Raw genomic sequence first — 144,179 nt, 5'->3', positions numbered from 1 at the left:
GCAAACTCCCTCTATACCGTCTAGAATTTAGGATGCGGGAAATTTCATATTCCCCGTCCTCCACCACCGGAGGAACAGTGGCAGAGGCGTCACCATCCGACACATCAGATTTTTTCAACAGAGAAACATGAAACACCGGGTTAATATTCCAGGACGTAGGAACCTCCAACCTAACAGCAGATTGGTTAACTATCTGAAGTACATTAAAGGGCCCTACAAACTTGGGACCCAATTTTTTAGAAGGAATCCTCAATCGCAGATTCTTAGAGGACAACCAAACCATGTCACCAACAGCAAACAAAACCTCTTGCCGTTTCCTATCAAAGTACCTCTTAGATTTTTTGTTAGCCTCCTGAAGATTACCACGCATATCCGTCCAAACTCTCTCCAAATCACCAGAAAAACTCTCCTCCTCAGGCACAGCCGAAACCAATTTGGAGAATGACCCAAAACACGGATGTCTCCCAGAACAACAAAAAAAAGGCGAACACCCAGCAGAAGAGGATGTATGGTTGTTAAGAGCAAATTCAGCAAGTGGCAGAAACTCAGACCACCCCTCTTGATTGTCTGCCACAAAACAACGCAAGAACTGCTCAACATCCTGGTTCTTCCTTTCTGTCTGGCCATTAGACTCAGGATGATATCCGGATGAAAACGACAAATGAACTCCCAACCTGTCACAAAAGGCACGCCAAAAATGAGCCACGAACTGAGGTCCCCTATCAGAAACAATGTCAGTAGGAACTCCATGTAGTCTGACAATTTCCTTGACAAAGGCCTTAGCGAGTGTCTTAGCGCAAGGCAGTTTGATGAAGGGAACCAAGTGACACATCCTGCTAAAACGGTCCACGACCACCCAGATGACCGTGAAACCTTCAGAGGGGGGAAGGTCAGTAATAAAGTCCATAGCCAGATGTGTCCAAGGTGCACTAGGAACCTCCAGAGGGCAAAGCAACCCCGCAGCAGGAGCATGCGAAGACTTGGATCTAGCACACACAGTACATTGGCGCACCCACTTAATGACTTCTTTCTGCCATCCAGGCCACCAAAAACTGCGACCCACAAGTCTCTTGGTCTCAGAAATTCCTGGATGACCTGTCAACCGAGACTCATGACACTCAACAAACAAATCTCTCCTAAAGGTCCTAGGCACAAACAACCTCCCATGGGGAGTGTTAGATGGGGCATTCTCCTGAGCTTTAAGAATCTCATCCTCCAAAACGGAGTCCAAAGCAGCAATCACAACACCTTCTTGTAAAATGCTCTCCTCTTCCTCCTCAACACCGACCATGGGAGAAAAGCTGCGAGACAAAGCATCCGCTTTAACATTCTTGGTACCCGGGATGTAAGTAACGGAAAAATTAAACCGCGAGAAAAAAAGTGCCCACCTAGCCTGACGGGCATTCAAGCGCTTGGCAGCATCAAGATAGATCAGATTTTTATGATCAGTGAAAACCTGAATGGGAAATTCAGCACCTTCCAAGAGGTGACGCCAGTGTTCAAATGCGAGTTTAATCGCCAGCAATTCCCGATTACCAATATCGTAATTAAGTTCAGTCTCAGAAAATTTTTTTGAAAAAAAGGCACAGGGATGTACTCCATCCTTGTTTTCCTGAGACAACACCGCACCGACCCCCACCGAAGAAGCATCAACCTCAACCAAAAACGGCTTAGTCACATCAGGCTGCATAAGGATGGGAGCAGAGGTGAACCTCTCCTTTAGAAACACAAAAGCTTCAATGGCCTCAGAAGTCCACTGAACCGCATTAGCAACTTTCCTGGTGAGATCGGTCAGCGGTTTGACAATAATAGAAAAAACTTTTATGAATTTTCTGTAATAATTGGCGAAACCCAAAAACCTCTGTATCGATTTCAAACCAATAGGCCTAGGCCATTCCTGCACAGCTTGAACTTTAACCGGGTCCATCTCAAAACCTTCACTGGAGATAATGTAGCTCAAAAAACTAATTCTCTGTACAGCGAACTCACATTTCTCCAGCTAAGCAAAAAGCAAATTGTCCATTAATAACTGTAATACCTCACGTACGCTCCGCCAATGAGACTCCAGATCAGGCGAATAAATCAGAATGTCATCCAAATACACAACCACATTTTTGCCGATTAAAGGTCTAAGGATGTCATTAATAAGATTCTGAAAAAATGCTGGAGCATTGGTAAGACCAAAAGGCATCACCAGATTCTCAAAATGACCCACAGGAGTGTTAAAAGCAGTCTTCCATTCATCACCCTCCTTCATGCGCAACAAATTGTATGCCCCCCGGAGATCACTTTTAGAGAACCATTTGGCCCCCACTAACTGGTTAAATAAATCAGGAATCAATGGCAGTGGGTAAGGATTGTGTACAGTAATTTTATTAATCTCACGAAAGTCCAGACAAGGACGTAAACCGCCATCTTTTTTTTTTACAAAAAAAAATCCAACAGCCACAGGAGACTTGGAAGGCCTAATGTGACCGGCGGCCAAGCTTGTCTGTATGTATTCCTCCAAAGCCTTTCTCTCAGGAATAGTAAGATTAAATAAACGACTTTTAGGAAGAGTCGCTCCAGGGACAAATTCAATGGTACAATCATAGTCTCTATGGGGAGGCAAAATTTGTGACTCCTCCTCAGAAAAAACTCTCCAAAAATCCTGAATAGGTACAGGTAATTCCCCTTTTTCCACCGCAGCAATACGTCCGTTACAACACTTGTCATAACACTTAGGGCTCCAAGACTTAATTTCATTGGTAGACCAATCCAGTACAGGATTGTGCAATTTTAACCAGGGTAACCCCAATATTACTGGAGAAGGCAAATTATCCAATACCACCAAATCCAAATTCTCTTGATGAATACCATTAATAGTGAGGGGAAAATCACAGACCTAATGAGTAACACTCTTCAAGGGAGAGCCATCGACAGAAACGACAGCAATAGGGGATGACAAAGTTTTAGGTTCTAATCTAAGTTTTTCCAAGAATCCCCCATCAATCACATTCAGAGTAGAACCACAATCCACAAATACCCGAAATTCAATTAATTCATCCTGAGCAGCAGTAGTGGCAGATAGGAATACTCCCTTAGAATTTAAACAGGCAATACGTGCATGACTGACCATTTTTTTTTTCTTTCTTCATACGAAGCACACAGTTCTTAATAAAATGACCAGAATTTCCGCAATAGAAGCACAAGCCTTCAGAAAGCCTGCGGTCTTTTTCCTGAGAGCGGGGTGCCATCGCCCCAATCTCCATCGGCTCTCCATTGTCAGCACAGACCCTCTCAGGACTCGGAGCTGACATAGCAGAGGATTTGCTCTCATTAACCCTTGCATGCAGTCTCCTGTCCACCCGTATAGCTAATTGCATTGCCTCCTGCAAGTTTTCAGGTGTGGGATAAGCAATCAGTAAATCCTTAACCCTTTCACCTAGCCATGCAAGAAACAAGCTTTTCAAAGCTGAATCGTTCCACCCCACCTGGACAGACCACCGACGGAAGTGAGAACAATATTTTTCCACATTACCTGATCCCTGCCTCAAACGTCTCAATTCAGACTCAGCAGATGAGACACGATCAGGATCATCGTACAACAAACCCAAAGCAGAAAAAAAGCTATCCACTGATCTAAAGCACGGATCACTAGGTTGGAGAGAGAAGGCCCATCCCTGAGGATCTTTGCGCAAAAGTGACATTATGAACCCTATGCGCTGTGATTCATCACCAGAGGATCCGGGTCTCAAACGAAAATACAATAAACAAGCATTTTTAAAAGAAAAAAAATCTTGTTGTTCGCCAAAAAATAAATCAGGCAGACATACCTTTGGTTCCACAAAATGTGCTCCAGAACAGCTACTCACGTGTTGTTGGAGCTTGGCCACCTCCAGAGAGAATCCCTGCAAGCATTGAGCCAAATCTTGAACCGAGACCATGATGGAAAACTGGAGGTCTTTCCTTAGAGAAATTTTTTTTTTTTTTCTTTTAGGGCTGGACTTACTGTTATGATCTGCTACAGGGACTAAAGAAAGACAGGAGATCTGTCCCTACAACAGAACTAAACTAGACCCCTACGATGTAAGGGGAACCTGATCCTGCGATCAGACCCGCTAAAGTCCTCGGCTAGTCTGTACGAAGACCTATAGATGTGAGGGAGGGATCCCTACAAGAACTAGGGACTGGGATAAGTTGGACACCTCCTAGCAGAAATAGTAGCAGTCAAAGACAAACACACAACAAAAAGCATAGAGGTCAGAAGACCTAGCAAAACTAACAGAGAATGGCAACAGAGCACTAAGCTAGCTCAAGAGTAGTAAATACAATGAAGTCCAGCAAGGCCAGGAGGGCGGAGCCGGATTAAATAGGCAAAAATGGTCATGTGACCAGCAAACTAAAAAAAACCTAACAGGAGAGTTCTAACAAAGCCAAGTTAAAGGGGATATCCCACAAATAATAGTTCATTTTAATCAATAATTAATTTAATTAATAATTTCCACAACTGGATGTTTTAAAAAAAAAAAAAATGTTCCTGTGCTGAGATTATAAATATGCACCTGCTGTGTTCTGAGTAATGGCTTTGTCTGATCTTACAGGAACACTGTCTGATCCAGATGTGTAGTTAGGTTTTCTGGCACCAGGGGCAAAAATTCAGTTTGATGCCTCCCACCAAGCACATATTTGATTTGCAAACTTAGTCTCGTGCCAACAAGCTGCTCTCCCTAATTCTCTCAATGTTCAGGTAAAAACTTAGAGAAGCAGGAAGAGAAGCTAGTTGTCATGTGACTATAAGTGCTGAGCGAGCATGCTCGCCACTATTTGGTACTCACCTAAGCCTCACAGTGCTCGAGAAGTTCGGTGCTCGACGAGTATTTTTGGAATCCTCGGGCGGGAGCGCAGATCCCCGTCCCGCACTTTTGGCGCTGTTTAGACAGCCAATTAACTTGCATGGATTGCTTGCCAGTCACTGTAATGCAGTAGCCATGTTGATTGTGGCATTGCAGTGATTGGCTAGCCGCACAGCGTCATCGGGTCGATTTAAGATCTGAGACCGTATGCTCACCACAGTAGTTTATGGGAGGAAAAGACACTACATAGTAGACGAGCACACCTCCAGTATAGAAAAGTATGAAAAAAAGTTTATTGAACAAGACATGATAAAAACATTTAAAAAAAAGGCCGTATGCTCACCACAGTCTACTCTGGACACAGGCAGAGTAGGGAGAGGTGCTGCTTAGCGACAAAGAGAATTGGTGCTTGTTTCTGTGTGAGGTATTTCACAGCATTACAAATCTACACTAACAGTCCTTTTAACCCCTTAATAACATCTGACGTACTAATACGCGTCTGTGCCCTGGGACTTAAGAGCCAGACCCGTATTAGTACGTCATCGCGATCGCGCGCGCACACAGGCTGTGCGGGCGCGATCGCCGCCTGGTGTCAGCTGATTGTCACAGCTGACACCCGGTACTATGTGCAGGGAGCGGTCCTGCACCGTTCCCAGCACATTAACCCCCGCGATGCTGCGATCGAAGTCGATCGCGGCATTGCGGGGGCAAGGGGAGGTGATCGGCGATACTCACCTCCTCTTCCGGCTTCCAGCTCAGTCTGCAAAGGCTTCCCGGGTGTTGCCATGACGACCCGATGTCGTCATGACAACATCCGGGTCACCAGAGAGCAGGAAGATTGCTTGGACATGCGCAGTGCATCTCCAAGCAATCTTCACACTGTGCACTTCTGACAGCCTTCATGGCATAGGGATGGTGCTCCATTCCTGTGCCATGCAGGCGATCAGAAAAAAAAAAGTGAAAGTCCCAGAGTGGGACAAAGTAATAAAGTGTATAAACTGTGTGAAAGTGGAAAAAAAAAAAAAAAATGTGCAAAAATATTATAAAAAAATAAAAAAAATAATACACCAAAAATAAAAATATAATGTACCCATCAATAAATATTATTATAAAAAAAATAAAAAAAAAACAATAAAAGTACACATATTTGGTATCACCGCGTCCGGAACAACCTGACCTATAAAACTGTCCCACTAGTTAACCCCTTCAGTGAACACGGTAAAAAAAAAAAAAAAAAAAAACGAAGCAAAAAACAATGCTTTATCACCATACCGCCAAACAAAAAGTGGAATAACACGTGATCAAAAAGACGCATATAAATAAAAATGATACCGCTGAAAACGTCATCTCGTCCCGCAAAAAACAAGCCGCCATACAGCTCCATCAGCCAAAAATAAAAAAGTTATAGCTCTCAGAATAAAGCGATACAAAAAAATATTTTTTTCTATAAAATAGCTTTTATTGTGTATAAGCGCCAAAACATAGAAAAATGATACAAATGTGGTACCGCTGTAAACGTACTGACCCGAAGAATAAAGCTACCTCATTAATTTTACTACACGCGGAACAGAATAAAAAAAAAAAAAAAAAAAAAAACAATTCCTGAATTGTTGGTTTTTGTTTATTCTGCCTCCCAAAAATCGGAATAGAAAGCGATCAAAAAATGTCACGTGCCTGAAAATGGCACCAATAACAACGTCAAGTCATCCCGCAAAAAACGAGCCGTCACATGACTGTCTGCCAAAATCTGGAAAATTATAGCTCTCAAAATATGGCGATGCAAAAACTAGATTTTACAAAAAATGCGTCTTTTAGTGTGTGACAGCTGTCAGTCATAAAAACCCCATATGATTCTGGCATTGCTGTAATCACACCGACCCGAAGAATAAAGTCGTCTAATCACTTATACCGCACAAGGAACGGCGTCAAAAATAAACTCTTGGGTTAGGATTGGGCTAGGGTTAGGGCTGGGTTTGGGGCTAGGGTTGTGCTGGGGCTAGGGTTGTGCTGGGGCTAGGGTTGTGCTGGGGCTAGGGTTGTGCTGGGGTTAGGGCTGGGGTTGGGGTTAGGGTTGGGGTTGGGGTTAGGGTTGTGATGGGGTTGGGATTTTTTTCAAAAGTAAGAAAAAAAGATGACGATATGGCGACTAGTGTTGAGCGCAAGTGCTCGCTACTTGAGTTTGCATCGGGTGCTCTGGTATGCATTGAGTATTGTGGGTATTTGAGTGACATGCTCGAGTCTCTGCCCTATATGCTTCGCAGCCAAAAAAACTTTACGGGGATTGCCTGCCATGCACGAGCGATCCCCGCATGTTTTTTTTTGGGTGTCTAATAACCGTGAAACATGCGGAGCAGGGACTCGAGCATGTCACTCGAGCACACGCTGTACATGGTGCATACCTGAGCACCCGATGCAAACTCAAGTAGCGAGCACTTGCGCTCAAGACTAATGACAACTTATTCAATATGATGACCTAATGTAAACAAATTCTGTGTCGTACCTCTGGGTTCAAAATGTTCACTATACACCTTAATAAAATCCTTGAGGGGTATAGTTTCCAAAATGGGGTCACTTGTGGGGGAGCTCCACTGTTTAGGCACATCACGGGTTCGCCAAACGCGACATGGTGTCCACTAACAAATTGAATGGAAAATCGGCTCAAATTGTTAGCGCACGCCATGTTGCGTTTGGAGAGCCCCTGTGTGCCCAAACATTGGAGCTCCCCCACAAATGACCCCATTTTGGAAACTAGACCGCCCCAATGCACCTATCTAGATGCATAGTGAGCACTTGGAACCCCCAGGTGCTTCACAAGTTGATTCATAAAAATGAAAAAGTGTTTTTTTTTTTCACTTTTTCATTTTTACGAATCAATTTGTGAAGCACCTGGGGGTTCCAAGTGCTCACTATGCATCTAGAAAGGTGCCTTGGGGGGTCTAGTTTCCAAAATGGGGTCACTTGTGGGGGAGCTCCAAAGTTTGGGCACAGAGGGGCTCTCCAAACGCAACATGGTGTCCGCTAACAATTTGAGCCTATTTTCCATTCAATTTGTTAGCGGATACCATGTTGCATTTGGAGAGTCCCTGTGTGCCCAAACATTGGAGCTCCCCCACAAGTGACCCCATTTTGGAAACTAGACCCCCCAAGGCACCTAGCTAGATGCACAGTGAGCACTTGGAACCCCCAGGCGCTTCACAAATTGATTCATAAAAATGAAAAAGTGTTTTTTTTTTTCATTTTTACAAATCAATTTGTGAAGCACCTGGGGGTTCCAAGTGCTCACTATGCATCTAGATAGGTGCCTTGGGGGTCTAGTTTCTAAAATGGGGTCACTTGTGGGGGAGCTCCAAAGTTTGGGCACACAGGGGCTGTCCAAACACAACATGGTGTCCGCTAATTATTCAAGCAAATTTTACAATCAAAAAGTCAAATGGCGCTCCTTCCCTTCCGAGCCCTGCCGTGCGCCCAAACAGTGTTTTTTCCCCACATATTGGGTATCTGTGTGCCCAGGGGAAATTGCACAACAAATTTTGGGGTCAATTTTTTCTTGTTATCCCTTGTGAAAATAAAAAAAATTGGGTCTAAAGTAACATTTTTGTGAAATAAGTGAAATGTTCATTTTTTTCTTCCACATTCAAAAAATTCCTGTGAAGCACCTGAAGGGTTAATAAAGTTCTTGAATGTGGTTTTGAGCACCTTGAGGGGTGCAGTTTTTAGAATGGTGTCACTTTTGGGTATTTTCTGTCATAAAGACCTCTCAAAGTGACTTCAAATGTGACGTGGTCCCTAAAAAAATGGTTTTGTAAATTTTGTTGGAAAAATGAGAAATCGCTGCTCAACTTTTAACCCTTATAGCTCCCTAACAAAAAAAAATTTTGGTTCCAAAATTGTGCTGATGTAAAGTAGGCATGTGGGAAATGTTATTTATTAACTCTTTTGTGTGACATATCTCTCTGATTTCAGGGCTTAAAAATTCAAATTTTGAAAATTGCAAAATTTTCAAAATTTTCGCCAAATTTCCATTTTTTTCACAAATAAACGCAAGTGATATCGAAGAAATTTTTCCACAATCATGAAGTACAATATGTCACGAAAAAATAATCTCAGAATCAGGGGGATCCGTTGAAGCGTTCCAGAGTAATTACCTCATAAAGTGACAGTGGTCAGAATTGTAAAAATTGGCCTGGTCATTAACGTGCAAACCACCCTCGGGGCTTAAGGGGTTTAGGAGTAGGTCTCCTATACTGCTATTGCATATATGTTATATTACCCCCAGCGGCCTTCAATGACAAAACGCCAGCAGCCAGGACCTCCATGGTGTAGAGACAGTTCATGCCACGTGTCCAGCGTGCATACCACAATAGTTGTAAAGGCACAGAGGAATCACAGAGGACGCTGGTACGGTGGCAAGGGTAGTCCTTCAGCATCTTCCAAAACTTTTCCCTCCTTGACAGAGTAACTTGAGCGTCAGGGCCTGGGCACTCTAAGGGTTTGAGAAAACTGTCCCAGACCTTTGACAGCATTCCCCTGCCCCTGCTGCATCTTTCTTTCATCCTTCGCCTGTACTCCTTGGTTGTCCAAGAAGCTGTGACCTCTGCCACCAGCGTTGTCAGATGGGAATTTTTATAATAATTCTTCAACAAGGTCAATCTGGTACTACAACATACAACATAGGATTGGGTCTCCTTTACTGTTATTGCATATGCAGCAAGTTTAAGGGCTGCCAAAAATTATGACGCACTCCAATACCAATTTGAAGAGACGTAGCGGAGGGCCTCAGTTTACATGTATTTTGTATTATTAAGGAGTGCGTCTCCTATCCTGTTATTCCATATGCAGAAAGTTCAAGAGCAGACAAAAAGTAGGACGCACTCCAATACCAATTTGAAGAGACATAGTGGAGGGTCTCAGTTAAAAATGTAATTTCTATTATTAAGGAGTGGGTCTCCCAGACTGGTAATGGCCATGCACTAAGTGCATGGTCTGAAAAACATTGACCCCTGGGGGGTGCACATATATAATATGTAAAGTTAGAGGTATGCCTCTAAAAATAGTTCCCACAGGCATCATAAACACCCTTAAAAAAATGATGCGGGTGTGGCATAATGGTCACCCTGGTGATATGGTGGTGGAAGATGAGGAGAAGGAAGCGAGCGACCTAAAATAGAAGAAATCCTGAAGCGTATACCCATGTTTGGGTGTGAAGGGTTGCATTGGAATAGACCCCCAAAAAATAAACACTGGATTTAACTTTATGTTCCACTGCTATTATCCGTTGGTGTTGAGAAGTCTGGCACAATCCAGCCCTTGCTAATTTTGATAAGACTCAGCCGGTCAGCATTTTCAATATACTGCCCCCGGCGGCACTAAAAACCCTCTCTGACAAAACGCTAGCGGCAGGGCTGGCCAGGACCTCCAAGGTATAGAGAGTCAGTTCTTGACACGAGTCCAGCTTGGACACCCAATAGTTGTAAGGCAAAGAGGAGTCACAAAGGATGCTGATGTGGTCACTAAGGTAGCCCTTGAGCATATTCCAAAACTTTTCCCTCCTTGTCAGAGTAACCCGCGTATCAGGGCCTGGGCACTGTCCCAGACCTTTGTTCCCCGCATCTGGTTTGTGTCTCCGTCACCTATACTCCTTGGTTGTCCAATGAACTGTGACCTCTGCCGCCAGCGTTATCAGATGGGAATATTCTAAATCCTTTTTGTACTGCAACATTTTATTAGACCTCTCCACCAAGGGAAGGAGAGATAGAAAGTGTGGGTCTAGAAGTTCTCCTTGTTGTGTGGGTCTAGATCCATACACACAGAAATCTATGTGCCATCAATACCCAGCAGCTTATGAACAATCTACCGTCATCTTTTCTCCCATCCTCTCCCTCTCCTGTCCAGACTCAGCATTGTCACACTATAACAACACATTGCAGAGTCCCCTGGATGAAGCAGCACCTGCTACATGCAGAATGACCCGGCATAGAAGGCAGCCCTGGCACAATATGCAAACATGTTTTCTCCAGCGCTGCTCAAGGTGCGCTGAGAGTCTGTGGAGAATATCACTTTCAGCAGAAGACTTCATCCACTATAAGTTCATGCTCAAAACTTACAACTCTGCTCTCCATCTAGCTAAACATGTTTACTTTACCATCTTCATCATATCTCTAGCCAACAATCCTAAACGACTTTTTGAAACCTTCTACTCCCTCCTGAGCTCTAAAGTACAGGCCCCGGTCACCAACCTAAGTGCTGACAGTCTGGCTACTTATTTCCTACAAAAAAATCAATCATATCCGTCAAGACAATTTTGCACAATGCCCTCAGAATCGGGATTTCTTTCTCTCTCGCACCTCAAGTTCACTTTCTATCTTCGAGCCTGTCACAGAAAAAAAAGTGACCAGACTCCTCTCTTCTTCTCGTCCTACAACCTGCAACAGTGACCCTATTCCCTCATATCTCCTTCAGTCCCTTTCCCCAGTTGTCAATACCCACCTAAAATATTTAACCTCGCTCTTTCTTTGGGTATCTTTCCCTCTTCATTCAAACATGCAATCATAATCCCTTTACTTAAAGAGCCATCCCTGGACTTGAACTGCGCTGCTAATTACAGACTGGTCTCTAATCTTCCTTTCATCTCTAAACTCCTGGAACGCTTGGTTCACTCCCATTTCATCTGCTATCTCTCAGATAGCAATCTTCTCGACGCTTTACAATCTAGTTTCCGCTCTTCACACTACTGAAACTGCCCTTACTAAAATCTCTAATGATCTACTAACAACAAAATCCAATGGTCACTACTCCCTGCTGTTTCTCCTGGATCTCTCTGCCGCATTTGACACTGTGGATCACCAGCATCTCCTCACTATGTCCCGCTCTATAGGCCTCAAGGAAACAGCTCTTTCTTGGTTCTCCTTCTATCTCTGACTGCTCCTTTACAGTATCTTTTGCCGGCTCTTCTTCTAACCTTCCCCTTACCATCTGGATTCATCAAGGCTCAGTCCTATGCCCCCTCCTCTTCTCTTTGTATAATGCCCCTATTGGACAAACCATCAGCAGATTTGGTTTCCAGCATCATCTCTTCATCTCTGCTGATGACACCCAATTATACACCTCTTCACCTGACATCACCCTCTCTCTAATACAAAATACCAGTGCTTGTCTTTCTGCTGTCTCTAACATCATGTCCTCTCTCTATGTGAATCTGTATCTCTCCAAAACTGAACTCCTTGTGTTTCCTCCCTCTACTAACCTACCAATACCTGACTTTGCAATTTCCTGAGGTGGTGCCAACATAACTCCCAAGCAGCACGCCCGCTGTCTTGGAGTCATATTTGACACACAACTTTCCTTTATTCCCCATATACAATCACCCACTCGCTCATGTCACCTTCACCTTAAAAACATCTCCAGAATCCGACCTTTTCTCACCTTTGATACTACAAAAACACATACTGTCGCTCTTATTCACTCTCGTTTGGACTACTGCAACTCTCTTCTAATCGGTCTCCCTCTAAACAAACTTTCTCCTCTCCAATCCATTCGGAATCCAGCTGATAGGGTTGTATTTCTATCAGGCCGCTTCACCGATGCCTCTACCCTGTGCCAGTCTTTGTACTCCTTACCCATTCACTAGAGAATACAAAACAAATTCATCTCTCACCCACAAAGCTCTACACAGTTCTGCACTGCCCTATATCTCATCCCTCATTTCTGTCTATCACCCTTCCTGTGCCCTCCGTTCTGCAACTGATCTAAGACTAATATACTCCTTAATCTGAACCTCACACCTCCGTCTCCAAGACTTCACTCGTGCCGCACCAGTTTGCTGCACTACCCCAAACGATGTGACTAATATCTAGTCCCCATGTTTTTAAAGATGCTTTAAAAACACATCTGACAAGCCTATCACCGCAACTCCACATACTCGGTACCCAATAGCACACAGTAACTGCACTTAGATAGATACTGGCTGATGACCATGTTCTACCTTTTGTGTCCCCCTATTTCCATATAGATTGTAAGCTTGCGAGCAGGGCCCCTCACTCCTCCTATAACTGTTGAATTGTGATACATTATATTGTTTTCATTGTCTGTACATGTCCCTACTTGTAAAGTGCTGTGGAATATGTTGGCACTATATAAATAAAAAAATTTTTTATTAAGTGTGACCAGCTAGTAATTATTGTTGCCCAAAATGCGTACAACGCGAGAATCACGGTAAAGGCAGCGGAACATAGAGTCAGCCATGTTTGCCAGACTGCCAAAAGCCAAGACTTTTCTATCACGACCAAGAGGATGACGGTCCATGCTCTCCTCCTCACCCTCCTCCTCAGGCCATCCACGCTGAACAGACGGTATGAATGTGGTGTGGGTAGTACCATCTGTAGCGCAGGAAACCAGCTGCTGTTACACCCAATCCGCATTGAGATGAGATGAGGCTGAGGTGTGTTGGATCACTCAGTATAGTGCCTTGCTCCATCTCACTGTGCTCTGCCTGTAATGACACCACTTTAATTGTGAGCAGCGGGCATTACAGTAGACAGAGAAGCAGGATGGTGGCGCTAATTATGGCGTTATCGCCACTCACCATCTTGGTGGATTCCTCAAAGTTTTGGAGGATGGCACAGATGTCAGACATCCATGCTGTTAGAACCTTGCTCTTAGTTTTTTTTTCCTTTGCTGGTCACATGACCTTGTTGGCCTATTTAAGCCTGCTCCGCCCTTCTGGCTTTGCTGGACTTCATTGTATATCTACTTTCTAGCTAGCCTGTGCTCTGTGTCTTGCTCTGTTAGTTTGCTTGGTCTACTGACCTCTATGTTCTATATATTTTGTTTGTTCGTCTGTCTGCTACTATTTCTGTTAGGAGGTGTCCCATATTCCTCCCAGTCCTTAGTACTTGTAGGGATTCCTTCCCCACATCTATAGGTCTCCGTACAGACTAGCTTAGGACTTTAGCAGGTCTGATCGCAGGATCAGGTCCCCTGTTACATCGTAGGGATTAAGCTGAGTTCTATCGTAGGGACAGATCTCCTCTCTTTCCTTAGCTGTGGTAGCAGAACATAACAGTAAGTCCAGCCTGCAAATTCTCTAAGGAAAGATTTTTCTGTTCCATCATGGTGTCGGTTCAGGATTTGGTTCATCGCCTGCAGGGACTCTCTCTGGAGGTGGCCGAGCTCCGTCAGCACGTGAGTAACTGTCCTGGAGCACATTTCTTGGAGCCTAAGGTATGTTTGCCGGATTTATTTTTTGGTGAACACCGAGAATTTTTTTTCATTTAAAAATGCTTGCTTATTGTAGTTTCGTTTGAGACCTAAGTCCTCTGGGGATGAATCCCAGCGCGTAGGGTTCATAATGTCACTTTTGCGCAAAAAGCCTCAGGAGTGGGCCTTTTCTTTGCAACCTAGTGATACATGCTTCAGATCAGTGGATAGTTTTTTTTCTGCTTTGGGACTATTATATGATGATCCTGACCGTGTCGCATCAGCTGAGACTGAGTTGAGACGTTTAAAACAAGGATCAGGTAATGTGGAAAAATATTGTACTCATTTCCGTCGTTGGTCTACTCAAACAGGGTGGAACGATTCTGCTCTGAAAAGTCTTTTTCTTGCTGGGCTCAGTGAAAGGGTTAAAGACCTGCTAATTGCTTATCCTACACCTGAAGATTTGCAACAGGCTATGCAATTAGCTATACGGGTGGATAGAAGACTGCGTGCAAGGGTTAATGAGAGCAAATCCTCTGCTATGTCAGTTTCTGGTTATGAGAATGTGTGTACTAACAGTGGTGAACCGATGGAGATTGGATCGGTGACACCTCGCTCTCAAGAAAAAGACCGTCTAGTCTAGTGGAAGGGTTGCATAGTAAAATAGCAATATTTGCAGATGATACTAAACTTTGTAAAGTAGTTAACACAGATGAGGATAGGGCACAGCTACAGGAGGATTTAGATAAATTGGGGAGTTGGGCCAAAAAATGGCAAATGGGGTTCAATGCCGATAAATGTAAGGTCATGCACATGGGAAAGAAAAACAGCAGTCACACATACATATTAAATGGGAAAGCGTTGGGGAAATCTGACATGGAGAAGGACCTGGGCGTCTTGGTTAATAGCAAATTAAATTGGAGTGCCCAGTGTCAGGCAGCAGCTGCGAAGGCAAATAGAGTCATGGCATGCATCAGAAGAGGAATAGGGGCATATGATGAGAACATTGTTCTTCCTCTGTATAAAGCACTGGTAAGGCCGCACTTAGAATATTGTGCACAGTTCTGGGCTCCGGTGCTCAGGAAAGACATATTGGAGCTAGAGAGGGTACAAAGGAGGGCGACTAAGGTAATAAAGGGAATGGAGGGACTAGAATATCCAGAGAGATTGTCAAAATTAGGCCTATTTACGTTGGAAAAGAGAAGGCTTAGGGGAGACCTCATAAACATGTATAAATACATCAGGGGGCAGTACAGAGATCTCTCCCATGACCTGTTTATACCAAGGATGGTGACAAAGACGAGGGGGCACACTATGCGTCTGGAGGAAAGGAGGTTCCTGCACCAGCATAGAAGGGGATTCTTTACGGTCAGAGCCGTGAGACTCTGGAACTCTCTGGGAGAGGAAGTGGTGATGTCCAACTCACTTAATGAGTTCAAGAGAGGCCTGGACGCCTTTCTTGAGAACAATAAAATTACATCTTATGCTTAGTGATAGTTAATTAATCCAAATTGGTGTCGGGAAGTGAATTTTTTCCTCAATGATGTCAATTGGCCTATACCGCATGTTTTTTTTTTTTTTTTTTTTTTTTTTGCGTTCCCCTGGATCAACGCTGCGGAATAGCTGCAGTGCACAAGAAATAGGCTGAACTGGATGGACGCTTGTCTTTTTTTGGCCTTATAAACTATGTAACTATGTAACTGTCGATTTTCTGAAGGCTTGTGTTTCTATTGCGGAAAATCTGGTCATTTGATTAAAGGCTGTGAGCTTCGTATGAAGAAAGAAAAAAAAATGGTCAGTCACGCCCGTATTGCCTGTTTAAATTCCAAGGGTATATTTTTAGCTGCTTCCACGATTGCTCAGAAAAAATTAATGGAATTTCGGGTATTTGTTGATTGCGGGTCTACTCTGAATGTAATTGATGGGGGATTCGTGGAAAGACTCAATTTAAAACCTGAACCTTTATCATCCCCCATTGCTGTGGTTTCTGTGGATGGTTCCCCTTTGAAGAATATTACTCTCAAGGTCTGTGAATTTCCTCTCACTATTAATGGTGTTCACCATGAGAAATTGGATTTGGTAGTTTTGAATAACTTGCCTTCTCCAGTAATATTGGGATTGCCCTGGTTAAAATTTCACAATCCTGTACTGGATTGGTCTACCAGTGAAATTAAATCCTGGAGCCATAAATGTTATGACAAGTGTTGTAACGGGCGTATTGCAGCTTTGGATAGGGGAGAATTGCCTGTTCCTATTCAGGATTTTTGGAGAGTTTTTTCTGAGAAGGAATCGCAGGTTTTGCCTCCCCATAGAGACTATGATTGTTCTATTGAATTTGTCCCTGGAGCGACTCTTCCTAAAAGTCGTTTATTTAACCTTACTATTCCTGAGAGGAAGGCTTTGGAGGAATACATACAGACAAGTTTGGCCGCCGGTCACATTAGGCCCTCTAAGTCTCCTGTGGCGGTTGGATTTTTTTTTGTGAAAAAAAAGGACGGCGGTTTACGTCCTTGTCTGGATTTTCGTGAGATTAACAAAATTACTGTACGCAATCCTTACCCACTGCCATTGATTCCTGATCTGTTTAACCAGTTAATGGGGGCCAAGTGGTTCTCTAAAATTGACCTTAAGGGGGCATACAATCTGTTGCGCATGAAGGAGGGTGACGAATGGAAGACTGCTTTTAACACTCCTGTGGGTCATTTTGAGAATCTGGTTATGCCTTTTGGTCTTACTAATGCTCCTGCATTTTTTCAGAATCTGATTAATGACATCCTTAGACCTTTGATCGGCAAAAATGTGGTTGTGTATTTGGATGACATTTTGATTTATTCGCCGGATCTGGAGTCTCATTGGCGGAGCGTGCGTGAGGTATTACAGTTATTAATGGACAATTCGCTTTTTGCTAAGCTGGAGAAATGTGAGTTCGCTGTACAGAGAATTAGTTTTTTGGGCTACATTATCTCCAGCAAAGGTTTTGAGATGGATCCGGTTAAGGTTCAGGCTGTGCAGGAATGGCCTAGGCCTATTGGTTTGAAATCGATACAGAGGTTTTTGGGTTTCGCCAATTACTACAGAAAATTCATAAAAAATTTTTCTAGTATTGTCAAACCTCTGACTGATCTCACCAGGAAAGGTGCTGATGCTGTTCAGTGGTCTTCTGAGGCCATTGAAGCTTTTGTGTATCTCAAGGAGAGGTTCACCTCTGCTCCCATCCTTATGCAGCCTGATGTTACTAGGCCGTTTTTGGTTGAGGTTGATGCTTCCTCTGTGGGGGTTGGCGCAGTATTGTCTCAGGATAACGGGGATGGATTACATCCCTGTGCCTTTTTTTCAAAAAAATTTTCGGAGACTGAACTGAATTACGATATTGGTAATCGGGAATTATTGGCTATTAAACTCGCATTTGAACACTGGCGCCACTTCTTGGAAGGTGCGGAATTTCCCGTTCAGGTTCTTACGGATCATAAAAATCTGATATATCTTGATGCTGCCAAGCGCCTGAATGCCCGTCAGGCTAGGTGGGCACTGTTTTTCTCGCGGTTTAATTTCTCCGTTACTTACATCCCTGGTACTAAGAATGTTAAGGCGGATGCCTTGTCTCGCAGTTTTTCTCCCATAGTCGGTGCTGAGAAAGAGGAGAACATTTTACAAGAAGGTGTTGTGATAGCTGCTTTGGACTCCGTTTTGGAAAATGAGATTCTTAAAGCACAGGAGAATGCCCCTTCTAACACTCCTCATGGGAGGTTGTTTGTGCCTGGGACCTTTAGGAGAGATTTGTTTGTTGAGTGTCACGAATCTCGGTTGGCAGGTCATCCCGGAATCTCTGAGACCAAGAGACTTGTGGGTCGCAGTTTTTGGTGGCCTGGATGGCAGAAGGAAGTCATTAAGTGGGTGCGTCAATGTACTATATGTGCTAGATCTAAGTCCTCACATACTCCTGCTGCGGGGTTGCTTTGTCCTTTGGAGGTTCCCAGTGCTCCTTGGACACATTTGGCTATGGACTTTATAACTGACCTTCCCCCCTCTGAGGGTTTTACTGTCATCTGGGTGGTCGTGGACCGTTTTAGCAAGATGTGTCACTTGGTTCCCTTTGTCAAACTGCCCTGCGCTAAAACTCTCGCTAAGGCCTTTGTCAAGGAAATTGTCAGACTTCATGGCGTTCCTACTGACATTGTTTCTGATAGGGGTCCTCAGTTCGTGGCTCGTTTTTGGCGTGCCTTTTGTGACAGGTTGGGAGTTCATTTATCGTTCTCGTCCGGATATCATCCTGAATCTAATGGCCAGACAGAAAGGAAAAACCAGGATGTTGAGCAGTTCTTGCGTTGTTTTGTGACAGACAATCAAGAGGGGTGGTCTGAGTTTCTGCCACTTGCTGAATTTGCTCTGAACAATCATACATCTTCTTCTGCTGGTTGTTCGCCTTTTTTTTGTTGTTCTGGGAGACATCCGTCGTTTGGGTCGTTCTCCAAGTTGGGATCTGCCGTGCCTGAGGAGGAGAATTTTTCCGGTGATTTGGAGAGAGTTTGGACGGATGTGCGTGGTAATCTTCAGGAGGCCAACAGAAAATCTAAGGACTACTTTGATAGGAAACGACAGGAGGTTTTGTTCGCTGTTGGTGACATGGTTTGGTTGTCCTCTAGGAATCTGCGGTTGAGGATTCCTTCTAAGAAATTGGGTCCCAAGTTTGTAGGGCCCTTTAAGGTGCTTCAGGTTGTCAACCAATCTACTGTTAGGTTGGAGGTTCCTACCTCCTGGAGAATTAATCCGGTATTTCATGTCTCTCTGTTGAAAAAAGCTGTTGTTTCGGATTGTGACGCCTCTGCCTCTGTTCCTCCGGTGGTGGAGGACGGGGAATATGAAATTTCTCGCATCCTTAACTCTAGACTGTATAGAGGTAGTTTGCAGTATCTAGTGGCCTGGAAAGGTTTTGGACCCGAGGATAACTCTTGGGTGAGGTCGGATGATGTTTCCGCGTCCAGACTTATCAGAGCGTTTCACAGGAGATTTCCTGATAAGCCTGGTCCTAGGGGATCCGGAGGATCCTCTTAGAAGGGGGGGTACTGTTAGAACCTTGCTCTTAGTTTTTTTTTCCTTTGCTGGTCACATGACCTTGTTGGCCTATTTAAGCCTGCTCCGCCCTTCTGGCTTTGCTGGACTTCATTGTATATCTACTTTCTAGCTAGCCTGTGCTCTGTGTCTTGCTCTGTTAGTTTGCTTGGTCTACTGACCTCTATGTTCTATATATTTTGTTTGTTCGTCTGTCTGCTACTATTTCTGTTAGGAGGTGTCCCATATTCCTCCCAGTCCTTAGTACTTGTAGGGATTCCTTCCCCACATCTATAGGTCTCCGTACAGACTAGCTTAGGACTTTAGCAGGTCTGATCGCAGGATCAGGTCCCCTGTTACATCGTAGGGATTAAGCTGAGTTCTATCGTAGGGACAGATCTCCTCTCTTTCCTTAGCTCTGGTAGCAGAACATAACACATGCTCACTCATCAGGTCTTATGAGTGGAGGCTGACCTGAATATCAATGGGCGTGTTGAAGCTGGTACTCAACAACTGCCCTCTGCTGCCCACAAATCATTCCCAACCAATGTGTGGTGACATCACTTACCAGTTGGTGAGCTGGAAGCTGCAAACGCTGCTTAAGTACGGCAAGGGCTGCGGAAACTGTTGCTGACTTTCTGAAATGGGCACACATGTGCGTACTTTCACAAGCAGCTCAGGCAGATCCAGGTAGGTTTTGCAAAACTGCTGAACTACTATGTTGAGCATATGGGCCAGGCATGGTATGTGTGCGAGGTTGCCAAGCCTCAGAGCAGCCACCAGGTTCCGGCCATTGTTACACACGACCATGCCTGGCTGTAGGTTCAGTGGTGAGAACCACAGATCATCCTGCTGTTACAGCTTTCAACAACTCTGCAGAGGTGTGTGCTTGTCAACTAAGCATACTGTCCAGCTCATTGTTATTGTAACCCCAAAAAGATACAGCAAATTATGTGCTCTCAAATCCAAATGACCCAATCCCTTCTGAGCCCCACAGTGTGACTAAACCACATATAGCATCCATGTTTTTGGCAGGGGTATAATTTACAAAATTGGGTCACTGGAGTTGGAATTCTTCTCTTCTAATACTTAGGGGCTTTGTACATGAAGTAAGCAAACAATTCAAAGAATATCAGCGCTCGAAGAGGCAAATAGCGCTCCTTCTCTTCCGATTCTCACCGTGTGGCTATGCAGTACTGTACAGCCACATCTGGGGTATTGCCACATTCAGCAGAAATAGTGTGACAAATTTTGGTGCCAATTTTACCCATTTCCTCTTTTTAAAATGTAAAATCTGGGGTTGAAACAAAATTTTTGTGTTAAAAATGTTATTATTCTTTCTTCACCACCGAACGGTATAAATTTTTGTGAGGCTCATATGGCGTCAATATGATCAGTGCACCCCTAGATGAAATAATTGAAAAGTGTAGCATGTAAAATGACATCACTTATAGGGTTGTTCTACTGTTCTGACACCTCAGGGGCTCTGCCAATGTGACATGGCACCCTCAAACTATTCCAGCAAAATCTGTTGTGCAATTTCTCATGCATGTGCCAATATGGCGCTCCTTCCCTTCTGAGCTTTGCACCTTGCCTCAAAAGTAGTTTTGCCCCGCACATGGGGTATTGGCAAATGCATGAGAAATTGCACAGCAAATTTAGGGTCCATTTTCTCCTGCTACCCTTGTGAATAAAAAAATTGGGGCTAAAAGATAATTTTTGTGGAAAAAATTTGATTTTATTTATTTTCTCTGTTCTACGTCATAAACTTCTGTGAAGCATCTGGGGGTTCAAGGTGCTCACCACACATCTTCATAAGTTCCTTGTGGGGTTTAGTTTCCAAAATGGGGTCAACTGTGGGGGCTATGCACTGTTTAAGCACATAAGGGGCAATCCAAGTGCACCATGGCGTCCACTCTCAATTCCAGCAAATTTTGCATTCAAAAAGTCAAATGTTGCTCCTTCCTTTCCGATCCCTGCAGCGTACTCAGGAAAAATTGCACAACAATTTTTGGGGTACATTATCTCTTGTTACAATGTTAAAATAAAAAGATTGGGTCTAATGTATTTTTTTTGTGAAAGAGTAAAAAGTTAATTTTTTCCTTCCACATTGCTTCAGTTCCTGTGAAGCACCTGAAGGGTTAATAAACTTCTTGAATGTGGTTTTGAGCACCTTGAGGGGTGCAGTTTTTAGAATGCTGTCACTTTTGGGTATTTCTGTCATACAAACCTCTCAAACTCACTTTAAATGAGATGCGGTCCCTAAAAAAATAGTTTTATAAATTTTGTTGGAAAAATTAGAAATCGCTCATCAACTTTTAACCCTTATAACTTCCTAACAAAAAAAAAATTCTATTTAAAAAATTGTGCTGATGTAAAGTAGACATATGGGAAATGCTATTTATTAACTATTTTGCATGACACAAGGGCTCTTTCACACGTCAGTGTCTCCAGTGTGTGTAGTGACAGCTTTCACACGCATCGGAGACACATACACAAGCAGATGACCAAATGAATGGGTCTGCGCACATGTCAGTGTTTCCACAGACCGTGACCGTGGTCAAAACACATTGACATGTCCGTTTTTTTTCGCGCTGCACAGACCACAAAACGTCCCACACTGATAAGGATGACATCAGTACTGGCGCCTGGGAATCAGTGTACAGTTAGTGCTATTCTCAAGCACCGGATGCTGAATGCTGTCCTCATCATAGTTCCCTGCTTGTGCTGCGAGATACGCCAGCAGGGGACAATGATGAGTGTAGTATTCTGTTCCCTCTGTGTCCTGGTGTAAAAAATAAAATAAAAAATCCTTATACTCACAGAGATGTCCCCCACTGTAATTCATGTGTCCGCTCATGCCAAGGAGTCAAGGTAAATGACTCGCTCCAGTGAGCAGGCCCCGGTCCTTAAGGGGTTAAAGGGAATCTGTCACCAGTAGGGATGAGCGAGCACTAAAATGCTCATTGCTCGGGTTCAGCAAATTGTAATGCTCAGGAGCTTGACCCGGGCAATGGGTCCAATGTATGTCTATGGGAAACTGAAGCATTTTTCCAGAGGTCTGCAGGGAGCCTAAAAATTCCCCAAATCTATGGGAACAGCATGGGGAAGACCCCTGGAAGCATCTCTGACTCCCAGGTTACTGCTGTGAACAATGTTGTCAGAGTATTTTGCCACTTTTACAGGGTCACAATAAAACATACAAAAACTAAACCAAAGTGGATTTTCATGGGAAAAATGTTAAAGATCATCCTTTCCATTATAATGACTTGTATATAAAGTAAAATACACTGCTCAAAAAAATAAAGGGAACACTCAAATAACACATCCTAGATCCGAATGAATGAAATATTCTCATTGAATACTTTGTTCTGTACAAAGTTGAATGTGCTAACAACAAAATCACACAAAAATCACCAATGGAAATCAAATTTATTAACCAATGGCGGCATGGATTTCGAGTCACCCCCAAAATTAAAGTGGAAAAACACACTATAGGCTTATCCGACTTTGATGTAATGTCCTTAAAACAAGTCAAAATGAGGCTCAGTATTGTGTGTGGCCTCCACTTGCCTGTGTGACCTCCCTACAACACCTGGGCATGCTCCTGATGAGGTTGCGGTTGGTCTCCTGTGGGATCTCCCCCCAGACCTGGACTAAAGCATCCGCCAACTCCTGGACAGTCTGTGGTGCAACGTGACATTGGTGCATGGAGCGAGACATTATGTACCAGATGTACTCAATCGGATTCAGGTCTGGGGAACAGGCGGGCCAGTCCATAGCTTCAATACCTTCATCTTGCAGGAACTGCTGACACACTCCAGCCACATGAGGTCTGGCATTGTCCTGCATTAGGAGGAACCCAGGGCCAACCTCACCAGCATATGGTCTCACAAGGGTTCTTCATCATCCACCACCTCGTCTTCGATTTCCGCACTCTGGTCCTCCTGCTGACTTTCTGGCAATTGTGTCTCATCATCATCCTCCTCTTGTGACAGTAATTGCACTCTCCCACCGTCGCCTTCGTGTGACCGTGGCTGCTTAAATATGTGGGCATCGCTACATGCGATCTCCTCTTGCCCGCTTGAAGCTGGCCGGAAGAGAGGCCCGAATCTATAAATGGAAAAGTGAACAGCTCTTCAGAGTGTCCAAGTGTGAGATCATTTGTCTTCGGTCACTCGGCATGGTGGGAGGAAGGAGGATCAGGGTGAGGAATTTGCGGTCTCACTACTGAGACTTGACCATGTGGAAGAGAGGATGGTGGTGGTGGCAAAGTCACTGAAAGCATTATCTGCTATCCAACCAACAACCTTTTGACACTGCTCTGGGTTCAATAGTGGAGTGCTGCAGTACCCTAGTAATTGGGACAGGAAGGTCGGGAAACAAGATTCATATCCCGTGAACTTTTCCACATTTTTTTCACATCTCCCCCACAAAATTAAATATATTTTATTTGCATTTTATATGCTATACCAACACAAAGTAGAAAGTATTTGTGAAGTGCAAGGGAATGTGCACACGTTAAGTATTTGGAGCAGAAATTTCTGCACCTCTTGGCAGGAAAGACACGTCATCAAAGACTTGCTTTTTTGCGGTGTTTTTTACATGAATTTTTTGGTGCAGATTTTTTCCAAACTCAGTAGAATGAGTGAAATCTGCAGCAAAAAGCTGAAAGAATTGACATGCTGCAGATTTAAATCTGCCCCGATCTCTGCAAGTCACAAATACGGTGGCATGTAAAAGTTTGGGCACCACTGGTCAAAATTACTGTTTTTGTGAACAGTTAAGCAAGTTGAAGATGAAATGATCTCTAAAATGCCTAAAGTTAAAGATGATGGATTTCCTTTGTTTTTTAGGCAAAATATATATTATCATATTTTACATTTTAAAAATTACAAAAAGGTAAATGGTCCAATGTAAAAGTTAGGGCACTCTGAATGATTAGTACCTAGTAGCACCCCCTTTTGCAAGTATCACAGCTTGAAAACGCTTTTTGTAGCCAGTTAAGAGTCTTTCAATTCTTGTTTGAGGGATTTTCATCAATTCTTCCTTGGAAAATTCTTCCAGTTCTGTGAGATTCCTGGGTTGTCTTGCCCGCACTGCTATTTTAAGGTCTAACCACATATTTTCAATGATGTTCAGATCAGGGGATTGTGATACCTTCAGCTTGCGCCTTTTGAGGTAGTCTATTATGGATTTTACCCTGTGTTTAGAATCATTATCCATTTGTAGAAGAAATCCTCTTTTCAACTTTAGCTTTATTACAAATGGTGTTATGTTTGCATCATGAATTTGTTGAAATTTCATTGAATCCATTTTTCCCTCTAACCGTGAACTGTTCCTCGTACCATTGGTGTATGGTGCACAGGGCAGTAGTCATGGGTGAGGGGCTGCTGTGTTCACACACCCTGGCACCCTACAAATAAACAGTGTCCTGATTCACCTGTGCTATGCGTGTGGTGCGTAACACTCACATTTTGGTCACAGGCCTCTGCTGTCTCCGGTTCTTCAACTTCGGAAACCTTCGCACACACATTAGGGGACATCAAATTCATATTATAATAAAGAAGTTTCCTTAACTCTCCATTTTCATCATATTGAAACAGTATTGGGCACAAACTTTTCTGTTTTCAAAGTCCATAGCACAGCACGTTCTGATGTCCACTGTTCGCTTGCCCTGAGCTAACCCTTTCCTGTCTGGCATCTCTGACCTCTGGGAATCTCTGACCGGTTCTGCATCTTTCATGAGTCCAGTCCCAAGTCCCCTAGGCATTTACCCCTACGACTGCCTCTCATAGGAAGATATTCAGACACACTTCTCAGTGCCTCAGTTCGATTGCAGGCCCCCGGATGTTCCAGGAATGTCCGCTCTAAATTTATGGCTGACGTTCTCTTGCTGCTAAACAACCCGTGTTCCTCGTGCCCTCAGACCTCCAAATACTGCTCTCTCCATTTAATCTCCTACTCTTGACTGTGTAACATTGCACCAGGTGGTAGTTGTAGGCACGTGTCATGACTTTGACACTCCGGCATGCTACTGAAAACAGTGGTCTGTTTCCAGTGTGTCTGTTGCTGTTGTGGCTGTGGACACTTCTTGCCCACTCTGGTCTGCCTTAGCGTGGCTGTGATTTCCCGCGACCCCACAAATGGGAGACCACCACAGTGTACAGGAACATTTTAAACTTTACACAAAGTACAGCAGGAGACATCTTTCTTTAGGTTGCAGTACAGAGACAAACTATTGGAATTAGTAGCTTTCAAGCTTCCTAGACAGCCTCTTTGGCTGCTTCTTCCTACTTTCTCAAGCTTAAGCCACATTCAAGAACCACGTAAAGAAAGAGTCTGTGGCTAACTTCTTAACTGTATGTGCCCCCAATCTCGCTAACTAGTCTCTTCTTAGACCCACAGCTCTCAAGCTTTGGCTGACCCTTAGCATTCACGGAGTCCCATAGGATCTCTCCTAAGTTGCTGAATCAGAGTTCACTTCCCCAACTCGCCTACAAGGAGTATTCCACAGTCACCACTCAAGCTCTTCTTAGTCGCTTTCCTTCTCTGTCTGTCTGTTTCTCTGTTTTCCTCTTCCACACATACACTCACCGCTGCAGATCACCTTGACCAGAGGGTGTCCTGACTTCTTTCCTTGTCTGCGTTCACTCTTAGGCTATGTGCACACTGTACATTTTTTATGTGTTTTTGCAGCGTTTTTTCCATGCGGAAATGCACCAAAAGTGCTAGGTAATCGGTGTGCCAGCTAATGCAACGACAATCCTGTCAGAATTATCACTGCGTATAGATTGGCAGCTTGTCAATTCTTTGTGCGTTTTTGCGGCATTGTTCACCCATAGACTTGAATTGAGTCAGTCAAGTCCGCAGCAAAAATGCAGGTATAAAAATATTTGTGGATTTGCTGCGGAGGTTTGCTTCATATTTGACTGACTCAATTTAAGTCAATGAGTCAAAACTGTGGCATAAAAGCACAAAGAATTGCCTGGGGGAGGCTACTCCTCCCATGATCCGACGGCCGCTCCCGTTGACAATAGCGTGATCAGGTGCGGCTGAGGGGATGAGTAGTCTGTGTAAAAAAATAAAATAAATCAATATTAAAATAAAAACACCTGTCTGCTATACCCAGGGTGTACTACGGCAATCTGATCATCCGGCGATACACTGACGGGAGCGTGATCGCTCCCGGCAGTGTACAGCGCTGCTGGAACTGAGTTCACCGGAGTTCATCAGCTGAAAACCAGCTGACGAGCTCCGGAGACCTCACTTGTGGCACCGATGCTGCGTGTGAATTTTGTCACGCAACACTGATGCAGTAAGTGAGGTCACTGGAGCTCTCAGCTAATCATCGGCTGATTGAACTCCAGCGACCTCTATCCTGCAGCACAGCAATGTACACTGTGATTACACTCCTGTCAGTGTATTGCAGCGCTGTCTTCTACAACAGCCACATTGGTGATTGCTCATGTGGCTGCTGTAGAAGTGACCCGGATCATTGTGGGACACTGTTGATTACATCATCATGGCGGGTTAGGGTGTTTTTTTATTTTTGCTTTCTTACAGGAGATGAGGGCATCAGCAATTAGGAGTTAAGTGAGTATACAGTGTTTTTTTATTTTTAAATAAAAGATTAAAAACCGTGTGGAATTTTATTTAAAATAAAAGACTTCATTCTGGCCGTGTCTATTTAAAAAATGTCAAAAACTGTACTACGGGGTTATTAAGGGGGTGTCTTATAGACACCATCCATTATTAACCTGGGCTTCATGTCAGCTGCCAATACACGGCCTACATGAACCTCAACCATATTACTACACTTGCCACCGCACCAGGGCAAGTTGGCGAGCATAGACTAAGCGCCAGATTTGGTGCATCTCATGGACGTGTCAGTAGTGGGGCTGCTGAGAGCTGATATTATTAGCCTCAGCGGGGACTAGTATACATGGCCCCTTCTCTCGCTATTAAAATCAGCTCACAGCTGTCTGCTGGTTAGATTCTATAGGGGTACCCTATGTCAATTTTATTCTGGGGTCCTCTGTAATCTAGCCAGTAAAGACGGATTTTGGTAAGACCTTACCTGTAAAATCCTTTTCAGCGAAGGAAGGAAGGGAGACACAGATCCATTACTAGTGGATAGGCGGAGCCCCACAGGATAGTTCACCTCAGATTTATAAAAAGTGACGACCGGCCCCTCCAGCTTAGGCTCCTCCTACTCCCATGTTCTTCAGTCCGTACACAAGCTAAGGAAGAGCAGACAACACCAGCGGAACAACACAACCCCTTCCGAAAATTCAGAAATGCAAGAGAACAGGTTATGCATATAACAGAAAAAAAACACACAGTCCCAGGCACTACTCACTGGACCTGACAACTGCGATGAGCTGGCAATACTGGAACAGAGCCCTAGCGCGCCGACCCCAGCCCAGATGACCGCCATCAGAGAGGAGTCGCGCCGCATCTGGAAAACAATAATGCACTTCTGCCATGGGAGGGTGCTGTGTCTCCCTTCCTTCCTTCGCTGAAAAGGATTTTACAGGTAAGGTCTTACCAAAATCCGTCTTTCAGCAGCAGAAGGGAAGGAAGGGAGACACAGATTCATTACTAGTGGGACGTCCCAAAGCAGTCCAGAACTCAAGGGTGGGAAACAGTGGCAGAATCGCCAACACCCCAACAACTTAGTAAAGCGAGCAACAAGCGCCAAAACTAGATAAAGAGATAACCTAAACCACCGCCGCCTGCAGGACCCTGCGTCCCAAGGCCGCATCGGCGGAAGCACTCACGTCCACTTTATAAAATTTAGTAAAGGTGTGAATGGAGCGCCAGGTAGCCGCCCGGCAGAGCTGCGCTGCCGAGGCCCCCTGATGAAAAGCCCACGACGAACCAACAGCTCTCGTGGAATGAGCTCGAACCTTAACCGGACAAGGCTTGCCCTTGAGCCGGTACGCTTCCAGGATAGCCGAATGTATCCACTAAGCTATAGTGTCCTTGGAGGCCCGCTGACCACGCCGACGACCAGCAGAAATCACAAAAAGAGAGTCCGACTTCCGAAACCGTTGTGTGATTGAAAGATAGAACTTCAAAGCCCGCACCAAATCCAACGAGTGCAAGGCTCGCTCCTTTGGACTTTTCGGATTCGGACAGAGGGAGGGCAACACGATGTCCTGATTGACGTGGAAACGCGACACCACTTTAGGCAGAAAATCGCCACGGGTACGAAGCACCACGCAATCCGAGTGGAACTCGAGAAAAGGGGGCGAGCAAGACAGTGCCGCCAACTCAGAAACCCTTCTGAAAAGAGGTGACCGCCATCAGGAAGGCCACCTTCCAAGAAAGCAAGTAAAGCGTAGTTGAATCCATAGGCTCAAACAGCCCATGCTGAAGAGCCTCCAAGACTAGATTGAGCTGCCAAGGAGCCACAAACGCCCTCCGAGGCGGAAACTGACGTGCTACCCCACGAAAAAAAGAGCGCACATCCCTGCGCGAGGCAATCGCCTTCCGAAAAAGCAAGATACCTGACCCCGCAAGGTACCAACCGCCAGACCCTTGGCCAAACCGCATTGCAGAAAAGCCAAGAAGTTGGGAATGGAAAAAACCCTCGGGTTCCTTGACAATCCAGAACACCATGAATAGAAGGCCTCCCAAGTTCTGTGATAAATCCTAGTCGTAGCTGGACCTCTGGCTGCCCGCAAGGTGGCAATGACCTCGGCCAAAAACCCACGACGGGTCAAGATCTCGGTCTCAAGTGCCACGCCGTCAAACAAAGCGACTTCAGGTCCGGATGACAAATGGGCCCTTGGGTTAACAGGTCCGGGCGAAGAGGCAGTGGAAACAGAGGCGCCGCCAGGAGAGACACCAGCGTTGAATACCACGCCCTCCGTGGACAATCCGGCGCCACCAAAATTGACGGAATTCGTTCGAGTTTGATCCGCCGGATGACCAGAGGAAGTAAGGATACCGGCGGAATCAGTTCGAACTGGTCCCACGGGGCCACTAGAGCATCTACCGCCACAGCCTCCGGGTCCCTGTACCTGGACATGAACGTCGGAATCCTGGCGTTCAGCCTGGATGCCATCAAGTCCCCCAACGGGAGCACAGCAGTGCAAAAACATCCGGATGAAGACTCCATTTTCCGGGATCCACCTGCTCGCGACTGAGGAAGTCCGTCATGGTATTCAGCACTCCTGGGATTTGAATCGCGGAAATGGCTGGAACCCTGGACTCAGCCCAAACCAGGATCCGAGAGACCTCCATCATGAGTCTGGAACTCCTCGTCCCGCCCTGATGGTTGATATACGCGACAGCTGTCGCATTGTCTGTCTGAATCCGGACCGGCAGACCGCTCAAAGGGACCGTCCAATGTCGGAGGCAGAGAAATATCGCTTTCAACTCCAGGATGTTGATCGGCAGAGAAGACTCCTCTGACGACCAGACCCCCTGAACCCAGAGATCGTTCCAAACCCCCCCCAGCCAGTCAGGCTGGCATCGGTGGTAATGACCGACATCCGTGGGAGGAGGAAGGATTTCCCCAGGGATAAAGCCTCCGGACGTAAACACCATCCAAGAGATTCTCGCACCCTGCGGGAGATACCGATACAGCGATCCAGCGATCAATCCCAACGGGTCAGAATAAGATCTTGGAGACCCCGGGAATGAAATTGTGCAAACGGTACCGCTTTCATTGCCGCCACCATCAGACCCAGAAGGCGCATACACTTCCGAAGGGACATCGCCATCGCCGACCTCATAGCCTGGACATGGTGACGCAGGTTCGCTTGTTTGTCCGGAGGCAGGGACACCACTGCCCCTAAAGTGTCGAAATGCATCCCCAAGAACAGGATTGACTGCGACGGCTCCAATGACGACTTCTTCCAATTGACCAGCCACCCGAAGTCCTCCAGGTGCTGAAGGGAGAGATCGCGAGCTGTCACCGCCTCCTCCGCTGTGGGCGACACAATTAACAGGTCGTCCAGGTAGGGGAGAATCGTAACTCCTTGCCTTCGAAGGAGCGCCATGAGCGGCGCCAGAATCTTTGTAAAAACCCTGGGAACCGAGGCCAACCCTAATGGTAGGGCCACAAATTGGTAATGGGCCTGAACTATGGCGAAACGTAGGAAGCGCTGGTGAGCCCTGCCGATAGGGACATGCAAATAGGCGTCGAGGATGTCGATCGACACCAAGAAATCGTACTGTGACAGGGCCGCCACGAACAGAGCGAAGAGACTCCATACGGAATTTCCGGGTCCATACATGAACATTCAATTCTTTTAGGTCCAGAATGGGGCGAAACTTGTACTCCTTTTTGGGAACCACAAAAAGGTTGGAGTAAAACCCCCTTCCCTGGTCCTCCGGTGGAACCGGAACCACCACACCCTGCTGCAGAAGAGAGTCGACCTCCCGCAGCAGTGCGGCAGCTAGCTTGGGCTCGGACGGGATACATGACTGACGAAACCTGTCCGGGGGTCGAGAATGAAACTCTATGAAATAGCCTGCCAACATAACCCGCGTCACCCAGGCGTCCGATACGTGGGACGCCCAAATCGACCCGAATTGTAGCAGACGACCTCCCACCCGAGAGCCTTCGAGAGGGTTCCTGGCGTCAGTCCGCCTTAGCGGGCTTTTTGTCAACCTCCCGTTTGTCCTGACGGAAATGTTGTTTCCAGGGAGTACGGGATTTCTGGGTGGTCTTTTTCCCGGAAGACGAGGGACGACCCGATCTCCAAGAGGGCTGACCGAACCGTCCCCTGGGCCGAAAGGACCAATGACCACTACCGGAACTTGACTTGCCAGACGTAGAAACCGCTGCTTTCCGCTGCGGCAAAGCCGAATCCTTGGCCTTGGCCTTAGCAATCAGCTCCATGAGGTCCGAACCAAAAAGCTGACCGCCCTTGTACGCCAGACTCAGCAGACCTTGTTTGGATACTGCATCTCCAGTCCACTGTTTAAGCCACAGTGCTCTCCTGACTGTGACGGCCGAGGATTGAGTCCTGGACAGAACCGAAGTAGTATCCAGCACTGCGTCCCTGCCATATCAGGCCGCCTCTTCCAACAGCTGGAAAAGCCTTTCCACCTCAGACAGCGGAGTCCCATCTTGCCACGCCGTCCGCAGCTGAGCCAACCACCGCAGAGAAGCCTCACTAGCCCACATGGCCCCCAAGGCCGCTCAAAATCCATGACCCGCGGCCTCGTAGATGGACTTCGCCGCTAACTCCGTCCTTCTGTCCAGCGGTTCCTGTAGACTCGCCTTCCCTTTAACAGGAAGCAAAGAGGATTTGCTCAGCTGAGACAATGGCACGTCCACTTCCGGAGAGGGGACCCAATTAGCGATCGTCTCCGTGGAGCAGGGATACACGGCATCAAAACACCGCATCCCCTGGAAGCGTTTATCCGGACACAGGCGTTCCTTCTCCACCACCTCGTTAAGTTCGTCGTGCGCTGGCAGCATCGAGCGAGCCCGACACGACTCCTGATACAGCCGGGCCGACTTGCCAGGGCGCCTCTTCAGACAGCTGTAACGCTTCCCGCATAGCTCCAATAAAGGCGTCCACGCGGCCCGAAAGCGAAGCAGAGCGACCCTGCCGATCCTCTTCATCAGAATCGGAGATCTCACCAGCAAAGTCTGTCGGTGATTCCGTAGCCTCCGACGCACTGCGCGGAGGAGACAGCGCCACCACAGGCCTGTGGCGCTTCTTGCCTCGTGACGTCGGTTGGGACTTAGCTGATACCCAATGACCCAGGAGGTCAGACTGTCAATGGAGCGAGTGAGCGCCTCCACTTTAACATCACTGAGACCCCCGACCAGTGTCGAACCTGACGCCGAAGACCCCGGCGTATCAGTTACGCGTGACCGATCCTGAAGCGGGCCGGGAGAGAGGTCCGCGCCCCCTGATCCGACATGCCGCCACACAGTTGCGAGCGTCGCAGATAAGGCGGTAATAACCCCTTACAATGGGTACAGGAACCGAGGATGTGTGATTCTGCTACCACAGCTGGGTCAGCTCCAGCGCGCGCTTTCCTGGCACTTCCTGTCTGAGGCTATGATGACAGGCAGCAGAGAGGCGCGAAGCCACGCCCCCTGCTGCCGCTACTAACGGAGCCCGCGCTCCTCTGTCCCCGCTCCCCTGCCGATAACACAAACGCCTGCAGCGGAGATATCCTCCTGCAGGGACAAAAAAAGCAGTCACCACATGAAACAGTAACAGCGGCTGCCGCAGCAGCCGCTGAAGCCCTCAGACCACAGAGAGCACTTACCCAGCTGAGCGCCACAGGGACCCCCAGGGATGTGTGGATCCGTGGCCCTTTGCTCCCCCCCACGGCGGAGCGCGCAGGGACCCCACAGAAGCGGTGTGCGTCTCCGCCAGGGAGCGCCCTGTATCCCCCGGGGCCGGCAGGCTTCTGCGGGGACCTCCTTAGGGGGTACACAGATCTGCCAGGGGAGGGTCAGGGGTCCCAGCAGCACCGAGACCCCCTGAGACCTCTAGACCACGGGGAGTCCAGGTCTCCGGAGTAAAATAAAAAATTCTTCTGAGGAGCTGCAAAGGCAGCGACTATCCTCTGCGACCTCAAATTTTAGACTGAAGAACATGGGAGTAGGAGGAGCCTAAGCTGGAGGGGCCGGTCGTCACTTTTTCTAATCTGAGGGGAACTATCCTGTGGGGCTCCGCCTACCCACTAGTAATGGATCTGTGTCTCCCTTTCTTCCCTTCTGCTGCTGAAAGGCTAAGCAAATAGCTGTGGGCTGTTATTAATAGCCAGGGAACATTTTTGGCTAATGGCCCCTTTCCCGGCTACTAATATCAGCTCCCAGCAGTCGGCTTTCCCTCTACTGGCTATGAAAATGTGGGAGCACAAGTCATTTCTTTTAATTTTAGGCTATGTGCCCACGATCCAGACATGGCAGCGCTTTGGACGCAGCATATTTTTTTGTGTCCAAAATGCTGCGTTCTAGTGAACACAGATAAATCTGCATGTGTTCACGGATGCAGATTTACAGCATTCAATACATTAAAGTTGCTAAATTTCTGTTGCAGAGATTAGCGACTCGGCAAGTAAATTTTACATGCTGTGGTCCTGAGAGACACGAGCACGTCAGTTTCCACGGGTGCTCCGCAGCCTCAGATGCATGCATAGTGGACATGGAATTTACAGAAATTCCATCCACTATGTTGTAACATCTGGCCGCTGCAGAACTGATGCTGCATCTTCAAACTTGCAGCATTTCCTGATCATGGGCACATACCCAAACTCACTCACAGCAGATCAATTTCTGTAGCGGAGACGTTACTCTCCACTGCAGATTATGACTGATTGAAATGTCATTACATGCGGTGGATCCGCATGTATTGACAAAACAATATGCAGCATAATAACACAGCTTTTTGGATGCAGCAAAAATATGCTGCATCCAAAGTGCTGCTGGTTGCTAATCATGGGGATAGTGGCTGAACATGTTTGCCTTCCTAGGTTAAAAATAGCAGCTCGCAGCTGCCCCAGAAATGACATTTGTATTCAGCCCCCCTGAGTCAATACTTTGTAGGATGCAATTACTGTTACAAGTCGTTTGGGGTAGTTCTCTACCAGCATTGAACATTTAGAGACTATGTTTGCCCATTCTTTGCAAACTAGCTCTAGCTCATGGAAGGAGAACAAAAAGGAGTGCGGCACTTCCATCCAGCGATTTACTAAAATGGGAACTTTATTGAAAAACTTTGCAACCCAAATCACATGTTAAAAGTCCGATGCGTTTCTGGTGCACAGTGGCCGTAGTCTGGAAACGCATCAGGAATTTAACATGTGATTTGGATTCCAAAGTTTTAATGTTATTTCAATAAAATTTCCATTTTACTAAATCGTTAGTTGGAAGTGCCGCACTCTTTCAATTCTCCTGCCATTGGCTCTGCTCTACTAGCAGTATCAGGCACCCTCCACACAGTCTACAACCGGGATATAGTGACTACACAGAGTGGTGAGCTCTTCCCCCTCTTTCCTTCCTTACTAGCTCTAGCTCAGTGAGATTGGATGGAGAGTGTTTGTGAACAGAAATTTTCACATCTTGCCTTAGATTCTCAATGGGATGTAGGTCTGGACTTTGACTGGGCCATTCACACACAAGAATATGCTTAGATCTAAACCATACCATTGTAAGTCTGGCAGTATGTTTAGGATCGTTGTCCTGCTGGAAAGTGAACCTACGCCTCAGTATCAAGTGTTTTTCACCTTGAAACAGGTTTTCCTCCAGGATTGTTCTGTATTTAACTCCATCCATCTTCTCTCCCTGCTGAAAAAAAGCCTCTTTCCACTCCACATCATAATGCTGCCACCATCATGTTTGATAGTGGGGATGGTGTTTACAGGGTGATGTGTAGTGTTAGTTTTCCACCTCGCAGTGATTTGAATTTAGCCCAACATTTTCTACTTTGATCTCATCTGCCCAGAGCACCTTCTTACATATGCTAGCTGTGGCACCTACATGACTTTTTGCAAACTGTAAATGGGATTTCTTATGGTTTGCTTTCAAAAATGGCTTTTTTTTTACAGTAGAACACAGGCAAGAAATTGTGAAGTTAATGCTGGATAAAGGTGGCCATAGTTACTATTTATGGAGTTCTACTATGTCCTCTGTGGTCTATTTGTATACACCTGTATAGGATGTGATTAACATCAGCGTGTGATATTGGGCGGATATAAAGGGACGTGTTTTGGATGACGAGAGGTAGTAACTGCACATGTGCATTATGTATACTGAGATTATTTGTAAAATACACATGGGTACAGGGTGTATGGGAGTCCTAAGGTGTCTTACATATAGATAGTATTCCTCTGCCAAGTATTTGGGTGGTGCATGCATAAGGAGTATGTCACAGATTGGAAAGTGGTGTTCGTATCGAGAATATGACTTTTAGAGGTAGAAGAGGAAGGGAGAGGAATATATGGATGCATTAAACAGAGAAATAAAAAAAGAGAGGATAGAGGAGAAAGATTATAAGTTGAAAGATAAAAAGGCCCATATTGTAAAGAAAGGGGAAATAAGGAAAAAAGATAATGAGGAATAGAAACTGTTATAAGGAAAGGAATATACCAATAATATGGATGATCTGTGTCCTAGCCATTCTGTAGAAAGAGGGATGTGAGTAAACCCATATAGTAATCAATTTATAAGCGATGGGAAAAAATTTGTGTATAAAACTGGAAATGTGATACTCCCCATAAGACCCTTAGGGTGAAGAGTTTGTAACCGCTTTAAATCCTGTTGATAATTACCAACTCGTCTAAGCGTTGTGTTGTGAATGTGTTCCAATACCTGAAATCTAAATTGAGCAATGGTGTAATTAGCTTGATGGAAATGGCATAGAGCTGAAAGACCTTTTTACCGGGAGTCTATAGGCAGCACAGTATGGGAAAACGTGCTGGCGACGGACTATATGAAAATTGCATCTATTCTTTTTTTTTGCAACTTTTGCAGGATATGCAGTCCCTTATGTGTTAGGTACTTAATAAATCTGTTATCATTTATAAATCAGTCCACATAGATATTTTATGGCATATAACAAAAAGGATGATTCACATGTGAAGCATTCTTTTATTGGGATGCCCTCCCGTGTGTGTGGATGGCACATTTTGTCACTTTTCATGATGTTGTTACACTGGACAAAATTTACTATCCACTGAAAGGTGGCTAATGGTCGCATAGTCGATGGGAGGTATGTGTCATAGAGATGGCTGCCCTACGTGATGCAGCCCGGAGTGTTTCTCTAGTGCACGTAAGCACTAAGAAGATTATTTGGTGCACCTGGGACCGGGTTATTGGTAGCTATGAGAGTTGGACGGGTCTAGCTACCGACATACCTCACCTCTAGGTGTGGTCAACAGCCTATATAATGGAGGCTGTTGTTTGGCACATTGTCTGTGTATCTGGAGGGAGAAGGCCTCCTGTGTGTGGTTGTTTCCCGACTGAGCTGTGTACTGGATGCTATCCAGCCTGTGTGACCACAGGACCGGTTTACTAGAGACTTTTCTTAAAGTACTGTTTTCTTTGTTTTTGCCTACACTAAAGGCTTTTTGTTTGCATTTTGCTTTTGACCGGTTTATGAAGTAAATAAACCGCTATGGACATTTAAATGAAAACGCTTCCTGTTTGCCTTCGACGCTCCCAAGTGGGTAACATCCCTTCACCACACATAGAGGTTCAGGCCAAAAACTGTTACTACATTTTCTGTAAGGAGATATTACAGCTGATGGTACAACAAGAATACCTGTGTTCCCAATATAAGGCTGACCCAATATATCTAGTTTATTAAGCAATAACACTTTGACATTTTTGTACTAAAAAAAGGCCAAAAAAAGTGAAATCTCTGTTTCTAGCTTGGCTGATTGGATTAGAATTCAATGAGGGTCCTCATAGCTATTGGAGGGATAACCCGTAGTTGGTGTAGCTTTTGGGGGGAGAGAGGGGGGTTTGCAAAGTTAGAAGTTGCTGTCAGGCCCTCCTACCATATAAGAAGACATCAACATTAGGCTATGCTCACACAGTGCGTTTTTTTTTCTGCAGCAAAGCCTGATCTCTTGTCAGGAAGGTTTGTTCAGGATTTTGCTACAGAAAGCTGCTGAGACCATGCCCACAGTATGGTCTCAGTAGCTTTCACTATAGGTATAATGCATTACAATCTAGTGCACTGCAATACATTGTACCTGTGATCAAAGGAAAAAAAGTGAAAGTCCCATAAAGATACAAAGTAAAAAAGTAAAAAAAATATTACAAAATAATAATAATAAAAATATTACACTAATAAATACACATTTTTAAGTAAAAAATAAATAAATAAATGAAATACAAATATTTGGTATCGCCACTTCCAGAACGACCCAACCTATAAAAGTGTCACACTAGTTAACCCCTTCAGTGAACGCCGAAAAAAAAAAAAAAAAAAAACAAAGAGGCAAACAATGCTTTATCATCATACCATTGGAAAAAAAGTGGAATAAAACGAGATAAAAAAACGAATATAATACAATGTTGGTACTGGTGAAAATGTCATCTTGTCCCGCAAATAACAAGCTGCCATACAGCTCCATCATCTGAAAAATGAAAAAGTTATAGCTCTCAGAATAAAGCGATGCAAAAAAAAAAAAATTTTTTATAAAAGGTTTTATTGTGTAAAAGCGCCAAAACATAAAAAAAGCTATAAATGTGGTACCCATGTAATCGCACCAACCTGAAAAATGAAGCTGCCTGATCAATTTTACCACACGCAGAACAGCATAAAAAAAAAACAATTCCTGAATTGCCGGTTTTTGTTCATTCTCCCTCCTTAAAATTTGGAATAGGAAGCGATCAAAAAATGTCATGTGCCCGAAAATGGTACAAATAAAAACATCAACTCATTCCGCAAAAAACAAGCCTTCACACGACTGTCCCCAAGGAAGATTCCCTATAATGAGGCAGATGGAGGCACTGTGTACTCCGTCTGACCTGTGATCCGGCGGCGTCTGTCTTTATGCGTGCATGAAAACGCGGTCGGCCACAGTTTTGGGCACCTCTGAAAAGAAGGACAACGCTGAACAGAGGCCAGACAGAGTCCAGAGTAACTCTGCTACCTCGTTAGAGTGAATGGATCCCTGCAGGGGTGTTATTTGAATCACGTCACTCAGAGATTAGGATGGAAGCCCCAAAGCAATTGCCCAGCATAGAGCGCAGGATAAATGTGATCCCAAATGTTATGTAAAATGTTCCCAATAAAAGCTTCAACTCAATCCACAAAAAATCCATCTATAAATGGAAACACAGGGGGCTTCCACGTCACTGGTAGCACAAAGGATCTGGAAAAGTGAAATTGCCCCCAAAAGAAATTCAGCAAATTCTGCACTCTGAAATTCTAATCCCCCCCCCACTTCTGAGCTCCAGTGTGTGCCTAAACCACAGTTAGCATCCACATGTTTGGCAGGGGTATAATTTCCAAAATAGGGTCACCTGAGGGGGGGATTCTGCTCTTCTAGCATTTAGGGGCTCTGTATATTGAGTCCGCAAACTATTCTAGGAAAATCTACACTCCAGCAGGCAGATAGCGTTCCGTCCCTCCCGAGTGTCGCCGTGTGGCTAAGCAGTACTGTACAGCCACATATGGGGGGGTATTGCCAAGTTCAGAAGAAATTGTGGTACACACTTTGGTGCCAGTTTTATCCATTAAAATGTAAAATCTGGGGCTAAAGCAAAACTTTTGCGATAAAAATGTAATTATTTTTTGATCACTGCCCAATGGTATAAAATTCTGTGACATCTGTGGTGTCAATATGATCATAGTTTGTAAAATGGGGTCACTTACGGGTAATTCTGCTGTTATGGCACCTCAAGGAATCTCCCAGTGGGTGATGGCACCTGCAAACCATAACAGTAAAATCTGCACTACAATATAATGCTCCTTCCATTCTGACCTTTGCACTATGCCTCAAAATTAGTTCCTAATTACATGTAGGGTATTGGCAAACTCAGAAGAAATTGCACAACAAAATGAGAGGTCCATTTTCTTCTGTTACCCTTGTGAAAATAAAAAATTTGGGGCTAAACATTTTTGTTGGTGGAAAAAAAATGATCTTTTCATTTTCATGGCTCTATGTCATAAAGTTCTGTGAAGCACCTGGGGGTTCAAAGTGCTCACCACACATTTAGATAAGTTCCTTGAGCGGTGTAGTCTCCAAAATGGGGTCACTTGTGGGGGTTTTCCACTGTTTAGGCGCATTAGGGGCTCTCCAAAATGTGACATGGGGTCTGCTCTCAATTCCAGCCAATTTTGCGATCAAAAAGTCAAACGGTGCTCCTTCCATTCCGAGCCTTGTGGTGTGCCCAAACAGTGATTTTCCCCCACATATGGGGTATCAGCGTACTCGGGAGAAATTGCACAACTTTTTCAGTCAATTTTCTCCTGGTATGCTTGTGAAAATAAAAATATTGGACCTAATTACATGTAGGGTATTGGCAAACTCAGAAGAAATTGCACAACAAAATGAGAGGTCCATTTTCTTCTGTTACCCTTGTGAAAATAAAAAATTTGGGGCTAAACATTTTTGTTGATGGAAAAAATTAGATTTTTTATTTTCACGGCTTTACGTTACAAACTTCTGTGAAGCACCTGGGAGTTCAAAGTGCTCACCACACATCTAGATAAGTTTATTGAGGGGTCTAGTTTCCAAAATGGGGTCACATGTGGGGGTTTTCCACGGTTTTGGCACATCAGGACCTCTCCAAATGCGACATGGTGTCGACTAATTATTCCAGCAAATTTTGAATTCAAAAAGTCAAATGGCACTTCGTCCCCTCCAAGCCCTGCCGTGTGCCCAAACAGAGGTTTTCCCTCACATATGGGGTATCTGTGTGCTCAGGAGAAATGACACAATACATTTTGGGGTCCATTTTTATCTGTTACCCTTGTGAAAATAAAAAAAATTGGGTCTAAATTCAATTTTTTGTGAGAAAAAGTTAAGTGTTAATTTTTTTCTTCCTCATTGCTTTAGTTCCTGTGAAGCACCTGAAGGGTTAATAAACTTCTTGATTGTGGTTTTGAGCTCCATGAGGGGTGCAGTTTTTAGAATGGTGTCACTTTTGGGTATTTTCTGTCATAAACGCCCCTCAAAGTCACTTCAAATGTGATGTGGTCCCTAAAAATTGGTTTTATAAATTTTGTTGGAAAAATGAGAAATCGCTGGTCAACTTTTAACCCTTATAACTTTATAACGAAAAAAATGTTGGTTCCAAAATTGTGCTGATGTAAAGTAGACATGTGGGAAATGTTATTTATTAACTATTTTGTGTGACATATCGCTCTGATTTAACGGTATAACAATTCTAAATTTGAAAATTTCCATTTTTTCACAAATGAACGCAAGTCATATCTAATAAATTTTACAACTATCATGAAGTACAATATGTCACGAAAAAACAATCTCAGAATAAGTGGGATCCGTTGAAGAGTTCTAGAGTCATTAACTCATAAAGTGACAGTGGTCAGATTTAAAAAAATAAGGCCTGGTCATTAACCTACAAAGTGGCTTGGTCCTTAAGGGGTTAACCATAATTTCAAATGTAAAAGTGGGGGAGGTGAATTGTTTAAGAATAGTTTAACTAAAACACTGGCAGTGCATTGAGTTTGTATGATACTATTTATTTTCACATTATGATCTGTCAATGAATTGCTCAGGCATTATTCAATTTCACACGTATACTGTGAAAATTTACATGGGCCACAGGAATAGTTCAATCTTACACCTAGCTGAGCCAATGTTTACGCATCACTAATTTAATTAAACTGTACAATCCAAACTGCCATCTCAGGTGACCAAGACAAGATGGTAAAACCACAAAAATAAATGAGTTTCACATACTGCTCTACTTGCTTTTTTCACTAAAAACGCAGAAAAACCTGATAGCTATGTTCACACTAGGTGTTTTTTCAGCACCCATTAGTTCCAATGGATGAAAAATGCTGAAAAAACGCTGAAAGTAGTGACATGCTCTGTTCTCAAAAAAAAAAACATGCAAAGCACAATATACTGATCAAACAAAAAACAAGGTGTGTGCACGAGATTTCTGGAATCTTACAGACTTTGCTGGTACTGTAAAATACAGCATAAAAAAACTCTTAAAAAATGCCATGTGTGAACATAGCCTTATAGGTACCACAAGTGAAGCACACAGTTCCAGATTTCCCATAGGTGCTCATGTCACTTATGTTTGTCTCTTCTCAGTGAGAGGATTGTTTAGTATATTCTTCAGCAGGTCCTTCCTCCATACCGGGGTACTCCCGTACCTCGGTTATCACTGTATCTGTCTGCACGGCTCAGCTATGGAGTAGTGTGTTCATCACCGACAATGTAACCTGCTTATAGGTAAGACAGCTTTGTACTTTGCACACTGTATGCCACATAATATTACTCATGTATTATAGACATCATAGACATCTACTTCATCCCACATTTTGTTCGGTTGAACTTCTATTGTGTGTCACTTGAATTACAGTTCTATGTAAATATGTAGGCATCTCTGGTAAAATTGTGCTATCGATTTTCACAATGTAAAGCATACAACACAACCAGCACACAACAGTGGCCCATGAGTCGCAGCCCATCGGTATCATATTTACATGACTTCTTCATAAATTAGAGGTAACAAGGTTATTGGGATTCAGCTATGCAATTACAGATAAATGTTGCTGTCTGTACCAGTGCAATCATGTAGGTGAACAGAGGTCAGTGATAAAGGATCAATATAACTAGTTATCTTAGCTGTTAAACATCAGCATGTACTCAGTGTGAGGCTGGGGAGAAAAATGCTCCAATTTTGCTAATCAGAGTGGGATCTGATTTTCTCAGAGGTGGAGAGAAAACTAAAGTTTCTACACCTTCACCAGTATGTTAGTCTGGATAATCTGAGTCCGGTCCCATTTTTTTCACAGACGCATAGACTAGAATGGTCAACCGCCATCCGATTTTCTGTGGCAAATCATGCGTGCTGCCAACATGGGAATGAGTGCTAGCCTTCAAAACCACAGACAGCGCTCGTTTCATTTAAACAGTTGTGTGCATGAGCCCTAAAGGTGGTCATAAGTATAGTAGTGTTACACCTGACCATTGTAATCCATGATTCTGCAAAGCGGTAACTCTGAATAGCTTTTTGTGTTTTTTTCAAACTTACTCACTTGGACAAGATATCAATGCACGCCTGAACTCTAGAACATGAAAAATGGTCATAGAGTGAAATATCACATATTAGGGCTCATGCAGACAAATGTGGATCACGAACCACAATGCACGGACTGGTCAAAGTTCCAGCTTCATATATTTCTGTTCTGGTTGGTAGACCCGTGGCCAGTCCGTGCATTGTGGTCCGTGATCGGACTGATATCCACAGACGTCTGCATGAACCCTTATGCTGTATGTAACATCTGATGCTCATCCAGTATACAGGAGAATATGTGTCTGGTGTATGATATACTGACACCCCATGTCACATACAGGATAATATGTGATTGTATATAAAGGCATAGAATATGAGATATTCTACCAGCTGCATTTTATCCTGAATATAACCTCTGTAGTCCGTATATCATGCACCAGCCACAATATACCACATACAGTGCACAGGATAATATGTGACTGGTATATGATATAATATGATGGTGTACTAATATGATGATATACAAATATCAGATGTGATAGAGTATAGTATCTGATGGTATATATTATACTAAGAGTACAGAACATCAGATATTATACCAGCCACATCTTATTTAGTATATGCAACCTGATGTCAGTACACATAATATATTCCAATAGAGAGAAGATGATGAAAAGCTGCACTCGCCGTTTATGTAAAAATAAGAGTCCTTTATTTCATATTCAAATAAAATGAATGGAAAGCAGGGAGTGCGGGGAGGAGGTGGAGGACAGCTGTGTCACATGGACCCGCAGAAGCGCTAGTCAGAGCGTGAAACAGCTGTCCTCCACCTCCTCCCCGCACTCCCTGCTTTCCATTCATTTTATCGGAATATGAAATAAAGGACTCTTATTTTTACATAAACGGCGAGTGCAGCTTTTCATCATCTTCTCTCTATTGGACTATTGTTTCTGCATTTTAAAGCTGGCACCGCAGGTTTATGCGATGTGAATTTGCCGTTAAGATTCAGGTGCGGTCATTATGCGCTTAGAAGGTGGTGCAGGCTCATTCTCCATTTAGCTACACATAATATATTACATACAGGAGAATAATATGTGACTGGTATATGTCATAATGTGGCTACAGCCATCACACGGTATAATATACAATAGTCACATATTATCCTATGATTACAGACATCATATATTACACCAGCCACATTTTATCCTCTATATAACAGGATGTCTGTGCACGTCCAGTATATGGAACAATATGTCACTGGTATATCATATACTGTGGCTACCGACATCAGACGGCATATACAGGATAAGATGTGATGGCATATATCAGGGGTGGGCATTTAATTTTCCTGAGGGTCCACATGAGAGACTGTGACTGATCTTGATGGCCAAACCAATAGGCTGGAATTAATTATGCTCAATATTAATATTAACATATTAATTATAATTATATTAATATTCTCCCTTAATATTGAGCAGAATTAAGTATGCGGAAAACCCCCTACATCCCACATGAGCCTCCACACGGCCTCTTGAATACAGTATGAGCCCCCATATAGCCCCTCTGTATACAGTATGAGCACTCACATAGCCCCTTTATATACAGTACAAGCACAAACATAACCCACTTTATTCAGTATGAGCCCCACACAGCCTCATAAACAATATGAACCCCCACATAGCCCCACTATATAAAGTATAAGCATCTACATAGCCCCTCTATATACCACATAAGCACCCACACAACCCTCTATATTTAGTATGATCCCTACATAGTCCCCTATATACAGCATGAGCCCTGCATAGCCTCCTATATACAGTATGAGCCCCCACATAGCCTCCTATATACAGTATGAGCCCCCACATAGCCTCCTATATACACTGCTCAAAAAAATAAAGGGAACACTTAAACAACACAATGTAACTCCAAGTCAATAACACTTCTGTGAAATCTACCTGTCCAGTTATGAAGCCACACCGATTGTGAATCAATTTTTCCTGCTGTTGTGCAAATGGAGCAGACAACTGGTGGAAATGATAAGCAATTAGCAAGATACCCCCTATAAAGGAGTGGTTCTGCAGGTGGTGACCACAGACCATTTCTCTGTTCTCATCCTTTTTGGCTGTTGTTTTGGTCACTTTTTTCATTTTTCTCACCCCTAGATGTACAGTAGCATTAGGTGGTGTCTACAGTACAACCCACAGAAGTTGCTCAGGTAGTGAAGTTCATCCAGGATGGCACATCAGTGTGAGCTGTGGCAAGAAGGGTAGCTGTGTGTGTCAGCACAGTGTCCAGAGCATGGAGCAGATACCAGGAGATGTGGAGGGAGCCATAGGAGGGCAACAACCCAGCAGCAGGACCGTTACCTCCGCCTGTTGCACAGCCAATAAGCATGCGGGGATTGCCTGTGAGTCACTGTAATGCTGTAGCGATCTTGGTTGTGGCATTACTGTGATTGGCTAGCCATCTAACACCATTAGGCATTATAAAAGGACAGGCGGTGCCCGGCACACTGACACCATTGCACAGACACACTGAGAAGCTCTTTACAACATGATTTCTTGATTGTGGCCTCTCAACCTGCATGTTCCAAGAGGGACATGCTGTTTAGTGATGCACTTACCTTACAGCAGTCATGGCCACAAAAAATGACCCTGGATTTGGGATAAGTAGGAAGATGATGATGAGACACAGTAGCTGTTAAGTCTTGTTGTTAAGTCACGATATTAAGAGAACCAAGGTGCAATGCTGGAAGTCGAGGTGGTGGATGACAAAGTCATCATCCTTACCTAGGAAGCTGGCATGCACAGCGAGGCCAGCAACGCTGAGGGAGAGAGATTGGCAACATTGAAACAGACAGGAAGAGGCAGTGGGGTGACCAGAGGGAGAAGGCGGGCAACTGTTCCGCAGAACACCGACACTTCTGAATTTCTCCGTCAAAGACTTAGGTGTTCCCCAGTCTGGGACTCTTTTTAAAGAGTTCTAAGACAAACAAAATGGCCATTTGCAACCTATGACATGCAAAGATCAGCAGGGGCCTAACCACTAAAAATGTAACCACCACCAGCATGATCAGGCACATGTCATCTAAGCACCTGACTCGGTGGGCCGACACCTGGGTGACACCTCTGCCTCTTCCCTTATGCTAGGCGATTCCCAATCCCCTGTCCAAAACACTGACCTATCTTTGCACTTTGTGACTTATAATAAACAGGCACTTCCAAATCTTTCTCCCAGCCTAGCGTTTAGCTGTCCCTACCTCAGTGCTTGGAACGAAAATGAAAGTTTCTAGTGTTGCCATTTCGGCTGGCAGACACGGAGGATTTACGCCAATTTATGGCGGTGGTCGTTCCTTGGTTCCCAGCCGCCAATTTTTCTTTCAATTTGGCGTCCCCGCCTTGCATCAGCATGTGTACAGGAACATCAACTGCGCCCTTACCAACGTACTTACTAACATTGTCCACTTAATGACCGACATGTGGACATGCGCTTGTGGCCAGGGATGCTATATTTTCGTAACAGCCTACTGGGTGAACATTGTGAAGGCTGGGGCCAAGTCACACCTTGGCACGGCGCATGTGCTCCCAATCCCGAGGATTGCTGGCCCTACTTCTCTCAGGGTTTCCTCCACCTTCTACACCAGTTCCTGCATCCCCTCCTACTCCTTCTCATCCTCCACCTCTGATGTGCTATCTCAGAGCACATCATCCACATATCAGCAGGAAGCTCTGTAGCACTGCCTCTGCAAAGCAGCAACAGCCTCTGCTGAAGCTAGTTTGTCTAGGAAACAAACCGCACACTGCGGCAGAGTTACTTAAAGGAATAACAGACCAGACAGATCTGTGGTTTTTGAAGCTGAACCGTCAAACAGGCACGGTCGTATGTGATAATGTGCACAACTTGGTGGCAGGTGTGAAGCTTGGCAAGCTCACACATGTACCATGCTTGGCACACATGCTCAACGTGGTAGTTCAGCGGTTTCTGAAAACATACCCAGATTTGCCAGAGCTTCTGGTCAAGGTAAACCGCGTCAGCGCCCGTTTATGCAAGTCATATATAGCTGCCACCTCTCTGGCAGTTCTGCAGCAGTGCATGGAAGTGCCAGCTCATTGACTGGTTTGCAATGTGCCCACTTGCTGGAACTCCGTACTGCACTTGCTGGCAAGGCTTTGTGAGCAGCAGAGACTAGTGGTTGAGTACCAGCTCCAACACTCCCATCGTTATTCTGGTTAGCCTCCACACATAATAACTGAAGAGTAGGCATGGATGTCTGACAGATGTGCAGTTCTCCAAGACTTTGAGGACTCCACAAAGATGGTGAGCAGCGATGACGCCATAGTCAGTGCAACAATCCCGCTTCTGTGCCTACTTAAACAGTCGCTGCTCACAATTACACATGAAGCTATACATGCAGATCATTGAGTGACAGGACACAGCTCAGTGAGCTCAGCGCAGTTCAGGGGCCCGCTCGCTGTAGCGAATCATTCTACTCAGCTCCTCAGCGTGTGCGGCCGCCTCACGGCGCCGATCACACTGATGAAGAAATGTCAGTCAGATGGATTACAGGGTGGCACACTTATTTAATCTTCAGACAGGTGAGTATAAGGATTTTTTTATTTTATTCTTATTTTTACACTTGGAGTCAGCGGGAGCAGAATATTACTCTCAACATTGTCTGTTGCTAGCGCTGATCGCTCCCCAACCAGGGGACTATGATGAGACGTGCCTTCAACACCCAGCGCTTGGGAACAGCGGGAACTGTACCACTGATTCCTAGGCGCGGGTAAGTGTCACACTGATGACACAAGGATGCCATCAGTGTGTCATCAATGTGCACAGGTGTGGGACATTTTGCGGCCCGTGCTGCATGTAAAAAACGGACATGTCAGTGTGTTTTGCCCACGGACACATGGTCCGTGAAAACACACTGACATGTGCAAAGACCCATTCATTTGAATGGTTCTAGATGTGTAAGTACCTCCAGTACGTGTGAAAACTGGCACCACACGTACTGGAGATACCAACGTGGGAATGATGCCTAAGATAGGGTATACGCCACCAGGCAGATATCGCACTTAATTTTTTCACCTGTGGTCAAGCCTCCTAGTGGAAGGAGGTACAATCATGATCCTGTGTCCCCAATGCTAACATAGAGAAACATACAATTAGATAAAAAAAATATTTTCTGTGCCTTCATATTCTGAGAGTCATATCTTATATATATTTTAGTCTACAGAGCTGTGCAAGGCTATGTTCACTAGATGCGTTTTGATGTGTTTCTTTCTGCAGGAAAAACCTGCTCTATTGGCAGTAAAGAAGCAAGTAAAAAAAAGCAGGTTTTGCTGAGTTTTTGACAGCATTTTCTGTGGCGTTTTTGTCAGTGTACATTTGTTTCTTCTGCATGCTGATAAAGTTTAGTGCATAAAAAAATAATTGACTCAAAGTCATGAGGTTTTGGCACCAAAAAACGAAGCAAAACCTGATACTTGCGTTTTTTGCTCTACCCATTTCTTTCAACTAAGTAAAAAACGCGGCAAAAACGCTGAAAGAAGTGACATGCTACATTTTGCAAAAACGCATTTCTTTGACAAAACAGTCAGGAAAAAAAACAAGGTGTGTGCATGGGATTTCTGAAATCTCATAGACTTTGCTGGTACTGTAAAAAAAAAGCTGAAAATTTGCACTAAAAAAAGCATAAAAAACGCTGCAAAAATGCGTGAACATAGCCTAAGGGATTTTTTAGCATAATGAACTGTAGATTTAATTGACACCATTGTGTATTGTTCCGTATAGCAGACATGTTATATCTATTCTGCTGGACAATGTCATTTTTTTGTTATCTTTATTTGGTCACCGGCTTAATACACTGTGTTCCAAATTATTATGCAAATAATATTTTCTCAGATTTTCCCAAATTACCTATATGAATTGCAGTCATTGTAATTTTCCAGTCAAATAACTATTAGAGTACAATTGAAAGGTTTTTGTACAAACTGCCTATGATAACAGTATAGTTTTAAAAAAATAAAAAACTCAAACTGCACTCAAAGCTTATAGCAGCCAGAGATGCAGATGTGTTATGTGCAGCATGAGACGGGGCATTATCATGCATTGAATGATCTCGATGGTCCAGATGGATGGAGTGGAGGATGGCTGGTTGATGGACACCCCATGCAAACACGGCTACGGCGCTAACAAGGAGGAGGTGGAGTAATGTTTTGGGCTGGAATCATGGGGAGAGAGATTGTCGGCCCCTTTTAGGATCCCTGAAGGGGTAAAGATAAACTCCATAATGTATGTTGAGTTTCTCAAACAGCACTTCCTTCCATGGTTCAAGAAGAAGAACCGTGCATTCCGCAGGAACATCATTTTCATGCATGATAATGCCCCGTCTCATGCTGCACATAACACATCTGCATCTCTGGCTGCTATGGGCATAAAAGGGGACAAACTTATGGTGTGGCACCCATGCTCCCCAGACCTCAACCCCATTGAGAACCTCTGGAGCATCATCAAAAGGAGTGTCTATGATGGCGGGAGGCAGTTCACATCTAAGTAACAGCTCTGGGAGGGTATTCTGTCCTCATGCAAAACAATTGGAAGCAGAAACCATCCAAAACCTGACAAATTCAATGGACGAGAGAGTTCAGAAGCTCCTTGCGAACAAGGGGTCCTATGAGCAAATGTAACATCACCTAGAATAAAGTTTTGAGTTGAAAACTGTTTTATTTCAGTTTGTAATAACCTGCTAATGCTTATAATTTCAAAAATGACCATTTTTTTGTTCTTTATTAAAATGAAAAGTTTGAAAACTCTGCTGTGCATAATAATTTGGAACATGCATTTTGAGTGCAGTTGAGTTTTTTATTTTTTAAAACTATACTGCTATCATAGGCAGTTTGTACAAAAACCTTTCAATTGTACTCTAAGGCTGAGTTCACACGATGCATTTTTCATGCGTTTCCGCGGCGTTTTTGCAGTTGCGTAAACGCCGCGGAAACGCATGAAAAACGCATGGTAGAAGGGCAGCAATGTTCCCCAATGGAAATCCGCATGTGCTGTGCCCATGATGCGGATTTTTCCGCAGCGTAAACGCTGCGGTCAAAAATCCGCAGCATGTCAATTAATTTTGCGGAAACGCTGCTCTTTTGCCGCCATTGACTTGCATTAGACCGCATGGAATCCGCATCACTGTATATGTTGATGCGCTTTTCATGCGGTCTAATGTGCGGATGGTACCCGGGTGTGGATGAGAGGACTCTCATCCAGACCCAGGTACCATTAAAAAAAAAAGAATAAAATAAAAAATATATATATTCTCACCTTCTGACGGCCCGCGCTGCGTCCTGCTGGCTTCCCGGGCACTTCGCGGTTGAATGAAGGACCTTCGCTGACGTCAGAGTCATGTGACGGTTCACGTGACGCTGACGTCGGAAGGTCCTAAAGTCTTCACTGCCGGCAGCCGGGACCGATGAAGCAGGACACCGGGGGCCATCAGAGGGTAAAGTATAGATTTATTTTTTATTTTTTGACATTCACACACTATATAAATCCATGCCGGTTGCATGGATTTATATAGTGTGAAGTTGACAAGCACTTTCCAAGTGATGCTAAAATCTCTTGGGAAGCGCTTGTCAACCCGCATGCGGAAATGCATGTGAAGAACGCTTCATTTCCGCATGTCCCTGGCAGGAAACCGCATGTACAATCCGCATGCGTTTTTTCCTGCCAGAGAGATGCAGAAACGCTCAGGAAAAAATCCTGAGCATTTCTGCATCGTGTGCACATACCCTAATAGTTATTTGACTGGAAAATTACAATGACTGCAATTCATATAGGTAATTTGGGAAAATCTGAGAAAATATTATTTGCACAATAATTTGGAACACAGTGTATTTGCCGAATAGGATAATAATAATCTTTATTTTTATATAGCGCTAACATATTCCACAGTGTTTTACATACATTATCATCGCTGTGACCATCAGGGTTCACAATCTACATTCCCTATCAGTATGTCTTTAGAGCATAGGAGGAAACTGGAGAACCCGGAGGAAACCCACGCAAACACGGGGAGAACATACAAACTCCTTGGTGGGATCTGAACCCAGGACCCCAGCGCTGCAAGGCTGCAGTACTAAACACCGAGCCAGTGTGCTGTATGTATTTTTTACTAGTATTTTGGGGTATTTTCTCATTTTTAATCAATTTTGTTAGCAAGGATGAACAAAACAAAGAATAAATGTGCAATTGTTCTTAATGTTTATTGTGTTCACCATGCAGTATAATGTTCATGCTATTATTTTGGTTCAATATGATTACGGAGACACTCAATTTACACTGTCTTTTTTGTTGTTTTCATTGTGTGGGATAAATAATGACATTATTATCTATCAAGTCATTACAGATGCAGCAACATACTTTTTTAAAAACATTTTATGGAGTTTTTCTCCAAAAGTGACCCACATTAAGTTAAAGGGGCTCTAAATCCCTCTTACAGTTATATGAAAAAGTTTGGGCACCCCTATTAATCTTAAGCTTAATGTTTTATAAAAATTGGTGTTTTTGCAACAGCTATTTCAGTTTGATATATGTAATAACTGTTGGACACAGTAATGTTTCTGCCTTGAAATGAGGTTTATTGTACTGTTGTAAGTTCTCTCATGCGAGAGAATCGGGCTGATTATGCTAAGGACACTCGGCTCACACTCTGTCATTTTGATCTGGGTGTCATGTTAGTGTGATCCCATTCTCTCACATGAGAGAATCTCAGCACAGGTGTGGAGAAGACGGAGAACTTAATTTCTCAATCTTCTCCATTGTCTCTGTGCGCATACATCACACTGCACTCAGATTAAGTCCGAGTGCAGTCCGATATTTCACACACACCCATTGACTCGTAGCGAAATCATAGTGAAATCATAGTGATTTGCCCTGTGATTCACGGTCCAGGAATACCTGTCCTTTCATCTCTGGATACACTTGCAGATACACCTGATTCAGAACATGAAGAGCAGGATTCTGACGAAGGTTTCATACTAGTCCCAATGAGCCACAGCTTTTTCTTCACACTTTGAATAAAATGATTTAGTCAAGGACTTCCTAAATATTCTGCACAACTTTTAGGCTCTAGACCAGGGGTGTCCAAACTTTTTTCTAAGAGTGCCAAATTTGATGAAGTGAACATGTGCGAGGGCCGATCATTTTGCTTGACATTCTTTGGACCATTAAAATGAATGCAAATAAACTTTTTTTGCAAAGTTTATTGAAAACGGCATACTTTTTATTTTGTGACTTGGATGACAAATCTAAACAGGTGTTTAATCAATCTGCCTTAAAGGGGTTAACCCAGACATACCCCCATTCTCACCCAGGAAGCCCCTCCCCGACTTGAGCATCGAAGCAGTTTATGCTCCAATGTCCTACTTTTGCCCTGCACTAAATTGCGCAGAGGAAAGGCATTTTCTGGAGTTCTAGTGACATACCCGGCTCTCCACGGGGCTGGCAGAAAGCCCAGTGACGTCACCGGCACTGATGGGTGGGCTTTATCACCAGTAAACCAGCTAGAGCAGCGCTAAAGCCTGCACATTAGAGCCGGTGAAGCCTCCTACCGGCAGTGTGTCATTGTAAATAGCACAGGGCAAGGGAGCACATCGGAGCATGAGATGCTTTGATGCCCATGGCAGGGGGGCTGCCTGGGTGAAAAAGGGGGTATGTCTGGGTTCTGAACTTGGACAACCCCTTTAATATAATAAAAACAGGAAACTGAGATATCTCAGGAACATTTTAAAGTACATTACACAAAGTAATGTAAGGTTGTCTGTCAACTTATAAGTTCAAAAAATGTGAACAGGAACATAACAGCAAGTATACATGTGTTCAAATATATAACTGTCTATCCAACTGACATTAATTGAGATTTTACAACATATTAATCTCAATTAAAAAAAAGAAACTAGCCTGCACTAATGTGAAGGGTGAAACTGGGATCTGGACTGCAGCACATAGACTAGGTCTGGTTCAATGGCCGTGGTTTTGATGCGCAAAATGTCACGCAGGTGAGAGTCACTTAGTCTTGTCCTCACGCGGTTCTTGTTAAAGTTCATAACAGAGAATGTCTTCTCACACAAATATGTTGAGCCAAACAAGCTCAGGGTTTTCTTAGCCAATGTTCGAATCTCTTGAAACCGGCTCTTATCCAGTTGGCGGTAAAAGTTAACAAGAGAGAGCTGTTGATGACGACTGCGTAACTCGCTGTCACAATGTAGCTCAATGAGCTCGAGCTGCAACTGATCAGGAGCATTGTCGGGGTCAACAGAGAATGGAGAGGAGAAAATGCTGATCTCCTTTTCAATAGCTGCAAAATCTTGAAAGCGCCGTTGAAACTCCCCAGCCAGAGATGTGATGTCTGCTGCATACCTGCTTATTTGCGCATGGATATCATCCTGTGGAAAACTGTTAATTATTTCCTGTAGCGCTGAAAAATGGATGGTATTGGGCGGTGTTTGTGACAACTGCCTTAGGAAAAGTTGCAGCTTTGTTCCAAAGGCTTTGAGGTGTGAATAAAGTTGGTTCACCGCTGCATCTTTGCCCTGAAGATTCATGTTCAGTACATTCAGATGCTTTGTTAGGTCGACTAGAAACCCCAAATCAGCCAGCCAAATTGGATCAGATAGTTCTCGCATCGTTTGTCCCTTTGTTTCCAAGAATTCTCCTATTTCCTTTCTGAGAGAGTAGAAACGTTGCAGTGCAGACCCCCGACTGAGCCATCTTACATCGTTATGATATGAAACATCTTCATATTCAGCCTGGATATCCAGTAGAAACTGTTTAAACTGGCGGTGGCACAGGGCTTTAGAGCGGATAAAATTAATGGTCTTTAGTACCGGTTTCATAACATGATCATATTGGAGATGTTTAGCACAGAGAACTTGTTGATGAATGATGCAATGAAGTTTAATAGCTTTGCCTCCTTCTTCGCTCACCTTGTTACAGATTAGGGTTGATAATCCACTTCGTTCACCAGTCATGGCAGGTGCCCCATCAGTAATAATCCCAGTAACTTTGTTCCAAGGCAGTTTCATGTCATCTATGGCAGAACTAACAGAATCAAATAAATCTTTCCCTCTTGTTTGATCCTTGAGGCTCTGGAGGTCAAGTAGCTCTTCAGTCACATTCATTTCATCGTCCACCCCTCTTAAAAAAATCAGCAACTGAGCCGTGTCAGATAGGTCCGTGCTTTCATCACAGGCTATTGAAAAGAAGTCAAAATCAGCTCCTTTTGACATTAACTGTCTCTTAATATCCGATGAAATTTCTTCAATTCTCCGTGCTACAGTGTTACGAGCCAGGCAAATGTTGGAAAACTCTTGCTTCTTCTCGGGACAGACATTCTCTACCATTTTCATAACACATTGTTTGATAAAGTCACCCTCTGCAAAAGATTTGCAATTTTTAGCAATTAACGCTGCCACCTCATAGCTCGCCTTTGTGGCATTTTCATTTGACTCACGGGCTCTTGTAAAAAATCGCTGTTGTGACAATAAAACAGCTTCAAGTTGCTTATACTTTTCACTTCGGTCGTGCCCTGTTAGCTTGTCGTATGTGCTATGTCTCGTCTGATAGTGTCGCTTGACATTAAATTCTTTATAAACAGCAACGGTCTCTTGGCATATCAGACAAACACAGTGATTCTTTATTTCAGTGAAAAAATATTCTACTTTCCACTTGTCCTGGAAGCGGCGGCCCTCACTGTCAACTTTTCGTTTCTTATTTGTAGTTGCCATTATAAAAATTGGCCAGAAGGGGAGAGATTAAAAGGCGCAGAGGGTGGAACAGCAAAAATAAGATACTGCTATATGCTTTATAACACAGGCAGAGAATAGCAAGCTGTGCAACAGTCGCACATCAGATAATGGAATTATAGCACAGTGACAGGCAGTCAGGGGTTAATGAAGGGTATGACAGCTTGCTACCACAAGCTTGTGTGAGAGCCCTGCTGGCCTAACCTTTCTGGAGGTGTAAGGTGGCGCAGGGACTTATATATAACTTAATATATATATTATTTATATAATTTTACACAACTAAGCTTAGGTCTTCAGCCTATCTGACCTCTGAACGTCTTACAACCCCTGGGGGCTGGAGATCTTGCACGTCGCGAGATCTTGGCTGGCCGGTTGCCGCCGCTCAGTACTCCGGCGCAGGGAGAAGGAAAGCCGAAATCTCGCGATGTCCGAGATTTCGGCTCTTCTCCCTGCGCCGGAGTACTGAGCGGCGGTGGCGACGAGAGCGGCAGCGGCCGCAAGGTACATGCTGCTGGATACCTGGGGGCCTTATTAGTCCGGACCGCGGGCCGGACTTTGGACATGCCTGCTCTAGACTAAAGGAAAAGAACCCACTATTCCTGTTAACTGTTAATTCTTGGTACAGAAGCAGAGAAAAGGAATTCCTTCCATACTTTACTCAAGACGGTGCTCTAGTGTATTGCAGTGATATTCCTAGGCTGATGGAAAAATGTAACATTGAGTACAATGTGAGCAAGTGGAGATTCTTTATTGATTCATGAAAAAGTATGAAAGCTGTGCTACTGCACAATGGCAGCAAGTATGCTTTAGTGCCTGTAGAGCATTCTATGCACTTGAAGAAATGCTATGAGAATTTTGACTTTATTCTAAAGAAACTTAAAGAAGTTGTCCACTACTTTCACATTGATGCCCGTAGGAAAGGGCATCCATGTATGATCGGCCGGGGAACCCTCGCCGACCAGCTGTTATCGGTCCCAGCCGAAAGTCCTTACCTGCAGTGCTTGGCTGTCCATCTGTAGTGGCCGCCGGGGGGTACTGCACATTCAATTGAATGGGAGGTGGATGAGCAGTAACAAGCGCCAGCCACTACAACTTGACTGCCAAGCACCGCAGGTAAGGACTTCCGAAAGGCACCGATATCAGCTGATCGACGGGGGTGCCGCGTTCAGGACCCCAGCCGATCATACATTCATGCCCTATCCTAAAGATAGGGTATCAATGTGAAAGTAGTGGACAACCGCTTTAATTACAAGGATCAAGGAAGGTCAATATGTGGTGATCTGAAAGTTCTCTCATTGCTCCTTAAGCAGCAAGAAGGATGCGTGAAGTACCAATGCTTTTGTGAGAATGGCACAGCCGGGATAGGACTCATTACTGGAGCCAAAACAGTGGGTCAATAAGAACATCTTTGCAATCTGGGATTCAAGAACATAGTTGCGGAATGTTTAGTTAATTCCACTAAAGTTCTCCTGCCACCACTCCACATTAACATGGAGAGGAGAACTGAAGAGAAAAAGAAAAGGAATAAGAATTAATTTGCAATAAAGTTGCAGAATGAATGTTCAATAAATTTAAATTATAATATTGTTTGCATTTTTGCCTACAGTAAAAATTTTCCTTGTTCATCTCACTTGTAGGTAATTTCATGCGCATTTTGTGCATTATCCATATGTGATGGTTAAATTTATTAAAACAGTCATTGAATTTGAAAACATTTTCATAAACCCAATCGCTGCATACCTGTGCAGGCTGCAATTGTTTTTTCATACTGAATTGGCATGAGAAAATAGTCGGTGCTATGTACTGCCCCTTAGTATAATATTGGGTTGAGTGCTATTCGATAAAATATTGGATAGCTCAAGGCCGTGTTTTACGCCAGTGTGAGTGAGCCCTAAACATTACTCCCCGATGCAGCACTTCATAGGAAAACATACGTACAAACGTGTACAACAAAACACACACAAATATACACCTTACCATCAGTAAAATAGTAGTCGGGGTACTTCTCCTCAAACACGTAGATGGGTTTAGGCTTCCCTTTCAGCCTCTCGCTGACTCTCCTTACAAGCTCATACCTGCCAGCAAGCAAAATGCGAAATATAGTTACTAACATTTACTACATGTCTACTTTACGTCAGCAACATTTCTGACATCCCTTTTCTTAACATGTTTAAATGTTCAGCAGCATTTTTTCAATAACATTTACAAATCTTTTTTTTTTTTTTTTTTAGAATGGATCACTTCGGTTCTGAAGTGACTGAGGGGCCTATATTTCAGAAACCCCACAATCAAGACCACATTTTAATAACGGCACCCTTCAAGGTATTAAAAACCACATTCAAAAGTTTGTTAACCTTTCAAGTATAGAAATTGGAGCCCAAAATTTGTTGTGCAATTTCTCCTGCATATGCCGGCACCCGATGTGTGGCCGGAAACTACTGTTTGGGCACACCATAACCATAGGGCTCGGAAGAAAAGGAGGGCTACTTGACTTCTGATGCAGAATTTTGGCAAAAATGCTTTGAGACTGCCATGTAACATTTGAGAAGCCTCGAGGTTGCCAAAACAGCAGAAACCTGCTGCAAGTGAAGCCATTTTGGAAATTACACCCTCTCAGTTGCGGTTGGACTGCACAGGTGTTCTCCAGAAATCAGAATGCAATTGGTGTTGCAGAGTGAAATCTGTATATTTCAACTGCATGATGATGAAACTGAGTGAAAACTTGTTTTTTGTGAGTTGAGTGGCAGCTTTTCTTGGTACCATTTTGCAGTAGATAACATTTTGCTTTTAAGGCTAAGTTCACAATTATCCCATGCTCTGCGCTGAGCACTTATGTCACAGCTTCCATTTAACAGACTTTACTTTAACCCCTTCACGACCTTCGATGTATCCATAAGTCCAGGTTGGTAAGTACTTCCAGATTTGTCACGCACAGACTCTGTGGGAGCACGAACACCGCCGGGTGTTCAGCGATTCTGACAGCTGACACCCAGCTCTCACTGAAGGGCAGTTTAACCCCCTACACACTGCGATCAATATCGATCGCGGCATTTACAAGGCAGGGGCCGATCATTGCCATGGTGACTCGACGTTGTCATGATGACATCTGGGTCACGAGTGCTAGCAAGCCAATTAGATCAAGAGCAGTGCATGATCTAACTAGCACTGACAGTTTATAAATCACTGCAATGCTTGTGCATTGCTATGCTTTAGAATCTTTATTATGGTGATCAGAGCTGCGAAAGTCCCATAGAGAGATTAAGTAAAAAGGTTTAAAAAAATATTGTAAATTATTTTTTATTCCCTTCACCCAGAACCTGTTTTCACCTTCCTAACCAGGCCATTTTTTTCAATTCTGACCATTGTCACTTTATGAGGTAATAACCTTGGAACGCTTCAACGGATCCCACTGATTCTCAGATTCTTTTTTTCATGACATATTCTGCTTTATAATAATGTTAAAATTTCTTCGATATGACTTGTATTTATTTGAGAGAAAAAAATCTGAAAACTGGCGAAAATTTAGCAATTTTTAAAATTGTAATTTTTATACCTTTAAATCAGAGCGATATGTCACACAAAACATTTAATAAATAACATTTCCCACATGTCTACTTTACATCTGCATCATTTTTAAAACATATTTTTTTTCTGTTTGAAAGTTAGAAAAGTTAAAAGTTGACCAGCGATTTCTCATTTTTAGGGACCACATCAGATTTGAAGTGACTTTGAGAGGTCTATATGACAGAAAATACCTAAAAGTGACACCATTCTAAAAACTGCACCCCTCAAGGTGCTCAAAACCACATTCAAGTATATTAACCCTTCCTTCAGTTGTTTCACAGGAACTAAAGGAATGTGGAAGGAAAAAATTAACATTTAACTATTTTCACAAAAAATTTACTTTAGACCCAAATGTTTTTATTTTCACAAGGGTAACAGGAGAAAATGGACCCCAAACACTGTAAAATTTCCCAAGAGTACAACATAGATGGGGGAAAACTACTGTGTGGGCGCACAGCAGGGCTCAGAACGGAAGGAGTGCTATTTAACTTTTGAAATGCAAAATGTGCTGAAATCATTGGAGGACATCATGTCACATTTGGAGAGCCCCTGATGTGCCTACAGAGTGGAAACCCACCACAAGAGACCCCATTTTGTTAACTAGACCCCTTAAGGAATTTATCTAGATGTGTGTTGAGCACCTTGAACCCCCAGGTACTTCACTGAATTTTTCAACACTGATCTGTGAAAATTAAAAAAAATATATATATTTTTCTCACAAAAATATTGCTTTAACCGCAAGTTTTTTCATTTTTACAAGGATAGCAGGAGAGAATGGACCCCAAAATGTGTTGTGCAATTTCTCCTGAGTACGCAGATACCCTATATGTGGTCCAAAACTACTTTTGAGGCACAGTGCAAAGCTCTGAAGGGAAATTTATACCGTAAATTTATCACTTAAACATGAGCCATGTATGAGGGTGTCAGAGCCGGAGTCGTGGAGTCGAAGGTGGAGTCGGTGTCATGGAAATTGAGGAGTCGAAGGTTTGGCTTACCGACTCCACATACCATTGGGCAGTGAAGAAAAATAATTAAATTTTTACCACCAAAATTTTGTTTTAGCCCCAGATTTTACACTTTCACACTGGGCAAAAATAGCACAAAAAAAATTGTCCCACAATTTTAGCTGAATGTAGAAATACCCCATATGGGTCATTTTCTGTCAAGTGATCCAAATCTGAATATTTTTTTTACCTGATGTCTTCGGATTTTTTTTTTCTTTGTTTTTTTTTCAGTGCTAATTTAGTGAATTTCAAAATAAGGTAGTTAATTTTATATAGATTTCTAAAGTTTTGAAAAAGTTAGAATTTTGGGCTTGCATAATGATAAATTTTTGATATGTCATATCTCGGGTTAGAAATAAGATAAAGAGATCTCCCACCGTTCTGTTTAGAAAGGTACAAGCTTTAATTTGACATGTCACAAGATTATGTTTGCTAATATTTTGTTTTTGAGGAGTCAAATTAAAAAGGAGCCATTACAGGTAAGAGGAGTGTATGGCGCCGGAGATCGCGGTAAGCGTAAGCACTGAACGCATACCGCGATCTAGGGCGCCATACTTTCATACTTACCTAACCGGGAGGTGTGTTGCCCCGGCACCTCTGTTCTGGCCGGAGACTGGGTCAGGAATGCGGGGTCGGAACCGGCGCATGCGCATAGCGCGCTATCCGGCGCCATTTTACTGAAGACACATTTGCCATGCATACCAGGACTGGGGATGAGGGGTACCATACATACCAGGATACGGATGAGGGGTACCATACATACCAGGATTGAGGATGAGGGATACCATACATACCAGGATTGGTGATGAGGGGTGCCATGAATACCAGGATTGGGAATGAGGGGTATCATGCATACCAGGATGAGGGATGGGATGCCATGCATTCCAGGATGGGGATGAGGGGTACCATGCATACCAGCATAAGGCTGAGGGGCCATACATACAAGGATTGGGGATGAGGGAGCCATGCATACCAGAATTGATATGAGGGGTGCCAAGCATACCAGGATTGGAGATGAGGGGTGCCATGCTTACCAGGACTGAGGATGAGGGGAACATACATACCAGGATTGGGGATGAGGGGGGCCATGCATACCAGGATTGGGGATGAGGGGTCCCAAGTATACCAGGATTGAAGATGAGGGGTGGCACGCATACCAGGATAGGGATGAGGGGATACCATGCATACAAGGATAGGGATGAAGGGGTACCATGCATACCAGGATAGGGATGAGGGGCCATGCATACCAGGATACGAATGAGGGGCCATGCATACCAGGATAGGGATGAAGGGGTACCATGCATACCAGGATAGGGATGAGGGGCCATGCATACCAGGATACGAATGAGGGGCCATGCATACCAGGATGGGGATGAGGGGGTACCATACATACCAAGATAGGGATGAGGGATGGGGTACCATGCATACCAGGATAGGGATGAGGGGTACCAAGCACACCAGGATGAGGGATGGTGTGCCATGAATACCAAGATTGGGGATGAGGAGTGCCATGCATACCAGGATGGGGGTAAGGGGCCCATGCATGCCAGGATAAGGCTAAGGAGGCCATACATACCAGCATTAGGGATGAGGGAGCCATGCATACCAAGATGAGGGATGGGGTGCCATGTATACCAGGATTGGGATGAGGGGTGCCATGCATACCAGGATTGGTATAAGGGCTACCATGCATACCAGGATTGGGGATGAGGGGTGCCATTCATACCAGGATAGGGATGAGGGGTACCATGCATACCAGGATAGGGATGAGGGGGTACCATGCATACCAGGATAGGGATGAGGGGTATCATGCATACCAGGATAAGATGGGGCAGCACATAACAGGATGGGGGAACAGGATTGGGTAGCACAAATACCAAAATGGGGAGCCACAAATACCAGGATGGGGGCTGCACAAATACCAGGATGGGGACAGCACAAATATCAGGATGGGGACAGCACATAACAGGATGGGGGCGCAGAATAGGGGCAGCACATAACAGGATGGGGGACCATATACCAATAAAAATGCTCGCCACCCGGGCGTAGAACAGGTTCAATAGCTACTATGTTATAAAAAATTTTAAATAGGTATAAGTGTTACCTGTGTTTTTGGTTACATTTGTACAAGGACTCAAGTTGGGATCTCTCCTTGGGACAATACTTTTATATGTTTAATACTAAAGTAAAAGAAGCAATATTAACCCCTTTAAAGGCTGTTTGCACGTTAATGACCAGGCTAATTTTTACAATTCTGACCAGTGTCACTTTACGAGGTAATAACTCTGGAACGCTTTAACGGATCCCACTGATTCTGAGAAAGTGTCTGGCTGTGACGGCATAAAGATGAGCCGAGGTCATGTCCAATGAACTCAGCTCACCTCATGCACGTCACTGACAGCGTGGGAGAATTCTACTGCGCATGCGGTGAGCGTGAGAGAATTCTCCCATGCTGTCAGTGACGTGCATGAGGTGAGCTCATGTCCAATGAACTCAGCTCACCTCATGCACGTCATTGACAGCGTGGGAGAATTCTCCTGCACTCAGCTCTTGAGCAGGAGAATTCTCCCACGCTGGGATGGCATTGAGATGACAGGCTGGATCGCAGCTGAACGCTGCCATCCAGCTTTTCATCCTTCAGAGACACTGCAGAGTGCAAGCATGCCTGCGCTCTGCAGTGTCTATGAAGGATGGCATGCTGGATGGCAGCGCTCAGCAGCGATCCAGCCTGTCATCTCAATGCCATCCCAGCATGGGAGAATTCTCCTGCTCAAGCGCTGAGTGCAGGAGAATTCTCCCACGCTGTCAATGACGTGCATGAGGTGAGCTGAGTTCATTGGACATGAGCTCACCTCATGCACGTCACTGACACCTTGGGAGAATTCTCTCACGCTCACCGCATGCGCAGTAGAATTCTCCGACGCTGTCAGTGACGTGCATGAGGTGAGCTGAGTTCATTGGACATGACCTCGGCTCATCTTTATGCCGTCACAGCCAGACACTGAGGAGCGCAAGCATGCCTGCGCTTCTCAGTGTCTGCGGCATGGCAAGCTGGATGGCAGCTTTCGGCTGCGATCCAGCCTGTCATGTGAATGTAGCAGAGCTGGAGCCATCCTGGGAACCATCGAAAGGTAAGGATGAAGTTGCTTTATTATTTTACTTTTATTGCAGGAGATCGTTGGCTTTAGCTGGAATGGGCGTGATGGTAAGTATGGTTTAATTTAGAACAATAAAGAATTGTGTGTTTATTTCAATTAAAGGACTTTATTCTGGGTGTTTGTGTTTTTTTTTTTAACTTTGACTATGGGGTTAGTAATGGGGGTGTCTTACAGACGCCTTTCCATTACTAACCTGGGCTTGATGTCAGCTGGCATTATAAGCTGACATCAACCCCAGCCCTATTACCCCACTGCCACCGCTACAGGGCAGTGGGAAGAGCGAGGCTAAGTGCCAGAATTGGCGCATCCTATGGATGCGCCATTTCTGGGGCGGCTGACGGCTGGTGTTTCTAGCCTGGGAGGGGGCCAATATTCATGGCACCCTTCCTGGGCTACTAATATCAGCCCCCAGCTGTCTGCCTAGCCTTTGCTAGCTATTAAAATAGGGGATTCCCCACATCATTTTTTTGGGGGTCCCCCATTTTAATAGCTAGTAAAGGCTAGGTATTCAGCTGGGGGCTGATATTAGTAGCCTGGGAAGCTCCGTGGGTATTACCCCCTTCCCAGGCTTCAAACATCTGCCCCAGCCATCCGCTTAACCTCCGCTAAAGACTAAAATTACAGGGAACCCCACGCCAATTTTTTTTTTAATAAATCCTTTATTTTAACACTAAATGACAAGCACAGTAACCAACACTATCACTGTACTTCTTATATATGTGACTGACATGTTTCTATCTATCTAATCTATGTGTGATGCTCTATTCTTTCTATTCTAAATTGTCGGGTACCGATGCTGAATTGCCGGCCGGCTTTTTTAAAGAGACTGTGCATGAAAACACTATTATTTTTTTTAATAAATCCTTTAACACTAAATGACAAGTACAGTAAGCAACACTGTCACTGTACTTCTTATATATGTGACTGACATGTTTCTATCTATCTAATCTATGTGTGATGCTCTATTCTTTCTGTTCTAAATTGTCAGGTACCGTTGTATGCCGCTGCTGAATTGCCGGCTTTTCATGTAATACATTCTACATTATTCTTAGTTGTTTTCCTTCATGTAGAATTAACCTACAAGGAAAGAAAGGGTTTATTTTCATTTCGATATTTGTGTCCCATTGACTTGCATTGGTTTCCAGTATCGGAATCGGCGATATCCAATATTTTTTGGGTATCGGTCCGATCCAATCCGATATTTCGCGATATCGGAAGGTATCGCTCAACACTAGTTGTCATATATCAGTTGTGTAAGTCAGAAATGAATTTAGTAGCCCATGGATGTGTGGTACAGGCTGAAGCATTCTTTCATACACAGGACAGGTTTGTCAGTGCAGGTGTCGCATTCCGTAGCACACTCAGCACCTCTTTTGTGACTTACCTTTTTTTCTGCTTTGAGGGACTTCCCCCGGGAAATGTTGGCATTGTACTATACGAGCACCTTCAGTTCCGGAATTACTGGGGCCTGCTCCTTCCTCATTGCCAAATAACAGGGCCTTGATCACTACCTCCTGGAACCGAAAATACGATGTAGCGGTCTGGCCTGCACATCGTGATAAAAGAAAAGTGTTATGCATTGCCATCTGTACGATGTGCACGGCCACCTTCTTGTACCACACCTTGGCCTTTCTCAAAGCACTGTACGGCTGGTGGACTTGATCAGAGAGATCAACTCCCCCCCCCCAGTACACAATCTGGTTTGACGACCTGTGTAGAGGTACCTCGTACAGTGCTGGGAGTGCTGCCATCACCATGTATGGTGGTCAAGAGAAGGACATCCCTCTTGTCCTAGTACTTGACCACCAGCATGTGGTTGCTGCATTGGGCTCTGCTCTCACCCCTTCTGAGCAGCTGCCCAATTAGCATCTTCGAGAGGCATCTGATTTTTGCGGACAGTATTTCAAGGCTGCGGTACCTCACACAAAGAGGGACTTAAAGAGTGGGATGTTGGTATAAAAGTTATCCACGTAGAGGTGATAAACTTGATCCAGCAGTGGGCGCACCAAATCCAACACAATTTTACCACTCACTCTCAGGACAGGGGGGCATTCAGTGGGCTCAATGCAGGAGTCCTTTCCTTCATAAACCCTAAACTTGTGGGTGTACCCTGAGGTACTCTCACACAGTTTGTACAGCTTCATTTCGTACCTGGCCCTCTTAGTGCGCAGGTACTGCCAGAATTTAAGCCTCCCCTTAAGATGAATTTGGGACTCATCCACGTAGATGTCATTTTGAGGCATGTACATTTCAGTAGACTTGTTGTTGAAGTTCTTCGATGACCGGCCGAACTTTGAAAAGATGATTGGGATCATCTCGGTGAGAACAACGTACATTATCATTTAATGCAAGAATTTGTGGATGGTCTCAAAACGTGTCTGGATCATGACCATTCGGAACAATGGAGTGTTATACAAAACGTTAACACTCCAATGAACTTCTAGCTTCTTCAGTATCCCCATGTGAAGGACCAGGCCCCAAAACTTCTAACTTCAAGTTAGAAAATGATGAGTGGTTTTGTGACAAAAATTGTTGAGCGTACAAATTAGTTTCGCCCACCATCAGGTTTAAAAAATCCTCAGAGAAAAAGACTTTGAAAAAGTCTATTTCTGTGAGGCGGGTGGTGTCAAACTTGATTCCTTATTGCACCAGAATATGCGGAATCTGTGGCTCATAATTTTCGAGGGTCTAGGTCCACATGGGGTCAATAATGGCTGGCGCTGGTTCAGCTTTTGTCCTAGGGCGTCTTTTTGGCGGTTCAGAATCACCCGAGGAGGAAGAGGGGGACGAGGATGAGGAAAAATAAAGAAAGGTGGGATCCTCTCCCTTACGGTCAGTGTTGAAGGCAAGGAAAGTAGTGTATGGCTCCTTCACTGAATACCGTGTGTGGGACAAGCGGGACAACATTTTTTTTTTCATGTATGTGGTGTTTGTATCAGTACTTTATTCAGTTGTGTGTGTGAGAGTGCTTGGTGTAAACTTTTTTTTTTTTAAAGAAAAAAAGCAATAACAGGAGGTGGTGCAAAGGGGGGGGGGGAGAAAAAAAAGTCTATGAAACAAAACAGTGGAAAACAGCAAGCATGAGTGCGGATCAGAGATGTGCGCCACTGATCAACACTTGGCGGCTGCTGGATGTGCGCACGGAGGTGGTGCAAAGGGAGGGGGAGTGCAAAACAGCAAACACGAGTGTGAATCAGTGATCTGCATCACTGACTAACGCTCGATGGCTGATGGATGTGCACAAGGAGGTGGTGCAAAGGGAGGGGAGAAAAAAAGTGTAATGCTCGGCAGCTGCTGGATGTGCGCACAGAGGTAGTGCAAAGGAGGGGGGGAATGGACAGAGACAAAAAAAAGTCCTGGAAAACAGCGAGCACAGACGTTGATCAGTGATTTGCGTCATTGATCCATGCTCAGCCGCTGCAGGACGCACGAAAAAAAAAATCTGCCAAAAATCAAGTACTGATCATCACTCGGTGGCAGAAAGGGGGAGGTGGGGAGTTTGATAAAAAGAGGGGGAAAGGAGGAAGAGGGGGATTGAGGTGGATGAGGAGAGATCAGGCAGGGATCTTCTTTCTTCTATCTTCTTTATTTGCTAGCAGCAGGAGCAGCAATTGTGGGGTCACAGGCTTTTGTCGCACCACAAGGCCCAGCACGGCACACAATCTGACAGCGTGACCGCCCTGTACAAGTCCTCAGCTACTATGAGGAAGTGCAGGACAGTCACAGCCAGGTCACAGCGCATCTGTGCGCTGTGACTGGTGCGATCGATGTCATCGTCGATAACACCAATCATAGCGGGCTCAGGTGAGGCCTGGCGTTGCCAGGCACCAGCCTGTGATCGGTGCTCTTACAGCCAATCACAGCGGTCATAGTTGCAGGGGGGCGGTGACATCCTCCTAGGATGACGACGCCATCTACCCTGAGGTAAGATGCACCAGAATTTAAATGTGATCACTACGACTCCGGTCACGGTGCCTCATTAAAGATGAGAAGTAATAATAAGTACCTGGTCCACAAGACCCAGGGCACAGGACAGTATTATTACGTACAATGTCAGAAAGGGTTATTTAAATACACGTGTTTCAATTTTTTTATTATTAATATTACAACACTAGATATGTACTTTTTCAAGTTTTTAAACAGAGTATAGTAGTTAAATCACCAAGCTTTAAAATAAAACAAAATTAACTAGTCTGAACAATTGAATTAATAGTAAGTCCTTTTGTTTCATCAATTTGTCCCTTCTACTGGGCAAGATTTAATCTTGTCAACAATCTCTTATAACAATGGCCGTTTCCTTTTGTGTCAGTATGTATGGTTGTTATGGTGTTAGAGTCCACCTGAGTTAATATCTGATTTTTGGTTACTTTTAATAGCTTTGGTTTTCTTGGATACACAAAGGAAGGGGACGGACCAGAAGGATGCAGAAAAATCCCTTCTACGTCTTCATTAGCATAATCTTGGCAGAGTACATTAGCCGGCAGCCACCAGTGCTGATCATATTCACAGGTCACATAACCAGTTATGTCACCATTGCCAATCTTGTGCCATCTTCAATCACTTCATGGACTTCACTGTCGTTGCTGAATGAATGTTTTTATTTCTGTGTCACTCAGTGGAATGAAAGTGTGGTATTGTGAAGTTCTTGTGATGGGTTCTACTTCCTGTAACTAATGTTTTAACAAAATCTCCTCTTCTTTGTAGTCCTGGTTTGTACAGTACATGAACTGAATGTTAGGAATATTTTCTCACTGCAGCTGAATAGTTGGCGGTGTGTTAAGATGTGGTCTGAATATGGCCTCTGGAGTCTAGCCCGAGCTGCAAGACGTTGCACGCTGCCTTCTTAACCATCACATACACCTTTGCCATGAGCTGTAGAAAAAAGAGCCATTCAGCTTCCACTCCAAATTCTTTCTTGTGATGGCAGACATTTATAAAAACATGAGTTTTTTATTTGTAAAAAAAGACCTTATACTTTTAGACCACAGACTGAACAGCTCTGAATTCAAGATTTTCGAATTGACAGTGTTTATACTGTTTTATTTTAGTTTGTTTTTTAACCACTTAACAACATCTGACGTACTAATACGCGTCTGTGCCCTGGGACTTTAGAGCCAGACCCGTATTAGTAAATCATGGCGATCACGAGCGCACACAGGCTGTGCGGGCGTGATCGCCGCCGGGTGTCAGCTGATTGTCACAGCTGACACCCGGTACTATGTGCAGGGAGCGCTCAGGCACCGCTCCCAGCACATTAACCCCCGCGATGCTGCGATCGAAGTCGACCGCAGCATTGCGGGGGCAAGGGGAGGTGATCGCAGATACTCACCTCCTCTTCTGGCTTCCAGCGCTGTCTGCCGTGGCTTCCAGGATGTTGCCATGACAACCCGATGTCGTCATGACAACATCCGGGTCACCAGACAGCAGGAAGATTGTTTGGACATGCTCAGTGCATCTCCAAACTATCTTCTCCCTGTCCAGCACTGACAGCCTGCATGGCACAGGGATGGTGCTGCATTCCTGTGCCATGCAGGCGATCAGAGAAAAAAAAGTGAAAGTCCCATAGTGGGACAAAGTAATAAAGTATAAAAACTATCAGAAAGTGAAAAAAAAAAAAGAATTGTAAAAATATATAAAAAAAAATTAAAAAAATAATCCACCAAAAATAAAAATATAATGTACCCATCAATAAATATTATTATAAAAAAAAAAAAAACAAACAATAAAAGTACACATATTTGGTATCGCCGCGTCCGGAACAACCTGACCTATAAAACTGTCCCACTAGTTAACCCCTTCAGTGAACACGGTAAAAAAAATGAAAAAAAACGAAGCAAAAAACAATGCTTTATCATCATACCGCCAAACAAAAAATGGAATAACACGCGTCAAAAAGACGAATATAAATAAATATGGTACCGCTGAAAACGTCATCTCGTCCCCCAAAAAACAAGCTGCCACACAGCTCCATCAGCCGAAAAATAAAAAAGTTATAGCTCTCAGAATAAAGCAATGCTAAAAAATATTTTTTTCTATAAAATTGCTTTCATTATGTAAAAGTGCAAAACATAGAAATACGATATAAATGTGGTACCGCTGTAAACGCACTGACCCGAGGAATAAAGCTACCTTATCAATTTTACCACACGCGGAACAGAATAAAAAAAACAAAAAAAACAATTCCTGAATTGTTGGTTTTTGTTTATTCTGCCTCCCAAAAATCGGAATAGAAAGCGATCAAAAAATGTCACGTGCCTGAAAATGGCACCAATAACAACGTCAACTCATCCCGCAAAAAACGAGCCGTCATATGACTGTCTGCCAAAATCTGGAAAAATTATAGCTCTCAAAATATGGCGATGCAAAAACTAGATTTTACAAAAAATGCGTCTTTTAGTGTGTGACAGCTGTCAGTCAGAAAAACCCCATAGGATTCTGGTATCGCTGTAGTCTCACCGACCCGAAGAATAAGGTCGTCTAATCACTTATACCGCATGAGGAACGACGTAAAAAATAAACTCTCAGGTTAGGGTTGTGCTAGGGTTAGGGTTGTGCTAGGGTTAGGGCTGGGTTGGGGTTAGGGTTGTGATGGGGTTGTGATTTTTTACAAAAGAAAAAAACATGACAATAAGGCGACTAGTGTTGAGCGCAAGTGCTCGCTACTTGAGTTTGCATCGGGTGCTCTGGTATGCATTGAGTATCGTGGGTATTTGAGTGACATGCTCGAGTCTCCGCCCCATAAGCTTCACGGCCCAAAAAACTTTGCGGGGATTGTCTGCCATGCATGAGCGATCCCCGCATGTTTTTTTTTGGGTGTCTAATAACCGTGAAACATCCGGGCGGGGACTCAAGCATGTCACTCGAGCACACGCAGTACATGGTGCATACCTGAGTACCCGATGCAAACTCAAGTAGCGAGCACTTGCGCTCAAGACTAATGACAACTTATTCAATATAATGACCTAATGTTATCAAATTCTGTGTCGTACCTCTGGGTTCAAAATGTTCACTATACACCTTAATAAAATCCTTGAGGGGTTTAGTTTCCAAAATGGGGTCACTTGTGGGGGAGCTCCACTGTTTAGGCACATCAGGGGCTCTCCAAACGCGACATGGTGTCCGCTAACAAATCAGGGGCTCTCCAAACGCGACATGGTGTCCGCTAACAAATTGAATGGAAAATCGGCTCAAATTGTTAGAGGACGCCATGTTGCGTTTGGAGATCCCCTGCGTGCCTAAACTTTGGAGCTCCCCCACAAGTGACCCCATTTTGGAAACTAGACCACCCAAGGCACCTATCTAGATGCATAGTCAGCACTTGGAACCCTTAGGTGCTTCACAAATTGATTCGTAAAAATGGAAAAGGATTTTTTTTCCACTTTTTCATTTTTACAAATCAATTTGTGAAGCACCTGGGGGTTCCAACTGCTCACTATGCATCTAGATAGCTGCCTTGGAGGGTCTAGTTTCCAAAATGAGGTCACTTGTGGGGGAGCTCCAATGTTTGGGCACACAAGGACTCTCCAAACGCAACATGGTGTCCGCTAACAAATTGTCGGCTCAAATTGTTAGCGGACACCATGTTGCGTTTGGAGAGCCCCTGTGTGCCCAAACATTGGAGCTCCCCCACAAGTGACCCCATTTTGTAAACTAGACCCCCCAAGGCACCTATCTAGATGCATAGTGAGCACTTGGAACCCCCAGGTGCTTCACAAATTGATTCATAAAAATGAAAAAGTGTTTTTTTTTTCACTTTTTCATTTTTACGAATCAATTTGTGAAGCACCTGGGGGTTCCAAGTGCTCACTATGAATCTAGATAGGTGCCTTTGGGGGTCTAGTTTCCAAAATGGGGTCACTTGTGGGGGAGCTCCAATGTTTGGGCACAAAGGGGCTCTCCAAACGCAACATGGCGTCCGCTAATTATTCAAGCAAATTTTACAATGAAAAAGTCAAATGGCGCTCCTTCCCTTCCGAGCCCTGCCGTGTGCCCAAACAGTGTTTTTTCCCACATATGGGGTATCTGCGTGCCCAGGGGAAATTGCACAACAAATTTTGCGGTCCATTTTTTATTACCCCTGTGAAAATAAAAAAAATTGGGTCTAAAGTAACATTTTTGTGAAAAGAGTTAAATGTTCATTTTTTTCTTCCACATTCCAAAAATTCCTGTGAAGCACCTGAAGGGTTAATAAACTTATTGAATGTGGTTTGGAGCACCTTGAGGGGTGCAGTTTTTAGAATGGTGTCACTTTTGGGTATTTTCTGCCATGAAGACCTCTCAAAGTGACTTCAAATGTGATGTGGTCCCTAAAAAAATGGTTTTGTAAATTTTGTTGAAAAAATTAGAAATCGCTGGTCAACTTTTAACCTTTATAGCTCCCTAACAGAAAAAAATTTTGGTTCCAAAATTGTGCTGATGTAAAGTAGACATGTGGGAAAATTCAAATTGTGAAAATTGCCAAATTTTCAACATTTTCACCAAATTTCCGTTTTTTTCACAAATAAACGCAAGTGATATCAAAGAAATGTTACCACAATCATGAAGTACAATATGTCACGAAAAAAACAATCTCAGAATCAGGGGGATCCGTTGAAGCGTTCCAGAGTAATTACCTCATAAAGTGACAGGGGTCAGAATTGTAAAAATTGGCCTGGTCATTAACGTGCAAACCACCCTCGGGGGTTAAGGGGTTAAGTATGATCCCATTGAGATGCCAACTTGAATTTTGGTACAGATGTGGCTAGGAGCATAGGAGGTACATGTTATTTTTTTTGCAAATTTAATATTAGATTGATTTTTTGGAAATCCATTTTGAAATTTTGTGTTTGATTCCGCATGGGTAAAATATTAACAATATTAATAATCTTTATTTTTATATAGCGCTAACATATTTCACAGCACTTTACATACATTATCATCGCTGTCCCCACTGGGGCTCACAATCTAAATTCCCTATCAGTATGTCTTTGGAGTGTGGGAGGAAACCAGAGAACCCGGAAGAAACCCACGCAAACACGGGAAGAACATACAAACTCCTTGCAGATGTTGTCCTTGGTGGGATTTGAATCCAGGACCCCAGTGCTGCAAGGCTGCAGTGCTAACTATTGAGCCACCGTGCTTTTTCCACAGTAAGAGCTCAGGTGTGATCTATATGGCAACCTGCCCATATCCACTTAATTATGTGGGCAAAACTAAGAGAGAACTGAGGAGGAGAGTGAGTGAACATCTGGGTGACATCAGGAATGATCGACATACCCCACTGTCAAGACATATGAGAACAACACATCTGGGTGAAGTAGATGAAATTCTCTTTACAGTTATTGAGGTTGTGAAATCTAGCCCCAGAGGGTGCGATCAGGATAAGGACCTATTGAAACATGAATGTGAATGGACCTTTAGAGTGGATTCCCTTACCCCTAAGTGGATAAACAAACAAATTACATAGGCCTGTTTCTTATAACCATGAGACGTTATGATGGACCTTTGAATCGATTGGATTGTTTTGGCTGACCATATAAGCTAGTTTTTTGTCCCCTCATTGTGGGCTGCACAAATTCTTGTGTCTATTTTTTTATCTGGATTAGACTTCATCATTATATATAGTTTCTGCAGCTAGCACCTGTTCACACTTAGGATGTGCTGGTCAGTTTTCTTATTATATATTACTATAGGAGGTTGTAACTGCCTCCTGTCTGACCTGGCATTCCCCCCATTTAACCAGCAGGTGATGTATATTCTATTCTACCAGCCCATTTGAATTGTAGGTGTTTTAGCCCAGAAGTGACATGTTCTGTCCAGAGTTATAGGCTTGTAGCCCAAGAGAGGCACGTAGGCAGAGAAGTACCCATCAGACGGGAGGTCACCTTGCAGCGGTTGATGGGCACACATGAATTGGCCAATTTATGCGCTAAGAACCTCCGTTTATTGTAAGTAAAGTCCATTGAGTAATATCACAGTTTATATCAAACGTTTTTATTGTCTTTATGTATTTTGGCCATAATGGAGTGCTGCTGTGCTTTCTTTTCATATATCTTATTCAGTTTCTGCAGCTTGCACCTGTTCACATTTAGGATGTGCTGGTCAGTTCTTTTTACACATTTACACATATATATACAGTACAGACCAAAAGTTTGGACACACCTTCTCATTTATAGATTTTTCTGTATTTTCATGACTATGAAAATTGTACATTCACACTGAAGGCATCAAAACTATGAATTAACACATGTGGAATTATATACTTAACAAAAAAGTGTGAAACAACTGAAAATATGTCTTATATTCTAGGTTCTTCAAAGTAGTCACCTTTTGCTTTGATGACTGCTTTGCACACTCTTGGCATTCCCTTGATGAGCTTCAAGAGGTAGTCACCGGAAATGGTCTTCCAACAATCTTGAAGGAGTTCCCAGAGATGCTTAGCACTTGTTGGCCCTTTTGCCTTCACTCTGCGGTCCAGCTCACCCCAAACAAATCTTGATTGGGTTCAGGTCTGGTGACTGTGGAGGCCAGGTCATCTGGCGTAGCACCCCATCACTCTCCTTCTTGGTCAAATAGCCCTTACACAGCCTGGAGGTGTGTTTGGGGTCATTGTCCTGTTGAAAAATAAATGATGGTCCAGCTAAACGCAAACCGGATGGAATAGCATGCCGCTGCAAGATGCTGTGGTAGCCATGCTGGTTCAGTATGCCTTCAATTTTGAATAAATCCCCAACAGTGTCACCAGCAAAGCACCCCCACACCATCACACCTCCTCCTCCATGCTTCACGGTGGGAACTAGGCATGTAGAGTCTATGGCTGTGTGCACACGATACGTTTTTTATGCGTTTCCGCAGCTGCGGAAAAGCTGCGGAAACGCATTAAAAAAGCATGGTAGAAGGGCAGCAATGTTCCCCAATGGAAATCCGCATATGCTGTGCCCATGCTGCGGATTTTTCCGCAGCGTTTATGCTGCGCTCAAAACTCCGCAGCATGTCCATTAATTTTGCGGAAATGCGGCGTTTTCGTCGCCACTGACTTGCATTAGACCGCATGGATTACACATCACTGTATATGTAGATGCGTAATCCACGCGTTCTAATGTGCGGATGGTACCCGGGTGTAGATGAGAGGAGAGTCTCATCCACACCCAGGTACCATTAAAAAATCTGTAAAAAAAAGAATAAAATAAAAAATAAATGTATACTTACCTACTGTCGGCCCGCGTACCGCTCCTGCTTGGTTCCCGGCACTTTGCAGTGAGTTGAAGGACCTGCGCTGACGTCAGAGTCATGTGACAGGTCACGTGACGCTGACGTCGGCAGGTCTTTAAATTCAGTGTTGCCGGAAGGGAGAACGGAGTGAGCTGGACAGCGCGGGCCATCGGAGGGTAAAGTATACATTTATTTTTTATTTTTACCACTCTCTCGGGTCACACTATATAAATCCATACTGTTTGCATGGATTTATATAGTGTGACCTAGTTGTCAAGCACTTTCCAGGTGATGCTAAAATCGCCTGGAAAGCGCTTGTCAATCCACATGCGGAAACGCATGTGAATCCGCATGTATTCCGCAGGAAAAACGCATGCACAATCTGCATGCGTTTTTTCTGCCAGGGAGATGCAGAAATGATGCAGAAATTTTCTGCTTCATTTCTGCATCGTGTGCACATACCCTATCTGTTCACCTTTTCTGCGTCGCACAAAGATCTCAAATTTGGACTCATCAAACCAAAGCACAGATTTCTACTGGTCTAATGTCCATTCCTTGTGTTCTTTAGCCCAAACAAGTCTCTTCTGCTTGTTGCCTGTCTTTAGCAGTGGTTTCCTAGCAGCTATTTTACCATGATGGCCTGCTGCACAAAGTCTCCTCTTAACAGTTGTTGAAGAGATGTGTCTGCTGCTAGAACTCTGTGTGGCATTGACCTGGTCTCTAATCTGAGCTGCTGTTAACCTGCGATTTCTGAGGCTGATGATTCGGATAAACTTCTCCTCAGAAGCAGAGGTGACTCTCGGTCTTCCTTTTCTGGGGCGGTCCTCATATGAGCCAGTTTCTTTGTAGCGCTTGATGGTTTTTGCAACTGTACTTGGGGACACTTTCAAAGTTTTCCCAATTTTTCGCACTGACTGACCTTCATTTCTTAAAGTAATGATGGCCACTCGTTTTTCTTTACTTAGCTGCTTTTTTCTTGCCATAATACAAATTCTAGCAGTCTATTCAGTAGGACTATCAGCTGTGTATTCACCTGACTTCTGCACAACACAACGATGGTCCCAACCCCATTTATAAGGCAAGAAATCCCACTTATTAAACCTGACAGGGCACACCTGTGAAGTGAAAACCATTTCCGTTGACTACCTCTTGAAGCTCGTCAAGAGTGTGCAAAGCAGCCATCAAAGCAAAAGGTGGCTACTTTGAAGAACCTAGAATATAAGACATATTTTCAGGTGTTTCAATCTTTTTTTGGTAAGTATATAATTCCACATGTGTTAATTCATAGTTTTGATGCCTTCAGTGTGAATGTACAATTTTCATAGTCATGAAAATACAGAAAAATATGTAAATGAGAAGGTGTGTCCAAACTTTTGGTCTGTAGTGTATATATATTTACAGATATACACACATACACATTTGATTGTCCTATATGGTCAATGGAGCTCCTCCTTGCTCTCCCCTCTTCTTGTCTTGTCCTCTACCCCTCCCTAAAAAAAGTTATTGTATCATCAGTCTTCATCATCCCCTTATTTTTAGTATAATTTTTTGCCTTGCCGCTCTGTAAATATATGTGATTATAAAATACTCTATCATATGTATAAGTATTGAAGGTGAGGTTTAGAGAGTAATTGCAATTTTATCTGTCTCTCAATTTCCCCGTTTATCAACCAATAGAGTAGTTGTGATAAATATGGTATCCACAGTTTTATCTTTGGCTATGTATATTGGTGGTCAGTGGTTGCGCTCCCGTTTGGAGCGAATCAGAGGGTTGGGCACACCTAAATTGGTTGTTGCTGTTATCCAGCGGAGTTTCTGGTCATGCACAGTACCGTGCGCTCCACAGTAGCAAGGAGAATGTCTGAGGCTGGATCGCACTGCTTCATCTGCACACGTTATTTCCGGTGTAAAGTTTCCGGTCATGTGCAGTACTGTGTGTTCCATAGCATTAAGGTGAGCATCCTGAGTCGGAACGCATCGCATCAGTGGGACGCGTCACTTCCTGCGGTGGCTGATAGGCGCGTACTCCGTGATAATGTATGGTGGTGGATGGGTTGCGCTTTCTGAGCTTTAAATGATCTTAGCCTGACTGCTTCATATGTGGTTTATATCAGGGCACACTGAGCGGCGATTATTGAGTAATGGGGGTTATATCTAGAGAGGGTCAAAGGGGCGGTTACACAGGAAGTTATCAAAATGATTGGGGAGGAGACTGTTTGAGAGGGAGCTCTATATAAAAGGACATGTAAACAAACTGCGGCCCACATAATAGATAGTGTGGGTAGGGGGTCTAAAGAGGAGGGCCAACCCCCATCTTCACACACAAGTGCCTACTCAAAACCATATATATATAAATAGGAGAACTATTGAGTATAATGGCATAAGAAGCTTTATTTCATAAATAATTCATTTAAAATTAGTACATCACATCAAAAATATGAAATATTATAAAGACAGAGACATACAGACAAATAGTCCCAATTTTTATTGCTGACCTCTACGAAGGGTCCATCCAAGGGGTCATAAAGCATACTAGTGCAGGGATAGAGAGAGAAGCAAGTGATCAAACGGCTTACATGCAATTATACTAAGTTCATGGAGCCCACTCTACCACAAGAGCTAAATTGCACCTCACTCACCGAGTAAAGGAGAGCCCAAGTCTGAGAGGAACGGCACAGGGACTGGTCAATGGCAAAAGAGAGCCTCGACGCACGTTTCGCCAGTGATTAACCTTGGCTTTCACAAGAGGCATGTGTGGTTGCGCTTTCAGGACCTTTAAATACGCCCCCAAGAGATCACGTGTATAGTCACGTGACTCTCCAATATGGCTGCCGAACATCAGATGAAAGGCGGCGTATGTGCTGCGGCTACCACCGCCTCCATGTGCGCGTCCCAGCCGTCATGACGTCAGCACGTGACCGGAAGTGCGGGTAAGCGATATTCCCGGCGACGCGCCGAAGGCTTATTGACAGCTGAGCGCAGCCATAGGGCGGGGGAGACCGGGCGCATGCGCACAACATCTGTGCACAGACAGGCATAGGGGGAAATAATAATATTCATGCATTGAACCTAATATCACATAAAGTATGAGGGATTATAGCACTCAATGATAATCATAAGGATGCTAGCAAACATCAAAATACAAAGGGGAAACATACATTATACAAAAATATATGTGCATATATTCTTCGCCATCTATCCAATCTATTACAGATATCAGGATGAGAGGGGTCCACAGACAAAGTTCGTCTCTACAAATGGTATGGGATAGACGGTTCTTAAGGCGCCATCAATTATACGAAAATATATATGCACAAATTATTCACCATCTATCCAATATATTGCAGATGTCAGGATGGAAGGGGTCCACAGACAGAATACGTCTCTACAGATGGTATAGAGTAGACGGTTCCTAAAGTGCAATCACTATATAAAAGAAGTGAGTACAAAGAATAAGAACAAATAAAATTTTAAAAAATTAAGAATAAAAACATAGAACTATGGTCCCTAATTTAGGGACCATGGTTCTATGTTTTTATTTGTTCTTATTATTTGTACTCACTTCTTTTATATAGTGATTGCGCTTTAGAAACCGTCTACTCTATACCATTTGTAGAGACGAACTTTGTCTGTGGACCCCTCTCATCCAGATATCTGTAATAGATTGGATAGATGGCGAAGAATATATGCACATATATTTTGTATAATGTATGTTTCCCCTTTGCATTTTGATGTTTGCTAGCATACTTATGATTATCATTGAGTGCTATAATCCCTCATACTTTGTGATATTAGGTTCAATGCATGAATATTATTATGATCGGATGGCACTTTAATTTGCTACCACATTGATTCTTGGCAGTAGATTTGTCCATTACATACATATTTCCCCCTATGCCTGTCTGTGAGCAGATGTTGTGCTCATGCGCCCGGTCTCTCCCGCCCTATGGTAGCGCTCAGCTGTCAATAAGCCTTCAGCGCGTCGCCGGGAATAGCGCTTACCCGCACTTCCAGTCACGTGCCGAAGTCATGACGGCTGGGGCGCGCACATGGAGGCGGTGGTAGCAGCAGCACATGCGCAGCCTTTCATCTGATGTTCGGCGGCCATATTGGAGAGTCACGTGACAATACACATGATCTCTTGGGGGCATATTTAAAGGTCCTGAAAGCGCAACCACACACGTCTCTTGAGAAAGCCAAGGATAATCACCGGCGAAACGCGCGTCGAGGCTCTCTTTTGCCATTGACCAGTCCCTGTGCCGTTCCTCTCAGACTTGGGCTCTCCTTTACTCGGTGAGTGAGGTGCAATTTAGCTCTTGTGGTAGAGTGGGCTCCATGAACTTAGTATAATTGCATGTAAGCCGTTTGATCACTTGCTTCTCTCTCTATCCCTGCACTAGTATGCTTTATGACCCCTTGGATGGACCCTTCGTAGAGGTCAGCAATAAAAATTGGGACTATTTGTCTGCATCTCTCTGTCTTTATAATATTTCATATTTTTGATGTGATGTACTAATTTTAAATGAATTATTTATGAAATAAAGCTTCTTATGCCATTATACTCAATAGTTCTCCTATTTATGTATAAAAGGACATGTGTTGAATCAGACAGACATGCAAATATCCACCACATTTACCTGCCATCAGGCCTCCTGAAGAGCTAACAGGGCGAAACGTGTAGAGGCGATGTAGAGGATCTTTATCACACATTGATAAGTACTTTGTTTCTATCATGGTTTATTATCCTTGAAGTATAATTGCTCACATTGCTAAGGAAGATATTATTAAAGTCTCCTTATATGTATTCATAAATCGATATAAGTGTGATCCATATGGGCTGCTGGTGCAATTGGTTAAATCACATTTATATGGTCAATTTTGTCTCATGCACAGTGCACTTAAACTATGGTATAATCTTTTAAAATGTATAGGTCTGATCAACTAAATATTGATCTGCTATGGACCTGATTGTTATAGCACTATGAACTTTGAATCACTTCTCTTTCCATTATTATCAGTAAGATAGTGATTTCAAACAGAGGTGTGTGATAATGACACTACTTTAATTTCATATAATTTGATTGATTATCATTTGTTGCATTATGACTTACCCTTAGCACACTAGGAGTGATCTATGTATAGAAACAGAGCTTCCTGTTAGGAGATATAGACATTTATGCAACAAATAGAAAAATGAATAGCAGCACTCACCTTAGTCCTTTGGCTAAAAAGTCCTTTTTGTCATAGCATTCTGGACAATCATATGCAGCGGTCTATCGGAGGTGCAGCGGAGACAGCGGGGAGACGAGAGGACGACGGCCGTTTCGCGACTTACAAACGCTTCTACGGGTCCAAACTTTAAAGGAAGTGCAAAAGATTCTTCCTTTATAGGAGGAGTTTAGTATACATAATTAAAAGCTAATTAACATAAAAACATTCATTAAAAAAACATACAGATGCTATACAATATTCTATAAAAAGACTGCCATATCTAGCTTTTCATTTAGCCCTAGCGGGCCCTGGGCTTCTTCTTTTAATATCCATTTCCCTTCTCTTGCTAACAGGAACTGATTGTGATTTCCCCCTTGTATGGGGTATTTTAACTGTTCAATGCCTGGAAATTGCAGTACACGAGGGTTTGCATTGTGACATTCCCGAATGTGTTGAATCAATCTAGGTGAGCCTTTACCAGAGGAAATGGAATCATAGTGTTCTCTAAATCTGACAAATAAAGGGCGGATGGTTTTTCCGATATAATAGAATTTACATGGACAGTATAATATACACTGCTCAAAAAAATAGAGGGAACACTTAAACAACAGAATGTAACTCCAAGTAAATCAAGCTTCTGTGAAATCAAACTGTCCACTTAGGAAGCAACACTGATTAACAATCAATTTCACATGCTGTTGTGCAAATGGAATAGACAATAGATGGAAATTATTGGCAATTATCAAGACACCCTCAATAAAGGAGTGGTTCTGCAGGTGGGGACCACAGACCACATCTCAGTACCAATGCTTTCTGGCTGATGTTTTGGTCACTTTTGAATGTTAGTTGTGCTTTCACACTCGTGGTAGCATGAGACGGACTCTACAACCCACAGAAGTTGCTCAGGTAGTGCAGCTCATCCAGGATGACATATCAATGCGAGCTGTGGCAAGAAGGTTTGCTGTGTCTGTCAGCGTAGTGTCCAGAGTCTGGAGGTGCTACCAGGAGACAGGCCAGTACACCAGGAGACGTGGAGGGGGCCTTAGGAGGGCAACAACCCAGCAGCAGGACCGCTACCTCCGCCTTTGGTCAAGGAGGAACTGGAGGAGAACTGCCAGAGCCCTGCAAAATGACCTCCAGCAGGTCACAAATGTGCATGTGTCTGCACAAACGGTTAGAAACCGACTCCATGAGGATGGTATGAGGGCCCGAAGTCCACAGATGAGGGTTGTGCTCACAGCCCAACACCGTGCAGGACACTTGGCATTTGCCACAGAACACCAGGATTGGCAAAGTCACCACTGGCACCCTATGCTCTTCACAGATGTAAGCAGGTTCACATTGAGCACATGTGACAGAGTCTGGAGAAGCCGTGGAGAGCGATCTGCTGCCTGCAACATCCTTCAGCATGACCGATTTGGCAGTGGGTCAGTAATGGTGTGGGGTGGTATTTCTTTGGAGGGCAGCACAGCCCTCCATGTGCTCGCCAGAGGTAGCCTGACTGCCATTAGGTAATGAGATGAGATCCTCAGACCCCTTGTGAGACCATATGTTGGTGCAGTTGGCCCTGGGTTCCTCCTAATGCAGGACAATGCCAGACCTCATGTGGCTGGAGTGTGTCAGCAGTTCCTGCAAGATGAAGGCATTTAAGCTATGGACTGACCCGTCCGTTCCCCAGACTTGAATCTGATTGAGCACATCTGGGACATCATGTCTCGCTCCATCCACGAATGTGACTTTGCACCACAGACTGTCCAGGAGTTGGTGGATGCTTTAGTCCAGGTCTGGGAGGAGATCCCACAGGAGACCATCCGCAACCTCATCAGGAGCATGTCCAGGTGTTGTAGGGAGGTCATATAGGCACGTGCAGGCCACACACAATACTGAGCCTCATTTTGACTTGTTTTAAGGACATTACATCAAAGTTGGATCAGCCTGTAGTGTGTTTTTCCACTTTAATTTTGGGGGTGACTCCAAATCCAGGCCTCCATTGGTTAATAAATTTGATTTCCATTGGTGATTTATGTGTGATTTTGTTGTCAGCACATTCAGCTTTGTACAGAACAAAGTATTCAATGAGAAGATTTCATTCATTCAGATCATGTGTTGAGTGTTCCCTTTATTTTTTTGAGCAGTGTATATACCACATGTTTGGTCCTGCATGAGAAATTATTTTACTTCGTGCCATATAGCTCCTATTTTTAGATTTTTCCCTGTAATGTGTGCCTGGCAAAAAGAACAATTACCACACCTGTAATTTCCAGTCAACGAATTTTCTTCTAACTATGTCTTTTTTTCGGTAGTGCGTCTAAATCTATTATGTATCAATAAATCTCCCAAATTTTTATTCCTTTTATATGAAAAAAAGTAACAGCTACCAATATGCTACTTCATTATGACAGTGCACATCTTTCTCATACTAAAAGAACTGTACCATATAGTCAATACTTGAGCATAAGAAAAATTAACAATACTGATCAAGGTTTTTTGAAACAGGCAGAGGAACTAACAGGTTCTCTAGGAGAGGATAGATACCCAATTACACTACCGAGAGAAGCACAAGATAGAGCACACAAGAAAAAACAACATGAATTAATCAAACAACAACATAAAAATGCAAAAGTAGATTCTAACCAAAAGAGAAAATGTATTTTTAATTTTAAACAAAGTGCCAACACAGATCTAATACAGAATGCAGTAAGGAACAATTGGCATTTACTTGAAAGTGATCCGGATCTCTGTGATATAGCTTTGAACAAACCATTATTTTCATATAGAAGGAATAAATATTATATTATAATATTATACTGTCCATGTAAATTCTATTATATTGGAAAAACCATTTGTCAGATTTAGAGAACACTATGATTCCATTTCCTCTGGTAAAGGCTCACCTAGATTGATTCAACACATTCGGGAGTGTCACAATGCAAACCCTCGTGTACTGCAATTTCCAGGCATTGAACAGTTAAAATACCCCATACAAAGGGGAAATCACAATCAGTTCCTGTTAGCAAGAGAAGGGAAATGGATATTAAAAGCAGAAGCCCAGGGCCCGCTAGGGCTAAATGAAAACCTAGATATGGCAGTCTCTTTCTAAAATATTGTATAGCATCTGTATGTTTTTTTTAATGAATGTTTTTATGTTAATCAATTAACTTTTAATTATGTATACTAAACTCCTCCTATGTGTAGAAGCGCTTGTAAGACGCAAAACGGCCGTCGTCCTCTCGTCTCCCCGCTGTCTGCGCTGCACCTCCGATAGACCGCTGCATCGAAATAAAGGACTTTTTAGCCAAAGGACTAAGGTGAGTACTGCTATTCATTTTTCTACTTGTTGCATAGATGCCATCCTTTAGCCTTTGCACCACTATTATTGTCCTTTATCACTGCTGGTGTTCAGCTATATAAATATCACACAGTGGTGCCTGAAGATTTTTTCCATTCTCCTGTTGGATATAGACATTTGACTCGGGTCATCCAGGGCATCTGAGGGCTAGCCGCCGTGGAGCGGGGGCGCCGTAACGCTTTCCCGATAGGGTGCCAACCTCCGCTGTTAGGCAGGGAAATTGATAGGTGTTAAATTAGGGTCATTTAGATAGTCAATATACAGAATTTTGAGGTATTTGAAAAGTTTCTTTTGGGTAAGGGTATGTGCACACTGTCAGGAATGGCAGCGCTTTGAAAGCAGCATACTGATGCTGCGTCCAAAGCGCTGCACACAGGTAAATCCGCATGTGTTTATTGAACACATGCGGCGTCACCGCAGCCTATACATTACACTAGTAGAATTTCTTTTGCAGTATGGAAGAGAAATTCTACTAGTGTAATGTATAGTCTTCACAGACAGCAGCATGTCAATTTCTCTTGCGGAGACTAGCATTTCAGCAAGAGAAATTGACATGCTGCGGTCTGTGAAGACGTGTCGCATGTCCTTCTCCGCGGGTGAGCCGCAGGAGCAGACAGACGGATAGTGGGCATGGGATTTATATAAATCCCACCCACTATGCTGTAACATCTGGCCGCTGCAGATTGGAAGCAGACCAAGTGTGCTGCGTCCAATCCGCAGCAAACACTGACCGTGTGCATGCACCCTAACACTTTATGGTGTCTGTGTGTTCGTGGTCATATTTTTGACATTTTAAAAACCCTCGTCAATAAAAATTTATGTTTTAACTGGTCCTATTATGATTCATAAATTAGCTTTTCGGGACATTTTTCTTAAATAAAATTCAGGAGCTTACAGGTCATCGCCCCTGGGTGACCCCGCGGCCATCTTTCGGCCCAGGGTCACCATGGAGACCATCGGCACAACGCCGATGGGCGCAGAGAGGGAGCTCCCTCCCTCTGTGAAACTCCTCGATGTCGCTGTCACTATTGATAGTAGCATCATAGGGGTTAAAAGCCCGCGATCAGTGCTAGCACTGATCATGGGCACTGCTACAGGGTGTCAGTCCTCATATAGAGCTAACACTCGCACTTGATCGCGGTGGCGGTCTCTGTGAGCCTGCCCGATGCGAGGAAGTATATGTAGGCGGTTTGCGGGATAGCAGCTCCCGTGGCGCCGTACATATACTGCTAGTCAGGAAAGGGTTAAAGAATCACAAAATAATGAAAAAAAAAACATGGTATGCGCTACCGATTCCAGACAATTTTGCATTCAAAAAGTTGAATGGCGTTCCTTCCCATTTGAGCCTTGCACCCGAACAGTAGATTTCCACAACATATGGGGTATCGGCAAACTTAGGAGAAATTGCACATCAAACTGTATGGTGCAATTTCTCCTGTTGCCCTTGTGAAAAAAAAAAAATTGGGGTTAAAAGAACATTTTTTTTGTAAAAATTTGATTTTTTTTATTTTCACAGCTCAACTTTATAAACTTCTATGAAGAACCCGGGGGTTCAAGTTGCTCACCACACATCTGGATACATTCCTTGAGGGGTCTAGTTTCTATTGTTTAAGCACATCAGGGACTCTCCAAATGCGATATGGCGTCCGCTAGTGATCCCAGCAAATTTTGCATTCAAGAAGTCAAATAGTTATTTCCCTTCCGAACCCTGCCATGCGCCCAAACAGTAGTTTTCCATCACATATTGGTCATCGGTGTACTCAGGAAAAACTGCATAACAAATTGTAAAGTGCACTTCCTCCTGTTACCCTTGTGAAAATGCAAAATTTGGGGCTAAAAATTTTGTTGGGAAAAATGTGATTTTTTTTTTTTCATAAGTTATGTTATAAACTTCTGCGAAGTATTGGGGAATTCTAGGTGCTCGACACACATCTAGATACATTCCTTCAGGGGTTTAGTTTCCCAAATGGGTTGACTTGTGGGGGATGGCTTTCCACTATTCAGACACACCAGGAACTCCCCAAACACCACATGGCATCCGCTAATGATGCCAGCCAATATTGCATTCAAAAACTCAAATGGCACGTCTGTTCCGAGACCTGATATTCGCACCAACAGTACTTTTCCTCCACATATGGGGTATTGGCGTACTCAGAAGAAACTGCACAGCAAATTGTATTGTGCATTTTCTTACCCTTGTGAAAATTCTACTGTGTCATGAAAGTTAGCCGCCATCTTAGGTATGATACGTCATACCTGAAGATATTCCCTATTGTCACACAGCTTCTACCATGTCAGATTTCTGCAGCCCCTGGTAAACAGAGCAATTCGCCCCCACCTCTGGAGATCAGTCTCCAGAAACGTTTTTGATATGGTAAATAGATGGGCCATTTTTTCTGTGTCCAAGAAGGACAGAGTCAGCTAGGCCCCAGGGGGGTAATTAACACCTTGATGTCACTGGAAACCAAAAGCAAACCATTTGTGCATGCCTGCAAACCTTTCCACTGTCCAGGAACCATGTGCTTTCTTTGTGGAAAATGGCCACCCAAAAGCTACAAGATACAGTATCAATTTCTAACCACACGATACAAGTTAGGGAACCCAAATAAAATGTATCATGTGAGGAAGGTGCCCGCGGACACAATCATGGGACTCATAAATCCCTGAGTGGCCTGGAAAGCTGGATATTTAGAAGAACCATATACAAGGTCTCAGGGGAGGCATGTTTAGAGTCAATGGCTTCCCCACAAGAGGAGGATCACGATGAGACCTCTGGTGATACGATGAGGTCACCCCAGGGAAAGTTATGGGTACTTTTCTAAAATGAAGCTAAAATGAGCATTGGTTGGGGGGCGGGTTTTAGTAAACTGACATCACCAAGAGTGGGCGTGACAGGACTTTAGTATAGCCGACAGTCAGAAACCCCCTCAGTTTGACCCAGGAGATGATGTGAACAACTCCTACCGTCGGGTCCAGGTATCTGAGTGGGAGGAGCACCTTTGCCATGTGCTACTGAGGCCTGGACGACTGCAACTAAGCTTGAACCTGTGGGATCGCAATCCTCCCTTGCACCACAAGAACGGTAACTGATTTATCGTTGTTATTCCTGTGTTTTGTACTTCTAATTGCTATATTTCTTATTCTGGCCAAAATACCATTGTATAGTTAATGGTATAGCCTTGTAATCTAGTGTATTCTTATAATCGATTAAATCATAAATTAATCGTGGGCTGTATCCTTTACTCTGCATATACGAATCCATTGGTCCGGAAACGCTTGGCTGAAACGCTACTGGGTTGGTTCCTGACCCGATACAAGTCTATTAACGGACCGGGCTTGTATCAAACGAGAACTGGTGGCAGCATACCATCTGGGGGATTTGAGGAAGGCTAGCAGTGTGTCACGGGTGTGTTGCCACGAAGATCGTCACGAGTACACAGCCTGACTTCTCGCAGCTGACTTGTTGGTGCTTTGTGTTTTCTCGGCAGTGAAGGAGTTAATTCTCTCTCTCTCTGGGCTAGCTGAGGTCCAGCCTCGCCCAGCTGCAATCAATGCTTCGTTAGTGAGACTCCTTTATATTCCTGCAGGTCTGTTTGTGAGGTGTCGGTGAAAGCTTTTCTTTCAGACTTACAGAGGGGATCGTGGTGTTTGGAGTTGCTGAGATAAGTGTATTTGAAAGTGTTATTTCCCTTTCCTCGCTTTATCATTTATCTCCTTTCCCGTTGGTGTTCCCTCTGTTGTAGTTTTGTTGAAGTTGTATGCAAGGTGGTTTTGGTTTTTCCCTTGTACTGTCTCGTTCGTCTATATACTGTGTGTGGGCATATTATTGCTGGTTCCCAATTGTTGTGATCGGGGTCCTTCTCAGGACTAGATTACTGTGGTGCAGGGATCCTCAGGAGGTAGGGGTTACGCTGGCGGCCTGGACCTCTGTACCTTTAACAGTACCTCCAGGATGAGGGATTAGTCAGGGCCCCAGCTTAGGGTCAGCTTAGGCCCCCTACCTCCAGTATTCAGAGACAGCGTGACACAGTGACGGTCAGAGGTGTGGATATATATTACTGGCGCAGCCAGGGGAATATATATACCGCCCTCACTGAAGAGGGCCTCAAATACCCAGAGGGCTACAGGACGGCCTCTCCGGCGACCACTCACTCTAGGTGCAGTACCTTGACTGACCTGAGAGGCAAGGGGGCGCCAGAGAGTTGTGCCTGTATCGTGGCGTCACGGATTGGTGACGTGTAAGGGACAACACACCACCGTGCTTTCCCCCCCTGGTAGCAGCTTCCTGGCACCACTTACTCTAGGTGCAGTACCTTGACTCACCTGAGAGGTAAGGGGGAGCCAGAGAGCTGCACCCACCGGCCGGCTTTCATCAAATCTACATTTGGGGCTTAATGAACATTTTTGTGGGAAAAATGTGACTTTTTATTTTCACGGCTCTACATTATAAACTTCTGTGAAGCATCTGGAAGTTCAACGTGTTCAACACACATCTATATATATTCCATGAAACAGGGGCGGACATACCGTCGGTGCAGCTGCACGTGGGCTCGGAGGTGCAGGGGGGCCCTTGCAGGGTGGCTAATAATGAGGGCAATTGCCCTCATTATGAGCAGCGGGCAGGGAGCGATTGATGCATCTCCGTTGCCAACAGGAGATAAGATAATGGCTGTGGAGCTGCACGAATCCATCCTCTGCTTCCTGCCCAGTGCTTTCTCTCTCATACAGGCGCGCACGGCTTGATGACATCAGCATGTAGTGCGCGCCTGTGGTAGAGGACAATGAATGGAGTGGGGAGAGGACAATGAGGAGTGGGGGAGATTATAATGGGGGGGTGCAGAGAGGTCAATGATGGGGGTGGGGAGAGAACAATGAATGGAGTGAGGAGAGGCCTCAACTGTACTTGAGGACACTTTCAAAGTTTTCCCAATTTTTCAGACTGACTGAATATATATATACAGTACAGACCAAAAGTTTGGACACACCTTCTCATTTAAAGATTTTTCCGCATTTTCATGACTTTGAAAATTGTATATTCACACTGAAGGCATCAAAACTATGAATTAACACACGTGGAATTATATACTAACAAAATAGTGTGAAACAACTGAAAATATGTCTTATATTCTAGGTTCTTCAAAGTAACCTTTTGCTTTGATGGCTGCTTTGCACACTCTTGGCATTCTCTTGATGAGCTTCAAGAGGAAGTCGCCCAAAATGGTTTTCACTTCACAGATGTGCCCTGTCAGGTTTAATAAGTGGGATTTCTTGCCTTATAAATGGGGTTGGGACCATCAGTTGTGTTGTGCAGAAGTCAGGTGGATATACAGCTGATAGTCCTACTGAATGGACTGTTAGAATTTGTATTATGGCAAGAAAAAAGCAGCTAAGTAAAGAAAAAGGAGTGGCCATCATTACTTTAAGAAATGAAGGTCAGTCAGTCCGAAAAATTGGGCAAACTTTGAAAGTGTCCCCAAGTGCAGTTGCAAAAACCATCAAGCGCTACAAAGAAAATGGCTCACATGAGGACCACCACAGGAAAGGAAGACCAAGAGTCACCTCTGCTTCTGAGGAGAAGTTTATCCGAGTCACCAGCCTCAAAAATCGCAGGTTAACAGCAGCTCAGATTAGAGACCAGGTCAATGCCACACAGAGTTCTAGCAGCAACATCTCTACAACAACTGTTAAGAGGAGACTTTTTGCAGCAGGCCTTCATGGTAAAATAGCTGCTAGGAAACCACTGCTAAGGACAGGCAACGAGCAGAAGAGACTTGTTTGGGCTAAAGAACACAAGGAATGGACATTAGACCAGTGGAAATCTGTGCTTTGGTCTGATGAGTCCAAATTTGAAATCTTTGGTTCCAACCACCGTGTCTTTGTGCAACGCAGAAAAGGTGAACGGATGGACTCTACATGCCTGGTTCCCACCGTGAAGCATGGAGGAGAAGGTGTGATGGTGTGGGGGTGCTTTGCTGGTGACACTGTTGGGGATTTATTCAAAATTGAAGGCATACTGAACCAGCATGGCTACCACAGCATCTTGCAGCGGCAAGTTATTCCATCCGATTTACGTTTAGCTGGACCATCATTTATTTTTCAACAGGACAATGACCCCAAACATACCTCCAGGCTGTGTAAGGGCTATTTGACCAAGAAGGAGAGTGATGGGGCGCTACGCCAGATGACCTGGCCTCCACAGTCACCAGACCTAATCCCAATCAAGATGGTTTGGGGTGAGCTGGACCGCAGAGTGAAGGTAAAAGGGCCAACAAGTGCTAAGTATCTCTGGGAACTCCTTCAAGATTGTTGAAAGACCATTTCCGGTGACTACCTCTTGAAGCTCATCAAGAGAATGCCAAGAGTGTGTAAAGCAGTCATCAAAGCAAAAGGTGGCTACTTTGAAGAACCTAGAATATAAGACATATTTTCAGGTGTTTCACACTTTTTTGCTAAGTATATAATTCCACATGTGTTAATTCATAGTTTTGATGCCTTCAGTGTGAATGTACAATTTTCATAGTCATGAAAATACAGAAAAATCTATAAATGAGGTGTGTCCAAACTTTTGGTCTGTACTGTATAACAAGTGTATTCTTGTTATTTCTGTTAGTCACAGTGCCCTCTTTTATTACATATATAAAATGCCATAAAAGGAGGGGTTCTAGGCACATTTCTTGCACAGGGTCCCCAAGATGTCAGTGTTCGCCCCCGCCTTGAATGGTCTAGTTTATGGAGGTTTCCATTTTTAAATCACATCAGGGGGTCTCCAAAAGTGACATGGCGTCCGCAGTCGATTCCATCCATTTTTTGCATTCAAAAAGTCAAACAGTGCTCCTTCCCTTCCGAGCCGCTGTGCGACAAAACAGTAGCTTTCCCCCACATATGTGTTATTGGCGCACTCAGGAGAAATAGCACAAAATATTTTGGAGTCCATTTGTGAAAATAAAAAATTTGGGGCTAAAGTTACAAATTTTAGAAAAAAAATAAAATGTTAATTTTTTTCCTTCCACATTAATTCTTGTGATGCATTAATTCCTGCGAAGGGATAAACTTCTTGAATGTGGTTTTGAGGACTTTGAGGCGTGTAATTTTTAGGCCCTGTTCACACATGTTGTTTTTTTATGTCAAAAATCTGCAGCAAAACTGATCTCTGGAAGGAAATCAGCTGGGTCAAAAACAGAGGTTTTGCTGCATTATTTATGTTGTTTTGGTGCGTTTTTGGATTTTTTTTTTGCAGAATTATCTCTTGTTCATGCTTTGTCTCTTTTATGCATGTAAATTAAGTACAGTGAAAAAAAAAATCTCATTCTGGTTTTGGCATAATAGTGGGGGAGGTAAATTGTTCAGGATTCATACTCATACGTCCAAGGTTGTAAAGGGGTTAAGGGTATAAAAATTAAAGGTTTGAAAATTGCGACATTTTCACCAAATTTCCATTTTTTTCACAAATAAACGCAAGTCATATTGAACAAATTTTACCACTAACGTGAAGTACAATACGTCATGAAAAAACAATCTCAGAATCAGTGGGATCCGTTGAAGCGTTCCAGAGTAATTACCTCATAAAGTGGTCAGAATTGTAAAAATTGGGCTGGCAGAAAGATGAAAACAAGCTTGGGGGGTGAAGGGGTTAAATAAAATTTGGTGAGATCATGGTCAAATGACCTTGATGTCACCAAACGTCCTTAGGAAGTCTTAACCTCGGAATAAAAACGCTGGTGACCTCTAAGGCTATGTGCCCACGATGCAGAAATGCTCAGGATTTTTCCCGAGCGTTTCTGCATCTCCCTGGCAGAAAAAAACACATGCGGATTGTACATGCGGATTGTACATGCGGAATGTACATGCGGATTGTACATGCGGATTGTACATGCGGATTGTACATGCGGATTGTACATGCGGAATGTACATGCGGAATGTACATGCGGATTGTACATGCGGATTGTACATGCGGATTGTACATGCGGATTGTACATGCGGATTGTACATGCGGATTGTACATGCGGATTGTACATGCGGATTGTACATGCGGAATGTACATGCGGATTGTACATGCGGATTGTACATGCGGATTGTACATGCGGAATGTACATGCGGATTGTACATGCGGATTGTACATGCGGATTGTACATGCGGATTGTACATGCGGTTTTCCTGCCAGGTACATGCGGAAGTGAAGTGTTCTTCACTGGCATTTCCGCATGCGGGTTGTCAAGCGCTTTCCAAGCGATTTTAGCATCACTTGGAAAGTGCTTGTCAACTTGGTCACACTATATGAATCCATGCAACCGGCATATAGTGTGACCCGAGAGAATGTCAAAAAATAAACAAATAAATATATACTTACCCTCCGATGGCCCATGCTGGCTTGCTTCACCGTCCCGACTGCTGGCAGTGGTAAACTGAAGGACTTGCCGACGTCAGCGTCGCGTGACCCGTCACATGACTGTGACGTCAGCGCAGGTCCTTCATTCCATCGCGAACTGCCACCAAGCAAGGAGGAGCGCGCCGCGGGCCGCCAGAAGGTAAGTATCATATTTATTTTTTATTTTATTCTTTTTTTCACAGTTTCTATGGTACCCGGGTCCGGAGGAGAGTCTCCTCTTCTCTAGACCTGGGTACCAGCCGTACATTAGAACGCATGGAATGTGCATCTACATATACAGTGATGCGTAATCCATTTGTTCTAATGCAAGTCAATGGCGGCGAAAACGTAGCACTTCCGCAAAATAATTGGTAGTGCTGCGTTTTTTTCCGCAATGATAATCCACAGCGGAAATTTCTGCAGCATGTGCACAGCACGTGCGGATTATCATTGGGGAACATGGCAGGCCTTCTACCATGCGTTTTTTAAGCATTTCTGCAGCGTTTTTGCCGCTGCGGAAACACTTAAAAAACGCATCGTGGGCACACAACCGACGAGAGTTGGGGTCTTGGTCAATTGCCCAGTTTGCTCTCCACCCACTTTAATGCTGGCCTTAACTGTAACTAGGGCTTATTTTTGGGGATTATATTTCAAGCATACGCCAAAAACTCTGTAAAATCATGCAAAGGCTTATTTTAGGTGTAGGTTTTATATCCAGGAAAACACAGTATTTATAAAGATATTGTCCTAGTAATGGACATAAGAGAATGAAATCAGACTTACCCTCTTCTGTGCCGTTTAAGCTTTGTCTGCTGAAGAAAAAAAAATGTCAAGTATTTAGGATTTACACAGAGAGTGATACTACGCATCAAACACGTTCCTCCAACCTGGCCCAAACAGGTTCTGGGCAATAGAACTGTCACCAAATTGAGTTATTAGAAAATTTTCTGCGCAGAAAAAATCCTGACCATGTGCACAGAACTTGCAGAATGTCATAGGAAGTCATGGGAAAAGGTATGCAATGCGTTTCTGGAGCGTTTATGCGCTGCAAATACGCAACAAAAAACGCACCAAAAAAGCATCGTGGGCACACAGCCGAATAACTTGTGTTTTTGAAGGGTTATATAACCCTGAGCCACTGATCTCACACCATAATTACAGAAAAAGTGATGCCCTGCATCAAATTCAGGTAATTCCAGCCTAGTCCAAATGGGTTCTGGGTATCAAAAATGGCATCAAAGTAGGCAATTAGCCAGTTTTCACAGATTTGAATAAGTATCTGGTGTTGCTAAATGGTTGAATGAATATTGGTCTTACATCACCAGCACACAGAAGAGGAACACCCATATTATAATCAATTTCCTTCAGGATGGTCAAAGTGGTTACTGATCTGAAAAGCTGGCATCAAAGTGGACAAAAATTGTAACTTTGTACTGATTTGAAGAAGTTACTGGTTTATTTTTAGAGTTAGAGGGGTTGTCCGGCCTTAGGTTACAAGTCTGAAGTCACTGCATGTGATTGCAGACTTGTGAATCCTCACAATGCACACACTGCTCACTGTGAGGATCCTCCGGTGCCAGCGCCATTAGTGGGCAGTCATGTGACCACAAGTATGCAAATTGCATACTTCCAGCCACTTTCTGACTAGATTGTATCCAGCCTCACTTAATACACTTGCATTGAGGGAGGTCACGCTCATATAGTCAGGATATGGCTGAAGTATGCAAATTACACATGACCGCCAACTCCTTGTGCCGCCATCGGAGAAATCTTACAGTGAGCAATATTTGCGATGTGAGGATTCACAAGTCTGCAGGTACATACAGTAGCCTAAGGCCGGACAACCCCTTAAACTCTAAAAAAAACTAAATCAGTAACTTATTCAACCCACGACAAAGTTGAAATTTGCCCACCTTGATGCCAGCTTTTCTGATTAATAACCACTTTGGCCATCCAGAAGGAAACTGTGATGTGGGTCTTCCTCTTCTGTGTGGTGGTGCAGTAAAACCAGTAGTACTAAGTCATACAACCATTTGCCCACTTTGATGCCAGTTCACATGCCCAGAACCCATTTGGGCCATGCTGGAGTGACCTGAATCTCATGCAGGGCATCACTATTGTATAACAGTGATGTGAGATCACTGGCCCACAGTTATTTAAAAGGGGTACCCCAGGGAGATAGACATTTATTTTGGACTGTTCCTGCACTCAAATTATAAAGAGGAGATGCCCAGTGCAGATACATAATCTTTTTAACCCTTTTAATTCCGTGACAGGATCTGCTCTTTCACTGCTACCCCCTCCCGCCTGGGTCATTACATCATACACTAAGTGCTGCTCCTGCATGTAGGGAACAGGTAGCCTGAGGAGAGGAGGCGAGGCAACTCCCGTTGTCGGCAGGGAAACAACTATTAGACTGGGTAATAACAGCGAGGAGCTGCACACTGCTGTAATGTCCCAGACAGAGGGGTGAGCAGTGCAGTGAAAAGCAGCGCCTGTCACACCAGCCCCATAATGTCTCCCTGTCTGCAGTCCCAGGTGAGGGGACATGTCGAGGGCATCGCCTGCTCACAGCTTCTAATAGCAGCCCCTTGATAATGTCTCATTCACAGGGCTACTAGCAGGGAGCAGGAGTTATAAAGATTATTATAGCGCGCTGGGCATATCATCTTTATAGTGTATGAGTGCAGGAACAGTACAACTTTTTTTTTTTTTATCTCCCCGGAGTACCCCTTTAACCAATTAAAAAAAGTAACTTATGCAAATCTGTAAAAATAAGCTAATTGCCGACTTTGATGTCAGTCCTGATGCACAGAACCCGTTTAAGCTGGGCTAGAGAATTTATGTTTGATGAAGGGCATCCCTATATGTGTAACAGTGGTGTGAGATCAGTGAACCAAAGTAATTTAACCCCTAAAAATACCAGTTCTAATGCTTGAGACAAGTTAAAGTGACCTGATTTTGACTCGGACCATCACTATTGTGGGGAGTTCACACTACATACCATATAATGTATACATAGCACTATACTATATACCAGTGTTTCCCAAACTCCAGTCCTCATGGCCCCCACAGGTCATGTTTTCAGGATCTCCTTAGTATTGCACAGGTTAGAGAATTCATGATGCCTTGATAGTAATTCCATCACCTGTGCAATACTAAGAAGATCCTGAAAACATGACCTGTGGGGGCCATGAGGACTGGAGTTTGGGAAACATTGCTATATACCATCATCTAGTAGACACCTCGTAGTGTAAAACTGTACCTGTGTATATAATATGCAGTGGGGAGTTCACACTATATACTAATGTATACATACTCTATACTATATATTATTGTATAGTATATAGCTCAGAGTGAAGCTTTGCATGTGTACATCATATTTAGTGGGGCATTCACACTATATCTTGTATACAAAGTGCTATACCACATACTATCACATAGTATATACCTCATTGTGTAAAGCTGTGCCTGTGCATATAATATATAGTGGGGAGTTCACACTATATACTACATATTGTATACATAGCTCCATACTGTATACTATTTGTCAGGAAATATAAAAAATATCTCTCTCTCCAAGCCCCTCATCCCCACAAACCCTATACCACAGTAAGGAGTAAAGCTGACAATCTAAAAAGCTGCTTCAATGTAAAGTGGCAGTGCACACAAGAAGTGCCAAACTTAATTATTCAGGCTAATTACCATAAGAAATGGAGCCCTTAGTAAAAGACACATGCGATGAATAGACACCTTGAAACATATGGACTAGAGCAGGGGTCCTCAAACTACGGCCCGCGGAGGATTTTTATCCGGCCCGCCGAGCTGGGGGCAGAGGAGAGCGGTGCCAGCGCCCGCCCTTCCCCCCGCTTGCTCATGGCCCCGGCAGCCGGATACTTACCTCTCGTGCCTCCGCAGATCCACTGTCTTCCTGGAGCATGCTCCCTGTGACGTGTCAGGTCAGAGGGTGCGGTGACGTCTTTACACCGTGCCCTCCCCTGAGCCATCACAGGCAGCGCAGAGCAGGATGAGGCCGGCAACGCTGGAGTCCGGAATTGAGCAGCTGCAGCAGGTGAGGAGGAGGGAGGTGAGAATTGCATTTTTTTTTTAATGTATGGAGGCATGGGACATAATATTAAGGGTGACATCCTGCATGGGGCATTATATGGGGGAGGGGTGACATGCTGCATGAGGCATTATATGGGGGGGGTGACATCCTGAATGGGGCATTATAACGACAGGGGAGTGATATCCTGCATGGGGCATTATATGGGGGGGTGACATGCTGCATGGGGCATTATATGGGGGATTGACATGCTGCATGGGGCATTATATGGGGGGGTGACATGCTGCATGGGGCATTATATGGGGGAGTGACATGCTGCATGGGGTATTATATGGGGGGGGTGACATCCTGAAAGGGGCATTATAACGACAGGGGAGTGATATCCTGCGTGGCGCATTATATGGGGGGGTGACATCCTGAATGGGGCATTATAACGACAGGGGAGTGACATCCTGCATGGGGCATTATATGGGGGGGGGTGACATCCTGCATGGGGCATTATAACGACAGGGGAGTGACATCCTGCATGGGGCATTATATGGGGGGATGATATCCTGAATGGGGCATTATAACAACAGGGGAGTGACATCCTGCATGGGGCATTATATGGGGGGGGTGACATCCTGAATGGGGCATTATAACAACAAGGGAGTGATATCCTGCATGGGGCATTATATGGGGGGGTGACATGCTGCATGGGGCATTATATGGGGGGGTGACATCCTGCATGGGGTATTATATGGGGGAGTGACATGCTGCATGGGGTATTATATGGGGGGTGACATCCTGAAAGGGGCATTATAACAACAGGGGAGTGATATCCTGCGTGGCGCATTATATGGGGGGGTGACATCCTGCATGGGGCATTATAACGACAGGGGAGTGACATCCTGCATGGGGCATTATATGGGGGGGGTGACATCCTGCATGGGGCATTATAAAGACAGGGGAGTGATATCTTGCATGGGGCATTATATGGTGGGAGAAAGGGACATCCTGCATGGGGCATTATATGGGGGTGACACCCGGAATGGGGCATTATAACGACAGGGGAGTGACATCCTGCATGGGGCATTATATGGGGGGGTGACATCCTGCATGGGACATTATAAAGACAGGGGAGTGATATCTTGCATGGGGCATTATATGGTGGGAGAAAGGGACATCATGCATGGGGCATTATATGGGGGTGACATCCTGCATGGGGCATTATAAGGGGGGAACAGCCTGCATGGGGCATTATAAGGGGGAAATAGCCTGCCTATTGAGGACCTATGCTGCCTATTGGGGTCATTTACCTGCCCATTGAGGACCTATGCTGCCTATTGGGGACTTTTACCTCCCCATTGAGGACCTATGCTGCCTATTGGGGACATTTACCTGCCTATTGGGGCCTATGGTGTCTATTGGGGACATTTACTTGCCTATTGAAATACCGGTTTATCTAACTTTACTTGTTCTTCATTTTAAATATTGTATTTGTTCCTGTATTGTTTTTTTACATCAAAATAAGATATGTGCAGTGTGCATAGGAATTTGTTCATAGTTTTTTTTAAAAAAAACTATATTCCAGCCCTCCAATAGTCTGAGGGACAGTGAACTGGCCCCGTGTTTAAAAAGTTTGAGGACCCCTGGACTAGAGACTGAATGAGTTGTGTAAAGGTAACCATTATGACACCTGAGAGAGATAGGAAACATCTCCTTAGGCTTCAAAGGGAATCTATCACACTCCTGAGAATAGCCGGGTCATTTCCAGTTGCAAATGCGTTTAATCTCCAGACTTTTAGGTACCGAAAGTAAGTGTGGAATAGGGGAATTTCTATAATTCTGATTGTGATGGGACCTATATTTTTAGCAGCGGGGCTATGTGGGGAACAGTATGCATATTTTTCCATATCTGCGAGCCCTGCCGTTGAGCTGTAACGCAACAGGGCAAAGATAACTGAAAGCAGCCATGTCATGTTTGATCTCTAAGGAAAAGTAAAATCACAATAAAAAATATGGATTCACTTGCTAACTTCTGCGATCATCGAGCGAGGAGATATCACAGAAATTAAGAGATTTAAAAAAAAACATGAAGGGCGCAGACCAGCCCACGTGACATCATCACAGGGGAGTGTGTGGGCAGGGCCCAATCAGGCATAAAAGATCAAGCCGAATATTGATCTTCGCTCATGCTGGAAGATACATATTTTCGTGTAAGCAAGGGCCACGTTCCTTAACAGTCAAATCGAAGCGCTTTCCTTCATCTAAACTGAATCGTCTCTGCGATCGGTATAGTAAGCTTTTCTGTTAATCCCTTTTATTTCTGTAACTGTATATGCTGTATTGTTTTGTCTCCCTTTGTAAAATCTTTTGTATATTTTTTCATAAACACTGTCTCCCTTTGGATTAAATATAAAATGTAATAGTTCTGTTTCTTTTGCTCTGTAATCGTTCCTCCCCCAAAGCCACACGCTACCTATAAGGCATCCAATCGACCGGAACTGATTGGTGGTGGCAGCTAATAATCTTAATTGGGTGATCGTGAAGCTAGTAGTGATCTACGGAGCTCTATACTATATACAAGGTATATACTATATGATAGTATAGCGTATTACTATGTATACAATATAAAGTGTGAACTACCCACTATATATTATATACACAGGCACAGTTTCACACAACGAGGCATCTACTATATGACAGTATAGAGCTATGTATAAACTGTATAGCTTATAGTGTGAATGCCTCACTATATATTGCACTAGCTATTAAACACGTTCTACGCCCACGTGGCAAGCATTTTTACTGGTACATTTTTAATTTTATTAAAGAAGTTGTCCAGTACTTTTTATTACCCCACAATGGATCCCCCCCCCGGGGCCCCTAAGGATTTTTGTAAATACCTTAGGTTGCTGTTTCTACCTGTGAGCGGTGCTATCCTTGGCCGCTCACAGGCATCACGTGACCCCGCGCTGACATCACAACAAGTGAGGAGTGACATCAGTGATGCGGTCCCCGCGGTGGCTGCTGGGTTGTGGGCGGGGCTACCCCGTGTCACACCCAGCATCCACCGCGCGCTTTCCCAATGAATGGGGAGAGGCAGAGCACACAGTAGATGCTGGGTGTGACGCGGGTAGAGGGTAACCCCGCTCACAGCCTGGCATCCACCGCGGAACGCAGAAGACAGAGACCCCTGGCTGCTGCCAGCACTTGTCGTGACATCAGCGGATGTCAGAGCCGGCTGTAGTCGGGGTTCACGTCATGCCTGTGAGCGGCCAGTGATCGTGCTGCTCACAGGCAGTATCTGCAACATAAGGTAATTACAAAAATCCTTAGGGGACCCGGGGGGATACATTGGGGGGGGGGGGGGTAATATAAAGTACTGGACAACCCCTTTAATGGCGCTGGAGTCAGCATGTGCACATACAGCGCTATCCTGCACCATTTTTTTAAAGAAACTGGGTCTGCAAATTTGCATACACAGTGTCTTCAATAAAACAGCGCCTATTTTATTGAAGTAATGTACTCCAACGTCAACATAGCAGTGCGCACAAGCTGACTATAAGGATAATGGTGATGGCCGGCTTGTGAGCACTGCTATACTGATGTTGTAGTAGAATTCTTCAATAAAATGGTGCAGGAGTAGACACGTGCGCATCCTGCGATATCCAGCTCCATTTTGTTGAAGACACTGTATCTGCGAATTCGCAAGCACAGTGTCTTCAATAAAATGGCGCCGTAGTGCGGTATGCGCACGTGCTGACTCCGGCGCCACACTGAGCAGTCTCCGCCCATCCCGGCTTTGGAAAGAAAGACGAGTCCAGCATTATATAGGATGTACTGATAATACAGGGGTGTACTCACTTATGCTAAGCGCTGTATGTGTGTGTGTGTATATATATATATATATATATATATATATATATACTGTATATACAGTACAGACCAAAAGTTTGGACACACTTTCTCACTTAAAGATTTTTCTGTATTTTCATGACTATGAAAATTGTACATTCACACTGAAGGCATAAAAACTATGAATTAACAGATGTGGAATTATATACTTAACAAAAAAAGTGTGAAACAACTGAAAATATGTCTTATATTCTAGGTTCTTCAAAGTAGCCACCTTTTGCTTTGATGACTGCTTTGCACACTCTTGGCATTCTCTTGATGAGCTTCAAGAGGTAGTCACCGGAAATGGTCTTCCAACAATCTTGAAGGAGTTCCCAGAGATGCTTAGCACTTGTTGGCCCTTTTGCCTTCACTCTGCGGTCCAGCTCACCCCAAACCATCTCGATTGGGTTCAGGTCTGGTGACTGTGGAGGCCAGGTCATCTGGCGTAGCACCCCATCACTCTCCTTCTTGGTCAAATAGCCCTTACACAGCCTGGAGGTGTGTTTGGGGTCATTGTCCTGTTGAAAAATAAATGATGGTCCAACTAAACGCAAACCGGATGGAATAGCATGCCGCTGCAAGATGCTGTGGTAGCCATGCTGGTTCAGTATGCCTTCAATTTTGAATAAATCCCCAACAGTGTCACCAGCAAAGCACCCCCACACCATCACACCTCCTCCTCCATGCTTCACGGTGGGAACCAGGCATGTAGAGTCCATCCGATCACCTTTTCTGCGTCGCACAAAGACACGGTGGTTGGAACCAAAGATCTCAAATTTGGACTCATCAGACCAAAGCACAGATTTCCACTGGTCTAATGTCCATTCCTTGTGTTCTTTAGCCCAAACTTGTCTCTTCTGCTTGTTGCCTGTCCTTAGCAGTGGTTTCCTAGCAGCTATTTTACCATGAAGGCCTGCTGCACAAAGTCTCCTTTTAACAGTTGTTGAAAAGATGTGTCTGCTGCTAGAACTCTGTGTGACATTGACCTGGTCTCTAATCTGAGCTGCTGTTAACCTGCGATTTCTAAGGCTGGTGACTCGGATAAACTTATCCTCAGAAGTAGAGGTGACTCTTGGTCTTCCTTTCCTGTGGCGGTCCTCATGTGAGCCAGTTTCTTTGTAGCGCTTGATGGCTTTTGCAACTGCACCTGGGGACACTTTCAAAGTTTGCCCAATTTTTCGGACTGACTGACCTTCATTTCTTAAAGTAATGATGGCCACTCGTTTTTCTTTACTTAGCTGCTTTTTTCTTGCCATAATACAAATTCTAACAGTCTATTCAGTAGGACTATCAGCTGTGTATCCACCTGACTTCTGCACAACACAACTGATGGTCCCAACCCCATTTATAAGGCAAGAAGAAATCCCACTTATTAAACCTGACAGGGCACACCTGTGAAGTGAAAACCATTTCCGGTGACTACCTCTTGAAGCTCATCAAGAGAATGCCAAGAGTGTGCAAAGCAGTGATCAAAGCAAAAGGTGGCTACTTTGAAGAACCTAGAATATAAGATATATTTTCAGTTGTTTCACACTTTTTTGTTAAGTATATAATTCCACATGTGTTAATTCATAGTTTTGATGCCTTCAGTGTGAATGTACAATTTTCAAAGTCATGAAAATACAGAAAAATCTTTAAATGAGAAGGTGTGTCCAAACTTTTGGTCTGTACTTTATGTATAATGTATTGATAATACAGGAGTGTGCTCACTTATTCTGAGAGCTTTATATATAATTTTGTGAAAATACAGGGGGTGCACTCACTTACTCTAAGCACTCTATATAATATACTGATAATACAGGGTTTGTACTCACTTATGCTGATTGCTGTATATATAATGCACTGATAATATGGGGGTGTACTCAATTATGCTGAGTGCTATATAAAGTACTAATAATAAACGGGTGTACACACACTGAGCACTTTGTATATAATGTTCTGATAATAGAGGGGTGTACTTACTTAAGCTGAGTGCTGTATATATAATGTACCAATAATAAGGGGGAGTACCTACTTAGGGCTCTTTCACATGTCAGTGTGTCCAGTACGTGTGGTGACAGGCGAGTAAATGTATTTTATTATTTTAATCTTATTTTACACTGAGACACTGTAGGAGCAGACACTACTACACCCAACTTTGTCTCTTGCTCGTGCTGATCACAGCGCGAGCAAAGAACAATGATGAGGGCAGAATATAGCACCCAGGGCTTGGGAACTGTACACTGATTCCCAGGCGCCGGTACGGGTGATCCTGATGCGCCACAAGTGTGACACACACAGACACACCGGATATGTATATCTCCGATATGGGTTTTTCCAGTCCCGGAAATATCCAGACGCATGAAACCGCCCTTATGCTGAGCATTGTAAAAATAATGTACTGATAATACAGGGGGTGTACTCACTTATGCTCAGCACTGTATACAAGTGCTTCTCACTAAATTAGAATATCATCAAAAAGTTAATTTATTTCAGTTCTTCAATACAAAAAGTGAAACTCATATATTATATAGCGTCATTACAAACAGAGTGATCTATTTCAAGTGTTTATTTCTGTTAATGTTGATGATTATGGCTTACAGACAATCATTATACAAAAGTCATTATCTCAGTAAATTAGAATACTTCATAACGCCGTCTTGAAAAATTAATTTAAAATCCAAAATGCTGGCCTACTGAAATGTATGTTCAGTGAATGCACTCAGTACTTGGTCGGGGCTCAATTATTGCATCAATGCGGCAATGTGGCATGGAGGCGATCAGCCTGTGGCACTGCTGAGGTGTTATGGAAGCCCAGGTTGCTTTGATAGCAGCCTTCAGCTCGTCTGCATTGTTGGGTCTGGTGTATCTCATCCTCCTCTTGATAATACCCGATAGATTGCCTATGGGGTTAAGGTCAGGCGAGTTTGCTGGCCAATCAATCACAGTGATAGGCTATGTGCCCACGATGCAGAAATGAAGCAGAAAATTTCTGCAGCATTTCTGCATCTCCCTGGCAGAAAAAACGCATGCAGATTGTGCATGCGTTTTTCCTGCAGAATACATGCGGATTCACATGCGTACCCACATGCGTTAACGCATGTGTTTCTGCATGCGGACTGACGAGCACTTTCCAAGCGATAGCATCACTTGGAAAGTGCTTGACAACTAGGTCACACAATTTAAATCCATGCAAAAGGCATGGATTTACATAGTGTGACCGTAAAAATAAAAAAATAAAGCTATACTCACCCCCGATCCCCCGCCGCGTGTGCTGTCGCGCTCGTCCTGGCTTCTTCCGGGTTGCCGGGATCTCGCGAGACAGCCTGCGGTCACATGACCGCGACGTCATCTCAGGTCCTGGAAGGAGAAGCGCTGCAGGGGCCGCCGGACAGGTGAATATAAACTTTATTTATTACTTTATTCTTTTTTTTACAGGTACAATGGTACCCAGGTCTGGATGAGAGTCTCCTCTCCTCCAGAACTGGGTACCATCCGCACATAGAGACGCATATAATCCGCTTGTATAAATGTACAGACGCGCATTATATGCGTCTCAATGCAAGTCAATGGCGGCGCTTCCGCAAAATTAATGAACATGCTGCGGATTTATTTGCGCTGCAGAAACGCTGCGGAAAAATCCGCAGCATGTGCATTGACATTGCGGAATGCCATTGGGGACCATGGGGTGCGGATTACCATGCGTTTTTGATGCGTTTAAGCAGCGGAAAATCCGCAGCATAAACGCATGAAAAAAGCATCGTGTGCACGCAGCCATACTGTTGTTTTTAAACCAGGTATTGATACTTTTGGCAGTGTGGACAGGTGCCAAGTCCTGCTGGAGAAATTTTCAACTCTTAAAAGCTTGTCGGCAGAGGGAAGCATGAAGTGCTATAAAATATCCTGGCAGACGGCTGCGCTGACTTTGGTCTTGATAAAACACAGTGTACCTGCACCAGCAGATGACATTGCTCCCCAAACCAGCACTGATTGTGGAAACTTCACACTAGACCTCCAGCAGCTTGGATTGTGGCCTCCCCACTCTTCCTCCAGACTCCTGAGACCTTGATTTCCAAATGAAATGCAAAATTTACTATCATCTGAAATCAACACCTTAGACCACTGACAACAGTCCAGGTCTTTTTCTCCTTGGCCCAGGTAAGACGCTTTTGGCGTTGTCTATTGGTCATGAGTGGCTTGACACAAGGAATGCGACACTTGTAGCCCATGTCCTGGATACGTCGGTGTGTGGTGGCTCTTGAAGCAGTCCACTCCTTGTGAATCTCCCCCAAATTTTTGAATAGCCTTTTCTTAAAAATCCTTTCAAGGCTGCGGTTATCCCGGTTGCTAGTGCACCTTTATCTACCACACGTTTTCCTTCCACGCAACTTTTCATTAATATGCTTGGATACAGCAGTGTGTAAAAAGACAGCTTCTTTAGCAATGACCTTTTGTGGCTTACCCTCCTTGTGGAGTTTGTCAATGACTGTCTTTTCGACAACTGTCAAGTCAGCAGTCTTCCCCATGATTGTGGAGCCTACTGAAACAGACTAAGGGACATTTTTAAAAGCTTGTTTTTTGTTAATTATTCTAATTTACTGAAATAATAACTTTTGTGTTTTCATTGGCTGTAAGCCATAATCATCAACATTAACAGAAATAAACACTTGAAATAGATCACTCTGTTTTTAATGACTCTATAAGTTTCACTTCTTGTATTGAAGAACTGAAATTAACATTTTGATGACATTTTAATTTAGTGAGATGCTCTTGTATATAGTATAGTGATATGTATACATTTTATGGTATGTAGTGTGAACGCTTCATTATATATTATATACACATGCACAGCTTTACACGACGAGGTATATAATATATAATAGTATATAGTATAGAGCTATGTAAACACTTTATAGTTTATAGTGTGAACTCCCCACTAGATGTTATATACACAGGCACAGCGTCACACTACTATCATACCTTATAGTGTGAAGCTGTGCATGTGTATCTATAATATAACACTACAAGCGTCCCTCTGTCTGAAGCCTCTATAGACTGCACAAGCTAGACACGCCTGCGCAGTCTGGCTCCAGACAGATAAATGCATGGAGCTGTTACAGGTAAGAGGAGTATATGGCGCCAAAGTTCGCAGTATGAAAAGACACTGAACGCATACCACGATCTCCGGCGCCATACTTACATACTTACCTGACCGGGAGGAGCGTTGCCACAGCACCTCTCTTCTCGCCAGAGACCAGGGCAGGAGTGAAGGTGTCGTAGTCGGCGTATGCGTATAGCGCTATCCGGTGCCATTTTACTGAAGACACATTTTCAGTGTGTCTTCAGCAAAATGGCACAGGACAGCGAAGTATGGGCACGTGCGTACTCCGGCGCCGCACTCCTCAGAAGAACAGGACACCGCAGCGCTGGAGCACAGAGAAGAAAGGTGAGTATAAATGTTTATTTTTTTGTATGTGTGCAGCGTGAAAGGGATGAGGGGACCACACATACCAGGATTGGGGGATGAGGGGGCCACGTATACCAGGATTGGGGGATGAGGGGGCCACTCATCTCAGGATTGGGAGATGAGGGGGCCACGCATCCCAGGATTGGGGGATGACGGGGCCACGCATCCCAGGATTGGGGGATGACAGGGACACTCATCTCAGGATTGGGGGATGAGGGAGCCACGCATCCTAGGATTGGGGGTTGAGGGGGCCACGCATACCGTGGAGTTTTGTGTGAAATGATCAATGATTTGATTTTTGCTTCGTTCTCTTTTGTGTTTTTTCCTTGCAAGCAAATTAAATGAAGAGAATAATACCAAAGAATTTGTGATTGCAATCATTTTCAGGAAGAAACTGAGTATTATCTGACAGAATTTTAGGGGTGACAATACTTTTGGCCACCACTGTAGTAGTATGAAGCTGTGTGAAGCACGATGCTGCAGTTGGTTTCTTATTAGGCAGTTTCTTATTAGGTAATTTATTTTTTTCTGTTTTTTACAGATTTAAAGCGCACCTGTCAACAGGACTGTCCTCAGTAGGCTGTGTGCCCACGATCCGGAGCCGCTGCAGGTTTGACGCTGCGGACTTATGCAGCGTCAAATAAGCAGGAGACAAATGTTACAGTACAGTGGATGGCATTTCTAGAAATTCTATGTCTACTATGCGTCTGTGGCTCACTCACGGAAACTGACATGTGGCGCGTCTTTCCAGACCGTAGCATGTCAATTTCAGTTGCAGGTCCGCTTGCAGGCTTTCCCCATAGACCTAACCTCTATGGGGAAAGTCCGTAGGTAAAAAAAAAAGGTGCCGCTCATTTGAATATCCGCATGCGGCCCCTCCGCAGCATCGGGGCCATAGGCTGGGAGGCATCGTGGGCACACAGCCTTAACCACATACACTGTCAGGTGGGCGACATTAAACTGATTAAAATTATACCTTGGTTGATGAAATCCGTCCTGTGGTTCTTGTGTAGTCTTTACTTTCAGTTTGGAGATAATGATATGCTCGTGCTTCGGGGCGGCCTGTGGGGGGGGGCGCTCTATCTGGTGCTCTGCTTACATATTCATCTGTATGCTCTTATTACAGGTCACTGTGCCTTCACTGACCTGACTCTTATTTTACCCCGCACTAATGGATGCATTATGTAAAATAGGAGGCTCCTCAGGCCGTCCCTGATCACGAGCATATTATTATCTCCAAACTGAAAGTAAACATTACACAAGAACCACAGAATGGATTTCATCATTTTAATCAGTTTAATGTCGCTCACCTGACCGTGTATGTGGTTTACTGAGCACAATCTTTCTGACAGGTGCGCTTTGACAAAAAAAAATGCATTAATATAATACAATGCAGCGAGGTGCCCTGATTAGAATACAATTAAGAGCAGCTACAAAAGTTATAACAATGGCACAAAAATGGGCATCAAAGTGGGCAGTGGGGTTAAGTGTTTTTGGGCCCCTGATCTCACACCACCATTACATAGTGATTGCCCGCATCAAATACAAGTCACTCCAGCCTGGCCAAAATAAGTTTTGGGTATCAAAACTGACATCAAAGTGGAGATATAACCAATTTTCACATATTTGAATAAATAATTGGTGTTTTTCAAGGGTTAAATGACTTTGGGTCACTGATCTCTGACCACCATTACATACATAGTGATGGGCGCATCAAGTTCAGGTCATTCTAGCCCGTTTAAATATGCTCTGGGCATGAGAACTGCCATCAAAGGGGGCAAATAGCCAGTAACTGGTGTTTTTCAAGGGTTAAATGACTTTGGGCCACTGATCTCAGACCATCTTTACATATAAGCCACGCTCACTGAACAGTCGAGTCACTAGTTGGGGCGCAGCCTCACTTTATGCAAGTGCATGAAGCGAAGCCACACCCACTAGTCGGAATCTGGCCAGGAGTATGTATAACGCATATGGCTCAGACACAGGCGAATCCCCGCAGCTCACAGTGTGTGCTCTGAGGGATTCATAAGTCTGCAGTTACATAGAGGGACTGCAGACTTATAGATTTAGAGTTGTCAACCCCTTTAAAGTGCACCTGTCAGTAGGATTGTACTAAGTAAACTACATACACTGTCAGGTTGGCAGCGTTACGCTGATTAAAATGATAAAATTAAGAGCATTGCTTGCTGATATGTGCAACTGAGCATGCGCCGTGGCCGTTTTGCTGGAGCCAGATTGGCAGTGGTGCGTGTGCAGTAGTATCTATCACCAAGAGATGCTCTCAAACTGGGCAAGCGCCGCCCACCTTGCGCAGATTAAAAGCATCGCTTGTTGATAGATGCAACTGCCCACACGATGCAGCAATTTTGCTGAAGACTAATTTTTTTTGCTCCAACAAAATGGCCGCAGACCATGAGCAGTATTATCTATCGCCAAGCGTCAAACAAGGTATCATTTTAATCAGTGTAATGGCGCCCACCTGACAGTGTGGGCACACAATCACAATCCTGCTGACAGGTGCGCTTTAAAGTCAGAAAAGATCAGAGGCATAAGCACGATGCTGAAGTAGATTTCTTTTTCGGCAATTTATTTTTTCTGGGGTTTTTTACGGGTTTTACGACAAAGAAAATTACATTAATAAAATACAAAACAGTGCGCTGCTCTTATGTGAGTAAGCTTAAAGGCAACCTGTCACATCCCCTATACCCTCCAACCCAGCAGCATTCACCTATGTATCAGCAACTTCCCTGCCTAACCAGCCCCGTATAACATTACTGAGTGAAAACAAAGTTTACAAAACATTCACATGCTCCCCATTGCCTATGCTTATGAGGGCTTTGACTAGTTGATGGGGCATGATTACATAATTTGCACGAGCGGCGTCATTGTCGCTCATGGAAATCTTGCACATGCGCCGCTCATTCCGGCACCGTCACTGCTTTTCTGAGGCCGGGTGTACGCTTCTTGGCTACAGAGGCACACTGCACATGTACGGAAGTCATCTTCTAAACTTCCGAACATGCACAGTGCGCCTCTGATGCGGAGAAGCATACACCTGGCTTCAGAGATGCAGTGACGCTGCCAGAATGAGCGGCAAATTATCACGCCAACACGGGCGTGATAACATGGAAAGGAGGCTGACTCTTCTGGGAGCAACTAACACCCACTAGTCGAATCCCTGATTAGCATAGGAAATGAGGACCATATAAATGTTTTTTAAACCTTGTGCTCTGTGGGGATTCAGAAGTCTGCAGGCACACAGAGTGACTGCAGACTTAATGATTTAGAGCAGACAACTCCTTGAAAATTAACCTGTCAGCAGGATTGTGCTAAGTAAACTACATACACTGTCAGGTTGGCGCTGTTACACACATTAAAATGATACCTTGGTTAATGAAATCCGTCCCGTGGTTCTTGTGTAATTTTTACTTTCAGTTTGGAGATAATGATATGCTCGTGCTCCGGGGCAGTCTGTGAGGTGGGCTCTATCTGGTGCTCTGCTTACATCTGTATGCTCTTATGACAGCTCACTGATCGATCACTGACATGCCTCCAATTTTTAATTTACATAGTGTATACATTATGGGGGGAAAAAAATGACATCAATCAAAATGGCGCTCGCGCAGGCGCATCTATCTCATGCCACGGCCATTTTGTTGGAGTAAAAAAATTATTCTCCAGCAGAATGTCTGCGGCGCAAGTGCAGTAGCATCTATCGGCAAGTGATCCTCTTATTCTGCGCAAGCGGCGCCCACCAGTAGGCAAGGCCTGCGCAAAGTAAGAGCATCGCTTGCCGATAGATTCAACTGCTCACGTGCTGTGGCCATTTTGCTGGAGCCAGATTTTTTGCTCCAACAAAATGACAGCGGAGCAATTGCAATAGTATCTATCGCCAAGTGATGCTCTCAATATGCGCAAGAGCCAGCCACCAGTGGGCGGGGCTTGCGCAGATTAAGAGCCTCGATTGCTGATAGATGCCACTGCGCACGTGACGTGGCCATTTTTCTGGAGACAAATTTTTCTTTTGCTCCAACAAAATGGCCACGGCACGTGCACAGTAGCATCTATGGCCAAGCGATAGATGCTATTGTGCCTGTGCGGGCGCCATTTTGCTTGATTTGTTTGTTTTTTCTAACCCCACATTATGTATATAACATGTAAAATAGGAGGCAGGTAACTGAACGATCAGTGACCTGTCATAAGAGCATATAGCTGACTGTATAAGCAGAGCACCAGATAGAGCCCACCCTACAGGCTGTCCCAGAGCACGAGCATATCATCATCTCCAAACTATAAGTAAAAATTAACCCCTTTTTGACGTGTGCCATAATAGTATGACAAACGTGAGAACCCCCTGTTTGGTGCGAGCTCCAGCACTGAGCCCGCAGCTTTCCAGGTACACGACAGCTGATATATACAGCTGACATGTGCCCGCAACAGCTGCGGGTGGAATAGCGATCCACCCCCCCCCCCCCCCCCCCCCGTGGCTGTTAACTACACAGTGTTCCAAATTATTATGCAAATAATATTTTCTCAGATTTTCCCAAATTACCTATATGAATTGCAGTCATTGTAATTTTCCAGTCAAATAACTATTAGAGTACAATTGAAACAGTTTTCAACTCAAAACTTTATTCTAGGGGATGTTACATTTGCACATAGGACCGCTTGTTCGAAAGGAGCTTCTGAACTCTCTCGTCCATTGAATTTGTCAGGTTTTGGATGGTTTCTGCTTCCAATTGTTTTGCCTGAGGACAGAATAGACTCCCAGAGCTGTTGCTTAGATGTGAACTGCCTCCCACCATCATAGACACTCCTTTTGATGATGCTCCAGAGGTTCTCAATGGGGTTGAGGTCAGGGGAGCATGGGTGCCACACCATAAGTTTGTCCACTGTTATGCCCATATCAGCCAGAGATGCAGATGTGTTATGTGCAGCATGAGAAAGGGCATTATCATGCATGAAAATGATCTTGCTGCGGAATGCACGGTTCTTCTTCTTGAACCATGGAAGGAAGTGCTGTTTGAGAAACTCAACATACATTATGGAGTTCATCTTTACCCCTTCAGGGATCCTAAAAGGGCCGTCAATCTCTCTCCCCATGATTCCAGCCCAAAACATTACTCCACCTCCTCCTTGTTAGCGCCGTAGCCGTGTTTGCATGGGGTGTCCATCAACCAGCCATCCTCCAATCCATCCATCTGGACCATCGAGATCATTTCATGCATGATAATGCCCCGTCTCATGCTGCACATAACACATCTGCATCTCTGGCTGCTATGGGCATAAAAGGGGACAAACTAATGGTGTGGCACCCATGCTCCCCTGACCTCAACCCCATTGAGAACCTCTGGGGCATCATCAAAAGGAGTGTCTATGATGGCGGGAGGCAGTTCACATCTAAGCAACAGCTCTGGGAGGGTATTCTGTCCTCAGGCAAAACAATTGGAAGCAGAAACCATCCAAAACCTGACAAATTCAATGGATGAAAAAGTTCAGAAGCTCCTTTCGAACAAGCGGTCCTATGTGCAAATGTAACATCACCTAGAATAAAGTTTTGAGTTGAAAACTGTTTGATTTCAGTTTGTAATAACCTGCTAATGCTTATAATTTCAAAAATGACAATTTTTTGTTCTTTATTAAAATGAAAAGGTTGAAAACTCTGCTGTGCATAATAATTTGGAACATGCATTTTGAGTGCAGTTGAGTTTTTTATTTTTTAAAACTATACTGTTATCATAGGCAGTTTGTACAAAAACCTTTCAATTGTACTCTAATAGTTATTTGACTGGAAAATTACAATGACTGCAATTCATATAGGTAATTTGGGAAAATCTGAGAAAATATTATTTGCATAATAATTTGGAACACAGTGTAGTTAAATTCTGCTCTCAATCTCTGACAGCGGCATTTAACTCGCGCTTCCCGGAAGCGTGTCGTTGGCTCCGCACATCGGCGACCGTGTTACATGATCGTGGGTCGCCGATAGGTTGGCATGACAACCCAGGTCTGCAGGAGACCCTAGCCATTGTCATTGCCAGATTGTGGTCGGCGCTCATAGCAGGTGAGCATTTCTGCTACACACAGGAGATCTGATCATCCCCTGTGTGTAGCAAAGGCGATCAGAGAATTGCAGCTTCTAGTCTCCCATTGTGACTATTGAAGCTAGTGTAAAGTAAAAAAAGTTTAAAAATATTAAAAAAATTATATTAAAGTTTAAATCACCCCCTTTCGCCCCATTCACAATAAAACAAAAAAAATCACTCATACACATATCCACATTCAGAATCACTTGATCTATCAATATGAAAAAATATTTAATCCGATCGATAAACGGTGTGACGTGAAAAAAATTCAAAATGCTATAATTACTTTTTTTTGGTCGCCGCAACATTGCAATAACCGCGATTAAAACATCGGATCTACCCCAAAATGGTATCAATAAAAACGTCAGCTTGGCGCGCAAAAAATAAGCCCTCATCTAGCTCCAGATCGTAAAAAATGGAGATGGTATGGGTCCCGGAAAATGGAGCCATTTTTTTTTTTTTTTTAAGCAAACTTTGGATTTTTTTTCACCACTTAAGTAAAAAAACTATACCTGTTTGGTGTCTACGAACTCATAATGACCAGGAGAATAATAATGGTAGGTCAGTTTTAGCATTCAGCAGACATGGTGAAACAAAACCCCAAGAAAACAACTGTGGAACTGCACTTTTTTGCAATTTCACCGCACTTGGAATTTTCCTGTTTTCCAGTACACGATGTAGTAAAAGCAGTGGTGCTGTTCAAAAGCACAACTTGTCCCGCAAAAAATAAGCCATCACATGGCCATAGTGACCAAAAAATAAGAAAGTTATGGCTCTGGGAAGAAGGGGAGCAAAAAACGAAAACACAAAAATGGAAACTGGTCTGGTCATGAAGGGGTTAAACAAGAACCACTGGATGGATTTCATCAGCCAAGGTGTCATATTATTCATGGTAATGGCGCCCACCTGACAGTGTATGTAGATTACTGAGCACAATCCTGCTGACAGGTGCGCTTTAAGGTCAGAAAAGATCAGAAGCCCAAGCACGATGCTGAAGTAGGTTTCTTATTCTGCAATTTATTTTTTTCTGTTTTTTTACAGGTTTTACCACAAAAAAAATGACATTAATAAAATACAATGCAGCGTGCTGCCCTTATGTGAATATGCTTAAAGGGAACCTGTCAGGTCCCCCATGCCCTCCAACCCAGAAGCATTCACCTATGTATCAGCAAATTCCCTGCCTAACCAGCCCCGTATAACGTTACTGAGTGAAAATAAGGTTTAAAAAACATTCACAAGTTCCCCATTACCTATGCTAACGAAGGTTTGACTAGTCGATAGGGCGTTCGTTCCCCAGACTAGTCAGCCCTCTTTCCATGTTGTCACGCCCCTGTTGGCGTGATGACATAATTTGCACGAGCGGCGTCATCGCCAGCTGATGCTAATCTTGCGCATGCGACGCTCATTCCGGCAGCGTCACTGCTTCTCCGAGGCCGGGTGTACGCTTCCCCGCATCAGAGGCGCAAACCATCTTCTAAACCTCCGAACATGCGCAGTGCGCCTCTGATGCGGGGAATTGTACACCTGGCTTCAGAGATGCAGTGACGCTGCCGGAATGAGCGGCGCATGCGTGAGATTTGCATGAGCGGCGATGATGTCGCTCGCGCAAATGATGTTATCACACCAACAGGGGCCTGACAACATGGGAAGGAGGGACCTAACACCCACTAGGCAAAGCCCTCATTAGCACAGGAAACAGGGACAGTAGAAATGATTTCTAAAGCTTTTTTCCACTCAGTAACATCAGGGCTGATTAGGCAGGGAAGTTCTATTGCCTGCTCTTCTCACAGCCCATCAGCACACAGCGCCTCCATCTTGTAACTTACCAGCCTCGCCATTTTAGGTGTTGATAGAATGGCCATCTCCTGCCAGCTGCCACAGTCTCCTGGAGATGAGAAGATGTCTTCTTGTTCGCAGTGGATGTCGCTGTATCTGTAGTAACGGTCGCTCTCTCTCACCCGCTCCCGCCAGATACGTTGTGTACTGCACGCAGTATACCAGCGACTGCCTCTGCGGGCGTTAGCTCGAGATGCTAGACTCTGCGGTGACGTCATCGGGAGGGGCGGAGCCTCCACGTCACACGGCTCTCATTGCTGTTGTCTCCAGGAAGGGAAGCTGCTTTTGCTGTGTGTGGAATATGGCTTCCAACAGGTCTCCATTCTGAATAGAGGTGACCAGACTGGAGCCCCTGAAGGGGAGGCTATCACAGCAGGCACCAGCTGCTGGAATGGAGGGGATTCTAGTCTGCCTACAGAGCAGGCTGCTGAGAGAGTCCCCAGTGCTATTCTCCCAGGCCTTTATCCTGGAGTAATGTGTATATAGCCACACATATGGAAATCCTTGCGCTGACACACAGCACAGTCACCCACATGTGTACATCCATGTACACTATATGCACAGTCCACAGGTCCGTATTCGCCACTAGGCACGGGGGTCCAGTGTTTAGGGAGCGACGCCTGAATCAAGATTAAAAATATTTATTATCCCCTTAAATGACAGCTGGCATTCTGTGGCATCGGCCCGGACGGATTTGGAACCGATGGGGTCCGATTAACCCGTTAAATAACGCTGTTACTTGCAACAGCTGTATCTAAAGGGTTAAATGACCCCATGTGATGACCACAGGGTACAGTGGCTTGTTAGAGACCAACGACGATCAAAGTAAAAATTATATATGTCCCGCAGTGAGACTAAGTGAAAAAGTAAAACCAAAAAAAAATAAAATGTCTGTAAAAATCCAAAAAGAAGCACACACAAATCACAAAAAGCAGCATTTGCGTTATAACAAAGATAAAAACTCGTACACATAATTGGAATTTTCGCGTCTGAAACGACCAGATCTATAAAATTGTCACATTATTTAATCCGTATGGTGAACACAGTAAAAAAAAAAATAACACCAAAAATGTCGCTTTTTCATCATACTAACACACAAAAAATGGAATAAAAAGTTATCAAAAATACATATATAAAGAAAAATGGTATAAAAGAAAGCTCAAAATTGTCCCGCAAAAAACAAGCCCTAATATGACTTACTCTAGAAAAAAATAAAACTTATAGCTCTCATAACATGGCGGAGCAAAAACAAATCCATTTTTGTAAAATATTGTTTTTAGTGTATAAAAGTAGCAAAACATAAAAATTATATAACCTCAACCACACAAAAATAAATTGAAACAATCAATCATTTAATTGCTGTTTTTTCTTCATTCTGCATCTAAAGAATTTGAATAAAAAGTGATCAAAAAAATGTTATGTTCCCCAAAATGGGGCTTCGCGCAAAAAATAAGCCCTCGTGCAGCTCTGTTCGCCAAACAATAAAAAAAATACAGCTCTCAGAATATGGCGATGAAAAAAATATTTTTTATAAAAAAGCATTTTATACTGTGATGGCAGCAAAACATAAAAAATATATATAACGCTGGTTTCGCTGTAATTGTACCGACCCAAGAATAAATCCACCTTATCTCTTATACAGCACGAGGAACCGCACAAAAATAAAAATAAGGACTATTGTACTGCTATTTTTTTGTTCATTCTACCTACCAAAAATCAGAATAAAACTCAGGTCACGTTTATCCTGCGCTCTCCATTGACCGCTTACATTGGGGGTTCCTTTTAACCCCTTCACCCTAAAAGCCTGTTTTCACCTTCCTGACCAGGCAAATTTTACAATTCTGACCAGCGTCCGTTTATCTGGTAATAACTCTGGAACGCTTCAACAGGATCCCGGTGATTCTGAAATTTTATTTTGCTAACTTATTGTACTTCATGCCAGTGGTAAAATTTGTTCAATATGACTTGCGTTTATTTGTGAAAAAATCTGAAATTTCGCAATTGCAAACTTTTAATTTTTATGTCCTTATAACAGAGAGTTATGTCACACAAAATAGTTAATCAATAACATTTCCCACATGTCTACTTTACATCTGCACTATTTTTTTAAACTTTTTTTTTTTTAGGAAGTTAGAAGAGTTTAAAGTTGACCATTAATTTCTAATTTTTCCAACAAAATTTACAAAACCATTTTTCAGGGACCACATCACACTTGAAGTGACTATGGGGGGCCTATATGACAGAAAATACCCAAAAGTGACTCCATTCTAAAAACTGAACCCTTCAGGGTACGTGCCCACGATCCGTAATAGCAGTGCTGCGTCCAAAACGCTTTGTTCCATATTGGAAGCATAGTGGTGGGATTTATAGAAATCCCATGCCCACTGTGCTTCTATTTGATGCCGCGTAAACTCACCCGTGGCGCGGTTTTTACAAGCCGCAGCATGTCAGCATTTCCGCAACAGAAATTTCCCCAATAGAATGTATTGGATGCAGTAAATCCGCATGTGTTTAATGAACACCTGCGTGATCGGTCCCAGCTTTTTGGACGCACCGAAAATACATTGTGCCCAAAGCACTGCTATAGCCTAATCGTGGGCACATAGCCTGAAAGTCCTCAAAACCACATTCAAGAAGTTTATTAACCATTCAATTGGTTCACAGGAATTAAAACAACGTGGAAGAAAAAAATTAGCATTTTACTTTGTTTCACAAAAATGTTGCTTGAGCCCCAAATTTTATATTTTCACAAGGGTAACAGGATAAAATGCACCCCAAAATTTGTTGTGCAATTTTTCCAGAGTACTCCGATACCCATGGCCGGCTCCAGTTTTTCGTAGACCCTGGGCGAAAGTGTCTCATGGGCCCCTTTTACACATACCATGGTACATGATGCACAGATACAGCAGAGAAATATACTGTAGGTATAGTACAATGCCCAAGATTTCACTTATTTCTTACATTACATGAGTGATATCTATTGTAAATAGCTCAGAAACTGGTGAATCCCCGCAGCGCACAGGGCGTGACCTGGGGGGATTCTAAAGTCTTCATTTTAGACCGAACAGTATAGTCTTCCATACAGTATTCTGGGCACCACATATTCCTCCATACAGTATTATGGGCACCACATAGTCATCCATACAGTATTATGGGCACCACATAGTGCTCCATACAGTATTATGGGCACCACATAGTCATCCATACAGTATTATGGGCACCACATAGTCCTCCATACAGTATTATGGGCACCACATAGTCCTCCATACAGTATTATGGGCACCACATAGTCATCCATACAGTATTATGGGCACCACATAGTCCTCCATACAGTATTATGGGCACCACATAGTCCTCCTTACAGTATTATGGGCACCACATAGTCCTCCATACAGTATTATGAGCCCTATATATTGCTCCATGCAGAATAATGGACCCCATATAATGCTCCATACAGAATAATGGGCACCATATAGTGCTCCATGCAGAATAATGGGCCCTATATAATGCTCCATACAGAATAAGGGCTTCCATATAATGCCTCATACAGTATAATGAGCCCCATATATTGCTCCATACAGTATAATGGCCCTATATAATGCTCCATACAGAATAATGGGCCCCATATAATACTGCATACAGTATGGGCCCCATATAGTGCTCCATGGAGAATGGGCCTCATATAATGCTCCATAGAGAATGGGCCCCATCAGTGGCGTACCTACTGGGGGGTAAAGGGGGCGTCACGTTGAGGGGCCCACCCTGTTAAGCAGAAGGCGACCGCGGCTCTCTGAGGTGACGCTGCTGTTCTCTTTCTGAGCTGAGACTCTGCAGGCTGCACAGCACAGCAGCCAATTGCAGAGTCTCAGTGCAGTGCACGGTGAGGGCTAAAGTGCTGCTAACCTCATCTTCTTCTACAGGCTGGCAGCGCTGCGGTTAGCTCCACACCATCAGTGCTCTGATTGGTCCACGCTGGACCCTGGGTCCTAGTGAGCTGCTGCAGTTAGGTTGTGCAACCTGTGCCAAGACAGGGCCTGGCCCGGACCAGTCATCAATCACCTTCATATGTAAGTGCTGCTGGAACCAGTTTTTTTAGTTTTAAAATAAATGACAGCATATGATGTTACTGTGGGAGACAGTGGGGTGAATGTGAGGGGAAGAGGGGGAGCTGAATTGGGGTAGTGGGGGTGGGGGTGGCGCTGAGGGCCTTGCGTTCTGAGATTATGTGCAATCTCATGTCATAGTTGCTGTCTGGGGAGGGTGGAGATAGGGAGGTAGGGGACTTAGGGCTCGTTCACAGGTCAGGATCTCCGGTACGAGTGGTGACAGTTTCCACACGTACTAGAGACACTGACACACGCAGACCCATTCAAATCTATGGGTCTGATCACATGTCAGTGTGTTTTCACAGACCGTGTGTCCGTGTGCTCCACACACTGACATGTCCGTTTTTTTGCAGATGCACGGTCCGCAAAACATACCACACGGATTTTATTATTTTATTCTTATTTTTACACAGGGACACTGCAGGAGCAGACACTACTACTACCCTCATCATTGCCACTGCTGGTGATGATCGCAGTGATGGCACTGAACCATGATGAGGGCAGCGTTCGGCAGCGCTACCTGGACACTGATTCCCAGCCGCCCGTACGTGTGATCCTGATGCGGCACACGGGCCGCACACGGGTGCAACACGTATAACACACACCGGCATACAAGAAACAGATATCTCCAGTACCGGTTTTTCCGATACCGGAAATATACGGACATGTGAAACCAGCCTTATTATATTTACCGTTTAGGTCTTATTATAAGCCCCTGCCTGATAGTATAACAAACCCCCATACACTAACCATGGCATGAGCTGTACAACATTTAAAGGGATTGTCTGGTCTAAATGTACAAGTCTGCAATTACTTTATGTGGCTAAAAAACCAAGCAATGTGAACTGAGGTCTAAGATGGTACACATGCAAGAAATAGGAGCATGTTCACACTAGCAAAAAGAAGCAAAACCTACAAAAGACAAAAAATATATCTCATACCCTACCATCATTATATATAAATGTAAAGCAAAGTTGCATATTAAATATAGGGTACTTAGTGAACTATTTTTGTATACTTTTTTTGATCAAAAATAGTTCACTAAGTACCCTATATTTAATATGCAACTTTGCTTTACATTTATATACAGTTATATGAAAAAGTTTGGGCACCCCTATTAATCTTAAGCTTAATGTTTTTTAAAAATTGGTGTTTTTGCAAGAGCTATTTCAGTTTGATATATGTAATAACTGTTGGACACAGTAATGTTTCTGCCTTGAAATGAGGTTTATTGTACTAACAGAAAATGTGCAATCTGCATTCAAACAAAATTTGACAGGTGCATAAGTATGGGCACCTCACCAGAAAAGTGACATTAATATTTAGTAGATCCTCTTTTTGCAAAAATAACAGCCTCTAGTCGCTTCCTGTAGCTTTTAATGAGTTCCTGGATCCTGGATGAAGGTATTTTTGACCATTCCTCTTTACAAAACAATTCCAGTTCAGTTAAGTTTGATGGTCGCCGAGCATCGACAGCCTTCTTCAAATGATCCCACAGATGTTCAATGATATTCAGGTCTGGGGACTGGGATGGCCATTCCAGAACATTGTAATTGTTCCTCTGCATGAATGCCTGAGTAGATTTGGAGCGGTGTTTTGGATCATTGTCTTGCTGAAAGATCCATCCCCTGCGTAACTTCAACTTTATCACTGATTCTTGAACATTATTGTCAAGAATCTGCTGATACTGAGTGGAATCCATGCGTCCCTCAACTTTAACAAGATTCCCGGTGCCGGCATTGGCCACACAGCCCCAAAGCATGATGGAACCTCCACCAAATTTTACTGTGGGTAGCAAGTGTTTTTCTTGGAATGCTGTGTTTTTTTGCCGCCATGCATAACGCCTTTTTGTATGACCAAACAACTCAATCTTGGTTTCATCAGTCCACAGGACCTTCTTCCAAAAAGAAATTGGCTTCTCCAAATGTGCTTTTGCATACCTCAGCCGACTCTGTTTGTGGCGTGCTTGTAGAAACGGCTTCTTTCGCATCACTCTCCCATACAGCTTCTCCTTGTGCAAAGTGCGTTGTATAGTTGACCGATGCACAGTGACACCATCTGCAGCAAGTTGATGCTGCAGCTCTCTGGAGGTGGTCTGAGGATTGTCCTTGACTGATATCACCATTCTTCTCCTCTGCTTTTCTGATGTTTTTCTTGGCCTGCCACTTCTGGCCTTAACAAGAACTGTCCCTGTGTTCTTCCATTTCCTTACTATGTTCCTCACAGTGGAAACTGACAGGTTAAATCTCTGAGACAGCTTTTTGTATCCTTCCCCTGAATAACTATGTTGAATAATCTTTGTTTTCAGATCATTTGACAGTTGTTTTGAGGAGCCCATGATGCCACTCTTCAGAGGAGATTCAAACAGGAGAACAACTTGCAAGTGGCCACTTTAAGTAGCTTTTCTCATGATTGCATACACCTGGCTATGAAGTTCAAAGCTCAATGAGGTTACAAAACCAAAAAAAGTGCTTTAGTAAGTCAGTAAAAAGTAGGTAGGAGTGTTTAAAACAAGAAAATGATAAGGGTGCCCATACTTATGCACCTGTCAAATTTTGTTTGAATGCAGATTGCACATTTTCTGTTGGTACAATAAACCTCATTTCAAGGCAGAAACATTACTGTGTCCAACAGTTATTACATATATCAAACTGAAATAGCTGTTTCAAAAACACCAATTTTTAAAAAACATTAAGCTTAAGATTAATAGGGGTGCCCAAACTTTTTCATATAACTGTATAATGATGGTAGGGTATGAGATATATTTTTTGTCTTTTGTAGTTACTTTATGTGGCTGCAGACTTGTGAATCCTCACATTACACACACAGCACACTGTCTGGGCTCTCTGGTTCGGGGAGCGGGTTGTCATGTGACCTTAACCCCTTAACAACGCTTGCCGTATTGGTACGCACATTTGCGTACCCCCCGTTCAGTGAGGGCTCCGGCGCTGAGCCCGCACTGAACGGAGCACATGTCAGCTGATTATTACAGCTGACATGTGCCCGCAACAGCCGCGGGTGGAATCGCGATCCACCCGCGGCTGTTAACATGTTAAATGCCGCTGTCAATCTCCGACAGTGGCATTTAACGCGCGCTTCCGGGTAGCGCGGCATAAGCCCCGCCCATCGGCGACCCCGTCACGTGATCGCGGATCACCGATGGGTGGGCATGACAACCCAAGGTCTGCAGCAGACGCCTGTGGTTGTCATGATCTGGTCGCTATGAGCGCCACCTATTGGTCGGCGCTCATAGCACAGGACCATTTCTGCTGCATGCAGGGGACCTGCTCGTCCCCTGTATGTAGCAGAGCCGATCGGACAGTTGCTGCTTCTAGTCTCCTATGGAGACTATTGAAGCATGCAAAAAGTAAAAAAAAAAAGTTTTTAAAAATATAAAAAAAAGTAAAAAAATATAAAAGTTTAAATCACCCCCCTTTCGCCCCATTCAAAATAAAATATTAAAAAAAAAAACCTACATACACATATTTGGTATCGCCGCGTTCAGAATCGCCCGATCTATCAATATAAAAAAATAATTAATCCGATCGGTAAACGGCGTAACAAGAAAAAAATTCGAAACGCCAGAATTACGTTTTTTGGTCGCCGCAAAATTGCAATAAAATGCAATAACGGGCGATCAAAACATCGGATCTACCCCACAATTTTATCAATAAAAATGTCAGCCCGGCGCACAAAAAATAAGCCCTCACCCAGCCCCAGATCACGAAAAATGGAGACGCTATGAGTGTCGGAAAATGGCGCTATTTTTTTTTTTTTTTACCAAATTTTGGAATTTTTTTCACCACTTAAATATAAAAGAACCTATACACGTTTGGTGTCTATGAACTCGTAATGACCTGTAAAATAAGAAGGGCAGGTCAGTTTTAGCATTCAGTGAACGTGGTAAAAAAAAAAAAACAACTGTGGTATTGCACTTTTTTTGAATTTTACCGCACTTGGAATTTTTTTCCCGTTTTCCCGTACACGATATGGTAAAACTAGTAATGGCGTTGAAAAGTACAACTCGTCCCGCAAAAAATAAGCCCTCACATGGCCATATTGACCAAAAAATAAAAACGCTATGGCTCTGGGAACAAGGGGAGCAAAAACGAAAACGCAAAAACGGAAAATGCTCCGAGGCTTAAGGGGCTAAAGGGTTTTTCCCATGAACCAAAGTTGATTTTAATCAATAGATCTTGGAATAATAATAAGTTCCACAATTGGATGTGTTTAAATAAAACGTTCCTGTGCTGAGATAATCTTATAAATGTTCCCCTGCTGTGTACTGTGTAATGTCTGACCATACAGGAACATGGTCTGATCATACCACATCTCCTGAACAGGGTGGGAAACAAAAGAGTATACAGACATTATAGCACGGGATCACAGATGATTCTTTCTGTGAGGTAAAACATTTCCCTGTCCATTTTAAACAATGTTTTACTTAAAAGAAAGAATCAGCTGTGCTCCCCGGCTGTAATGTCTGTACGCTCTTTTGCTTCCTCCCCTGCCCAGGAGGTGTGGTACAATCAGACCATGTTTCTGTATGGTCAGACACAACCATTACACAGTACACAGCAGGGGAACATTTATAAGATTATCTCAGCACAGGAACATTTTTATAAATACATCCAATTGTAGAAATGATTATTATTACAGTAACTATTGATTAAAATGTACTTTTGTTCGTGGGAAATCCCCTTTAAGTATGTGATTTACATGCTCCTGGCCCCATTCCAACTTCGCGGCCCCATTCAATACAAGTGTATTGAGCAAGACCGGAAACAGTCTAGTCGGAATGTGGCCAGGTGTATGCAAATCGCATACTTGAGGTCTCATGACAACCCGCTCCCCGAACCAGAGAGCCTAGACAGTGTGCTGTGCATGCAATGTGAGGATTCACAAGTCTGCAGTCACATAGTCACAGCAGACTTGTAGCTTCAGACTAGACAATCCCTTTAATAATAATTTCATAATAAGCAGCTTATTATTTGTATAAAGTTATTAAAGGGGTTGTGCGGGCTTGGGATAAAAGTCTGCAGTCACTCTATGTGACTGCAGACGGGCAAATCATGACAGGGTATGGTGCGCCTGCTGTCATGAGCCCCCAATTTCAACAGTGGGATCGGGCGGGCATGTGACCACATGTATGCTATTTGCATATGTCGACTAGCTTCTCTCAATACAAGAGAATTGAGACAAGCTGTGAGAGTCTAGTCAACACATGCAAATAACATACATGTAGTCACATGACTAACCGACCACATAAACAATGCTGGGGACTCATGGGTCATTATTACTGTACATGGGGGAATCAGTGGACATTATTAAATGTTAAGTGGGCACTTAAGAATCATTATTGTTATAGGGGCACTTACGGTATTGTGGCCGTCAACGGTGCACCTGACGCATTATTACTTTTAGGGGCAAAATGTGGGCACTGTTTTCTAGGGCACTTGCACAGGGCAGTAATATTTTAAAGGGGTAGTTTTACCATCTAGAGAGCACAAAGGGGGGATTTTACTTTGTAAGAGGCACAGTGTTAGCATTATTATGAGGGGGCACAGTGGTGGGCTTTATTATTTGGGATACTAAGAGGATCAGTAATAGGGACACATTCAGCAGCAGCGGCTCAGCATTGGGGTATCAGCAGGATGAGGGGTTTGTGCAGGTTGGGATAGATGGGGCTGGTGCCTGAAATGTGAGAAGTCATATGTGTCTTTGTTGTGATCTCTGCAGATGAGCTGTGGCTGGAGAAGTCGTTATATCGGTCTGGGACAGGTGGAAAAGACGGGAAAAGTGAATGACTCTAGCAGAAAGGACGTCACCTGTAAGGTACTATATATATCTGTACTGTAATCTCTTATATGCTCTGCAATACTGGTATCTACTACTATATGGTCAACACAGTATGGCAGTAATATCAGTGTTAATCATTGTATAAAGATTTCTTTTAGCAACAGCACGGTCATCTGCTGAAGTTCTCCTACTTCCACTATTAGGGTGCACCACCATATTTGTAATCAGGGTTACATGGTTAGGGGCCCACTCAGAAGTTTTGCCCCCCCTGAACCCAACCCTTAGCTATGCCTCTGGGCACATGCTCCATAGAGAATGGGCCCCATATAATGCTCCATAGAGAATGGGTCCCATATAATGTTCCATAGAGAATGGTCCCCGTATAATGCTCCTTAGAGAATGGGCCCCATATAATGCTCCATAGAGAATGGGCCCCATATAATGCTCCATAGAGAATGGGCCCCATATAATGCTCCATAGAGAATGGGCCCCATATAATGTTCCATATAGAATGGGCCCCATATAAAACTCCAAACAGTATGGGCCTCATATAATACTCCATAGAGAATGGGCCCCATATAATGCTCCATAGAGAATGGGCCCCATACAATGCTCCATAGAGAATGGGTCCCATATAACGCTCTATAGAGAATAGGCCCCATATAATGCTCCATAGAGAATGGGCTCCATATAATGCTCCATACATTTAAAAAAAATAAATAAATACTCACGTTTCATTGCTGGTGGCAGGTCAGGACTCCTCAGCGTCTTCTGACTCTCTGCACTGTCAGAGCTGAGGGCGCAGTGTACTGATGTCATTGCGCCCTCTGCCCTGACACATCACAGTGTCAGAAGACACGGAAGACACCGGAGCTGCAGAGCATTGAGATGAGGTAAGTATAAATGCCAGGGCCCTGAACAAAGCATGGGGGCTCACTCGCGAATGCTGGCACCATGCTCCCCCGACTCACTGACCCCATAGCGCACCAGGGTCCCTAACGGTGAGTGAGCACCCCCGCTTGCCCAAGTGCTGATGCTGGCCCTGCTGATACCCCATATGTGGGAGAAGACTACTCTATAGGCACATGGCAGGGTTCGGAAGGTAAAGAGCTCCGTTTGACTTTTTGGACTCAAAAATGGCTGGAATCGAGAGTGGACGCCATGTCGCATTTGGAAAGCCCCTGATGTGCCTAAACAGTGAAAAACCCCTATCAGTGACTCTATTTTGTAAACAATAAACACTATTTTATAGAAAAAATAATTATTTTTGCATTACTCTATTCTGAGAGCTATAACTTTTTTATGTTTTTCCTGATGAAGCTGTTTGGCAACCTGCTTTTTGCCGGACAAAATGGCATTTTCAGCTATACCATTTTTATTTACATTCGTCTTTTTGATTGTTGTTTTATTCCACTTTTTGTTCGGCAGTATGATAAAAAAGCATAGCTTTTGCCTCTTTTTTAAAATATTTATTTTTATTGTGTTCACTAAAGGGGTTAACTAGTTTGACAGTTTTATAGGTCGGGTGGCGGCAATACCAAATATGCTTACTTTTTTGGGGTTTTTTTTACATAAAAATACTTATTTATTGGTTTAATGTAATTTTTAATTATTATTTCACTATTTTTTTTTTTTTACATTTTTACAAATTTTTTAAACTTTTTAAAAAATCTTTCGACTTAGTCCATCAAGTGGACTTTCACTTTGATCGCTGTTATAAAGCATGCCCAAGCATTACAGTTAGTGTTGAGCGAGTATGTTCTATTAACCCTTTCGCCGAGTATGCTCGGGCCGAGCTCCGAGTGTTTACAGCTGCTCGGTGATATGTTTGAATCGCTCCTGTGTGCATGATTTGCAACTGTTTGACAGTTTTATTACATGTGAGGAATGTCTGTTTCTTACACATTCCTCACATGTAATAAAGATGTCAAGCAGTCGCAAATCATGCACACGGGAGGGATTCAAACATATCACTGAGCAGCTGTAAATACTCGGAGCTCGACCCGAGCATACTCAGACAGTATACATACTCGTACAGAACATACTCGCTCAACCTTAATTACAGTGCTTTATCTGTCAGTTGTGCAGTGGTGCACTGACACAAGCCTCTTAGACCATAATCTGAGCATGGTCTAAGGGGCTTGCCGTAGCCTGGATGTTGATCCGGATGTTGTCATGACGAGCTCAGGTCACCATGGCAACGATCGGGCCCTCGCAATGACTTTGCAGGAGCGCGGATCGGAGGGGAGAGCGAGCAACCTCCCTCTCCCTGCCTTCTAAATGCTGTGATCAATATTAATCGCAGCATTTATGGGGTTAAAGTGCCAGAGACCGCTCTTAGCAGTGAGAACCGGGTGTCAACTGTTATATCAGATGAACACCCGGTGGCAATCGCGCGCACACAACTCCTGTGCGTGCAGAATCTTCAGGACATAGCCTTCCTTTCCATGACGTATGGATACGTCCAAGGTCGTGAAGGGCAAATTGACTCGCCCCCTGGGCCGTGGGGCACCCGGAACCGGGCTTCAGTGCGATGATGGGGGTAGTAGTGGCAACCCGATCCCGTGGCTCAGGGTGGTCAGACCAAATGCTGTGGCAGTCTATTTGTAGAGTTATGAATGTCCACCTACGCCACCCGTGGATTTCGGTCAGGGATGACAGCCACTGCAAGGCAGACCGCTGAGGCTGATGTTGGTGTGCAGCACAGGGTAGGAATGGGCCTGGGTGTCTGAGAGCATTCGGGCGAGCCCCACTGGTCAGGGTGAGTGTGAAGGCCTACCGTTCTCTCTCTGCCCTTGCTGACTATCCCCCTTTTCGTGTTGTAATAGCCCACGTCCCTGAGCTGGCCGTGTACTTCGCCTGTATGGCTTGCGACTCGGGCCTTAGGTACCTTTTGCTTCTCCGTGCTGTACTGGTCCCTCTGTGTGGCGGAGCCTCCAGGCTTCTTAGGCCAAGGGACCTGAAATCCCTCGCGGGTTGGTTCTCTGCTTCTGGGCTTGCAACCCTGACAGCCTCGGACCCCAATGTCCGGTAGTGTAGTTCTCTCAGCCAGGACCGGCTCTCATCGCCTCTGTCCCTGGCTCGCAGCTTCTCCTCTGCCTCAATGACTTATCGGCTACAGCTGAACTGTCCCTACTTCTCTGGGACTAGTCTCAGTCCTGAGCTAGGTCGTCCACTTCTCCCTAACCCTGCCCTCAGTTCCAGTTTTATAGGGGCAGCCAGCTCCCCCTACTGGCCTGGGACAGGAGGTGCTGTATGCTAATTGTACCTGAACAGGGAACCTCCCTCCTGCTCTCAGACACAGCCTTTAATATTTGTGGCATCCAGGCCTGGGGTGACACATTCTCCCCTAGTAAAATTTAGTACTCCGGGACTAACAGGAAACACAAATACAGGGTAGAAACAATAACATAACATATATACAAGTACATTTTGTCCTTAAGGTCACGGCGCTTCCGTGACCGGGTGTCCATATCACCCAACTAGGTATAGTTTTCCACAATGTGGGGACCTGTCCCTATAAACCCCAAGTTCCTGGCCTTGGGCGTGGCAGCAAGGTAAAAGCTAACTACTTTCGACCACAAGGGGGCCACGCCGGACAGGTTTTTCTTCCGTGGTCATCGTCGAAAGAGGGCACCAGGTGCAACTATCTACATGGTAGTTCCGGTTATTTACTGTCCATAACCTGTCAGTCCATTGTATCTAGGAAAGCTGGAAAACAGTATTAATACCCAGGGTACAAACATAAAACATTAAATATATACACTGTGCATTTAGATCTTCCAGCGAGCTGGTATTTGACCAGTAGTGCTCCGATTGACCTCCGTAACCCACTGTTTGGTGGTGGTCTACCCTGGCTTTCCCCACTATCATTTATGGTACAGCTACTAGCTGGGTTCACAGGCAGGGCAGGCAGCTGTCTGCGGGTTCTTTGGCTTACCGCAGGCATGGCAGGCTCACTGTCAGCAGAGCGTTGACTCTCTTGGGCTGCTGGCATGGGTCCTTCTGCCTCCGGCGCTGCTTGTTCCGCTTGTTCTTCCTGCTCTCCTGTAGGCTCCTGCTGGGTAGGTTGAAGGAAGTGTAGGACGGGTACCACTATCGCGTCATTTATCCGAGTCCGGGTCCGGGGGAACTCTCCGAGAATGGTGCTGATCATTTCTTCCTTGTCCTCTGCGGGTTCAAGGTCAGCTTGATCTCCACTTGGACTCTGCAGTTGCTCGGGGCACCATTTTAGGTGGTCTCTGGAGACGGTGTTAGTGGTTTCTCCTCCATCCTTGGTAATCACACATACCTTCGGGTTGTCGTGGTCGGACTGCAGTACTGTGTACGGGTCTCTCTCCCACTGTTCGTCCAGCTTGTGAAGCCTTCTCTTGCACTTCAGGACCTGCTCACCAGGTTCCAGGGGGCCAGCAGGGGCGTGTTGGTTGAAGAGCCTCTCTTGCTTTTCTCTCGCTTGAGCCAGACTCCTCTCCACACTCTCCTGTACCTTCTTGTACTGTAGCCGCCGTTCCGTATCCCAGTCCGCTTCTGGGGAGGTGTCCTCGGGTGTCAGGACTCCCATCTCCAGGTCTATCGGCAGCTTACCTGTTCTTGCCCGCATCAGGTAAGCCGGGGTGCAATTTGTAGCATTCACTGCGGTATGGTTGTACAAGTCAATCAGGTCTGGCAGCTTCTCCGGCCACAGGCTGCGTTCTTCCAGGGGCAACGTCTTGAGGAGATCAATGATGATATTATTCATTTTCTCACACAGCCCGTTGGTTTGCGGGTGCTAAGGCGTTGTCCGAATCTTCCTACAGCCGTAGAGGTTGCAGAACTCCTGGAAGACTTCCGCCTCAAACGCTGGACCTTGATCTGTCAAGACCTGTTCCGGATACCCGTTTGGACGGCAGAAATGTTGCTGGAAGGCTCTGGCCGCTGTTTGGGCTGTCAGGTCTTTAACAGGAACCACCACCAGGAACCAGGAGTAATGGTCCACAATCGTGAGGGCATAGATGTAGCCGGACCGGCTGGAGCCAACTTCACATGAGCTACCAGCTCAAGAGGCTGCCTGGTGACGATGGGCCTCAAGGGTGTCTTCTGGCTGGTACGGTCCTTCCTTCTGAGGTGACATGGGCCGCAGTCCCTGCTCCAGTTCTCTATGGCCCCTCTCATACCGATCCACAGTAGAACCGCTCTCTCAGTAAGAACTCCAGTTTCTTCCGCCCGAGGTGTCCCGCTCTGTCATGGTTGGCCTCCAGGACCATTGCCGCATCTCGCCTTGGGACCACTATCTTCCAGGTCAGCTCGTACGTCCGGTGGTTGACAAGCCTTCTGCACAGCTTACCTTCATAGAGGAATAGCCTGCTTTTCTCCTTCCACAACTGCTTGGCTCCCTCTGGAGCATCCGATCCAGGGCTAGCGTCTGCCTGGGTTAACAGGTCTTTCACCAGGCGAATTGCAGGGTCACTATCTTGCGTTTCGGCCCAGCCGTGGTGGGGTAAGGGGTTGAACATGACGGTGGTTAGGTCTTTGTCTCTTACCCGGTGAGAGTACTGAGTGGCCCCATACCGGTGGAACGCAGGGAGCTCTACTTCCTCCAGCTCTTCCGAGTCGTCTTCTCCTTCAGGTAGGTGGGGCATTCTTGATAGGGCGTCTGCGTTGGCGTTGGTTCTGCCGGCCCGGTATTTGATTGTGAAGTCATAATTGGATAGCCGGGCCATCCACCGCTGTTCTAGGGCACAAAGTCTTGCATTGTCCAGGTGTGTCAGCGGGTTGTTGTCCGTGTACACAGTGAACTTTGCGGAGGCCAGGTAATGCTTAAACCGTTCTGTGACGGCCCACACCACTGCCAAGAATTCTAGCTTGAAGGAGCTGTAATTCTCCTGGTTTCTTTCAGTGAGCCTCAGCTTCCGGCTGGTGTACGCGATCACCCTTTCTCTGCCCTGTTGGTTCTGCGACAGTACGGCTCCCAGCCCCACATTACTGGCGTCGGTGTGGAGAATAAAAGGCTGGCCATAATCAGGGTAGGCCAGGATCTCATCCCCCGTGAGGGCCATCTTCAACTGTCGGAACGACTCCTCTTCCGGCTTGTCCCACTTGAAGGGTGGCTTTTGGCTTCTGGTCTTAGATTGCCCTATCAGGAGGTCTTGCATAGGGGCTGCCATCTTAGTGAACCCGGGGATGAACCTTCGGTAGTAGCCTACCAACCCGAGGAATTGCCTCACTTCTTTGATGTTAGAGGGGTTTGGCCAGCTCTTGATTACTGTGACCTTGTCGGGGTCGGGGGCTACTCCCTCAGCGCTCACCACGTACCCTAGGTACTGTACCTTCGGTTTTAACAGGTGACACTTTGAGGGTTTCACCTTCAGGCCATAGCCTGCCAGGGCTTCGAACACCTCGGCCAGGTGCTTTAGATGGTCCTAGTAGGTCTTTTAATAGACAATAACATCGTCCAGGTAGAGTAGGACCGTCTCAAAGTTTCGGTGCCCTAGTCAGCATTCCATCAGCCTCTGGAAGGCCCTGGTGCATTGCAGAGCCTGAATGGCATACAGTTGAATTCACTTAATCCCATCGGGGTGGTGAAGGCGGTCTTCTCCTTGTCAGCCTCTGCCACAGGAACCTGCCAGTACCCGCTAGTAAGGTCCAAAGTAAAGAAGAAGTTAGCTGATTTTAGGGCTGCTAAAGACTCCTCTACCCTAGGTAACGGGTACGCGTCTTTATGGGTGATACGGTTGACCTTCCTATAGTCCACGCATATTCTCATGGTACCGTCTTTTTTTTTTTACCAAAACTAAGGGAGCTGCCCAGGGGCTACAGCTATCTCTAATGACCCCAGCTTCTTTCATTTCTCTCAGCATGCCCTTTGCGTTCTGATAATGTGCAGGGGGTACAAGTCTGTGTCTCTCTTTTATTGGTGGGTGGCTCCCCGTGGGGATGTGGTGTTCCACTCCCTTCACTTTTGGGAGGCATGGCAATGGGGAACGGGTCGCTTATCCTCACGCTACCGATCTCACCACCAGACAGTTCTATCTGTTGCCGTCTCATCAGGGCTCTTATCTCTTTCTGGAGGACCCTCTGTTGACTGGAGCTCGCATTCATCGCCACCTGCTGCAAAATCACAATTACTTCTGAAAGACAGTTTTCGATCACATTAGTACCCAAGGTTATTTTAGGGTGACTTTCACGACGGTCAATGTCCACAATGATCACTCCCTGTGCCGGCAGTTCAACCTTACCAATCTTGATGGTCACCTCTCTGAACCCCACCTGCGGCACGGGTTGGCCATTGCTGGCAATGATGCTTAAGTCATCGTCTGGATAACGGGTTATATCAGTGTCACTCCAGTACCGCTTGAAAAGTACGTAGGGGATGGTAGTCACTTGAGACCCGGTGTCCAGCAGTGCACTCATGAGGATACCGTCCAGCACTACGGGTAAGACCGGGCGTCCCCCCACGTACTTATCGCGCCAATTAGACGGGCCTGATGACCTTATGCCTGGGGGTTGGCCCTCTGCCCCAGGTCGGACCCATTTAAAGTACAGTACCTGGCTATGTGTCCTGGCTGGCTGCAACGGCGGCAAATCGGCTGTCCATCCTCAGTGTAACGGTCGGTGGGCCTCCCTCTGAACGACGGGATCCTTCTCTGTCGACACCACGGGACATCCTCCAGACTGGAAGCCAACTTGATTGGTCTTGACGGTTCCATCTGCAACGACTGTACGGTCCTGGTCAGTGCAGCCACACTCTTTGTTAGTTCTTGGACCTGATGGTGCAGGTTTGCAGGCTGGGATGGATCTAGGGCCTGCGCATCAGCCCCCACAAGGTCTGCGGGGTAGGGCGCCGCCCCCTGGTGGAAAGTGATGGCGGGGCGCCGGGAAACCACAGCGCCACCTGGTGCGGGTTCTCGGAGCACCCGGATGGCCCTATCTTTGAACTGCGCAAAAGTCAAATCGGGGTTCTATAGGGCCATGAGGCGCAGCTGGGTTCTGTGGGCGCTGGACAGCAGACCTTCTATGAACTGGTCAGTCAACAGTTTATCAGTGTCCTGCACGCTGCCAGGGTCAGCTTGCTTGATTGTTCCCAGAGCTTCTTGCAGGTTCAAGGCATAGTCTCTGATACTATCTTGGGCTCGCTGCTTACAGCCATAGAACCGCACTTTGATTTCTGCTGAGGTACGGGTGTCAAAGGTGTCCCGCAGACGGGTCAGAACCCCCTTTACAGTCCTTTTCTCCTCAGCTTTCCAAGAGTTTACCTCACGTTGGGCCGCACCAGTTAACTGCCCTATTAGTATGCTTACTTTCTGTTCTTCTGTCAGGGGATAAACCTTGAATAAGCTATACAGTCTTTCTTTAAAGTCGCCCAAGGTATGCGACTCGCCAGCATACTGTGGTAGCCAGGATATAGGGCATGGAAAACGGCATTACAGCTGCAGCGGCTACGCTGGTGGTAGAGGGTCCCTCCGCATCCGAATCTTCCTCCCCCCTAGTTAACCATGGCCTACCTTCCGACGATCCTCTTCTGTAGGCCGCGGCTCCGCTCGCGATGCTCTGGATGAGGACCTTGCGTCGCGGGGTGATAACGTCAGCGTCGCTCTCTCCCCTTCCAGGACCTTGCGCAGCGTCTCAGCATAGGGCGGAGCTTCAAGTCTCACGCGTTTTTGACGTCCATGCCCCTCTTCTTCCCGCGCGGCGTCCTGAAGATGGCGTCCGATGGCGGGAAACGGCTCCGGATGGCGGGAAATCTCTGCAGTCTTTTCAGGCACGCAATACCCGTTTGTGGCGGGTTGGTCACAATCCTGCCGACTACGCCAAAAGCTGACTCGCCCCCTGGGCCGTGGGGCACCCGGAACCGGGCTTCAGTGCGATGATGGGGGTAGTAGTGGCAACCCGATCCCGTGGCTCAGGGTGGTCAGACCAAATGCTGTGGCAGTCTATTTGTAGACTTATGAATGTCCGACTACGCCACCCGTGGATTGCGGTCAGGGATGACAGCCGCTGCAAGGCAGACCGCTGAGGCTGATGTTGGTGTGCTGCACAGGGATAGGATAACTCCCCACGGGAAGAGTGTAGCCTCAGGGCAGCGTATGTGAATGCTGGAGGTGATAGTGCAGGCCGCAATAATAAGAGTTCAGAATCCGCTTCAAACAGTCCAGGGTCTTTATTGTAGGTATTACTAATGACCCAACAGGAGTACCGGGTAGGAATGGGCCTGGGTGTCTGAGAGCATTCGGGCGAGACCCACTGGTCAGGGTGAGTGTGAAGGCCTACCGTTCTCTCTCTGCCCTTGCTGACTATCCCCCTTTTCATGTTGTAATAGCCCACGTCCCTGAGCTGGCCGTGTACTTCGCCTGTATGGCTTGCGACTCGGGCCTTAGGCACCTTTTGCTTCTCCGTGCTGTACTGGTCCCTCTGTGTGGCGGAGCCTCCAGGCTTCTTAGGCCAAGGGACCTGAAATCCCTCGCGGGTTGGTTCTCTGCTGCTGGGCTTGCAACCCTGACAGCCTCGGACCCCAATGTCCGGTAGTGTAGTTCTCTCAGCCTGGACCGGCTCTCGTCCCCTCTGTCCCTGGCTCGCAGCTTCTCCTCTGCATCACGGACTCCTCGGCTACAGCTGAACTGTCCCTACTTCTCTCGGACTAGTCTCAGTCCTGAGCTAGGTCATCCAGTTCTCCCTAACCCTGCCCTCAGTTCCAGTTTTTACAGGGGCAGCCAGCTCCCCCTACTGGCCTGGGACAGCAGGTGCTGTATGCTAATTGTCCCTGACCAGGTAACCTCCCTCCTGCTCTCAGACACAGCCTTTAATATTTGTGGCATCCAGGCCTGGGGTGACACACAAATCCCCCCAAAAAATGTGATTCAGATAAGGCAGATGGAGTCACTTTAGACTCAGTCTGGTCTCTGTTCCGGCAACGTTTTATCATTTTAAGTGTCTTTTTAGCGCACACGTGTGGTCGACCACAGTTCTGTGCACGTCTGAAGACGGATACCATGGAACAGATAGCAAACAGAGTCCAAAGTATCTCCATCTGCCTCATTACAGTGAGTGGTTCCGTGGGGGATTTAGTTTATATCGCATTTTTGCGGGATTTACACGGAAACCCCAACTTAAGTGCTCAGCGTAGAACTTATACTGAAAGCAATCAAAAATGTTATGTACCCCAAAATGTTACCAATAAAAACCCTAACTTATCCTGCTCAAAGCCAACCTCCAGTCAGGTTAGTCATCTGTCACTGGAACTATAGGGGGTTCCCAAGTTTGTGGCAGGCACTGACATATTGCACTGCTGTGGCCGCTGCACTTTCCTCTTCCTCCTCAATGGAGGTGAAGTCTGGGAGGAGATCAGACAGTGTCCTGAAGTGAGTGTCCCTCACTGCTGAGTATTTGGGGCACCTCAGCAAGAAGTGGACCTCATTCTCCAAGACCTCCTGGGGGCACTGCTGGCAGAGTCTGCGCTCTTCCCGCATGTAGTTCTGTCAGTGCCTCCCGGATTCGATGAATAGACTGTGGGCGCTCAGTCTGTACTGGCTCAGAATCTGTCGCTCTTTGGAGTTTGCTAGTTTCTTTAGCTATGGGGCCAGTTTGTATCCCTTCTGTAGGTTCTGGTATATCATCAGTTTCTGTGATTTGTTTATGTCGTTCCTCCAGACACTGATATATTCCTCTTTGCCGTTGTGTACCATCTTCTGGATTTAACCTTTTGTCAGGCCATGCAGGTTGGTGGCTTGGTCAGGCTGGTTTGGGATGATTTGTGTTGGGGGGTTCGTTCTCCTGGGGCTTCCTGATGTAGCGAGGCTTTGTTGATGGTAGTAGCTGGGACTACTACTTTATAGATGAGAATGATATTGCCTTCTTCTGGGTCACAAGGTGTAATGGGAATATGACCAGCTCTGCTTGGCCGGCGCTGTTTGATGTGCTCCGATGGACTTGGAGGAGCAGTTTGTAGATCTCTAGGTGGAATATTTCTGTTGGTCCAACGTTCCCACTTGGATCAGTTCGGGTATGAGACTGGACCCCAGACTTCTCTGCCATTCAGAAGGATTGGGGCAATGATGGTATCAAAGATTTTTAGCCAGATGGTTACAGGCGCCTTAAGATGGTAAAGATGTCTTCTGATGGTATAGAAGGCTTTGCACGCCTTGTTTTTCAGCAACTGTATGGCTTGCTTAAAGCTCCCTGATTGGCCGAGTTCAAGGCCCAGGTAGGTGTACTTGTTGGTTTCCGTAAGTAGACAGCTGTCTATTATGAAGGGGGTGCGGCCTGCTGGTATCTGCTTTCTTTTTTGGAACACCATGGTATTAGTTTTCTTCCGGTTGATTGGCAGTGCCCCTGTGGTGCTGAAGGTCTCTAGGAATTTCAGATTAACTTGGAGGCCTCTCTTAGTTGGTGATAACAGCACAAGGTCATCAGCATAGAGCAGAAATTTCACCTCTGTGTCAGGGTGAGTCCTGGTGCTGAGAAGGACTCCAGAGCCACCACCAGCTTGTTGATGTAAATATTGAAGAGCGTTGGACTGAGGCTAAAGCCCTGTCTTACTCCTCAGTTCTGTTGGAAACAGGCCATCCTCCTTGCATTTACCCTCATGCTGCAGCTGTTCTCAGTGTAGGAGCTTTGGATGACATCATATGTTCTGCATCATATTCTGCTCCCCAGCAGTTTTAGGACTAGCCCTGGGTAACACACTGATTTGAAGGCCTAATTGAAGTCTATAAAGCAGGCATAGACCCTCTCATGCTTTGTATTGTGGAAATGGTTCTTGATGAGGCTGTGCAGGGCGTAGATGTGGTCGGTGGTGCAGAGATTTGGCATAAAACCTCCTTGGCTTTTGCTGAAGACATTGTATTGGTTGAGGAAGATGATGATCCTCTTGTTCAGGATGCAGTTTAAGAGTTTCCCCAGGTTGCTGCTGACACATATTCCCCTGTAGTTTGCTGGGTCGTACTTATCCCCATTTTTATGTATCGGGGTTACGAGTCCTCAGTTCCAGTTTTTGGGAAAGTAGCCAGTCTGCAGTACAATATTGAATAGTTTTGCTATCGCACCCTGGATGTATTTTATCATTTCTGGGAGTATCCAATCTGGGCCGCTGGCTTTTTTTTTTACCTTTCATCAGTGTGATCTTTTCTGTTATTTCTGCCAATGTAATTGGTGTGTTCAGAGGGTTTTGGAAGTCTTTGAATTTTTTCTCCATATCCTTCAGTTTGTTCACAAACTCTTTGTGTGCCACGTTCAGGTCATCATTTGGGATGTCTTTTTTTTATAACTGTAATTTTTATTAAAATTTTTCACATATTTTTAGGAAACATAGAACACAGAGAAGTCATTCACATTTTCATATCAGAGAAAACACTTAGGCCTCCAACAGGACGACCCATTAGAGATCACTTTAAAGCTTTCAAATTCAAATATCTGATATGAAATCCATTTTAAATAACAGTCCATGAAACACAGAAAAAGAGAAAAAAAAAAAACTAAGACAACACTGAGAGAAAGAAGGGAAAAGAAGAATGATATAGACAAAGATCATGAAACAGTTGGTCATTCACTACGCTGCGCCCAATAGTAGTTCCATGGGGCCCATACTGTCTTGAACAGGTCCATCTTTGCATTAAGACTTGTGTTCAAAGACTCCATCCACCTCACATCACAGACCCTAGCGTAGTACTCTTGTCTAGAGGGTGGTGAGTCCCTTTTCCAGCATAGAGCAATCATGCATCTCGCTGCTGTCAACAAGTGGAGGAGCAATTTGGAAGAATGTTTACCCATTCCCCTAGGGGTCACATTGAGAAGGAAAACAGAGGGCTCCAGAGAAATCTCTGTAAATAGCACCTCCTGAACCAGTTTTCTTATTGTTTCCCAAAAAGGAACTATTTTGCTGCAGGTCCAGAAAACATGTGTCAGAGTGCCGACAGATGATCCACATCTCCAGCATATACTCGGGACCTGCGGGTTTATTTTATTCAGGATATCCGGCGTATGGTTCCAGTGCATTAAAATTTTATATTGGTTCTCCTTGTATAGGGTGCAAATTGATGTCTTAGCTGCTTTAGACCATATTGTCTGCCATGTCTGAGGGGAAAGCCTCCTTCCCAAGAATCCCTCCCACTTAGACATATAGGGGTGCTGGAAGATGGGTCCACCCACCGGTGAATTGATTGTTTTATATATATCCGAGATCAACCCCTTGGTAGAGGGACCTCTCCTGCACAGCCTCTCAAACTCCGTGGGGATGGACACTTTATATTAGCCAAACAGGGATCTTGCAAAATACTGAATCTGTATGTACTTATAGAATTCCCGATTAGTGATGTTAAAACTTTCTTTTAAATAATCAAACTGATTATTACTAAGGTGTTTCTGTCCACTATATCCGCAAATCTAAATAATCCCGCATTGATCCAGGGGTGAACCATCGATGATTCTAGGCTCTGAGGGAGCAAAGGCTGAAAGACAAACGATATCATCGGGTAGTGTTTAGAAGAAAGAGGAAATCTCCTCCTACAGGTGTCCCATATGTCTCTAGTGAATTGCATAGGGCCCAGTAAAGTGGTTTGGAGTTTAACAGATTTCTCAGACCACAGCAGTGAATTCGGATGAACTGGGGCTATCCATAATTTTTCAATTTCTGTCCCCTAATTATATGCCCAAAGGGATGACCACGAAGGAATCCTTCTCAAGTGAGCCGCCCAATAGTATTTTACCACATCCGGGACCGATAACCCCCCCTGCTCCCTCCCCGAGATCAGTACCTGCTTGGAGATTCTATGCCTCCCATTATTCCATATAAACTTCATTATGCAGGATTGGAGAGCCCTCAACTCCCCCATAGGAACCCCAACTGGTAGAGTTTCAAAATAGTAGTTGAGTTTAGGAATAAGGGACATTTTCACCGCCGATATCCACCCCAAAAATGAGATATGGAGATTGGCCCACTTGACCATAAGACCCTTCAATTCTTTAAAAAGGGGCAGAAAATTATGAGCAAACAGGGTCCCATAGTCTGACGTTATGTTAATCCCCAGATATTTGATACTCTCTGACTTCCACCGGAATTTTTAATTCAGCTTAAGATGATCTAATTCTTCATGCGTGTTACGGGTCCGGGGGGTGGAACCTCTGTGCTACGGTGCAAGGAGGGACCCAGAGGGGCGTAACTAAGTATCAACCTGCTGGACCGACCCTGGTCGTACGGCGGCTAACTCCGTGACCAGGGAGGGACCGAGCCGAGGGACCAGGTGCTACTCTGGGGACCACCTTGTAAGGGAGCAGGTGACTCCCACGGTACAGATGGCAGGGACTGACCGGAACAGCAGGCAGGCTGGTGAGCGGAAGCCTCCAGGTAGGCTATCAGGAAAACACGGCAAATAACGGCAGGAGTCTCTAGGTGGGCTGGCAGGTGGTCACGGCAAGTGACGGCAGGAGTCTCGATGTGGTCACGGCAAGTGACTGCATGAGTCTCTAGGTGGTCACGGCAAGTGCTCCCAGGTGAGCGGGCTGGCAGGCACGGCAGGTAACAGGCAGGCAACAGTCAAGTGCTCCCAGGTGAGCAGACTGGCAGGCACGGCAGGTAACAGGCAGGTAACAGGAAAGTGCTCCCAGGTGAGCGGGCTGGCAGACACGGCAAGTAACAGGCAAGTAACAGGCAAGTGCTCCCAGGTGAGCGGGCTGGCAGGCACGACAGGTAACAGGCAGGTAACAGGCTGGCGGGCAAGACTGGTAGTCAGGCTAGCAGCGGGACCTGAGGGCTGAAGCAGAGGTCAGAAACACTGTGCAACAACTTTTGCTCGGGCACCTCCTTTTTGGAGGAGGTGCTTTATATATGGGAGGACCCACGGCTATTGGCCGGGGACTCCTTAGGACGGCGTGCGCGGCCCCTTTAAGAGGGAGGGAGCGCGCGTGTCCTAAGCACAGTGCCCGGGGAGCTGCGCGCGCCAGCAGCAGGAAGAGGAGCGCTGGTGAACGCAGAGCGGGGAACGAGGAGGTGAGTGGGATGGCGTCTCTGCCTGGCAGGGGGGCAGAGATGCCGATGCTACAATGGGGAAGGTTTAGTGGAAGTGCCTCTGTTTTTTTAGAATTAATCTTATATCCTGAGATCATGCCATATTCCCGAAATATCACTTTAAGATTAGGGAGGGTGATATGCAGATTCGTAAGGGTCAGTAGCACATCGTCTGCAAATAGGGAAATTTTAAATACTTTACCCCTTACCTCCACCCCCGATATGTCAGGATTAACTCTTATTGCTGCCTCTAGAGGCTCGATACACATGGCAAACAAGAGCGGGGATAAAGGACAGCCTTGCCTTGTGCCATTTACTATAGAGAAACTGGGTGATACACAATGGGGAAGTTTAATGGACGCTGTGGGAGAAGAATAAAGGGCCTTTAGTGCTGTTAGAAAAGCACCTGATATCCCAAAAGTCTTCACTGTCTCAAACATAAAGGGCTGTAAAATAATACTCTTCCTGTATTATTTTTTCCTACCGAGGACTTCGCAAAGTATCAATATCACGATATTCTTATAAAAAATGTATCTATTTATTCTTGGATTGTCCATTAAAAAGAATCAGATTGCAGCAGGTACATACAATAATTAGTTATAAAGTAATTGTCCATTTGTCCATAATTAGCTTAATTGTTGAGATTCACCCATCTTTCCTTGGATCCTGGCTGGTAAATCATGTCTTTGTCCAGCACGTGTCCAGGCCTACATGTCAGATACTTCTCAGCATGAAGATTCTTCTTGTGGGGTGGGAAGAGCAAGAGAGCCCCGCCTTTCTGTACCATGGGCTTTTATAGCCAGTCGTATGGACACCTGTTCTACATATGGTAGTGAACCAAAAATACACACACAAATAGCGCATGTCAACTAGACATGATGGCTGAGGCATAGAACTCAGAAAAATGATTATCGATTAACATTCCAAATGAATTTCCATAATTAACCATTTAACATTTCCCCCTTTTTTGAGAATAAAAGGACTTTAACTGAAAATTCTCAAAAGAAGATACATTCATCAATCATTTTTTTCTTTCCTTCTTCCTTGGCAATATCATTAAATTTCCATAATAATAATAACAATAGTAATAATAGTATCAATATCGGATTATTGTTATATAATGATGTGAATTCATGTTATGGTAAGCCGTGACTAATATTCATTTAATATGTATAATTATACTTCCCTATATCTAAATTGAAGTAATCGCGGGTTCAATCGTCATCATCTGATGTCATCGGGTCTTCGTCTCATCTTCTTCTTGGTTCTTTTATAACACAGTCTTTAGATGAAAACTCCTTTGAAATAAATTACAGCGTGTAGATATGGTACAGTCCATAATTGTGTTCATTATTGTGCAGTCCATAAACTGTACTCTTTATTAGAAAGATCATGTGTATCAACTGATAAGAAAACAAAGTCCATGGATGAAATGTAGCTTTAATATCTGTGCGATATTCTGGAATCTTCCATATGTCCGCACTGGTCTAGTGTCACTTTTGGAACAGATGTGACGTCTTTGGTCAGTAAAGCAAGGGTTAACTTGACACTTCGCTGCTTTATATAGCACCATAACCAGTACTCAGTCCTTTATATACAGGACACATATGCCAGGTATTACCTGTTCACCAGCTTTCATTGAAGCGTTGCAGGTGATAAGAAACCACTGGAACGTGATGAAACTTGAACACAACACAGTTCATTCAGGATCATCGTCCTCTGCCGTCCTGGTGATCAGTGGTGTGAATTGTATTGTATGTAATTGACACAGTCTATTATCACTCAGCATTCACACCTTCTGAGACGTCCGGATATCAGTTGCTTCTTTTTGTAACTTTTGAGAATCTCTTTGATTTATAAAAATTAAAAGTCTTTATTAAGATAGAATTCATAATTGCGATGTCTTGATTGAAGTCTTCATTCCCTAATCTGATACCAAATCTGGCAATTTTCCTAACCTATAATATCACAGCGTACCATAGCAATCAATAATATCCATCTAATTATTATCAAAATATTAAAATAAATTATGTTTGGAATAATAAACAATAATAGATAATAATTCAATCAAGTTCTCCATGTGATAAAATATTTTTATGTCATAGGTGTAATTACCTTTTTCAACCCATAGGTGTCAGTGTGTTTTGAAACAACAAGTGTTTATATCTTTATTAAACCAATAATACCAAAGAATGTATGTATACTCATGGATCAAAAATGAATAAATATATGAATGTATGTATGAATGAATGAATGAATGAATGAATAAATGAATGAATGAATTGTTGTGTTTACTCAGAAAATGTAAACATTTTTCTTATAGTAATTCATATCATCATTATATTTAATGAAGCAATATTCTTTGTACTTGACATTACCCCATTAAATATTAATGTGTTTTCTCAATTGAAATATTGAACTGAATTAAAATCAAAATTGAAAATTAAAAATGAAAAATGGAAAAATAAGAAAATAAGTAAGAATAAAATTTGAAAAATGAAAAATAAAATTAAGAGTAAAAATAAGAATAAAAATAAGGCCTTTAAATTTTAATGACAAATGCAGAGTAATTATATTCTCCATAAAAAATACCCTTATATCTCCATTATCTGGATGATTTCATATTTGTCATAACCTTGTATCACCAAAAAATTATTAAACTATGCAACTTTGCATGTAACACCCTTCTTAATTATATCATTGTACCTTATTATTGTTTCTTCTTTATTAAAATGTGTGGAAAATAAGTATTGATCAAAAGTGATTATGTAATCAGGATCAAAAACACATTTTCCCCCTTAATACCAAAAATATTATTTTATAAAATTTATGTATATATCAGAACCAAATTAAAAATAGTTATTCTTCTAGAAATATTGTGCATAAATTTCATATCGATGAGTAGCATAGATTTGTCTAAAGAGAGGTGTGTACCTATTTAGGTAACCATTAAAAATAATATCATAGTTATTCAAGAATATTATCATGTGGAAAATTATTCTAAATATAAATTTGCTTTGTAAACCATTTTGATGTGTGGTTGCTCTTATCCACTATTAGTTAAATCAAGAAATAATAATTATTAAGAAATATAGAAGTATATATATATATGTAGATAATACCTAATTATGTATTATAATTTTTCTCAGAATTAAATATATTTGTGTACCTTCACATAAAGAAACATTTATTTATTTTTTTTCAAACATACAAACGTACAAGCCCTCTGTCACATCAATCACGCTTAGCAGCTGCTGATTTACTCATCTGTCACCTTCACTCTGACATTCACAGATCTGTTCAACTGAAACATTCCACATATGAAGTTTTAGATATATATATTTAACCCAAAATTGTTGTATCCCAATTTATTAATGCGCATTTAATATCTTAATATTTCTTTGAATATTCCCCAAATACATATTATATAATATGAGAGTAAGTCACTTAAATTTCAGACACTTAAAAAAACTATTGTCTTGCAAAAATAGAAATGTCCTTAGGTTCCTTTTTTTTTTTTTACTCACTGGCTGCCAGGTTTTAAGTTACATCAGCTGGAAATAGAATGAATGGGATCCTATACTATTAGCTCAAAATTCAAAGGCCGCAGCTGTCACACGTCATGCTGTAAAGCTACAGGTTAAAACGAACACTTCATGCACAGAAAATATTAGCAACACAAAAGAATTAATAAGTATTACATATATATTATAGTCCAACTAGTTGTTATGCACACGCCCGGGCTAGAGCGGCGTGTGCATGTGATTGGTAGTGATTCCACTGGACCGTGCCGGAGAGTGTATGCCTGGAGGGGCGTAACTAAGTATCTGCCCGATCCGACCAGGGTGGCACGACGGCATACGACGCCAGAGCACCAAGGAGGAACCGAGCAGAGGGACCAGGTGCTACTCCAGGACAGACCCCGGACACGGCTGTTGACCCACACAGGGGAATACAGGAACAGACTGGTAGACTGGCACACAGACTGGGATGCAGGCAGGCGGGTATGCAGGCAGGCGGGTATGCAGGCAGGCGGGCAGGCAGGCGGGTAAAGGTAAGCACAGATAGAGTGCAGACAGGGAGGCACTAGCAAGTAGGAACACAGGCGGGATAGGACCCAGTACACACCGGGATTCAGGAACAATACAGGCAGAGGGGTACAGGCAAGCACAACTAGAGTGCAGAAGACTGAGCAGGGAGGACAGGGCTCTGTTCACACTGAACAGACAGGAAGGGAAAGGCAGAGCCAGACACCCACAGGGTACTTACAGTGAAGTAGCGAGTGGACCACAAACTCACAAACGGGAGTACAGAGACAACAGGCAGGAGTTAGGTACGAGTTCAGACTCTGCAGAAAAAGGAAGGGAACGGGCAAAGAGGCAAAACAGGTAGAGGATAGGAGAGAGTTCAGACTGGAACTGAGTGTACGGAGGAGACCGACACTGCAGCAGAATACAGGAGCGGGTCTGGGAATACGGCCCCCAGAGAGGCGGAACGAACAGGCAAGGAGCGTGTTCAGACAGGACAGACAAGATAACACAGAAAGGACTCAGTTCAGACACGGGAGCTGACACCGCAAAGCAGGAGACATACAGGACTTAGTTCAGACACGGGAACTAATACCGTAAAGCAGGAGACATACAGGACACAGTTCAGACACGGGAGCTGACACCGCAAAGCAGGAGACATACAGGACTTAGTTCAGACACGGGAACTAATACCGTAAAGCAGGAGACATACAGGACACAGTTCAGACACGGGAGCTGACACCGCAAGGCAGGAGACATACAGGACTTAGTTCAGACACGGGAACTAATACCGTAAAGCAGGAGACATACAGGACACAGTTCAGACACGGGAGCTGACACCGCAAGGCAGGAGACATAGAGGACACAGTTCAGACACGGGAGCTGACACCGCAAGGCAGGAAACATACAGGACTTAGTTCAGACAGGCCTGGAAATAAGCCTCCAGGAAAGGCGGACAGGGAAACAAAGACGGGACCTGGCACCTTCAGAGTGCAAGCACACACTGAAAGAAACACATATGCACAGGCCGGGATAGAAGGGAGCTGCTGAGCTATATACCAAGTGTCAGACAGCAATAGGCTGAGGACGCACAAGGGGTGTGACCCACAGCAGGTACAAAAGGCAGGAAGTGATCGGGCGCCGCCCTTAAGCAGCAGAAACAGACACAGACACAAACAAGACAGCATGGAGGGAAGCCAGAGAGACATTCTGGACAGGAGATCAAGTGCGCTCTCTTGCACAGTGGGAGATGGACCACCATGCAAGGACGCCGCCAGGTATGTTACAGTACCTCCCCCCTTACGCCCCCTCTTCTTCAGGCCTGCCAGAATCTTCCGCAGGGAATTCGAGGACCAGTCGTTCACTGGGTTGGAGGGGAACAGAGACTTGAGGGTAATCTCTGCTTCGAGGTACATCTTGTCAAGCTCACAGGAAGAAATAGACGGGTTATCAGGTACATAATGAGGAAAAGTCACTGTCTCTTTGTTATCTGGTGGTACCCCGGAGGATTCAGGAAACAACTGGAGGTCCTCCGCCGGGTCAGAAGAGTACTGAGGCTCAGAGAAAACATCTGCTTCAGAGTTCACTAGGTCGGACTCACTGGAGGAAGCAGGCGAGGTATCAGGTGCAGGAAATAGGAAAGTCTCTGTCCATTCACCACCAGGTGGCACCCCGAAGGGTTCTAAACACAACTGGAGGTCCTCCGCCTGGTCGGAGGGGTGTAGAGACTCGGGAGTAACCTCTGCTTCGGAGTACACTAGGTTGGACTCACTGGAGGAAGCAGGCGAGGTATCAGGTACAGGAAATAGGAAAGTCTCTGTCCATTCACCACCAGGTGGCACCCCGAAGGGTTCTAAACACAACTGGAGGTCCTCCGCCTGGTCGGAGGGGTGTAGAGACTCGGAAGTAACCTCAGCTTCGGAGTACACTAGGTCAGACTCACTGGAGGAAGCAGGCGAGGTATCAGGTACAGGAAATAGGAAAGTCTCTGTCCATTCACCACCAGGTGGCACCCCGAAGGGTTCTAAACACAACTGGAGGTCCTCCGCCTGGTCGGAGGGGTGTAGAGACTCGGGAGTAACTTCTGCTTCGGAGAACACTAGGTCGGACTCACTGGAGGAAGCAGGCGAGGTATCGGGTACCGAGTATAGGAAAGTCTCTGTCCATTCACCACCAGGTGGCACCCCGAAGGGTTCTGAACACAACTGGAGGTCCTCCGCCTGGTCGGAGGGGTGTAGAGACTCGGGAGTAACCTCTGCTTCGGAGTACACCAGGTTGGACTCACTGGACGAAGCGAGCGAGGTATCAGGTACAGAGTATAGGAGAGTCTCTGTCCTTTCGTTACCAGGTAGCACCCCGAAGGGTTCAGGAGGTCTCAGGGAGGACAGACCCAGGCGTGACTGCTTGCCTCTAAGTCTAGCACGTCTGGACTGCCTCTTGAGGTTGGGAGAAGTATTCCGGAAAGCGTAGTCACCCTGTGAGGATTCTGGGTGGGCAGTAGTCTCATTGGGCTGGAGAACTATTACGCTACCCACACACATTACCCATTGGGGCTGCTCCGGGATATTGGGAAGTGAAGCTTCAGCAGGAGCCTCCGGGTTAGGATCATCGAAGACCATTAGAAAGGCCACCAGGAAGGCCATTAGGTCCCGGAGGATCGGATCCTGTGTCTCATATAGGGGGTTGATCCATTCCAAGGCATCCCCCGCCAGGTAAGACATAATAAAGGCCACTTTAGCCCAATCGGAAGGAAAATAGAGAGGGTAGGCCTTAAAGTGTAGCATGCATTGCTCCACAAATGCACGACACTGTTTTGGATCCCCATAGTAACGTGGCGGATCCGCAGGAACGAGAGCTGATAGATCCATCTGGACGAGTGCGCAATTCGCCTGGAACTCAGCTAAGGGAAAAAAAATTTATTTATTTATTTTAATGCATGTATTCGCTGGAAAAACTTCTCAAAGAGCGAAGGCCGTGGGGCTCAACGGGAACCATGGCCTGAGCATGCTGTTATGCACACGCCCGGGCTAGAGCGGCGTGTGCATGTGATTGGTAGTGATTCCACTGGACCGTGCCGGAGAGTGTATGCCTGGAGGGGCGTAACTAAGTATCTGCCCGATCCGACCAGGGTGGCACGACGGCATACGACGCCAGAGCACCAAGGAGGAACCGAGCAGAGGGACCAGGTGCTACTCCAGGACAGACCCCGGACACGGCTGTTGACCCACACAGGGGAATACAGGAACAGACTGGTAGACTGGCACACAGACTGGGATGCAGGCAGGCGGGTATGCAGGCAGGCGGGTATGCAGGCAGGCGGGCAGGCAGGCGGGTAAAGGTAAGCACAGATAGAGTGCAGACAGGGAGGCACTAGCAAGTAGGAACACAGGCGGGATAGGACCCAGTACACACCGGGATTCAGGAACAATACAGGCAGAGGGGTACAGGCAAGCACAACTAGAGTGCAGAAGACTGAGCAGGGAGGACAGGGCTCTGTTCACACTGAACAGACAGGAAGGGAAAGGCAGAGCCAGACACCCACAGGGTACTTACAGTGAAGTAGCGAGTGGACCACAAACTCACAAACGGGAGTACAGAGACAACAGGCAGGAGTTAGGTACGAGTTCAGACTCTGCAGAAAAAGGAAGGGAACGGGCAAAGAGGCAAAACAGGTAGAGGATAGGAGAGAGTTCAGACTGGAACTGAGTGTACGGAGGAGACCGACACTGCAGCAGAATACAGGAGCGGGTCTGGGAATACGGCCCCCAGAGAGGCGGAACGAACAGGCAAGGAGCGTGTTCAGACAGGACAGACAAGATAACACAGAAAGGACTCAGTTCAGACACGGGAGCTGACACCGCAAAGCAGGAGACATACAGGACTTAGTTCAGACACGGGAACTAATACCGTAAAGCAGGAGACATACAGGACACAGTTCAGACACGGGAGCTGACACCGCAAAGCAGGAGACATACAGGACTTAGTTCAGACACGGGAACTAATACCGTAAAGCAGGAGACATACAGGACACAGTTCAGACACGGGAGCTGACACCGCAAGGCAGGAGACATACAGGACTTAGTTCAGACACGGGAACTAATACCGTAAAGCAGGAGACATACAGGACACAGTTCAGACACGGGAGCTGACACCGCAAGGCAGGAGACATACAGGACACAGTTCAGACACGGGAGCTGACACCGCAAGGCAGGAAACATACAGGACTTAGTTCAGACAGGCCTGGAAATAAGCCTCCAGGAAAGGCGGACAGGGAAACAAAGACGGGACCTGGCACCTTCAGAGTGCAAGCACACACTGAAAGAAACACATATGCACAGGCCGGGATAGAAGGGAGCTGCTGAGCTATATACCAAGTGTCAGACAGCAATAGGCTGAGGACGCACAAGGGGTGTGACCCACAGCAGGTACAAAAGGCAGGAAGTGATCGGGCGCCGCCCTTAAGCAGCAGAAACAGACACAGACACAAACAAGACAGCATGGAGGGAAGCCAGAGAGACATTCTGGACAGGAGATCAAGTGCGCTCTCTTGCACAGTGGGAGATGGACCAC

General features: G+C 44.6%; 1 long non-coding RNA gene across 1 annotated transcript; it reads right to left on the bottom strand.

Moving 5' to 3' along the window:
• Positions 1-55,306: 55,306 nt before the first annotated feature.
• On the bottom strand, positions 55,307-110,873 carry LOC141198534 (uncharacterized). Its single transcript, XR_012270481.1, has 3 exons — positions 110,694-110,873; positions 90,171-90,199; positions 55,307-55,621 (listed from the first exon to the last, which is right to left on the bottom strand). It is a non-coding gene; the product is annotated as an uncharacterized lncRNA (long non-coding RNA).
• Between the last annotated feature and the right edge of the window lie 33,306 nt (positions 110,874-144,179).

Source organism: Phyllobates terribilis, unplaced genomic scaffold (genome assembly GCF_046119375.1).
Source record: "Phyllobates terribilis strain yellow unplaced genomic scaffold, ASM4611937v1 Scaffold_95__1_contigs__length_6072419, whole genome shotgun sequence".
Lineage (NCBI taxonomy): Eukaryota > Metazoa > Chordata > Amphibia > Anura > Dendrobatidae > Phyllobates > Phyllobates terribilis.
The sequence above is the reverse complement of the archived record's forward strand: the minus strand, read 5'-3'. Positions and strand labels throughout refer to the sequence as shown.